This window comes from Juglans regia, chromosome 3 (genome assembly GCF_001411555.2).
Source record: "Juglans regia cultivar Chandler chromosome 3, Walnut 2.0, whole genome shotgun sequence".
Taxonomy (NCBI): Eukaryota; Viridiplantae; Streptophyta; class Magnoliopsida; order Fagales; family Juglandaceae; genus Juglans; species Juglans regia.
Genome location: NC_049903.1, coordinates 461,139 through 598,857, shown reverse-complemented (window position 1 = coordinate 598,857; position 137,719 = coordinate 461,139). Strand labels below are relative to the sequence as shown.

Genomic DNA, 137,719 nt, shown 5'->3' with positions numbered 1-137,719 from the left:
ACAAGATTTTCTAGAGATCAATTAAGTTGCAGAAGTAGTACTTTTACTATAATTAACTTTTCTTCTTAATTACTGTTTTGGTGAATTAATTAATTTATATATATATATATATAGGTACCATGTGCCACGAGATTTTCTCAATGACGACGAGAACACATTGATTTTGTTTGAAGAGTTTGGAGGAAATCCTTGGAACGTTAAATTCCAGACAGTTACTGTTGGGAGCGCTTGTGCAAATGCTTATGAAGGGAACACCTTGGAATTATCATGCCAAGGAGAAAGTGTTATCTCCAGTGTCAGATTTGCTAGTTTTGGTGAACCAACGGGTGCTTGTGGTTCTTTCGAAGCTGGCCAATGCGAGTCTCCTAATGCTTTGTCGGTCATCGAAAAGGTAATAATTAATTAATTAATTAATTAATTTTATAAATAGTACTTTGTATTAATTAATTATAACTTTCTAATTAAAATAAAATGGCTGCATGCAGGCGTGTGTTGGCCAAAATAGTTGCTCCATTGATGTCTCGGAAAGTAACCTTGGATCTACCGGTTGCCAAGCCACGAAAAGACTTGCCGTTGAAGTTGTTTGTTAATAATTTATCTTTCCTAGCTAAGTCTAGATTTTATCGATTCATTGTCAGTCAGGTAGGAGCTACGTACGTACACGGTACACGTACATTAATTAATTATAATTAGTTATGGTTAATTTCCATTAAATAAATAAATAAATAAAATGCCGTTCCTTTTGTTTTCTTTCTTTCTTTCTTTCTTTCTGATCAGTCTTTTATCTTCTCAAGCTTTTTAGCTGATCTGTAAGTAACAACTCTTTTGAATTCAAGTGATCAAACAACCTCATGATCTCCAATTGATCCTTATGATCTGTTGCAGAGATTGTTTGAATTGAATACAAAACAGTTGTAACTTACAGGAGTACTGGGAAGTTCTCAATTAAACATCTATGTCCCGGCCGAGAGAATGATATTGCATGCTTAATGCCAGATGATGAATGATTAACAAATCTTTCATGCGATACTTCATGATTACTTTTACTGATCTCTAATGGCTAATAATCCCACTCCCATCGAGGGATGACATGACGTACAACGGTAATCTCAATTTGCACGAGCACTGACCACTATATATATATATAAATTATCAACAACGGAAACAATACCGTTACGAATGAGTTAGTGGCAGTCTCCAGTCTCCCGAGGAGGAGGAGCAGGTTGTTCTTCACAATCCGAATGGTTTTTCCTGGGCCTGTTCATAAGGAGCCCAGCCCACAGCCCAGCCCAGCCCAGACCTTGAGTCGTTGCTAGTTTTGCCTCCTCCTAAATTTTAATGCTCTTCTACCTCCTCGTGCTTGGCGCATGCATATACGAGCTTTGTTACACAACTTTCAGTACACTTCACATTTTATATCTTTTTAAATTTTTAATATTTTTTTAAAATTTTTTTTGAGTTTATTATTTTTAAATTATTTCAAATTTTCTATTCATTATTCATATAATAAATATTTGATAAAAGAAAAAAAAATTAAAAATAATATAGAGTGTAGAGTGTTAAGAGGTTGTGAAAATTTTTTGTGCATATATATATCCAGCCTTTAGACAATTCTAATAATAATAATAATAATAAATATAAAAACTAATAAAAGACTAGTATTAATCCATCATCCGGAAATATATTGATGGGCTTTGGAAAAGAGAAATGAAAGTTACACTCGTGAGGGTATAAATATCGCACAACTATTTTTAAAAAAATAAAAAAATATAGAATTTATATATAAAAAAATAATTTTTTAATAATATATTTCATTTTTTTAAAACGACTGCATAACATTTGTGTATTCTACGATTACATGTAATATTACTCATAAAATTAACAATCACTTCCAAAACCAATGTTTTCTTTTTATTATTACTCTATTTTCATTCACATTTCATTTATGCCAATCAATAAAATTACTTAAAATATATTGTACCGTTAAATAGTAGCATCATTCTACATAAAATAAAACTTGGATTGGGAATTTGTTGAACAAATATTTCTTAGAGACCTGAATTTTCACAAATTATATGTACTATGATTTTTCTTTTTCCTTTTCTTTTTCAAAGAATATCACCTGGTGTAAAAATATGATAAATGATTCTTCGTGAATATGCAAGTATCGTACAATCATTTTAAAAAATATATATATATATAAAATTTATATAAAAAAAATTAACTTTTTAGTAATAAATCCAACACATTTTTTTAAAATTACTGTACATCATGTACTCTTTCCAATTTAGTATTACTCTAAAAACATTGGCTCAGTAAAAGGAGAGGGACATTGATAGTTATTTTGTTTTCGCGTATGAACAAGGCCGTGCCGTGTCTGACGAATGAGCCCAATGAGATCGAAGCCTTTTTGTGGATGATCGTCTGGGTTCCATGGATGAGCATCGCAAGCAGCAGGTACTCTCTCTCTCTCTCTCCCTCCGATTAATTAGTCAAAATTCATGAGGATAAGTTCCCTAACCTGTTTTGCTGGTCAAGAATTGTAGAAACAGAATCGAAAGAAGCACTAATTTGAATCGTGTACAAAATTAATTGGGATTGGAACCTACACTTGACAAATGCATAGTTGCTTAAAGACATGAAAGACGCAAATTTATCATAATTTTATTACGATTTTGTATGTTTTTATTGAGCCATCTGTACTGATGATTCATTTTGTTTGCTTTTCTCCTCCCCCCTTTCTAACTCGTTGTGTGATGTCTGTTTGTATTAATTAATTAATTAATTAATTGGTGTTGAGCAGGTATCATTAAGGGGATCGAGCGCGAAGGAGATTACGAGGGATGCTCTTCTTGAGAAGGTATCTCAGGAAAGAGAGCTCCGGAGCTATGCCAGACGAGCGGTCGCAGCTGCTTTCTTTATTCAGGTGCCTTCGTGTTTTTTCCCCCCTTTTTGTGTCTCTCTTTACTATAGGCTATATGGAAGACATCATGTCATCAATAGGGTATATGGATGAATTGTTCCGCGATCAAACCGATACAGAACGGTGGTTATGCTACTGCTGCAGTCACGTTTATTAGGTTGGCCTTGTTCATACTTAGTGATATATCTGTCATCTTGAATGGGGCTGTCGACAAGTTGTAACCATCACAGTATGGGATAACTCATTCCTACAAATTCTTGAAAGTTGTTATGATCATAAGGATTAAAGGTTTAATCAAATTAGTATTCAATAGTTCTAAGACTTTTGGATCAATTGTTAGGTTGCTAACAATTAGTATCAGAGCAAGAACCATGTCACGAGTTCAAGTCATGGAGGGGGCGACCTATAGGCTGGATTAAAATGCCTTGGTATTATGTATGTGTATAGTGTTAAGTTATTGAATACTGATAGATGAGTGAAGCCGTCAAAAGGGAAAGGGCTACCACCGGTTCAATATCGATAGAATGGGCCGCCTTGGGCGTCAGATTCGGAAGTGTGGTGGAACATTATAATTCTGAGGGTTAGATGTTTAACCAAATTAGTATCCAACAATTTTAGGAATTTTGGATCAATAGTTGAGTCATTAACAAAAATCCTTCGCTTTTAATTCATTTATGGTTTTGGTTGTGATTCATGTATATCTAATGAATCACGTGTTCACGGTATCTTGAGAGAAAAGTTTAGAACTTGACCTTTCCAGGGTCATGGACTCCTGGATTGTTTAGAATCTATTCAGTTGTATACTTCTACTTGGGTTATGCCTATTCTTGGTAATAAAATCTCTTGTTAATTATAAAAAAAATAAAAAATCTATTCAAAGTGCAAATGGAATCATCAAAATATTTTGGGCAAGCAAGCAGACCTCCGATTTGGTCTTTAGCTCCCTTTTTTAGGCTTTTCGCACATCTATTTCTTAGGTCTCGTTTGGATGTTGAGATGAGATGAGATAAAAAATTTGTGAATAGTAGTGAAATTGTTTGAGTTAAGATGTTTTATGGGATTTTAGAAAAGGAGAGAGAAAATGTTGAATAAAAATATATAAAGTTAAAAAAAATATATATATATAAAGTTAAAATATTATTAGAATATTATTTTTTAATATTATTTTTATTTTGGAATTTAAAAAAATTGAATTATTTTTTATGTTTTATTTGGAAGTTTGAGAAAGTTATAATGATTAGGTAATAATTAGATGAAAATTTTGAATATTTGAAATTGAAAAGTGTTTGTGTTTAAGTGATATTTGGATGTTGAGATGAGATGAGACCAAACGAGCCCTTAGATACCAAGCAGATGCATGGTTGAAGTTGACGAAATGACCGGTTTCTTTAACTTTGTAGAGAGTCTGGAGGCGCTACAAGGTTACAAAGATGGCTGCTTTGAAGCTTCAAGAAGAATGGGATTCGGTCTTGGCAAATTATAATGCTAGTGGAGTTTCGGCAACATGGATCTCAAATGTTGTGTTGAGACCTTTTCTTTTCTTTATTGGAGTTTCAACAATCCGGCACCAGAAGATTCAAAGTAAAGAAATAGATTGTATGCAAAAATGCTTTAGAATTCTATTGGAAAGCTTGAACTCAACAGGTATGCGAATTTCCTATCTTGCATTGGATTTCCCATTTATGTTGCACAGATGCTTTATTACTTCCATCTCTAAACTTGGTATTCCATACCAGTTTTTGAATTGAGAAACTCCATTATATCACCAAAGCTGTTGAAATCTGAGTAATAAAGCATCTGTGCAACATAAATGGGAAATCCAATGGGTAAAATTAATTACTGGTCTGTTGTATTCTTAATATGTGTTGACTACCATGCGGAAAAGCTTATAAATTAAATCCCTTCATGGGTTGCCCTAATTGGAGTCTCATTGTTGAGAGTTGCAAATCTTCTTTTATCTAATTCAGTTATGGTAATTTTTTGAAGAGTCCTTGTAACACCCCAGTCCCATATTAGGAGAAGGAACGATTCAACAGAATGGGTAAGTTATAAAGATAGTCATGAGTGGTAAAACCCACGTTGGCTACTTACTAGGTGAAATTAGGCTTGTTAAGTGAGTCTAGGGAAGCTTCAAATTGACGAAGTCTTTATGGGGTTGTATTGTTGATGTGGCTAGTGTTTTGTCTGGGTTGTTTCATATGATAGCAAAGCCGCCTAGTAAGGTCAGCCATATGATACTGGAGCAATGCATGATATGGCCTTGATGAAAACAAAAAGGAATAACTTATATTGAGTAGGTAAGTTATACAGGTTGTTATGGGTGCTAAGGTCATATATTGTCTACTTATTAGGTGAAACTAGACTTTTTATGTGATTCTAGGGAAGCTTTAAATCGACTAGTTTTTTGGGGTTATAGCCCAGATTTGGCTAGCGCTTTTCGTGGATCATTTTAGCCCAAATTCTGAAATGAAGCTCAATCGTCAACTGGGCTATCTAGTGTAACCACCACGAAAAAGTTGTCCTTTTGTTGCCTTGAGTGTATCCTTCCATTAGCATATATTTTGCTACACTTGAAACCTCTACGCTTCACCTGAGGAATTCAGTTTTCATGGATAAAACCCAGTTTTTGTTTGGTTTACCACCTTTGTTTTTCCTCACCTACTGAAGCAATAATTTCTTCTTCCGTTGAATTCTTTAGTCAACCCAAATTTATAGCTTATATGGGTATCCTTTTTATTTCTGTTTTGAAGAAGTTCCATGCCCATCTAGAGCTTGTAATGGATCAGGTCCATTTGGGACAAATATAAGTTAATTATTGGGGATCAAGCTGGACTCATTTATACGATGTTATTATAAGAAAAGAAGGCAAGATATTGGATTTTTTCCCTCAAGTCTTATCTGATTTATTCATGATATCAATGTCTCTGAGTTTTTTTAAAAAGCACAGGCTTTATATTCCACAGTCGTTATCATTTTCTCTGTTACTTCATTTTAATCGATCGATATGATATGTAGGTACTGATTTTATGTTTTCATGATCTAGATTCAAAGAAGAATTTTTGCTCCTTCGCAATGGGTACCCTTGAAGAGAGAAGAATATGGCTTTATCAAGCACGAAAACTTATTTCTCTTTCCGTTTTCATTCTTGGGGAATTTGATAAATGCCATGTAGTGGGTCAAGATATTGTTGTTCTTACCACCTTGGTGATGCGTCTTGTTGTTTTCCTTACTGATTCAAAAGCATGGAAAAGCATTACTGACAATAATAAGCAGGATGCAGATATGGCAGTGAGGAATTTAGTTTATTTCATGGGGAGTTGTAAAAGTGGTATTTACAAATATATTAGAAGATACATTTGCACCTTGGATGTTTCATTTTCCTCAAAGAAAAACAATATTGTGCAGACAGATGATAAACTTTTGATTACGGCAAGTGCAGTAACTTTAGCATTACGTCCTTTTCACTTGACAAACTTTGATGTAAGTGGCCCTGGCATGTTGGACGTAGATGATGTGGCTGTGCAGTACTGTGTGTTTCTGCTTACAATTCCTTGGCTTGCTCAACGACTGCCAGCTGTTATTATACCTGCTCTAAAGCACAAATGTATATTGTTACCATGCTTCCAGAATGTACTGGTAAGGGTTACTACATTTGGAAAGAAAATAGAAAGGAAAAAGTCTCCTTGATGATTACCTTATGATGTGTTTCCTAAATTTCACGTGCTATTTCTGAATATACTTATCTACATGCATAATATGTAACTAATTGCTGCCAAGTGATCTGTAGCTGATTCAATCACCATAGATGGACTTGTTGAGGTTATAAATATTGGAATTGTGATAGTTTCTAACATGCCTACCAAAATCGAAAATAGTTTTAATGGCACTTCTAGTTCCTTAAACAAGCTATCTGATAATTTTGTTATCTATAACAAGAATGTTCTATATAAGATGAGCTACCGTTTTATAGTCAGCACTCTGCCACAAAGGAGGTCCCTTAATACTAGACATTTCATTTATTTTCCTTAACTTACTAGATATTATACAAAGTGGCCTTTTGAAATGCACCATTGCCATAAGCTGGGCTTTTTCTTGGCTGCTCAACGTGATGCATTGGTTTTCGGGAGACTTCTTAGCGTACTGATGCCCAATTGCCCCGATGCCTCATTTGGATTGCTTAGTACGTAAATTAAATGTTGCATTCAGACATACATGTTATGTATTAATTTTTTTAAGATAAGAGAAATTTTACATGTTTATGTATTAATTTGTGTCAGTCAAGGTTTTTGCTTATGTTAACACTGTTTTTGGGGTACAAGAAGAAGTGAATAGAATCCCTATAATCTCTTTGATATATCTTCTTAGATCATAATAGATTTAAACGTGTGGGGACTGATCAAACAATGGCAGGTGATGACAGATATTGAAAGAGAGAATCTTAACAGAGATGTCAGAGATGAATCAGTCAGAGATTCATTTCTCTTTCAAGGTCATTCCGCCAGTTGGTTGGGCTCTAGCAAACATTATATGCCTAGCATCAGGAAGTGAGAATGGTTCTGCAGATCCTGGCCGGTTTAGTCAAGGTTTAGACTGTGCATCATATGTCCATGTTGTTATCACTCTTGCGGAAAACTTACTGGGTTGGATTGAGAATGTAGGATGGATGAAGGAGACACATGATATCCAAATTGATGTCTATGCGGACCACCCGCATGGGACTGAAACAACTCATGGGTTAAAGATGTCATATTTGGATCTGCTTAGGCCTGTTTGTCAGCAATGGCATCTTACAAATCTTTTGGCCCTTATGAAAACATATTCCTTTACTCACAGCGTTGAGACCATGCCGCCAAACAATATAGAATACTTTCAGAAGCTTGAATTGATTGATGTTGCATATTTTTACTCTTACCTGCTTAGAATATTTTCTGTCTTGAATCCCACGCTTGGTTCATTGCCCATTCTTAACATGCTATCTTTTACTCCTGGATTTCTTATCAATCTATGGGGAGCACTGGAAAGTATCTTTTTTCCTGGAAACAATTTGGTTACTGAAAGAGACCATCCTATTTATGTTAGTAAGAATTCAGGAAAAAGAAAGGATGGGATTTTGGTGAAAAAGGAAAAAGGAGCCAATAAGGATGGTGTTAATAAGTGGGTCAATGTACTGAATAAAGTTACTGGCAAGTCACAAGCAGGCATTGACTTGGTTGATAGTCATCCTAAGCCTAGCCAGGATGATAATGACTCTTGTGATGTATGGGATATAGAACCTTTAAAGTGTGGTCCACAAGGTTTATCAAAAGATATGACATGTCTGCTTCACCTTTTCTTTGCCACCTATTCTCACCTGCTGCTAATTCTTGATGACATTGAGTTCTACGAAAAACAGGTAAAGGTTTCTATTTTTCTTTTTGTACTTCTAGACTGTGGATGACACTTAATTTAGCATTTCATGACGTGAGCCAGGTTCCATTTACACTGGAGCGGCAACGAAGAATCGCATCAATGCTCAATACGCTAGTTTATAATGGCTTGTCTCATAGTATTGGTCAGCAGAATAGACCCCTTATGGATTCTGCAATCAGATGCTTGCACTTAATGTACGAAAGGGATTGCAGGCACCCGTTTTGCCCCCCTGTCTTGTGGCTTTCACCTGCTAGAAAAAGCCGGCCCCCAATTTCAGTAGCTGCCAGAACTCATGAAGTATTGTCAGCTAATCTAAAAGCAGATGATGATTTGACTATACCAAGTGTGGATTCGGTCATCACCACTACTCCACATGTATTTCCTTTTGAAGAAAGGTAGGAATGCTCTTGGATAGGACTCTTGTAGTTCTGCAGGCTTGACAGCTATTAGCTCTGTATGCTTTTTGGCCATCCTCTTCCTTCCAGCTCGTAGAGCTGCATATAGAGAAAGTGACGCTCCAATAGTTTGGCTTGAAGATTGCTGCATATCATGCATCCTTTTCCATTCCAATTTATTTTTCTCCGTTATTACATGCTCTCTCTGTCACGCACACGCACACGCACACGCACACGCGCACGCGCACACACACACAGACAGAAAAGATGGATATGTACATTTGGGTGTGGTGCCTTACCATCAGTAGGTCTATATGTGAATGTGCAAATGTGAGCATAAAAGCACATAAATGAACTATTTTTTTAAACAGACCATTTTGTCTATTACAAATATGTTCAAAGTTAAAATGTAGAATCAGGATTTCTTTTACTGGCAAATTATCTTTGAAATCTTCAAGCACAAAAACCAAAAAGTATTTCCACTTTTGTTTTCCCAATAATGAAAGGTGTTACTTGACAAGGTTCCATCTTGGCAGAGTTGAAATGTTTAGAGAGTTCATTATGATGGATAAAGCCTCCCGAAAAATGGCTGGTGAGGTTGCTGGACCTGGTTCACGGTCAATTGAGATAGTAATTCGCCGGGGTCATATTGTTGAAGACGGATTTCAGCAGTTAAGTTCTCTTGGTTCAAGGTTGAAGTCATCCATCCACGTATCATTTCTTAGTGAATGTGGCCTTCCGGAGGCTGGTCTGGACTACGGTGGATTATCTAAGGAGTTTTTAACTGATATATCAAAAGCAGCCTTTGCCCCTGAGTAAGTTTGACACAATGTATCACAGTCGACTTTCTTACATATATATCTACTTTTTCAGAAGTTAGCTTTTAATCCTCACCTTTTTCTTTGTTAGGTATGGGTTATTCTCCCAAACCTCAACTTCAGACAGACTTTTAATTCCTAATGCATCTGCGAGATATATAGAGAATGGTATTCAGATGATTGAGTTCCTTGGAAGAGTTGTTGGTAAAGCTCTATATGAAGGAATATTACTAGATTACTCTTTTTCACATGTTTTTGTACAAAAGCTGTTGGGCCGATATAGCTTTCTTGATGAATTGTCAACACTTGATCCGGAGCTCTACAGGAATCTCATGTATGTGAAGGTAAAGCCCTTCTAATTGCTAATTTGCTATGCTGTATGGTGCTAATTGCTAGGAAACAGAATTAGCAAGGAAGATGTTGTGGTGGATGTATGAAGTAGCAAGGGTGATTATAGCCAAAAGTTTTCAAGTTTTCATTTCAACACGGGAAGGATCTGGGCATGGCAACATGACCAGTGATTGCATGGTTCAAAGTATGTGTGCTCTTATGGATCCTTACGGGTGTGTGGGAGACTTCAGTGGCTGTCTATTGGAGTTCTCCTGTGGCTACCCCTCAGTGGAATGCTAGTTTCTTTAGAGTAGCTCATGACTGGGAGGTTGATGCTTTCACAGAATTTTTTCAGTCTCTTGTATTCTACTAAATTATGTTTTGGAGGTACAAATAAGATTCTTTAGAACCCTTCCAAGAAAAGGAAGCTCACTGTTCAATCTTTCTGTGAGGTTTGTATACCTCAGGATGCTGAGCCTTTTCCTTGGAGGGTATTTATCGGACTGAGGACCAAAAATTGTGAAATGCGTTTTAAGTAATTTTTTTAGTTCTAATGTGTTGAACAAGTACGAGAGGAAATGACGAAATAAGTGAAGGAAGTAGATAAAAGGAGGACGAGAGGATTCAAAGTGTTTAATTACCAGATGAGAGATGGTAGAGAATTGAGGTAATACTTGTAAAAAAAGAGAGAGAGAAAATTGAGATGAGGGTGGGAAAGGAAGGGGGTGACAGAGACCTATCAAAAAAAAGGAAGGGGGCGATATAGGGAATAGTGGCAAGGCAAAGCTCTTCCAATAGTTTAGGACACCTTTTTTCTACATGCCTTGCAACCAGTATGCTAACACATCAAGACTTGAAGTTTTCACTTTCAAAGTGCCATGTCAAGATGTGGGCTGCACATCAAAGTATCATGATTCTCTTGTATCATGGCACGAACTGTTTGCACAAAGGCATTATTGATTGCTTGGTTGAGCCCTTTTTTGAGTCTGCACAATCTCTCTTTCTAGTAATTTTGGATGTTCTATATTGTAAATGGACATAAGTTTATGCACAGTAATGCATTTTCCAATTTTTTCATAGATGTTTTGCTTTTCTTTTTCTTTTCTTTTTTTTTAAATTTCTGCAGCATTATGATGGTGATGTCAAGGAAATCTCCCTAGATTTTACGGTTACTGAAGAATCATTTGGCAAACGGCATGTTGTTGAGCTTAAACCTGGTGGCAAGGATGTCTCTGTGACAAATGAGAACAAGATGCAGTATGTTCATGCAATTGCAGACTATAAACTTAATCGGCAGGTCTGTAATAGTTACCGTACAAATAGGTGGAAAAATATATTCCTGAATGTGAATTAACCTTGTTTTTACTGTATCTGCAGATATTATCCTTTGCAAATGCTTTCTATAGAGGATTAACTGATCTTATATCACCATCTTGGTTGAAGTTATTTAATGCAAGTGAATTCAATCAGGTATTTTCCTTCCATGCGTGCCTTAAAAAGTGGTTGATCAGATGAGCTTTGGCTGCTGGATACATTTTGGTATGAATCAAATGCTGATCCTGTATAATTACTCTATGCAGTTGCTTTCAGGTGGAAACCATGATATCGACATTGACGATTTAAGAAATAACACACGCTACACTGGTGGTTTTTCTGAGGGGAGCCGAACGATTAAAATCTTTTGGGAGGTATAAATCTAGGATGGAATTTGAGCTGATTTCCTTATATTTGGATTTTCTTGTTCTAATTTTCTTATGCATCCCTGCTACCTGCATTACAGTTTGGATTACAAGTTGAACTTAAAGAGAAATGATTGTTTTACTCTTATTTGGGATTACTTAATTAGATTATATATCATCATATCAGAAACATTGGCGAGTTAACATATCCTAAGAAACCAGAAGAATTCTAGGTTTTTCATGGAAAAGACTCTCTGGGCTTAAAATCAACCTCTCCTGAGAAGAACATGATGGATGATTAGGTTTAAAACCTACCAATAAAAAGAAAGGGTAGATGTTTCTTTATCACCCCCTGAGTTTGGCAAAGGAGATTGTATCACTTGCTTTTCTTGTTTTTCAAAAGATTGTCCTGACCTTCTATCTGTAATTATATTTGTTTTTCACAGAATATCTGATCCAGCTTATGCCACCAACTAGCGCATATATATTGGTTCTCTCTATTTTGATTGTGTAAAATTAATTGCAATGGCCGGGGGCTATTGTTTGTAATGGGCTAAATGTCCATGATTTTCTCCTTTCGATTGTAAACTCTAACTAGGTGCTGCTCATGTATACTCCCTGTGTACTTGGGCTTTGCCTATTTCTATGAATAAAACTTCTTGATTACCAATAAAAAAAATTTAATTGCAAATTCCAGGTTTATGCTCACTTGTATTGGAAAACCATAGTATTCTTATCTTTAAAACTTGTAACAATACATGGTTAGTTCTTGTCTGCTTGTTTGTTACATCCAATTATAGGATCTCAGATATTTTTCTTTTTAAAATCCTGATTTGCTTATATCTTGTTCCACCTTGTCTCTGTTATCTCTAGTTTATACATCTCCATGTTGATTCTCATGTTCTGCTATTGCCTGTCATGCTTTGAGTTCCCTTCACCTTGCATCAAATTTGGCCTTTTTTTTGTGTTCTTGTCTTAAAGATCCTGACCTTTATTTAGTATTAATTGTGTGGGAGACAAAGGGTTGGGGTAGTTACAGTGACTTGCTTTGCTTTGGGAAGGCGTGTTTTGTCCCAATGGGGCTTGGTGTATATTGGATAGGTTTCTAATTTCTCCCTCTTTGGGCGATGTTCATTTAGGGGCTCTCTATTATGGGCTAGGTGTTCTCTCTTGTATGCACTCAGTGTACTTGGTTACACCTATTGTTATTAATATATTTTTACTTATAAAAAAAAAAAAAAAGATCCCGACCTTGATTGAGGATTTTTATAATCGTTTCCACGTTTCAATTGAGTTTCTCCTGATTATTTTGCCACAGGTTATTAGAGACTTTGAACCTGAGGAACGTTGCATGCTTCTAAAATTTGTGACCAGTTGTTCTAGAGCTCCATTACTTGGGTTCAAACACATGCAGCCAGCCTTTACTATCCATAAGGTATGACATCGATCTTACATCTTCTGAATATAAATTTTGTAAATTGATTATTCTAAGTAAATCTTTGATCTTTATTATCTGTGATGAAGGTGTGGACGTCTATTCTGTACCCTTCTCGAATTTCAAGTGCTAACTATCACATTTGTCCACCTTTGCAGTTTTTTTTTTTTAACTGTCTTGTGAAAATCCATCTTTATGATTGATTTTGTTAGACCAGAATATGCATAAGATCTATTTTTATGGACGTAGAAAGAATCTGAATGCTTACTTTAAACTTTAAATTTCTGGGAACATTACAACTGTGTACTGCTAAAGGGGTTAAAGTATCTTCTGCCTAGGGGAAAGTTTCAGCTTAATATCATTGGAAACGATAAAAATTAGCAATATTCATAGAGAATAGTGCAATAAATAGGAGCTGTTTATTTTCTACTCACTTGTAAGAGGTGAACTATTAGTGTCACTAAGGGATATGACAACTGGCACAGTGTAGTGACTTTTTTTGTTTGGCCATTTGCACTAGGAAAGATCTTTGCTTTTGATTTCTTAAGGAAGAGACGTGTTGTGGTGATAGAATGGTGTTGTGTGTTCAAAAGGAATGGAGAATCCATGGATCGTCTTTTACTTAACTGTGAGGTAGGTAGCACATATGGAAGCTGTTTTTAGTCTTTTTGGGTTAGTCTGAGGCAAGCCTAGACAGGCTGTAGATTGATTAACGTGCTGGGAAGGTTGGTTTGATAAATCATCATAGTTAAACCTTAGGGAAAATTATCCCAATTTTTTTACATGGCGTATACGAAGCGAAAGAACCGACCAAAGTTTTGAAAATAGCACAAGGATTGCAGAGGGCCTCAAGGATTTTTTTTTTCTTAATTCACTTTACCATTGGATCACAGCCCACTTATGTTCCCCTAGCTTTAGCTTCAAGGATTTTCTTGATCTCTCTACTTTTTCTATTTAAGTGTATCTGATGTATACTCCATGTGTTCTTGAATAAGTTTTTTTTTATCATTAATAAATCTCTATCTTAATTACTTATCAAAAATAAATCTTATCTTAATTATTAAAACAATAAATAAAGTAAAGCCTATATTTCATTATTTTGTCCCATGTGTCTCCTATTTCTCCACCTACTTGTCCCCTTGTCTCTCTCACACTGCATTCAATATCAACTCCAATCCAGCTTCACACATCTTAGTAGGGTGATGAGCACTACTTTGCATATTTTGGGCAAATTGAAGGATTCACTTCTAAATTTTGCTTATTTGAGCAAGATTCATGCAAATTACACAAACAACAATGCATGTGTAACCTTTTCAAGGTTGGATATGAAAACTTTTTACGCTTTATGCATATCTTGTGAAAATTGAAAGATACATTTGGTACATTTGGGATTCATAAATGTTTTCTATAGTCTTTGGGTTTTATTTATGCATTGAACAAGGATTAGGACATGTAAGTTCTCAAAGATGTGTAGACACTATTTAATCTTCAATTAGAGCAATGAATATGTTATGGTAAGACATTGCTGATGCAGACCAAAATAAAAATAGAAAAAAATAGAATAAGAGTTTTTTTTTTTATTATTAACAATTGACGATCCTATTAAAAAAAAAAAAGGCATAGCAAGTACACATGTAGTGTACAAGAGGAACATCTAATTGTAAAAACTAAAAAAAGGGAAATCAGCCCATTACAATCTACAGAAGTTCCCCAAAGGAACAAAGTATTAAAAAGACATGTTTTGAGCTCCTCCAGCATTTGCTCGTGATCCTCAAAGTGCTGATAATTCATTTCCTTCCAGATATACCACACTAGAAAAATAGGAACCATCTTCCACATTACTGCTATTTGTGGGCTGCCATATTCCATTGTTGTATCATCAGTATATTTAACAGGTACTCTAGTGATGATCCTGTTCATGGTACTGTAGCAGTGATTTAGAAGTATTGTTATTTGTCATTGCTACTACATCTAGGGCTCTTATGGATGTTTTGCTATTTTCATATACTCCTGTTTTAAACTGATGTGTATGGTCGGGATTACTAGTTAAGGGCTGGGATTTGATATTAGTAGGATTTTAGGTTTGACCACTTATAAATAGAGGTTATCACAACTTTGTGAGACAACAACCTTCTTTAAATATCATTTATAAAAATGGCCCCTGGCTTCTAGGTTCAGTTAAGAAACTTTAGGGTTTTCTTAATTAAGCACCCTAAAGTGGTCCCCTTCACTTCATATAAGAAACACATACTTTGATGAAAATTGTGGAAAATCCAAATCTAGAAATGAGCAGATAACGGTACTTCTATAGTTTGTCCAGATTGATCTTGCTCCATTATGAAGAAGCATTATAAAAGCTTCCTTTTGAAATCAAGGGAATGTAATCCAGTTGTTTATTGACTTAAAGTGCAGGTTAGTCTGACTGGAAGTAATAAAAAGGGTATGAAATACAACATAAGAAATCCATTCCACAATATTTTGTGATAGGTAAAAGTAAAATTTTATTGAAATAAAGACATTAACAAAGTACACCGGAAGTATACAAGGAGCATGCCTAATTACATCTAGGTACTAGTGAGAGATACAAGCAGGTCATGAACAATATAAAACCTAACTAAACAAACTTCCAGAGGGAAATAACCCCATCAAACAAGGTGTGGGTTGCATTGTAATTGCAATTTTCTGTGGAATGGGGACTGGTAGTTTTTGCATAACAAAACTAACCGTAGTTTTGAGGTTATAAATCCTAGTTAAGTATTACTCATGTATACGTCTTGTCTACTTGGGCTATACCTATTACCGAATTAATAAAATTTCTCAATTACCTATTAAAAGAAGAAAAGAAAGAAAAACTAACCATATTTCTGAATAAAGGGGGACCCCCAGCAGCTGCCCTCTGGCTATTTTGGCCGTGCGAGTCACGTACCACAGGTTTGAAGGACTTTTGTTGATCATTGTTCTGTCCACTGTAAGGTGCTTCGGAGTCAGAGCTATCATGTTTTATGGTTTGTTGGTTTTACATTATGTTCAAAAGTATTTAGGTTGCAATACGAGGCTTAAAAATGATCTCCTAGTTTCTTTGACTCTCCTTGCCAATTAATGTCCTTTTAAGCTTCCCTTTTGAACTGTGGTTTGATTGGATTGACTTGTCGAGTCCCCCACTCGCTTCCATTATAAATAAATAAACAAAAGAGACTAAGACAAATAATCAAATGGATTAGAAAGGAAAACCATCTGGATCTAACAGCTAAACGACTAAGATTGATATACAATCTTATATAGGTTGCATGCGATGTCCCTCTTTGGGCCACAATTGGAGGTCAGGATGTGGATAGGCTTCCTTCGGCTTCAACCTGCTACAATACTCTCAAGGTTAGTATTAATAAGCCCAAAGCTGCCCATTTTAATCTTTTAACATCATTGTGCATCACTAGAACCACAAACCTTTTTTTATTATTATTTGATCTTTTTTATCCAACTACTACATCATGTGCATGATGATCCCTTTTTTCTGTGCTTACAGCTTCCAACATACAAACGTTCAAGCACTTTAAGAGCAAAACTTCTCTATGCAATCAGCTCTAATGCAGGATTTGAACTTTCTTAGTGGTCTGCTTCAGGTGATCGTTATTTGCCTCTAGTTATACAATGAAGCTAAACTGGATTTGATTGCCATTTATCTTTATTTACAGAATAGCGTAACATGGAGGCATTAAAGTATAAATGCTACATATAAAGTTCCACAATTTTTGGGTGTAGAACAAATCTCTCTCTGCCTCTCTCTCTCTCTCTCTCTCTCTCTCTCTCTCTTTCTCAAAACGGAATGCCTATAACATGTAAAATTTTCCACTCGAGGAAAAAGCATCAAGTGAACTTCACTGCATTCATAGTTGAGGAGTTAAACATACCTCACACCTCTTCAATGCCAAACTCAAATTAAAACCAACATAGTAATATTTCACATATTTCTCATAACATCTACATATAATGTATACAAGATCAAACGAGTAAAGTAGTAAAATCTTCTAATTGGAAGAGCTTCAAGAGATGAGGGAAGTTCCCTGTGTAAGTAGATCACCAGCCATGACCTGATTAGCGGCCTCAGAGGCCGGGAAGTTTATTATGCAAACTTTGAGATGTGCTGTTGAGCTTTATGTTGTAGGAAATGGCGCCTTGGTTCAGTCTTGCAACGCACTGATGGCGCAGGCAAACACCCCTCGCTCCCAGTCCATACAGATTCTGTCATTCATATTGCTACTTGTGTTAAAATAATGATTCGTCTTAGATTAACTCTGAAGGATGACTACTGGTTTCTCTTCCCTACTTATCTTATTTAAGCTTTTTTTTTTTTTTCCTAAGCATCTTATTTAAGCTTTTTTTTTTTTTTTTTATGTAAATTCAAGATTTACTACCTGTAAATTCAAGATTTAAAAATAGTATTCGTATGGTATAGTTGTCGAAGCCTGGTTTTTTTTTTGGACAAGCCAACTTTTTCGTTTGTAGATGGAAGCATGAATCTCTCTCTCTCTCTCTCTCTCTCTCTCTCGGATTGTGGAGGGTGGTGGGGTGAGTCCGCGAGTAGTCCAACCAAATACACTTTTTTTTTTTTTTGGGAAAACAGAACCTTTATTAAAGCCAAACAAATAAGTAATGCATTATCGACGTAAATCAAGAAGGTCCAATATCTGCCCCAGTAAACTCTATGGTATTACTGTTGTTTGCTCCCTCCTTAACTAAAAAATCAGCTATCATATTCGCTTCTCCGTATATATGACAGATAGATAGATACTGCAATGAAGAGCTTGAAACAAGACTTTAGCTATCCGAGTACCTTTGTTCAACCCAATACTCTGTAGATAGTCCAACCCAATACACGCACCACCACCAGAGTACTTTTGTTCCCTACCCACCATTGCTACGAGTCTGACCTCCATAAATGTGCATCGTATCTACACGTAAAGATAACAAGCACATTCATACATATGACATCATCATCATTTCTGAAACAGGAGCTGTTTAATTGCCTATCCACCATGCTATGGGTTTGGAGTTGGACACCATATGCATGCATTGTATGATGTATCTACGCAAGCAAACAAGTACATCCGTGTGTATCAATCATTATAATAACTATCTGATACTCTTTCATTCGATCAACTTAACGCCCAATTCTATGAATAATCTTCTATAATTTTTAAAGCATCTTTTTATTTTTAATTTTTAATTAAACTATCTCATAATTTCTTTAATTAATTTTATCATTTAATATTATCTTAAAAGCATTTATATTCTTTCAATTCCAAGTATTTTATTAGTTCTTGTTCTTTTTGACAAAAGACCCTTGGTTTTATATTTTTTTTATAACACATTAACCTTGCAATTAACGATTGGACTTCGATATAAGCGTTGCAGAGAGGTGCTGTTACAAATCAAAATTCCGAAATTTGTTCTATCGACACGTGGAGCTTCAATAGCACAGTCGTTTCTGTTGCCCCAAAAATTTTCTGTTTCTAGTCAAACATCAGAGGGAACGGCAAGGAAAAACACCCTGCCCGCTGTTTTCATTTGATACAAATAATAAATACCCAATCATAAACAATAAAGATGGAAAACTTGTCTCTCTTCTCTACCACTAGAACGACGTTTGAAGGTTTTCTGTTTTCCCTCCTTGGCCATCTTAACAAGTCTGGAGCCGATCCCACTCAAAGGAACACTCGGGGTTTCTATTACAGTGTTGGCTCTACTGAATGCATCAACAGCTGGAAGTCCTTATCATTGTTTACCACTACATAATCAAATCCAAGATTATCGGCGCGGTCATGAAATTCATCCATCTCACAACTTTCAATCTGCATCCCGACCAATACATTTGCACCGGTTTCACCCTGTTGGAGAGAGAAAAGAATGATATCAGGTTTGATCAAATTGCTTTTTTTTTTTATAGGTAAAATAACAATTTATTGAAACAAGAGGTTTGATCTAGTTATTTAACTGAAAACAGGTATAATCCACCCTATAAACCAGGAAGTTTAGGAACAGTTGGTTTTTTATACTAACCTCTCCACGGTAATGGAACAAACTTATATTCCAGCGTGGACTAAAAGAATCCAAGAATTTCATTAGAGCACCAGGCCTCTCCGGAAATACAAACCGACAAAGAACCTCATTTTGAACATTTGATCTGCCTCCCATCTGAAAGAGATCCAAAATGGGTTAATCTAGGTGTTATCATGCACAGCTACAACCAGATAATAATATGGGGGAGGGAATTGCTTAAATCTAGTATATGTTGGAACCAGTGAATGATGCACATGCGTCTCATAGAAGGGAAAAGGGGCACTTGTTTCTCATCCAACAGTTAAAGTTCCAACTGGAAATGGACCTAAGTATTAATATTTCTTCTTCTTTGGAACGGTGGAAATATGTCAACTTTATGATTAGAACCATCCATTTGGAAAGATTTTCTAAGCCTGCAGTAAAGTTCATGTCTTTTTGTTCAATGGTAAGATATGTCACTGCACCAATACTTTCACACTGTAAGAAACGTGTCAAAGAACTATGCATGATTCATAAAATAAATTAAAGATTTCAAACCCAAAACTGAAAAAACAACATCCATTCAGAGAATATATTTACCAAATAACGCAAATGATCTTTAACCAAGTCACTATTTGTGAGATTGTACGTTATGAGTTGAGAAGATTCCATCCGCCTCTGCAGTGCTTCGAGTTCAGAAACCGTGTGAACGCCAACACTGCACACAATATCAAAAGGAATAATCAGATTTTCTAGCTTCTGAAGTTATTACTGATCACTTAATCATCTCTCATAAATCCTAAATAAAGGAACTTCTAAACTGTTGACGATATCCAAACCAAAAATGTCCCCAAATTCCAAAAGATGGACACCAGTAGAAGTTTAGTACTCTATTGAACACAAACTTACTCAACAAAAAAAGAAACAAACATCAGCAGAAAAGATACTGCATATGTTTATAACTAATACGGATTGACAAGCGCTTTACCTGTATAGAACAATTGCCTCTTTATCAGAGTTACACCTATATTTGAATTCAGTGATATTCATTGATCCCACCTGCCAACTCAACCATTCATTACATGCCATGGACAAGAAAGCTGATCTGCAAAAAAAGTTGATTTGAAGCTATATTGACCTACCAGTTCACAAAAGCATTTGAAACTTCCAGGCTCTTCCGGCATAACAGTTGCAAGCACAGCCTCTTGTTGCCGACCTACATTAGCTAGTTCAGTCACCACCCTCAGTTTATCGAAATTCATGTTTGCTCCACTAGTTATTGCTACAACATTTTCCCCCTTGAGACCATAATACTTGCAATATGCTTCAGCTCCAGCAAGAGCAAGTGCACCTGCTGGTTCTAAAATGCTTCTTTTCTCCTCAAACATGTCCTGCAACATCAGCAATGATATTATAAGCGTTTAATCTGCATTATTTGGAGGGTTCAAACTCTCCAAGGAAATACTGTTGAATCAGACAGTTTTATTTACACACACTGACGCATAAATCTTACTTTGAAACAAAGGAGGTTGTCCACAAACATCAAACCAAGAAACTAGCCTCACCTTTATTGAGGCACATATAGCATCACGGCTTACAAGGACTACACCATCTACCAGATCCTGGCATATGCGGAAGGTTTCTTCGCCAACTTCTTTGACAGCTACCCCATCTGCAAAACCTCCAACTTGGTCCAACATCACTCTTTGACCATGATGTAAAGACAGTGCCATTGCATTCGCATCAGAGGGCTCCACCCCGATAATCTTTACCTGTATAAAGTATAGCAGAAAATTATCCTTGATGGATTGCATTATGTATTAAGAAACACGTAAAGCAAATGCAACATCAGACAGAAAGGAAAGAAGAACAAAGGAAAAAAAAAATTGTTAAGACTTTTTGAAGCCCCTAGAACCCATGCACTTGCCTCAAAACCATTAATATAGAAACTAGATTCAGTACCAATATCATTTAAGGACAACAGAAAAATGTTAGTCTGGGATTGGCTCAAATTTTTTTTTTGTTAAAAGATATAATTATTGGCTCAAAAAATATAATTACCTTAAAATATACCAAATAAAACTTAAAACTAACACTGCATTCTTGTTAAAAAAAAACACCGCACAGGAATTCTTAAACAATAATGAATATACCTCGGGAGAAACCCTCTTAACATAAGCAGCAATACCAGCTATTAGCCCACCACCCCCAACAGGCACAAAGATTGCATGCAAATGACCTTTCATTTGTCGTACAATTTCCATTCCAACGGTTCCCTGCCCCATGATGACATCTGGATGATCAAAAGGAGGTACGAATGTACGGTCCTCCTCTTTGGCCCGCTTTTTGGCATATGTTTGTGCCTCATCATAAGAATCCCCCACAAGAACAACTGTTGCACCCAGCCTCTCAACTGATTGCCACTGTAAAATGAAGAAACCCATAACTCAATTAATTAACCTTTTTTCTACTGATAAATTGCATATGCACCCAGCGTGAGTTTTGCACTCATGACTAGACCCTCTGGATTGTTCTTATGAGGGGAGGTAACAACGTTTGAGCAACAGCTAGGACTCTTTTCTTCTGACGCAACCGTAAAAAGCCACATAATTTAAAATGCACCTTGATTTCTGGTGTCGTGACGGGCATAACAATCACAGCATTGCAACCAAGTCTCTTGGCAGCTAATGCAACCCCTTGAGCATGATTTCCTGCTGATGAGCAGATAACCCCTCTATCCAACTGTTCTTTTGGGATTTTTGCCATCATATTGTAAGCTCCACGCAGCTTGAAAGAGAAAACCTACAAAACCAGTGCGAACAAACCGTGAGTATTGAGACTTTGAGTGATCTGCATTCCCAAGTCAAACACACAACTAGCCCATACTGCTGAAAAAAAAGTTAGAACGCAGGAAGCAACTGCCTTCTGATTGTTTCAAATTCTTTCTGGCATGTTAAACAAACAAAATTTCTATTTCAAACTCGGAACCCAAGTTAGCAACCACGCTTCACCATATAGGCAATGGAACATTTGCCAAAAGACGACGAATAAAAATAAAAGAAAATATCATATGTAACCTACAGGATTTATACGCACTGCTCCCGTAAATCATAGTCAGCACCTGCTTGAATTTAATCAAATAAATAATCCAGTTACATAATCAATATATTTCCATCCACAGCAAACTCTGTCCATCATATATATAGATAATAAACGTATGTGCATGAAATTGAATCATAACTTACAAAGTGGGTTCCTTCCAAAGAGAAAATGCAGAAATTTTTACAATACGCATAAATATATGCCACACTTGAAGAATCAACCCAGTAATATGCAATAAAAAATCGAATTTTGTGGACATTATTCCCAATCCAGCTCTAAAATTCACAGAAAGAAAGCACACAGAAAGGGATCAAAATTAAAAAAAGAAACTAAACAAAAAACCTACAGGCTGTAAATCCTCCCGCTTGAGCAAAATCGTGACGCCAAGACGCTCCGAGAGCTTGGGCGCAAGTTGCAACGGTGATTCGATGGCCACGTCATAGACCTTGGACGAGAGTATGTTTGTCAGGTAGCCCATAGCGTCGGTAATATTGTCACCTTCACCGACATTGGGAACCGCACGGTCCGATATGGCGGCCCCGAGGAACCCGGCCGGGTACTGCAGGGAATTGGGAGAGACTTTGATTTTCGGAGAAGGGGAGGAGGGTTGGGTGGAGATGTGTAACGGGTTGTCGCGGGAGGTAACGGCCGTTGAGGAAATCGACGCCGCAGGTTCGGATAGCGTGGCGGCAATGTATGTCTTGACGGCGAAGTCCCTTCTGTTGTTGTGGATCCCAATGAAGGTATGCGGGGCCAAATCCAAACGCTTAGGGCGGAGAAGAGATGACTGGCAAGGTGAGAACCGGAAGGCCTCCATAGCTTCGGGGAGAGGGAGAGAGAGAGAGAGAGCGGCGTTCTGGGTGTTGTAGGCTGCTCGGTGGGGCGGGGGGGTGTTTCTTGGGCGCGTATGGAATAAAAATAAATATAAGGCCAATCATAGAACGACACTTGTCGTAAGTTGTCTTTGGTGTCTGATGCTACGGTATACACGTGAGCCCTATTAGACGCCGGTCTGGTCGGCTGCTGGTCTATGAGCAGTGTTTTCCAGTTCAAATTGTACTTTTTTTTTTAAAAATATTTTTTAAATATTTTTAAAAATAGAAAAAAATAACAATACCGTAATAATCTATTTCTAAATCATTAAATAAAAAAATATTTTAATATGTGGTGTAAAGATTATAAATAGAAGAATTTAATTAGTTTAATGGAAATAAAAAAAATTTAAAATGCGTGTGGTGTGTGTATAGAGAGTTGGATAGCAACTTCTTTGAAATAATTTGGAGATAATAATTCTATTTATCATCCTCACACATCATATAGTATATCTTTTTTTTTTTAATATAACAAGTATGTGGTATATGTCTTATGAATGAAAAGTAAAACAACTCAATTAGTTTAATAATAATAAAATAAAATAATAAATAATAAATAAATTTAAAATTTGTAAAGTGTGTAGTGTGAGATGATGAGTAGCATCACTCTTTTAACTTTAAATTTTCTTCACAAATCAAATATTGTCATGTCAATTAAATGAAGAATTTTTCTTTAGAAAATAATTTGTACAGCTATAAATTTTGCATATTCTCTTTTTTAAAAAATTGGTAAATATAAGACTTATATAAAAAATTTATTTTTTAATAGTAGCTCCATTACTTTTCAAGAAAAATAATATTTACAGTTATAGGATATGCAAACTCCGTACACTTTTTTTTGTTTTAAAGTGGATAGATCTATAACCCGCATGAAAAAACTCATTTTTAATTGGTGGATTTTATTTTTTTCAAAATGGGTGTGGAGAACTTGTATATTATAGAACTGTATTTAGCATTATTCATTTTTTAAAAAAAGTGTGCAGGGTTTGCATAGTTTAAGATTGAGTAGTGTTACATGTACTTACAATTTTACTTATAATATTAATTTTATTAGTTTTCTTTTAAAGTTTAAATTTTATAATTTTCAGTATATTAATAATTTGGATACGAAAAAGTACATTTTTTTATAAATTTTTTTTTAAAATACATTTAACATTTTCCTTTTAACATTATCTAGCATTCCGAAATAAGGGTTTTTGAGATGACATCATAAAAAAAACATATTTAAATCAATGCCCGAGAAATCCGAGTATAAGACCAGATTGCTGATAACTTAACCCGATCACTAGCATTAAACAAGGGAAAAAATTGTTAGTGTTGATTTGTCTACATATAGACCCCATTTGCATCTTAAATAATAAACCATCATATATTTTATTTTATTGATATACAATAACAACAATGAAATGAGAAATTGAGAGAATCAAACCAAAACTTCAATTATCTTTGGATACGTTAACTTCTGTCAGTCATATATTAAACGTGATTGGACAAAAAAACGTGTAGTTTTTTGACACATGCAGCGTACATTATTGACCGTTTATTCTAGTCATGCGTGGCAGTGGCCGGTGGCCCAAAAATTCAAAGCAGCCATAGTCCTCATGGCCTGCACCATTAACTGCCAGGCACAAAGCATTTGACTCGTGCTTAAAAACTTCAGATTATGAAAACATAGGCAATATGATATGTTATTTAGGGAATTCCATTTTTGTTGTATATAAATATGAAACGAGCCCAGACGTTCCAGCCCGTTTAACAACGAAACGGGCCGATAAAAGCCCAACGAGACATACTTGAACACAGCGATCTGATCACACCGGGTTGATGTTAATAATCACAGGTTCCCCATGCAGAACTAGAAGGAATAAGATTCTCAACAGTTCTAAGAAAGCAAAAAAGTAAATTGATATGGAGGGAATTGGAATAGTCAAAAAGCAACAATCCACTGTCCCTCTAAACAAAGGAACGCCAAGAAAGCACAAACGTAAAGAATCTAAAGTCATCCAAGTAATGATATTACATGACCAATATTATAAGCAACCAGGCAATAAATCATTCTTTTTCAGGTTTGTTGGGTTTTTGTCTTAGATCTTGGGTTCTTCTCTAAGATGGAGACTTCATCAAGAGCAGAGGTTATGCAGCCAGCACTCCTCAAAGTTGGTATTTCTTTAGCTATTGTATCCGTGGCTGGGTTTTTCTATGCTAAGATCATGACAAGAAAAGTTACTGTTATTAAAGATTGTCCGTTGGAAACTCAGGTAACTTCTCTCAAAACCATTTCTTATGATGGGTTTGAAGACGAAGATAGCTTCCATACTCTTCCTTCCACATGCATGCCTTTAGTGGAAGATGAAGGATCGACGATCTGGGACTGTAGTAGTCTTGCAAATACATTGCAGGATTTAGAAACAGGGGACGGGGCCAAATCTGAAGAGATTCTAGTCCTAAGAAGCAAGATAGGAGATGTAGAAAAGAGGGAATGGGAGCTAGAGAATCAGTTTATTCGTTACCGTGATTTAAAAGAGCAAGAGTCCATGCTTATGGAGCTTAAGAACATATTGTTGTTGGAGCTGGCCCGTGTTGAGTTCTTGGATAGGGAAATTTCGTCATTGAAGACGGATACAATTATACTCAAGAATTTGGTTGAGCACTATGTGGGAGTTCTTGAGCAGTTAGAAGATTGGAAATCAGAAAATAGGCTGCTTCAAAGGAAGGAAAAGAAACTTTTGAGAAGAACGAGGAAGCAATCACGTGTCATAGGAGAGCAAAATATAAGGATTGAAGCTGGAGAAACAGCAATTTTGGCAAGTTGCGATGCGCTAGAAACAAGGAATGCTATCATCAAGAAATTGGATGACAAAGTTAAAGAGCTACACACAATTATGGACCAAACGCAACAAGAAAAGAATGAACTTTCGACGAAGATAGATTTGGCAGAAACATCAGCTTCATCAATCTCCAAGGTTTGACCACCTTTCTGCCTTGATGTGAAATGCTTATGTAAATATATATATAGATATATATATATATTTATGATGTGAACCATTTATCTGTGACTATTGATTCATTGAATTGGGCTTGAAATGTGACAACAAAGTCGCCAGTTTCAACCTCTTATTCCCAGTATAGTTCTGATTTTGCAGATTGAAGGAGAAGGTGTAACACTGGAAACTTACAATCAGCTCGTGAATGAACTGGAACGGCTCAAGAAGGATCGAGAAGCTGAGATTAAGGAAGTGATTTTCTTAAGATGGAGCAACGCATGCTTAAGGCATGAGTTATACAAGAAGAGCCATCCTGAGTTGTCATGTTTTGAGGGTTGCCAAGAAATTGGTTCTCTTTTAGAGCACAATGAGCCTTGCTATGTCGTTGAGAGTAGTCATGACGAACATGCTGCTTCGAAAAGGGGAAAGTTATTCCAAAGGATTAGAAGATGGGTGGAAGGAAGTGGGAAGGCAAAAGGAAAAGTAGAAGAAAAAATAAGGCAATAAAGTAAGTGCTTTGGAAGTCATAGTGCTTCAGACGCGGCAGAGGAACATCTTCATGCAGGCATGCTAGAAGGTCTTGCTGCAGTGCATGATCACGAGATTATGGAATTGTAATATTTATTTGCAAGGCTGCGTTAAAAATTTAAACAACAGCAAGTGTAGAAGAACCAATATATATATGTATATATTTTGCTTATGATGGCTTTTGGCCAATATAATTTTAGAAAATAAATGTATGCAAACCTTTTTTAGAAGTCGAGAAACTAAATAAATTTAATTTCTCGAATTTGAACTTAATATTTTCATATAAAAGACAAAAAAAAGTCACATATAATCCAAAGAGAATTATCGCAGATGGATAAAAACATATGAAGAGTAATTGGTTATTGAAAGGCTAATTGACATTTATTCTCAAAGGTGAGAAATGAAGACAATATTGCGTTATAAAGAGGAAACTAGAAGCTTCAGAGGAGAAAGAAAAGGCGCCCGCACTTGTCGCCCTAACATGTTTATATTCAGTAACGACATCATTATGGGCGTCACAATTAGGGCTGCAAACGGGCCGGTCCGGTCCGGCGATGGACCGAAAATTTTCGGTCCATTATTTTTCCGGACCGGACCGGACTGAACACCCAAAGGGACCGGACCGGACCAATAGCTATCGGTCCGGTCCGGTCCAGTCGGTCCGCCCTCTTTTTTTTTTTTTTTTTAATAATTAATAAAAAAATTTATTTAAAATATTAAATTAAATTAAGTGACTTATTAATGTGGATTATGTAACAAACTCAATAAAAAAATATTTTATATGGTCAATGATAATAAATTAGATGAAAATTATATTATTAATTTATATAATTACTATATAATTAACTAATTGATATTATATATTTATTAATTCATAGAATATTAACAAGTGTTAATAGTATATTTAAAATTTTATATTGTTAATAGTGATAGGTTAAATGAAGATATATATAAAATATTGTTAATTTATAGAATATTAATAAGTATTAATAATATATTTAAAAATTTATATTGTTAATTGTACAATTATTATATATAAAATATATATAATTTTTTTTTTTTAATTTTTCATTCGGTTCGGTCCGGTCCGAAAAAACTGTGGACCGTGGACCGGACCGAATGATTTCGGTCCTCTAAAATATGGACCGGACCGGACCGGTCTGAGTCTCGGTCCGGTCCGATCCGGACCGAAACGATCGGGTCCGACCGGACCGTTAATCACCCCTAGTCACAATATGTAATACAGAGAGTGAGGGGTGTTAACTTGTTACTAATATTATCATAAAAAAAAAAAAAAAATTGTTACTAATATTAAGACTCTGTTTCATGTTGAGATGAATTGAAATGAGTTAATTTCTTTATAAATAGTAATAAATTGAGATAGTAGAATGAATTTTGTGGAGCCCATCTAAGATGTATTTAGATATTAAGATGAATATAGATGTATTTATGAAAAATTAAAAAATATTATGAGTTTCGCGTGTAAAGATGTGTTGAATTCAAAAATATGTGGATTTCATGTGAAAAGAGGTTTTAGGTTAAGTGATATTTAGTGATTTATGAGTTGGATGTTTGGATGTTAAATTCAGCTTAAAATTAGACTGAATCTTAGGCATGGTTTGGATAGTAAGATGAGATGAAAAGATTTTAGATGAAAGTTAAAAAAGTTAAATAAAATATTATTATAATATTTTTTTTAATATTATTATTATTTTGAGATTTGAAAAAATTGAATTATTTATTATATTTTATGTAGGAATTTGTAAAAATTATAATGATGAAATGAGATGAGTTGAGATAGTTTTGATCTAGGATAGTGCTAGTGTGTCGTTCAACTTTGACCATTACATGCCCAATAGTACAAATTTTATATTTTTTTAACATATTTAAATATTTTTAAAAAATATAAAAATACATCAATATATTAATAATCATTTCATTTAAAAAAATTAAATGCACGAGTGATTAAAATTAAGGGAAAAAATGAGGCAGCATAGTGGATTATTCTTTGATCTAATATGTCCCAACGTCCAAACGGGGCTTAAAGGTATCTCGATCTCATGGAGTTTCGTAGAGGCAAGACGACACTGGTTCCCTCGTGTGGACGAAATCCATCATGTTATCCCCTCTCTCCCCCTCTCAAACAAAAACCAGACCGTTTGGGTTCACACTTCTCTTCTCTAATGGTCTCCCGAACCATTAGCTAATCCGAATGGCACTCTCTCTCTTCCCTTGCCATCACCACTCTCTGGTTCTCATCCGTAGCCCTCTCACCTACTTTCCCATTTTAGGTTCTCTCTCTCTCTCGTACACACGCACACATACCGTTTGCATTGTATGTGGGCTTTGTACAGTATAAGCTAACATTGGTTGGACTTCCACAGAGACAGGGAAGAGACCCTCGAACAGGAACTCAACTGGGTTTCCATGTCGCTGCTCATGCTCTTCCTCCAATGGTGGTGCAGAACCAGCCACGCTATCTTTACAGTATGACGGAAGAAGGGCACTGCTTGGCGCTCTCCTCACAACTGGTTAGTTATTTGCTTGTATGGCTTACTGCTCCACAGTAAAAGTTTAACACCCCCACAAAAAAAAGTCTTGACAAGGAATTTTTGTATTTGATCATTTGCGTCTTTGTAAATCTGTCTTTACATATAAAGGTGTGCTGACAGATTACATAAGCCTTTGCAATATTAACAGTTTAATTGAAAATTTGGGTCATATGGCTCCCTTTGGTCATTTTGTTTCCTGATAGTCTTGACACCATTATTTGTTATACATTTTTCCTTTTGATGAATTCCCAATTTCTATGTTCATTTGGCTGATTAAATTAAGTCAGTTGCGGGAGTCTATGCCTGTGATGTAGCTGAGGCTGTTAGCACCAGTAGAAGAGCTGTACGTTTCTTTTTCTTCTTCTTTTTTCCCTATTTTTTCATAGTTTATTCTGAGTTAGTAGTTGTTACTAATGGATAGAAGAAAACAAATAAATTCTGCGTCCTTACCGAAAAATCATGCAGTGCTTTTTTTATTTTGCTGCAGCTTAGAGGAGCAAAAGTACCTGAAAGTGAATTTACAACTCTTCCCAATGGTCTGAAGTCAGTAATTCACACCACTTACTTATAATTGCCTTCTTCCTATATGCATATATTTTCTATCGTTAATAAAGAATAATCTTATTGATGAGAAAAGTATATATATTAGTTTTTTTGCTTTCTTATACTTTTTCTTTCTATACTTTCATGTATGCTGCCTTAAATATGTTACGTGTATTTTCCATGAAATGGCATGCTACATGTAGATGATTGTACCTCCAAAAGGGAATTGTCTGCGTGATACACTCGTATGAAATTTTCTTCTTTGGATCATCGATTTCCACTTTCAGGCATGACTTTGTGTCAGATTTTTTTTTCTCGATTCTTCTTCTTATATATTAAAATATAACAGTTTTAATTTGTAGCTCATAACTCCCAAGCTTAGGATGGTTTGGTTGGTTACCTTCATTCCTAGAAGTTGCATTGCAGTTTTCAGATGCAAATATAAACTGAAATTATTTTGGTAATATCTTTCAGGTACTATGATTTGAAGGTTGGGGGTGGAGTTGAGGCTGTGAAGGGATCTCGGGTTGCAGTACGGTTGTGCCTGCTTAAATTTTAGTATTTTACATATACGTATAATGCTTCTTCCTAGAACATATTGAGACTTCCCCATATCATATGTTAAAAACGACCAATTGAAGCTGTGATGCATGTGCACGATACCCATAAGAATTTTATAAGTGTTCCATTAATAACTCATACAATTTGTCTCTAATAGATATTGCTTCATGCTTGTTAATAATTACTGACTTCGACATTATATGGTCCTGTTTCATAGACTTGTATATATTAATAATCCTGGTTTTACAGATGTGAAATGTAAATATCTTGAAATTACTGTTAATTTATTTTTATAAAGGACATTCGAGGGGAGCACTTAGGGAGTTTTTCTTTAGTACTTTATGTTTTTGGCCTAAAGCTCTTGTATTGAATGGAGATCATCTTCATGATTTGCTTTTAGCCCATTCTAGTTCCTAGCTCGTATTTAGGCATTTTCTCTTGTATACTTCCTATGTACTTGGGCTCTGCCTATTTACTAGTCAATAAAATTTTCATATTACTTGTAAAAAAATATATACTTTTTATATACCTTATAAGTATAGAAAGTTTTCAATATTGGACGTTTTGAATGATTTGAGTAGGTTTCCTTTTTCAGCCACATAACCGATCCAGATGTTGTATCTTGTATATTCAAGCGAATTCTCACCTTAAGAATGTTGATTCTTGAGAGCCCTAACTGAAAACAAACAGAGAAATTTTGGATTTTTGGTTTCCATCTGAATGTTAACAATGTAAGTAGGTCTGTGGGAAGGAATTGGAGATATTTTCCATTTTCCTTTGGAATTTCGAGAGCTTAAAAAGGCAATATCTAATATAAATGGGCTAATTTCATCACTTTTGTGAAGCTGTCAAAGTACAACTGCCTACTGGAAATTAAAGCAAACCACATATGGATTTTGGGTATCAAGAAAAGCCAGAAACTTGCAATATTCAAAGTTGCACATCTTTTTGCACATCTTTTTGAAGTGTTGAGTATTTAGGTTGCACTCATATTTTGTAAGATATGCCCTTATTACACACATTCACATGTATCTAACATGTATAGTGTTTTGGATACATATCTGTTAACTTGTGAAAGTACATTATAATTTATTTATTTTATTCATGTTGTAGGTTCACTACGTTGCGAAATGGAAAGGCATCACTTTTATGACTAGTAGACAAGGACTGGGTGTTGGAGGAGGAACGGTAAGATAATAATGGTGCCACTTTCCACAAAATTACTATGTACTCCGTTGTTATAAATTGCTTCTGAAGTATATAGAAAGAATCAACTATGAATGCACATGCATTGGCATCCCAATAACCTGGATTAACAGTTCCAACCACTTTTGGCCAGAAATGGCATTCCAAATGATGTCTCATTATCCAAGTAATTGCTTTAGGTGAAGTGGTTTTTTCTCAAGAGAGTTATCTAGTCCCTCTCTTCTATAATGCATACAATTAGGCTGGGAAAGAAACACTTCATATTATCTTCCTTTTAGTATTCTATACTGCATGACTGACAAATACACTCATAAGGATGGAAAACCTATAAATGTTTTCTATATCTAACCAACACGTGCACTCATAACCAGTTCTCTATTTTGTTGAGCTTATATATAGTGGAAAATCTTCAAGACGTTATTTCAGACCAGAAAGTGAGCCTTCAATCACCCTTATTCATAAGCATATATATGAAAAACTCTAGTAATTCAGTTGAAGTGCTAAGACACTTGAATTTTCTCCTTGTATGGTGCTGCCACTGTTTATTAACTCTTCCCACTTAAATCTTTTTTCAATAAAATGAGTGAAAACCCTTTCACCTGTCCTTTAGATCTTTCTGATTGCACCAAGCAACCATACTACTAGGTTATCCCATGGTTTGACGCTTTTCCTTTTGATTACAGTCAACTTTTTTTAACATACATGGGAAAAGGTTGTCTAGCAACATAGTCTATGCAACTATGCAACTATGCAATCTGCACCCACCCAGATCTGCTACACCGCCTGCATGTGCGCTTGTCTCACAAGATTATTATATATTCACGTATTTCCAAGTGGTTTCCAACACAAGTTCAAAGTTATAAATCCCACTTCTTGCCTGTTTCAGTCTTCTTAACCATGAATAAATTTTGCTTCTTGTTTAATGTTGATATACTTGAATTGCTGCAGCCATATGGATTTGATGTAGGCCAATCTGAGAGGGGAACAGTGCTTAAAGGACTGGATCTAGGTGTACAGGGCATGCGGGTTGGAGGCCAGGTGAGATCAGTTTCTGGCCTGAAATTTCCTTACTATATCTCTTAACTTTTGTAGTATAACTTTAAATATTCAGAAGTATGTATGTGATTCCTTGCTAGTGATTGGTTTTGAGCCTCAAGTAGGTCCACTATTCTGAACTGATTTACTATAAAGAGAGTATAAACTTATATAGTCTGAAGATCTCATTTTTTTTAATACAATGATATTGTATTAGTAAGAGTTTTAGGGTTAAGATTACTATCCCTCCCAATTGGTGGCATTTACCGGTCTTAGAGATTTGTGGGTGGAAGCTTCATGCCTGTATTTCATTAAATTTGAGCTAACTTCAATAATTGCAATGAGGGCAATACATTTGATTGGTTGAGGATAGTGTTCAACTAGCTGGGTCTCAGTTGTAGACTATATCAGGTGTTTGATTATTTATTTGTATGCAGCGATTACTAATTGTTCCTCCTGAGCTAGCTTATGGAAGCAAAGGAGTCCAGGAAATCCCTCCCAATGCAACAATAGAGGTAAATTGTTTTTATCTCTTTCCCAATATTATTAATGTGAAGATTGGGAGCAAAGTTAAGTGTTGGCTTGAACTCGCATGATCTAGTACTGTATTTTGAATGTATATGAGATACACGCGTCATCTTTGACAGAACCTTTGACTTGCTGTCGTAATAGAGTGATTAAATCTACTGTGGTTGGATTATCACACCATGTATACCTTGGAATTAATTCCAATCTATCACCATAGCTGTTATTCCTCGATTGATTTTAGTCCTTTCAACTTATAATTTTTGTTCCTTTATGGTCTCATTTCTATTTAAATCTTTACTGTTTCATATCTTCATTGGATTGCAGTTGGATGTTGAACTACTGGCCATTAAACAAAGCCCATTTGGGTAAGTAATGGGTAGAAGCATAAATCCTCGCCTTCAGGGCTTCTATATATATACTGCAATTCCCTGAAGGTTGATTTCACTTGTATATTACCTTCTTATGCAGGTCTTCTGTTAAAATTGTTGAGGGTTAATGCAATGAGTAATGATGATACCCACACAACACGTTAATGCAGTCATGTTGGTTTGTTGTATGGATGACTGAAGAGAAGGATCCCTCGTATGGCGGTTTCTGTAAATTGTGAACCTGCAATTACATGTGTTTCGGGACAAGACAAAATGTCAACTAAAATTAATGTTTGTGAATGTTGTTTTAGGTTGTGTCTTTAGATCTCAGAATTCATCCCAAGTCCCGTTATTTTCTGATAATTTATTTTCTTTTGATTTATTTGTAAGTACATGAGATATAAAAACTTTTCCTTGTGGAATACATAATAAAATAGCAAGGCAAAAAATCTAGAAGATGCGTAAAAATACGTGTACTGTAAGGTAACTGTTAGGCGAATGACGATCAATATATGTATTATTTCTCTTTCGCTTTGGAGATATTTTCTTAGAGGTTGGACAAGTTGGTCATTATATGTTAAAAGAGAGAGAGAGAGAGGGATTTATGTTCACAAATAATCTTAGCTTGTAGGCTTTTTGTGCATGTCTTCCGCTATGTCTAGTGTATGGTCCACAATACATGATAGTTTATTAAGGGGCAGAACATTAATGAGATCTTGAAAGAAGTACAAGTTTGAGGGCCATTATGCTGTGGAATTCCTCCTTCCAATTTTTTAATCAAAACAGTTTGTCCATTTTCATTATTTGTTTCTCAACTACATGAAAAAGATGAGGCAAATCTGGGAAACCCTTAGTTAGCACTGAGGCCCTTCTCTGGTAAAAGCTTTCCTAGACTACTAAAGATAGTTATGCGCCCTTCTGGACACCATTCAAGAGGAATCCACCACTCCTATAAACGCCAAAAATTAAGTTTCATGGTTTTTTGACATTGATTCTTGCACCCACTTTATTCCTTTGCCATAGCCTTATATATGTACCCCCAGCTTCCTTCCTGTCATGTACCATAATCTTTTTCTTCTCCTAGCACATGCAAAATGAGCACTAAACCAAGCACAATACCCGGCTTGTTTTGTAGCAATATCCTCCTGGTTTTTCTTCTTAGTCTTCAATGTTCTTCTCAGAAGTCCTGTTCCAATTGTGGCTCCATTGAAATCCCATATCCTCTAAGCACAAACCCCAATTGCGGTGACCCGGATTATTCTCTCCGTTGTGATCCCCACTCTCAGAAACTCTATTTTGTTGCCCTTAATGGAAGTTCTTATGCTGTAGTCAGCATCATGGCTGCATCTCAACGCATGGTGGTGCAACCATCAGCGTGGCTGCCTGACAGATGTGTCACTCAAGACATGCTGGTGAGTGAGGGCCTCTGGTTGAACCAATCTCTCCCTTTTAACATAACTTCATCCAACACCATCTTCCTCTTCAACTGCTCCCCCCGTCTTTTGGTATCTCCTCTCAATTGCACTACTTCTAGCCTTTGTCACCGTTTCTTGGAGAGTTCGGGACAAGTTGACAAAAATCGAGCGCTTCAATGTGCAAGTGGTCTTGACCCTTGTTGCACCTTTATTGTGGGTGGGATACCTTCAGCATACAAGATAAGGCTTCATAGTTCAGGTTGTAGAGCCTTCAGAAGCATCCTTCATCTGGATCCTGAGAAGCCTGCAAGCCAATGGGAAGAGGGGTTGGAAATTCAATGGGCTCCCCCACCGGAACCAGTTTGTAAATCACAGCTCGATTGCTCCGGGGCTTCCAAGTGTTCAGCTGCTGGTTTAAATGGCCAACTCCGGTGCCTTTGCAATAAGGGATACCTCTGGGACCATGGTCTTGGAACTTGCTTGAGAACGAAGAAGAATATTAAGGCTGGCCTCAGCTTAAAGGTCTCCATAGGGATAATCTCCTTTTTCTCTCTAGCACTAGTCATGACCGCTGTCACCCTAAGAAGATCTTGCAGACGTCTCTCGAACCAGGCAAAAATGGCCAAAGCTAGAGAGAAGATGTTAAAATCGAGCAATGGTGGCAAATCTGCCAGAATGTTTCACTTAAAAGAGATGAAGAAAGCAACAAAAAACTTCTCCAAAGACAGAGTTTTAGGAAGTGGGGGTTTCGGGGAAGTCTACCAAGGTGAGCTTCAAGATGGGACAGTTGTGGCCGTTAAGTCAGCTAGAGTGGGCAACATCAAAAGCACGGAACAAGTTCTGAATGAAGTTGGGATACTTTCTCAAGTCAATCACAAGAACCTTGTCAGACTCTTGGGTTGTTGCGTGGAAGGGGAGCAGCCCTTAATGATCTACGAGTTCATCTCAAATGGGACCCTCCATGACCATCTACATGGTAAGTTTTCCACTCTCCTGGACTGGAAAACGAGGCTAAGAATTGCTTTACAAACTGCTGAAGCATTGGCTTATTTACATACTGCGGCATACACTCCCATCTACCATCGCGATGTCAAGTCCACAAATATTCTATTAGATGATAACTTCAATGCAAAAGTTGCAGATTTCGGGCTCTCCAGATTGGCTGACCCAGGGCTGAGCCATGTATCGACCTGTGCTCAGGGAACATTGGGGTACCTGGACCCTGAGTACTATCGCAACTACCAGTTAACTGATAAAAGTGATGTTTACAGTTATGGGGTCGTGTTGCTTGAGCTTCTGACCTCCCAGAAGGCCATCGACTTCTCGCGTGATCAAGATGATGTGAATTTAGCCACTTACGTGGGCCGAAGGGCCAACACTGGCGCAAGCATGGAAGTTGTGGATCAGCGGCTTCTTGGCAAGGAGCCCACGGGCGATACACTGACAAGCATAAAGCTCTTCTTAGAGCTTGCACTTTCCTGTCTCAGAGAGAAGAAGGGAGATAGGCCTGGAATGAAGGATGTTGTTCAAGAACTGCAGTGCATAATCCAAATCGTTGATCAGGAACAGGTAATTACTAAGGATGTTATTGTCGACAGTACATGAATGTATATTTATTTGGAGTATTTGACTGTCAAACATGTTTATTATGTGGATGGATATAATCTTTGAATATTCATGTTGCAAAGTTAAAGGTGGTGGAAATAATTCCAAGAAGAGGCCGATTAAAGTGATTCCAAGGATCGATGGATTTGAATGAAAGGAAAGACATAAAGCAGGAAAGATTGGGATCAGATGCTTGCTTACTTTCCACAGAAAGTGTGAAATGTTCCACAAGACATGTACTTGGAGTTATGGGGTTATTGGAATCAAATAGGGCGTACCATGATTGTTTCTCTGGGAAAAAAGCAAACCAACTTTACAAAATGGGGAAAGCAATTACAGATGTTTTGAATTTGAAAATCAGAACCGTCAAAAAATGGAATGCATTGCTTGAAAGTTATTAGTAATGGGTGCTTTATGTGTATCACGTGAATCATGATGCAAATCAACATCAAGTAGTATAATCTTGTTTATTGCACCATATATATTCTAGCCCCTCCACAAACTAATTCAGTGGAATGAGTTTGTAAAGCAAAAATAAAAATATAAAAAGAAAGTTCGAAAACCATCAAGAGATTACAATCAAGCAATTACTTGACTTGGGTAACCTTCAAGAGAGTTCGAAACCATGCATGTTGGGCAGAGAGCTGGATGTTAAGAACTCATTCCAACAAGCTTTTTTTCTGGGCATGACCCTATTTAACATTAACTTGCACTGGACATGCATGCTCGGGCATGCATGTTACATGCATGTCCGAGCATGTGATTGGCCTTTATCTTTTATATCAGATACTTTTTGAAGTTTTTTTTAAGGGCAAATAAAGTATTAATGGAATTCACCATGATATAAATGGAGTGGATCTACAATTACCCCAATTCAGGAGTGAAAAACCAAGTAAAAAAGTGGGAAAAGATTAAAGAATGATACTGTAAGTACACTAGTAGAGATCTAATGGAGGAGGAAGATAGACGATGATGATTGAATGGCATATCCCAAAAAACGAGAGTACTGTAATACAAATTATGTGAGGAAATTTAGGATGTAATTCATTGTGAGTGGGCAGTACGTTATGGGGGAGGCGAATAATAAAGATGGAAAGTAGTGACTTTAGTCAAAAGAAAGGGTGATTACTTGTGGTGGTGTTTATCGTAATCATCGTGGTTTTTATGGGCATCATAGGAAATTTTTAATGCACTGCTTTCTGCTTCCAAAGGTAGAACTTGAACCCATCTCGTGATCCTATACATTAATATGCATTTCCATAATATAAACTTAGCGAGAAACCCAACCATTCTATCTTATGCATGGTCGAATTCTACCTTTTACCAACCCCTTGAAGGTCGCGTACTTCACAATCTTAGGTTTCTCCCTTTTTTCTCATTTTTTATTTTATTTTATTTTAATCAATATTTAGAAGAAAATATAATAATATATGAAGTATTTTGTTGCTATCAAAATCTGGTGCAATCGTAAATTATTGAAGTCTAATTATTGGTTTTTATTTATTTATTTATTTATTTATTTTTTTGGGGGGGAGGGTTTGTTATTGACAATTATATATCAACACAAGGAGGCTCTTCCAACCTGCAATTTTCTTTTCAACTTTCTCAAATAACTCTCCTAAATCATTTTACCAGTCACAATAGCAATATTCAAATACTTGAAAGGAAAATACCCTTCGTAAAAGGTAGTAATGTGAATGAGCGAATTCTTTCTGAAAGTCGGAATAAGTTTATAAAAATAAATAACACTTTTATCTTTACTAATGACTTGACCTGACCAGCCCTCATAAATCTTCAAAGCCAGATTCAAACCTCGTATAGATCTTTTACCACTATTAGCAAAAATAACAATATCATCAGTATACATGAGATGGGTAACAAGTGGTGTATCTCTAGCTTGAGAGAACTGACCAATTTTGACTTGATCAAAGTAATGATTGAGCAAACGAGAAAGCACATCTTGCATAATGATAAACAAGTAAGGCGAAAGAAGATCACTTTGCGACAGACCACGTTCACCTTTGAAGAACCCATAGGAGTGACATTCATCATAATGGAATACCAAGGTAAGGAAATACACTCCTTAATCATATCATAGACTTGAGGAGAAAACCCAAAAGCATCCAAGACATGAAGTAAGAAACACCAATCAACTCTGTCATACACCTTGGACATATCAAGTTTAATCAACACATTACCCCTTGTATGAGGGTAAGGTTGATACGGTTGAGTAGGTTTGGCATATTATTAAATTCTAGATCCTTCGTGTTATACAAGTATATGAAATCTTTGAGACTGCCTAAGAAGGATGTTGTTATTTTAAAGAGGTTGCATATTCCGATTTTAACTGCTAAAGTTAAGAAGGTTACTCTAGTAAAGTGGATTTGGCCTCAGCAGGATTAGGTGAAGTTTAATATTGATGGCAGTAGTTTGGATAATCCAAGTCCAACTGGTGCCGAGGTGTTATTCGGGATGCTAGTAGTAAATTGTGTGTGGCTTACTATCATGTATTCTTAGGCCAAGGCTTAGGTGATGTCGGCTTGGCTTTAATCGAGTTCATATTGAGACATACTTTAACTTCTAGTCAACTGGGTTACTAGGGGTATTTGTAATATTTGGTATGTTGAAGGTTTTTGGGATGAGATCCAAGCTTGTCTTCTTTGCATGGATTATAAAATTACTCATATCTATCGCGAAGGTAATGCTGTGATTAACTTTCTTACTAAGCAGGGTGCTGGAGGGTTTAAATACGAACTGGATTCATGATAAGGATATTTTATCTAGTTAGTTAAGATGGATGCATTGTAATCCCTAGATAATGATACACTTACAACTATTTTACAACTTATTTTAAAATCAGCTAATGTAATTGTGCACCGTCATTAAAAATAACTTCAATTTTACATAACTACCTTTTGAAATAAAACTCTAAAAGGGTTGATTTTATCATATTTCTCCTCATTATATCTTCTACTCATTTACCAGGACATTCTACAAGAAAATTTAGAAAAGCATGCTGCATTTGGTTCAAACAGCCTCCTTACTATTATCAATAAAAGTGCTACTACTACAGTATGAGTTCTCTATAACATGCATGGATGTTCTTAAAAAGATAGAAACATGCAGTCCTGTAAGGGGGGCAAAAAAACCTAAGTACTCCGCAGGCCTGAGTTATAGAAGATCCACTCATGTATTAGTATCAAAAATTCTGCTCTACCAGAGTTTTAGCCGCAGCGTTTCCTATAACCTTCCAAAATGTATCATTTCCAAAGGCAGTGGCCTTTATCAATTAACTGCAACCCCAGCAGATAGATAACTGGGATGAAGGGCATCCTGACCAGATACTTTGGTCTTGGAGTACTTGAGAACTTGCACAGCCTCTTCCACTTTGGCTGCCAGAGACTCTGGTGACTCCAACAAAAGCAGCAGTTCTGAGTTGTCCATCTCCAAAAGCATCCCCGTAATCTTTGCAGCAAGTTCAGGCTGCACACACACAAAAAATACATATGTTAGTGTCAAGCAATTGAGTTCATTTGACGGTACGGGGTTCATCTGAAAAAACATTAAAATGACGGTGCTGCTGCTTGAAATATTTAAAAATTCAAGCAAACCTCCTGAGGAAGTTTGTGGTAACTGTTTCTTTGTAAATTATCCACGAAAATCCTCATATTACCACGAAAAATGACTAAGAAAACTCCCGTAAAATATACTTAAAAATCGTTAATATATATATATTTTTTTATATAGGAAAAAAAAAAGGCGTTAATATGGTTCTTGCAGTACCTTGTGTTTCTGAACAAGAGGGTAGAGACGCTCGCCAAGTATCTGCTTCTGCTGCTCAGGGGAAGCAGCAGCAAGCATGCTACTCAGCATCTCTGATCCCTGTGGCCCAACTCCAACAGAATTAGTAGCAGTAGATGAAACTCCAAATCCTTTATTCATCTCACGTTGACGAACATATGGCTCATACTTAACCTGGACAGCACGCTGCAGTGCATCCTTACAAAGATCAGCACACATATGGCACATTTGTCATAGTAAACTGAAAACTGTAATAAGAAAAAAAGAGAGAATAGGCAGGAGGGAATATAGGGATTCCTCCCTAGCACAGCCTTCCATATCAATCTTAGATTTTGACTTCAATAGTGCATGAAGAGATTATCATTAACACATCTCGAAAAGTGTTCACCAAGAAGTCAATTTCTCTAAGATATTGGAATGCTTATGTGAGGTAGACAGCAAAAATTTTAGGAACAGTTGCAGACCTCATAGTATTGTGGAATGCATGGGCTTCATATAGAAATAAAGCAAAAGCATATGTCTTCAGCATATGAAATAAGGCTGAAATGAAATAATTGTGTGAAGACAGCAAGAATACCTGCTGATTGAATGAATCTTTTGAGTAAGTCACTGATTGTGGCATATATGGAAGAGAGTGACCACCACCCTGTGGAGGCATATGCCCATTCATCCTGCCACGGTTGTGCCTATTTTGCCTTTGAGCGTTAGGAACCTGCAAAAGAAAATTAAATGAACATAAGCGTGCCAAGCATGAGTGGAAAACTAATTCCAATAACATAACTGTAATACTAGTCTATTTTGTTTTACTCTCACGGTTTGTTACAAGTCTCCAAGGATTATCCACAATTTGATACCCTAAATTGGTTTAAATGCCACGAAAATATACATTTAGAGAAAACATTGGTATGTTGTTAAGCAGATAGGAACTTACAACTGGAACTGGGGATGGTTGAAAGACTGGTCTGGTTGGAGGTGCAAAGCCATTAGCCCTCCATCCAGGCCTCAAACCCAGAGGCTGATACATCATAGCATGCTGAGGAGCCACTTGTGAGACAACACCAGCAGGAGCAGTATAGTAGTAAGGAGGATATCCACTGGGGACAACAGTAGGTGAATGCCCCGCTAGTCCCACCATATGATGGGCATACTGAAGCTGCAGTTGTGCTTGTCTATCCTCTTTCCTTTGAGCAATAGCCACATATAGTGGCTTCCCATGAAACATGTATCCTGTGAGACACCAAAGGACAACATAATCAGCTACCTGAAGAGTGAAACATGCCTAGTGAACAAATAATAAAACCTTGCATGGCACCGTAGGTAAGCGAATTTGAATAGCAATCTCCAGTAGTAACCATAAGGTTTCTGAATTTAGTTCTCTCAAATTCTAATATATTCATGCAACATGTCAAAATTTCCGCCAAATTGTAAAATGTGTAGCCTAATTATAAATTGGAAGCGCCTCTGTTGTCTGAATCTCACTTTGAAACCTAAAATTTTCAGTGCTACAGCTAATGTATCAAACAATATATGGATACATAGATCTCAACTTAGAGAGCATCTCCAGGAAGAAAAAGAAAACTGCAAGACCAGGATTTCTTTTCAAGAAACATCACTAAAAGCATCACCAAGAAAAATAAAATTGAGTTAAATAATGCAAAAGTCTATGCTATATGAACTTACTGAGCATTAATTTATATGTTAATCTCGGTTCAAGTATCAGCAGCTTGCTGCTAATTAATAAAATTTTTTGTTTATTTGACCATTCAAAAAACAACTTATATAACCGATACACGGAATCAGTAATAAGTATGCAATGCAAAATGACAATGCATTATTGCACGCTTCATCTGTAACAGGCACATAGCATCATAACGTTCATGTCAAGCAGATACACTTTTCAAAAATTATAAGTAGGCCCAACAGACATAAATCTTTAAGCACAAGTGCATTGATTTAATTAAAGACATTCTGTAATATTTCACTCCGAGAACAAAAAACTAGTATAAATCCATTGCAAGAAACAAATGTGGGTTAAATAGTAAATATCATCTATTCCCAAGCCATGACCCAAAACAATAAATGATTAAACTGGACAAGTACGAGCATAAAGAAGCCAATCCAACTGGGTTAACTTGTTTGGACTCAGCTTCTCTGTTCCACCTTGCATACTAATTAAGTTGCTTTGAGCCACAGTGACAAAACAGCCTAGGCAACATCAGACATTCAGATTGTGCAGATGATGCTGAACTAGCTTATAGGGTATAATATCTATAACAAGCTACTTAATTCCTAACGAAACCCTTGGGTGACAACCCTTCCGATTCCTATTGACATGAGTACATTTTCAGTTCTATTGACATGAGTACATTTTCAGTTCATTTAAGTTTTACAAGGATTTAAAAAACAAGAGAGATGTTTCAGTTCCTCCACCTAAAGATTCACTTGAGCATGTGAACGTGAAACTGTTTTTCATATACATGATATAATCATTCAAGTTAACTTCAAAATCATCAAAGAACATGCGCAAATGTTTGTTTTCTGATTTCTTAGGGGCCATCGTTCAAAACACCCATTTGGATACTGAAACTGAATGATTTTACCACACTAAAGTTGGCCTTCTAAAAATGTAACACATAAAAGCTCTCCAAGTTAACAACTAACCATGAAAACTGCTCACAGCTTTATTGGCCTCCTCAGGGGTGGAAAAGCAGACAAATCCAAACCCTTTATTTATTCCCTTGTCATCTCGCATAAGTTTTGCAGAAGTAATTGTGCCACATTGACTGAAGTGTTCTCGCAGCTCCTCATCAGTGACATCATCATCAATATTCTTCACATAGACATTTAAGCCCTACAAGTTTTTTTTTTTAAAAGAAAAAACAGAGATATAAACTGAACAGACAAGAAAAAGCAGACAAATCTAGGGAGAGGAATGGGCCTCTAATTACCTTGTACTTAATGATCTGCTCTTTACGTTTCTCCTCAAACTGATGACGTAAAATTTGCTCGCGCTCTGCTTTCTTCTGTGCCCTTGCTACGTAGAGAACTTTTGAACCTAGTACATATAAATTATAAACAACGTGGCAGAATTTCAGAATCAGGCAACCCATTGCCAATCCAAGTTAGAAAGGAAAACATAACCTACCAACTTGCGATCCATTCATCTGTTCCATTGCTTGTCTTGCATCATCTGGGTTATCGAAGTTTACAAAGCCAAAACCTCTGGAAGTCCCTTTGTCTTCCTTTGATATAACCAAACTAGCAATTTTCCCAAACTTGGAGAACTTCTCCCGCAGAACCTCTTCCGTGACATCTAAATCCAAATTCTTTATGTACAAATTTGTATATTTAACATCAACGCTGGGCAAAATCCTATCACTCCTTTTGACAAACTTTGAAGCATATCTGAGCCATGGATGTAATTTTGAAAAATTAAATATCTATTAGACCAAAGAAGAAGGCAGAATAAACAAAAAGAATACATATATGCTTCCATGCACACACGCTCATGCACATAATTTTTTAAGTAAAAATTATTAGTATATAAAAGAAGCATATGGATAATCATGAGAAAGAGCTGAACATACATCTGCTTCTCTCCAACAGTAGAGCCATTTAGCTTCTCTATAGCATCATTTGCAGATTCCTCAGACTCAAATTGAACAAAGCCATACCCTTTACTCTTCCCATCCTCGGACATCGCAACTTTACAGGACAAAACATTCCCAAATTTCTGAAACATATCCTGAAGCCCAGAATTATCAATTGATTCATCCAAGTTCTGCAAAAAAACCAAATCTCTTTCAGTAAGAGTCCAAATCAGAAAGAAATAAAGTAACTAGCATGATCTGTCTTGATCGTATGATGTCAAAAACAAAACAGATACCTTAACAAACACATTCCCTTTTCCACTTCTTCTTGCATCTGGATCACGATGCGACCACATAACCCTTATCACTTTTCCATTTAAGGCAGTGTGATTCTTTACTTCGATAGCGCGAGTTGCTACATGAACAAGAAGAGGTCAAAACCAAAAAAAAATGAAAATTAGACTTTAAAGAATGCATGTGATATAATCACAAAATAAAACCTAACATAAGCATGGAGAAAGATCTCCCACTTACCATCAAAGTTAATCAAAGCTCTTTTTGAAAACTCCACAAGAATATTCAAAACATCGATTTTGTTATAGACTTGAAACCTTTTGGTAAGACAACTAAAAAACCCAGTAAAGAACGTAAAATCAGCAGGGCAATCACATGGGTTAACACCTTAAACCTTAAATTCGTATAATATCCAAAGATGGGATTGTGTATTGGGTATATCCAACGTTTCTTTCCCTACGTTCATTATGATTGTGCTCTCAACTACAAAAGCCTAATAATCTTCCAAAATTCAATCAAGTAAAATCTTGTTCTTTTATCCAAACAAGGGAAACCTTTTTTTGATAAGTTAATTGTCTACTGGATGTATACAAGAGAAAACAACTAGTTGGGACGCAAAAAGAAAAGAAAAAAAAAAAAAAGATAAACCCATCTAGCCCAAGCCCAAAGACGCGCCTGCCCCAAACCACCACCAGTGCACCAAGCCTATCCCACCAAACCAGAAAACAAGGCAAACCTTGCAATAAGAATTTTTTTTTTTTTTTTAGTTCCTTTCCTACAGTTTCCATGTAGGCAAACAGAAAAGTTTCGTTATTTATACTAAATGCAGATACAAAGAAACACACTTTAGTTTTATTTCAATGAAAAAACAGTTTCTTGCAAGACAAGAACACCTAGCATTTTCTCAAAACCAACATTCAAGATCCCCTTATAGCATCGAATAAACACAAGCAAAGGGTAACCAACTTTCTCGATAACCTCACTAAAGCATTCCAAAGTCCCCGTCTTCTCCAGCACAATCCCGGAACCAAACAGACCAGAATAAAAATGGAAAAAGATTAAAAATAGAAACCAAAAGAAAAAGGGCTTGCAGCATTGTGGATATATATTCTGATAGTGATACCGTCATTGGGATCAACAAAGTTGACGTAGGCGTAGCAGAGCGACCTCCCCAATGAAGAATCCCTGCAGACCCGCACGGAAGCGAGGGACTTGAACTCGGAGAAGGCGTCGAAGAGCTGGCCATCCGTCACGTTCGGGTGGAGGTCCCCCACGTACAGCGACGCCAGAGGTGCGTTCACCGCCGGAGACACCGCCATTGTTGCAGTTAACTATCAATGACAAGGAAAGGATACCGTCAAGAGTTCAAGTGGCGGTTCGGGTCCGGTCTCTTGGATTATATACGATCGAGTAAACCCAGCTTAATTTGTGAGTGGAGAAAGAAACGAAGAGAAAACGAAGGAAAGTGTTTTGGGAGAGAGAGAGAGAGAGAGAGACGGAGAAGAGAGTGTGATTGATATGGAGATTCAAAGACAGAGAGAAGAGGGAGGGAGGGAGAGTTGTTTTCCGATAGAGAAAGGTGGGGGTGGTGTGGTGTGGGAGGATTTTGCATGGACGCAAGGAGGTTGAGCCGTTCGCTATAAGAATGCGTAAGGCTGGGCCGAGCGTCACGCGTTTACGTAGCGCGTGTTTAAAACCTTCCGTTTGTTGATTAAGAAGTTACGTTCTTGTTACTAGAGGATTTATTATTATTATTTTGTATTTACAGTTTAATTGGATTTCTATGTTTTTTAGTTACGTTCTTATCATCAGCAATTTAAACGACTAATTAGAAACAAAATGAAACTCTGAAATTCAATAGCACGTGTAGAAAACTTACACGTGTGAACTAATAGATAGAGATTAAAGAGACTGCTTCAAAAGCTTTGCATAAAAACAGTTGTTATTAATTATAATTTATTCCACAGCCAGAAGTTGTACCGAAAGGATAGCCCCTTTTTGTGGGTTAACTAATCTTAATTTTCATTTTAAATCAAATATTTTCAAAATTCAAACAATCCCTATCTCTATCGAATAAAACTTTGAGTTCTTCTATACAACCTCCTACTATTACTCAACTACCGCACACCAGCTGACGTGTAACTTTTTTTTTTTTTTTTTTAAAGTAACTGAAACGTGCTTTTAGAGCTACCCTCCATGGACCCATTTTATTTCTCATTCGAATTTCCCCCCTCCCCCATCCCCGCACGTTTCCCAACCCCCCTCCCTCAGCGTTCGCGTTCTCCTTCCGGGCTTCATCCCTCCGCCCGCATTCTTCATGCTGCCATTCTCACTGCCCGTCTGGGGCCGCAGACAAGGGTAAGAACCGACCAAAACTTTCTCTCCATTTCATTTTTCAGTATCTCTCCATTTCTAACGTGACTCATCCTGTGTGTTTTTGTGTTTGTTGGATTTGTGGTTTTGTATTTGTTGATCTGTGGTTGGTTGCTGATTTTGGGTATTTTTCTGTCGTGTACCGTACATTATACAAGTTAAAAGTAGAAATATTAACAGTTGTGCTCACATTAGATTTTGGGCATTTTTCTGTTCGTATACCTCAGGTTAGACAAGTTAAAAGTAAAAATGCTAAAGTTGTGCTCACGTTAGATTTTGGGCATTTTTCTGTTCTTGTATCTCTCTCCATTTTTTGACTGTTGCACAATTTTTTTTTTTTTTGGCCATACGTACGGCCGTGAGTTGATTCCTTAGCATGAAATTGGTCTGCAGAGGTTGAAACTTGGATTTATCTTTATTTTGGGCAATTCCAGATGCCATATTTATAATGATATATAGATTTCATGATCACAAATATGCCATATTATATAATATTGTCCACTCCAGCAATGTGGTTTTAGCCTTCAGTGGTTATAAATTCAAAGCTAGGATGTAAAAATATGACAAGCTCCATATGACTTTAGCATTGTCTTAGTGATGGCAAAGAACCACTTCAAAATTAAACATATACTAGTAATTTGCCAAATACTAGGGAGAAAGTGATTAAAAAAAAAATCAAACCACTTCTCTGAGTGAGAGATCAACATGTATGTTTCCCCCGTTGCTATCTGATATTAATTGTTGTTCTCAAAATTCAGTTGAAATAATGTGATGGGCAATGAAGAAGATGGAAAGCCACCCAGGCCTTCTACCTCAATTTCACCAACTCAGGTATGATATACATTATTTATTTGAAAATGTCATGGTGGGAGGTGTGGGAAGGAAAAGTCTGCTTTGGATATTTTCACTGCTTTGGATATTTTCACTGCAATTATGTTGGCATGCTTGGTTCACCCAACACTAGGATTATTTGCACTCCTCTTGTTTCATGCTTTGGCATGTCACAATATGTTCTGCAGGTATTGTTTTGTGATTTGTCTTGTCCTTAGCTGGTCCTATTTATGTACTTTTATTTCATTGTTCTTTATTTTCTAGAGTCATGCTTCAATGTTAAATTACTAAAGTCTGATGACATACGAAGGTAGATTAGTGGTAGCATTGACTTTCCACTAATTTTCCCTTGCTCTCAATTATGGTCCATTTGCTAGACTTGACTCACAGTTAAAGCTCAAGCATCCACAAGTGGGATGTAATTTAAAGGCTGTATTATAAAATTTATAATTGCTTATTGTATTTTGTTTGCTCAACTCTTTAATCAAACTTCATTAAATGGTGAAAGATAATATTACTCCCGAATGAACAAATGTTAGACAGATTATATTGAAATTTTCATGTGTCATTATTCGCAACTATGGTGATCCCAAGTGTAGCTTCATGTTTTTGTAACAGTTTTTTGATGACTTCCTTTCACAGCCATGCATGGAGAAAAGAATTATTTAGCAATAAGAAGAAAGGCAATGATGGGTCTCGACAGTTTACATCCAAATTTGATGAAAGATCCAACCAGAGATTGCCCATGGAAGAGAACAGTTCCAATAGTCTAGACTCTCCAAAAAGTTTTGGGGACTTACAATTTGTGTATATAAATGGGTAATTGTGTATTTGTAAATGGGTAATTTCAGCCTACTAATTGTGTATGTGTTTTTAGGTAGTTTTTAACTAATTGTGTATTTGTAAATGGGTAGTTTCTAGCAATGTACTTTGATTTGGTACATGTACTGATTTTGATCATCATATTATGAGAGAGTAAGCATGAGTTCAGGTTCTAAAAGGCTTTTGTTGTAGAAGGCAATGGATCACAATTTTTTTTCCTGGCCTTTGTACGTACTGCACATCTAAAGGCTCACAAGAAAAGAGCCTTGATGGCATCACTCCTCAATCCTGGAACCTTAAATGATTGCAGCATACAAAGTAAGCGTGTTTAGAGAATATCAAAATGCATTTTCCCTGTCGGATTCTCACAAACAGAGAGGATGCAGCAATTTAACACATCCATTACCATTCTCACAAACAAATTCAGCATCCATAATAAGCTGTCATAATTATATTCATAGAGAATATAGCATACAGTTACGATCCAAACCATCTATTTACAATTAAAAGTAAAACGATACATCTATAGTCTGAACCAACCAAAAACTATTACAATATATACGATCTAATACAAACACAACAATATGCGTGCACCCCTATTGTCTATAATCCGTTTTCTTAGTTCGTCCTCTTGCTTGTGAAGCTAATTCTCTCTCTCTATTAGTTTGTTTTTTTTTTTAGCTTCATACTCGCGTAGCAATAAGTCATCCTCCTCTTTCAAACTGCATTCTCTCTTGTTAGGATTTTTTCCTCTACCAATTGAAGTATATTTGCCTATTTGAGAAATTGACATATTGCTTCTCCCTGCATATAATTCAAGAATTTCAAACTTTAAATATGAAAACTTTGTACATGCATTAAAAAACAATACAAAAATATGACAACTTTGTACATGCATTCATAATTATTTCTTTGACTATAAGAACTAAAAAAATGTCACTCTACTTTGCCATAATAATAGTTGGATTAAGACATTGCAGCTGATACTGAAATGACAGATAATACCAAAAAAAATCAGGCCACATTCTTATAGATATCATCTCTACAAAGCCAAAGGGAAGAAATGAAAGTCCATATCTAGAATTACTTTTTTGCCTCCAGTAACAATTTCTATGGCATTAGGGAAGATTGCAACTGTCTTCGCCCTTTGTACACTAGTGACTTCATGTAAAGGGATTATTTTCTGAAACATATAGTTATCAAAATTCTCACAATCAAGATAAGAACATAAAGATAATAAAACTCAATGGTTACTCATCTTATAAATAAATTACATTATAAAGGGTATGCCTATCTATTAATGTTAGATAACTTGAGAAGCCTCCAGGCAATGGAAAGAAGAAACTAAAGTAGCAGAACTCCTTATATCTATGTTAAATTACAATTCTTGACTTCGAAAAGCCACCAAGATCCTTAAGGTTATGTATGCTATATGGATATCTCAAAGTGAGGGATACTCCCAGGTCAATCACACCATATTTCTATAAACTTCATTTTAATTTGGACCGTAAAAGTAGGAATTGTAACATTTTATCCTTCCAATTTCCTCTTACTTGGTGTTTCACACATTTCAAATAATAATCTAATGTTAACTTCCCAAGCCCCTGTAACATGGTAATAAATTATAATCACAACAAAACTAAAAATTAAGTGACCCTTTGAGTAATGCCAACAAAAAAGAAGACTATAACCAATACACACAATCATGTTCAAGTAGGGTAACAAAACTTTCACCCGTTAAATTCATTTTTAAACTTTATCTTTCATATAAGAAGGTTAAAAATGGCTAAGTTTTCTTCCCCCTAAATTATTCTTGTTCCAATTTCTCAGTTTAAAAATCTATTATAAAGCTATTAAACATTTTAGATTCAGACCCCATCAAACCAGAAAAAATCAGCTATGATATCCAATATTTTTAATTAAAACATGGATCATGAAAATCCATTCCCAATGAAGTTGGATATGAGAAGAAGCAGGGCAGTACCCTTTGTAAGGAAAATGCTCAATGTATATACGTGCAAGAAACTTAGACAAAATCTACCAAAAAAAAACCTTACCGAAATCAGTGTAATCTCAAAAGGAAAAATGACTAACCTGTGTTACCATGATGTGAGGTACAGATCTAGGTTTCTCTGCAACATTTGGAGTTTGCAATGGAGTTTGAGACCGAGAGGCAGGGATCGAGGAGTCGAGTGTTAGCACGGGATCCTTACACGAGAGAGGGCTCGGTGAGAGAGATAGAGAGAGGGCTCGGTAGATAGAGAGAGGGCTTGGTAGATAGAGAGAGGGCTCGGTGAGAGAGACAGAGAAAAAGGCCACTAAAAGAAGGAATCAGTGAGACGAGATTGGGACTGGAGGGGGTGAGGGAGATGGGTCTTCGTGAGGATGAATTCTTCTAGTGTTCAGGACTGAAGGGGGTGAGAGAAGTGAAAGGTGAGGCTGGGTAAAGGAGTCAAGGTGAGGGAGAAGAGGAAGAGAGTCTGAGAGCAGCTCGGGAGGGGTGTGGGCGATGAACCGTGATATGGGAGACGAACCGGGTTCGCCACGTCAGGAGTGTGGAGTGCGGTGAGGGAACCGGAAGTTGAGTAGAGTTTTTCTAAAACTTTTATTGATTACTTATATCTAACTAACCCTTTTTTTTTTTTGTACAGACTGAGTAAAGAGAAATAAGAGTTTTGGAAAATGCTATTTTGACATTTAAATTTGACAATTTATTTTGACATCTTTTTTATTTTAATTTTTTTTTACTTAATGATTAAGAAAATAATTATTAGTGCATTGACACTTTTTTATATTTTTTAAAAATATTTTAAAATGATAAAAAAAATTAAAAAAATAGAAAAATACTAATTTAGCTAAGTAGTCAATTGGAGCGGTGCTACTCAAGCGGCAGAGTAGCATCACTCTAAGAGTGTTAGGTAATGCATGAACGGAGGGAGTAGGCAGTGAGAATGTAAATATCAACATTGTTGACACTATTAAAGCACTCTTAATAGATTATTCATCATATCCTTTAAAATATATTATTAAAACTTAATTTTTCTATTTTACATAATGACTTTTACAATATATCATATATAAGTTTATTTATTTTTTATTCATATCATTTAAATATTATATTTTTTTAATATTTTTTATTCATTTCAAATATTTTCTCTAAACTATCAATGATATCTTCATATCTTTTGATATCTTCTCATATACAATATCATATAATTATGTTTTATTTTAAATTAATTCAATTTTATAAACTAAACCAAAATGTAAATTAATTAAAAAAAATTATATAATGAAATTAATCCAAATTAGGGAGTCATTTCTTACCAGTTGATATTTATATTTGATTTTTTTTTATAATTTGTAGCAATTCTAAAATATATATATATATATATTTATATATATATATATGATATTAAAATTGACGTTGCTGAGGAGGGTATAGGAGACACACAAGTATATTCGATATTAAAATTAACGTTTTTTTTTTTGAATGGAGCATACTCATCTCATTAAGAAATCGAAGTTACAAGTGTGACTTATCGATACAAGAAATTCCAATACACAGAAAATCCAGTAATAAGCCAACTAACTCAACAGATCTGTAGCTTCCCCACACACAAATACATTTGCGGTAGACATTGTCTTAACTTCTAACCAAACTTTCTCGAACCCGAGAAAGCGCTCTATAAAAACAGAACTTAAAGGTCCTCTCTATCCTCCCAGGGGAGAAGAGTACGGGACACTGCTATGGACATCAAATCCAAAGCCTATTCCTATTTTATTATAACTAAAACTAACAAACTACTGTACAAAAACTACAATAACAACTACAAGACCACAAGCTCTGATGAGACCTCAGACGACACGCCCACTGCAAGCATCGTTATTTCGAGCTCTGGTGGAGCAAGCACCTAGCGTACATATAGACCACAACAGCCCGGCCGTATAACCACCGGTCGTAGCATCGCCCCACACTCTCGAAAGCCTTGTCCCGGATTACGTCCGATCTAAGGGTCCAAACCTCACTCGGGTCAACAAAAGCAACACCAACATAAGAAAACAAGACAAGCTACAAAAAACTGAAACGAACAACAACATAGAAACGAAACAAAAGACAGTACAAAAAACAAAACGGATGAACAGTACACATTTGGTCGGCAATATTTCGTGCAGGACTGTTCACACTGGGAGGAAAGCCGACGGTCAGACTTGGAAGACCTGGAGCCAGCGGTTCCACAGCAACCGAGCGTGGTGTCGGTAGAGGGTTCCTCGGTGGCGCGTGAGGGCCACGCGCCAACGCTGTCCGGATTTTTGTCCCGCGCGTGCGGTCTACGCGCCACTCCGATGGACACCGGATTTGGAGGTTTTGAAGATCGGCGGCTGGGCTTCACACCGGTGGGGCGCGTGTAGAGAACTGGTGGCCGGAAAGGCTCGAACGACGATCCTCCCTTATTCGGCCTAAAAACACAAAGAAAAATAAAAACACTACACAGAAGTTAAAAACTAGACAGAGAAGAGGGAGAGGGCAAGGGGAGGGGGCGAGGAGCCGAAGCTCCCACCCCCTTTCAGCAGATCTTGAGGTTTTGGACGATTAAGGGAGTTTTTCGTTCGGAGCTAGAGAGAAAACGGACGTAGCCTACACCAACTATTTTGATTACCGAAAGTTGTGTGACTGAGTAGTTCAAAACTGTCCCAAGTCGAAAGAATAATAATGTAGTGAGCAATACTAGATACAGTCCCCACTTGGGGACTGTATGTGCAGGCCTAGGCTATTTTAACTTTAAAATTTTTTAAAATTACAAAATTATCCCTCCTAAATAATATTTTCTCTCATTTAATAATGTGCCTGCACATGCAGTTTCCACTTGAGGACTGCAAATAGAATTTCTCTAATGTAGTTTCTATGCCATCAAACCAGCTTGGAAAATATTAATTTTTCGTCCCACGTGAATATATTAAAATTAACGTTGGAGGTGCAGAGATGAGAGGAAAATGATTAAAAAATTATTTACAAGTATGAACAGTTACCGCTAGATGTAACGGTAACACTATAGTCAACTGGAAAATACAGATGAAATAAATAAACAAGAAACAAGTTGGGGAAGATGATGACCTGCCTGCCACTTGGAGTTCGCAGCTCATTAACTAAAAACTCGCAGTTACACTGAATTTTCTTTTTATTTCCAAAGGTACAAGAACAAGAACAAGAACAAGACTAGTACATGATGATTTACAATTCTGGCAAAGCGAAAAAAAAAATGGAGGATCCTTAGTAGAGAGCCGAATTTCCCATCAGACGAAATTGTACATGAGCAATTTTCCAGGCATTCACAACTGGAGCTGACGTTACAGAAGCAGCTGCCTTCCCAATCCAAATAATAGCACCAAAGCCTCACCTATCACTATAAATAAGAATTGGCCCAACCAATACCCCTTTTAACAAAGAACAAAACTAAAACCCCAAGGTTTAAATTACAAAAATTCTAACTGCTTCAACACTAACATGTGCAATAGGACACCCATGATGCCCAAAGGTAGCAGTTCAAAGAGCATATCTCTCGACGAGTTGCTCGTGCTCAGCTGCCCTGCATTCAGAAACTCCTTGCCAGAAGTTACCGAGACATTTACGGACGATGAACCTGAAAATTAACAGGTTAGTGTTTGTGACATACGAAACTTGGTCAAAGTTATTTCTTGGGCACAAAAGGGAAAGAAAGAGGAAACAAGTGTTCATGATCAACTGAACTTACAATCGTAGTTAGCCCATCCAATTCGTTGACGATCTAGATCATACACAATGATCTTATCTTTAAGAACAAGATCTGTAAATTGAAGAAAACAAACAAGACTTTTAAACTAATTGTTATGACAGTAGAGTGAAGCAACGCAAGGTCTGGTGAACAATTGCATCATTGTAAGAAACAATTTCTAAGTACTCAGCAGACAACCGAACAACTAATGATACCTTAGATTTAGAAAAACATACAATTGTTCTTCTACCACACAACAAATAAAGGCAGACACGGTGACTTGATGACACAGGTTGTAAAAGCAAGTGGAACAGACTATTGCAAAAAATAGAAACATGGACAAATAACAAATTAAGTAAACAAAAGCATAATATCGACTAACTACATTCCAGCTGAAAAATCTTGAGACTGATGCTATTTTTCATCTTAAATGTTGCCATCCTTAACTACGCTTTTGATATGGCACATTTTAAGTGGATATGCCAATCACTTAAATAACACCCATCTAAAATGTGCCACGACAGGCATGACCGAAGAACGACATTTGTCAATTTTAATACACAAGAAACTCCTAATGACATCTAACATCTTTCCATGCTATTGTGCATTCATATGCATGTGGCAGCCATAAATGTGTCTACATATGAATATCACAAGCCAGTATAACACTACTGTTGACTCTGGGGAAATAAAAAATAAAAAAAAGAGCACACATGCTTGGCAAAACAGCATCATGGTACAGTTAATTCTACTCAAAAATCTTTAACCATACTGTGCTGCATCATGGAAACTGCATTACTTGACTTGAAATCAATCTGTAAGGAATTCATAAATACTGGAAAATCACTATTTTTAGGCAGCTTTTAACATTTTGTTTTCACGTTCCAGAAAGGCAGCTATTTAGGAAGTCTTTCGGTAAACATTTCCATTGAGAGTTCTGCCAAATGCCTTTTCTGCCTCAAGTGTTTTCAAGAATGTCAAAGGTATTCGGAAATGCTACAGCCCAAAAAAGCAGCCTTTTCCAAAGTAATAGCAATACTCTCACTATGTACTACAGAAACTAAATGAAATAAATGGAAGCAAAAACAGATTGCTTCCCGCAAAGTTCATGGTCTAACCTCCTAAGATCGTTACCCCTTCCTGAGCCCTCTGAAAACCAATGCACCACATCGCAGCACCATTCTGCAGCAATAGAGCGTCCCATTAGCTAGCAACGGTATAGATTAACAAGGTATAGTTTAACAAGGATCATGCCACGTTTAATTATTTTAAGGATAAAGTACAATTCACGCAAAAGGGGAAGTGGAATAACTTACAGCAAAACCAAGATGTACGAGGTACTCTTCTGGTTTTAACACCATGGATGCACTGCCCGCAAAGTTTAAACTAACCGGAGGAAATATCTCGGATATACTGAAAAACATAACAAACATGGATCTTGCTTAGATCATAAGAAAACAAAACCCTCGTAAGACTAAAGAACCTCTTTTGAAGACATGAAAGAACTATGAGGTTCATTATTTGAAACATGATTAATAGGACCAACCTGGTGGGGACTAGGTAACACTGATTTCCTTTATTAACAATAGGAGTAGCAGATTGTTGAACAATTGCAGTTATCTGCACATTTAATAGGAAATCAGTTTCTAAAAGAAAATGTGTGTAAATTTAACAAAATTTTGTGTACAAGACATGACAGCTTTTAGCCAGTGCCTCAAAACCAACCCATATAGGAAAACAAGTGATCTTTAAATAGAAGAATATCGTGCCAAAAAGTGAGCACTAATTTTGATAGTCACAATTGTATCAAGGAAGATAGATGCAACACACTGGATGAACGGTAATGTCAATGCCCAGCCAATTTAGTGGGTTGGATGTGGGGGGATAATGTTCTTTCTTGCCTTAATAAGTAGGCTGTACCCAGCATGCTCTATTCAATTAGGTTCATGAGAATGGAAGCATTATCATAATGGCCCCTTCATTTGCAAAAGGTTTTCAATTGATAGCATCAAATTTTCAAATGATGAACTTGTTTATGGAAGCTCTAGTTTGTTAAGTACAGCATGAAAATCCCTTCCCTTTATCCCAGGTCTTTTGGAATAGCTCTAAGATATTTTGCTTTTAACATGGCATTATCTGGAGGAGTAGAGACCCAGTAATGAATCAATTACATTAGCCCATACCATCAGTATGCATATACTCGCTCAGAAAAACAAATCATAAACAGAGAGAAGAAAGAAAAAGACCAACTTACAGAACTAACAAAGGGATCATATGCTTCTTCCACAAGGTATGCCAAAGTTGTTCCAGAATCGACAATGGTTCCTCGGTTGTTTGATGTTAAAAAAGCAGCAGGATCAATCGGCAACTGTTGCCCATTGACAGCAATGCTTTGCAGATATAAATTATAATGAGACCTGAAATTCGGAGACAAAATAATCAAACTTACTGATTAATTGGCACCATACCTTTTAATTGAGGAAATCATGTAACAGCAAGAATATGTATGCACCAAGCAAGTTCTCGGCCACAGCAGAAAACGAAGTTCAAGCAGAAAAACAGCTTTGCAATGAATAAAAGTATATTTCACAGAAGAAAGAACATGAGATTTCATTTTAAGACACAGAACTAGTCCGTCGAAAATGTAACAAAGCTCACAAGAAAATGTGAGGTCATTCTAATATATATATAGTCACCATACCACTATCTGTTAGATAACAGAAGATTTTCAGATCTTTAATTAGAACATGCCTCAACAATAAGAACGTGTAATGCATGCAAAAGTTGTATCAGGTAAGCTCCCGATAGAAGGTCAATAATGAAGCATCCATACCGGTCATTGATATTCTGACTGCAGAAACACAAACATGGCACAGTTTCTCAATGGCCAATGAGGCTCCAGCATACGAACCTTCCTTTTCTTTCATCTGAATTTAAATATGGCCTTTACTTATAAAAAAAAAAAAAGGCCTTTGTGCAAGAACCTAATAAATTCATTATACCTAAATATATCCCAATGACCCTTGAAGCATATACACAATTCCCGCTTCATATAAATATAACCTGAATGTAGGAGTACAGAGAACTGGGAACAAAAAGAAAGTTTCCTGGGAACAAGGACATACTGTGATGGGACGAGTGGACTGTAAACAATGCCTGGCTCCAAAATCTCCCCAAGAACCAAAATACCCCCGCCATTGCCATCTCCTTTCAGGCAATGGGAGAACACTTTGGGTGTTATGCCACGAGATGACAATTGTGAAATAATGGAAAGATCACCTGGTCCAAAACCAAAAATCCCATCAACTGCTTTTTCCGTCTTAGTCAAGTCCCCAGACTGATAGGTGCTACACCTGTATCCAAGACCAGCACCAAAGTAAGTAAGCTTTGAGTCTTTGGCCAGCAAAAGGACAATGACTACTACACATAAGTAAGTTAAACTCATGATCTGTTGTAGTGTCACTGAAATGAGTATTTACAGAACTGAAGTGGCCATGTTATACTGCCTCATTAAAAAAAAAAAAAAGTGGCCATGTCATACTGGGTTTTTAATTGCCAAAATTAGTCAAAAGTTCATTGCAGTAACTACAAACAAAGGTTTAAGATACCTACCATGGCAATATATGTTCTACTACATGGGAAATGCTGGGTAACATGTTATATCTTAATTGGGATTTTCCCTTGACACACACGCACATGCACAGGCCCACACAACTGTTTGCATAGGTCACGGTAGCTTACCCAAAAACAACTGTTGCGGATGAGTTGACAATGTAAGACTGCACAAGAACCATGTCAAAATACAGCGCATCAGACACATAATAACCAGATGTCCCACTTCCATCTCCGTATTGAAAAGAGTAACTGCACTGATTACTCTGAGAGCATTGAGACGCTGAAGTTTGCAATGCAGAAGTGCACATTGGATCTGAGCAGGGGACCAGACCAGCAGTTGATGAACTGGCAGCATCAAATAAATTGAGCTGAACCTGGAAAAAACATGAAACACAATGAGGCTAAAATTGCCTCCTTATTCAACAAAGCTTATGAGCATAAAGGATAATTACAAGAACAAGTTAATAAGCGACAGAATCTCACCCCAAGCCCACTAGATTGGGGGCAATCACTGCAGGAGTTGCAGGTAACCCACAAGATATCACTTCCAGTATCAATCTGTACATTAAATTCTCTTGGAGGAGAGCCCAATTTAACTTTTGTGAAATAAAGCCTACACGAAATCAAGATCCCAAGTATTCAAGAAAAGAAAAGAAAAGAGAGACGTACTTCTAAGATAGCCATTAGCCTTACAATCAGAAGAAAGCATGAACCAGAACAAAAAAAAATACGAAAGATAGATGCCTAGTAAACATTATAAACCAATCAATGCCAGGTAAAGAGTAGAGGAAATATATTTTAATCAGTCGTCCCAACTGTGGTTACCAAGAAACTGTACATATTCTAACTAAAGAAATAACACCAGCAAGACACCGCAAACATTCATCATTGCTCTACATTCATATGATCCTATCCTTTCCCATTTTTTCTCTTAAGTTTTTCACCTTATCGAGATTCAAAAGAAGCATTAAAAAAACCAAGGGAAAAAAAGTTAGTAAACACATACACTGAATAGTTAATGCTTGCCGAAAAAAGAACAGCAACGACAATTAACACAGACGGAAAAACTTTACCAATTTGAAACAAACCCATCAATGCAAGTGCAAGCAAGTGCACGAAATCATAAAAACAAGCAATAAAAGAAATTTAAAAGCAACGAACGAATGGTAAATTTAGCAGTCGTACCCGACAACGTAAGGATCGGAGGAGCCTTGGACAGAGAATTCGACGACGCCTCCCACCGAGGCTTGCAAGATTCGGGCGTGCCTGGCTCGGTCCCGGGCTATGAGGTGGTCGAGCTCAAGCCGGTGAGACAAAGGGAAGGTCCTCTCGAGAAAGAGGAGGCTGGGGGAGAGGACGCAGAAGACGACGGGGACCAACACGACGGTAAAGGCCGAAATCAGAGGGAAGATAGAGCCCCGCATTTTGGTGGGTTTGTCGGTTGTTTGAGTTGCGAGAGAGGGAATTCTAGTGGCAGAGATCGAGGTGGTGGTGCGAGACTCCCAGAGAGAGAGAGAGAGAGAGGTTTCTCCCACTGTGACTATTAAACAGAAAATGTGAAGGTTTTGGTCATATCATAATGAAAAATTCTAAATATAAGACTCAATACTGTATGAATTAAAAATATGTAATTTTATTTTTTTATTAAATATTTTATTTTTTTTATTAAATATAAAATATAAAAATAAATATTTTATTTTTTATTAAATATAAAATATAAAAATAAAATTACATATTTTTTAAATAATATACATAAAATGACCTTTCTTTTATAATTTATTTCTACTGTTAGTGTTGTTAACTGTTAACTGGGAACTACCTAACTTAAAGTTGGAACTATGGCTCGACTTGGGGTATTTAGGTTCTGTTTGACAATGAAATGAGATGAGATAATTTTAGATAAAAGTTAAAAATAAAATAAAATATTATTTTTTAATATTATTATTATTATAAAATTTAAAAAAATTATATTATTTATTATATTTTATATAAAAATTTAGAAAAATTATAATATGAGATGAGATGAGATGAAACTGTTTCTCTATTCAAATTACCGTCTGCGTTTAGTTGAAAGACTCAGCTGAGTTCAGTCTAATTTTAAGATAAGTCTAATATCCAAACATTCAACTCTTAAATTATTAAATTCTTCTCAATTCAAAACATCTTTATACGTGAGACCTACAATCTTTTTTAACTTTTTATAAAAAATATTAAATTCATATTAACATTCAAATACATTTTAAACTTAATTCAGATAAATTCTACATAATTTTTTTTTATTATTCAACTTATTACTATTTATAAGAAATTAAACTTAATTAATTTCAATTTAACATCCAAAATACAGCTTGGACTTCTGACGCCCGGGCTGCAAAGTCAATTTTATCGGTCTCACGAATGCGTGTGAACTTCACACTGTGAAGTGAACACTTGTTTTTTCTTTTTTCTTTTTTTTTTTTTTTTTGTTTAAACTACGATTGTTAGTTTATTATTAACTCCTCAACTAATATATAAAGAAGAAAGTCTTATATTATACACATTTACTTAATCAGTCATTAATTGTCGACGGGATTAAGATTCAGACAGTTTGAATATGGAACTGCAGTCAATTAATTAATCCCCAGTGTGAACACATCAGTACTATTATATGACCCAGTGCATGGGTAAATTGGTAATTCTTGACAAATATTGACGTGGAAAACCAATCTCATGGAGATGGAGTAGTTGTGATGAACCACAAATAGACCCAGTCCGTGGCCGTACGTATGATCGGATGGGCGATGGCAAAGACAGACTTTATAAAAGAGCACTCACAACACATTTTTTATTCTATCCTTTAAAGTATTTAATCAATTTTTTTATTTTATATATTAATTTTTACAATACATCATACATCAATTTATTTTTTAAATATTATATTTTTAATTTTTTTTATTTATTTGAAATATTATATTCTCTACGCATTATATATTTCAATTATTTTTCTATGCATCGTATATTTTGATATTTGTAATATTTCTTTTATATATAATATGATATTTTAAATTATTTAAAAAAAATAAAACACATGTATTTATTATTAACAATATTAAAATTTCTGCATACATAAAAATTGAAAGAACTATAAACAAAATATTAGAAAATAAATGAGAAATAAGAGAGTGAGGATTGTGTAAAAGTGATAAAAGGATTAAAATGAAAATAAGATAAAAGAAGAAATGAGATAAAATGAGAGAGAAATAATAAAAAAAATTATTTAGAGTAATAAATAGTAACCTTTATATGTAGCAAATTTATTATATTTAAATATAAAATAGAAATAAAATAGATGAATTAATAGAACAGATTTTGATTATCTTTCTTTATATTTTAAATAAAAATGTATTTTATAAAAGCTATTGGAGTGCTCTAATTAGGTCTTGGTCTTTTTACGAGGAAATTTTGAAGAAAGTGTATTGAGCCAGCCTTTATTGACCAATGACCAGGGCCTACGTACAGCTTCACTTGACCCACATTAGCAGCAAGAGTACGCCCATCACCGGTGGTGGCCCACGACCTCGATTGCAACCCATAAAAGACAACACTCGGAGACCACGACCTCGATTTCAACCCATAAAGTCACTACTTTGATTTTCTGCATTCCCCTTATTTTCCCTAATTTCCCTTTTTTTATTATTTATTTCTTCGATATATTATCTACGTTTAGGTAGCGAGATTGATAAGATATTTTGTAAATGGTAATAAAAAAATATTTATAAAATAATAAATAATATTAAAAAATAAATAATAATAAGATATTCTCGTACTACCGCTCGAGGACCCAACAAATTGAAGCCTGTTCATACGTAAACCAACATTTAATAGAATATGATTGTTTTATCTTGTTGATGTACCCAGTTCCAAGAAAATCTAGATAAAAATTTTTAAAAAAAATCTCATTATTTAAAGAGTACCCGAGAATTCAAAGACCGATTCTATGATCACGTACGTAGAAGCTTCGTGGGTCTCTTGAAAAAGAGACATGCAAGGAGGCGGGACAGAAGTAATGATTTCGAGCACATCCTCTCTAGCTCACGCTATAAACCCACGCCATTACATTATATATTATGACAGCTATATTTATCATCACACTCTCAATATTTCTTCATATAGCATTAAATAATAAGCTCATAAATAAAATATAATAAAAAAATAATGAGTAGCATTACTATATATATTATGATAATGAATGGATATATTCAGCAGAAATTCGTGTGCATAATTTACCCCCAACAAGTAACAACAACAACAATAATCAAATGGCAATTTCGTGTACGTGTGTAGCTTGACTACTGTTCACTTATCGCAAGCTTCAAGCTTTTAAATTGTCGGCAAGTCCAAGCTTTTGAAATTACGGTTTAATTTTTTTCTTTTTATCTAATCATTATAATTTTTTTAAATTTTTATATAAAATATAATAAACAATTCAATTTTTTTTAATTATAATTCAATATTTTAAAAATATTATTATTATTTTAAAATTTTAAAAAAATAAATTATTTAATATATTTTTTATAAAAATTTAATAAATTTATAATAATGAGACAGAAATAAATTAAAAATTATATATTTTATCTCATGCCCAAAACATATCCTACCTATCTGATCCTATCTCTAAATCCAAGCAGCATTAATTGGTAAATGCCAATGGGAGAGAAAACGTGCATGGCTGGCTAACTGGCGGAAATAAGGCAAGCTCTGTTCCACAAGCCACCTTTTACGTACTCGGGGCAAAATTAGCAAGTTTTGTCGTATATTTAAATGGAAAATGCTAGAGTTTGCATAGTTCATATGTTTATTTATTTATTTTAAATATTTTTATATCATAATTAAGAAAGTGATTTTAATTAATGTATTTTTTTATTTTTTAAAAATATGAAAAAGAAAAGGAAAAAAATTAAAATGTGAAATTTGTACTGGGGCCACTAGCACTACTCTATTTAAATATGCAATACGTGCGTGTTTATGTGAAAAAAAAAAAAAAAAGTAAGTGATAAAATTAACTCAATAATAAATTGTGAGTTTATGTTAAAATTAGAATAAATACATGGTATTGCTGAACTTTATGTTTTTCACCTTGGGGCCCATTTAACAATGCTAGTATTATAGGATTAAATTAAAAGTTATTATTATTTCTCAAACAAAAAAATTTAAAAGGATCAATTCATAAAGATTAAATAGGATTTATAAAATAGACGTTTCGTTTTTCTAGTTAAAGCAATACGTTTTTATTTTTTATTTTATATTTGTAATTATGTGTTATTTTATTTTATTTTTTACATTCAAGTTGAGTAGAATATAGATGGTTAGAGTTAAAATAATAAAAAGTTAAAACCGAAGGAAGAATGGCTGTTAGTGAAAGCAAACGCCGGACATCACCTGAATGGGCCTCGGCCTCCTCTGGTGATAAAAATTTAGTATAGTGGGCTTGGAAAAGCCCGAATATGTACTGAGGGAAAGGGAAGTAACAGCAAGAAGGCCACGGGCTTAATACGATGCCTTTCCCATTCCTATTAGGCTTCAAATGGTTTAAAATTTCCCTTAACATACAAACGTATATGAATGTGCATGGAGAAAGAAAAGGAAAACTTTTCTTGCAAACGAGTTCGTGCTTTAAATTACACATCGATACTGATATGTAAGGTATTTATTTAATAAAACAGTATGATTTGAAGATAAAAATAATTTTCGTGAGATAAAGAACCTTATTATTCTCTCAAAATTTTTCATTTTTTATTTTTCTTTTCAATAAAAAAAATCATGTCAACATCGGTACGCAGTATGGTATGCCAAACCGCTTGTACCTAACAAGGCTCGAGAAAGAAAAAGATCCCACAGACTCGAGGAGAAGATGTTAGGAAATTCCAAATCATTTATTTAAGCATGAGACTTGTACAAACGTATAATATATCACTTTGTACCCGGAAATGGAATTACTAAAACTAGTTGCATATTTCCTCAAACCCCAACTAAAGATGATCAAATAGGCGTATTGCTGTTTTCAAAAAGTGTCAATTTGATTTTGTTAAGCTTGACAACCACATCTTTGATATCGATTCTTTCATTTGGTAACTCTTCAGAACACCTCAAGCCCAATTCCACAAGAGACGAAAATATGGTTTGCAAGGCAATCATGTCTCTTCCTCCTTCTATCTTTAACAAACCATCATCCACAACTTCTGTAATTTTGGTCGGAAATGATGCATTCATCCACTTCCTCAAAGTCAATTCTTCAGCAAACATGTCATCCGTGGGTTTCTTTCTTGTGATCATCTCCAACAATATTATACCATAACTGTAAACATCAGCTTTGATAGACACTTTTCCTTCAGATCCATATTCTGTCAACCACTCACATTAATTAATTGTCAAGAAGGCCCAGCTTATAAGTTAGTAACATAATAGTTATTAAAGAAAAGAAATTCATATATCTCGACTGGCTAAAAAGATTAAAACACAAGTATATATGATACATATAGATTTGTATTGCATTTGCTAGCTTGCATGTTTATCTAAATAAGCAGTACTAAATGATCTCTTCTATCAGATTTAGGGCAATTGTGAGCTATACTTGAGCTATAATTAGACATATATACAGTGGAGTTCATAGGGTAAGCCATTAGTGCATGGTTGGTGTAAATAATCCCATTAGTGCATATTCATAGGAGTCTAACACCTAAATTAAAGACTAAACTCCAGAAAATTTCCTTGTTCATACCTGGTGCAATATAGCCAAGCGTACCAAGAGTTCTTGTTTGTGTCGCGTCTTTGTGTTTGGCTAGAATCTTTGCAATGCCAAAGTCACCCACATGTGCAACCATCTCCTCCCCCAAAAGGATATTACTAGGCTTCAAATCACAATGCACCACAGGTTCTGATTGACCGTTGTGAAGGTAGTCCAATGCTGATGCAACGTCGAGCATGATGTTTATTCTTTGGAAAAGATTCAAGCAGTAGTTGTTTGAGTACAACCATCTTTCAAGGCTGCCATTCGACATGTATTGCAACACCAAAGCCCTGAACTCAGGGTTAGAGCATGTACTTACGACTTTAACAAGATTCCTATGTCGGATAGTGCGTAACACCTTGCATTCTACATCAAAACTTTTGAAAGCATATGCCAATTGTAAATTTAGAACTTTGACTGCAACGATGGTTCCATCAGATAGTATTCCTTTATACACATAACCAAAACCTCCAGTTCCGAGTAAGTTGCTTTCAGAGAAGTTATTTGTCCCTCGACAGATCTCTTGATATGATATCATTTTGTACTCCAAAGAAGGCAATGCTTTAGCTACACTTGGAACCTGTGCCTTGTTATTTTCTCGACGACCTCTCAACATATAAAACAGCACCACAAAGATAAGGATTAATGATGCAACTATAGGAATAATATATTTCAGCAAAGTTTGTTTCACCCCTGATCCTTGTGAGCTTGGGCTTGGACAAGATTGAACTCCAAAAGTTAAATTCCCACAAAGTGCAATATTGCCTGAAAACGATTCCATTGTAAAGTTCACAAAAGGCCCACCAAATGGAATCTCTCCTGATAGTTGGTTGAAAGATAAATTCAAGTATCGAAGAAGTGAAAGTGCCTCAAAGGACTTGGGAATCGGTCCGGATAGATTGTTGTAAGAGAGATTTAAGACATCCAAACCTTTCAAGTCTCCAAGAGATTGTGGAATGGCTCCTTGAAATGAATTATTCGACAAGTCAAGATATCACAGGCTTTCGAATGCTCCAATGATGCTTGGAATGTTACCGGTAATCTGGTTTCGTGATAAATCTATATGTTCAATAGTTTCTGCCTGTTTCATATTCGGAGGCAGATATCCACCAAGGGAATTCGATGATAGATCCAGAAACAACAGGCTTTCCAAAAGCCATACATTTAATGGTATTGATGATTTCAATTTGTTAGAACCAAGGTATAGCCTCCGTAGAAAAGTGAGGTTTGAAATGCAATCTGGAATGGATCCAGAGATTTTATTATTTGAGAAATCCAACGCTCCCAAATTCTCTAACTGACATAAATTTTCTGGAATGAATCCTTCAATCCCATTATTACTAACATCCAATCTTTGTAGCTTCCCCAATCTCCCAAATGAAGATGGCATGTTCCCGATCAAATAGTTATTGCTCAAATCAAGGTTGATCAAGCCTGTCAAGGAACTGATTCCCATAGGAATATGACCTTTTATTTGGCAAAGAGATGCAATAAGGGTTTGAAGTGAAGCTGAAGTATTTCCAATGGAATATGGAAGGCTAATATCCAATGGATTGCCGCCTATACGCACCACCTCCAAAGATGTTGAATTAAATAAAGATGATAATAAACTAGGCTCCCCTGTTAGCTGGTTTAAACTCAAAAAAAGTTTTTGGAGGTACTTCATGTTTCCAAGACTTGCGGGAATTGGTCCTGAGAGTAAGTTTTCAATAAAATCTACTGCGACGAGCTGGGAACAATTTGAAAGAGAAGATGAGATACGACCATTGAGTTCGTTGGTATTTAGGATTAGATATTCAAGATTAGGGCAAGATAGCCCAGCATCTAATGGAAGATTTCCAGACAAGGAGCAATTTGCCATGTAGATTTCTTGTAGAGAAGACATGTTGAAAATTGAGTTGGGTATTGCACCCGTGAGAGGGTTATCTCCGACATCCAATATTATAAGATTCGGGAGAAGCCCTAATTCTCTTGGAATGCTTCCCTTAATGTTGTTAGTCTCAATTCCAAAGGCATATAACATGGACAAGTTACTTAAGGTAGGAGGTATGTTGCCAGTTAAATAGTTACCTCCAAGAACTAGCCCTCCAAGCTTCTGTAAAGTGCCAAAAGATTTTGGAATACCCCCTTCAAATTTATTGTATGAAAGGGACAAGTCGATAAGCTCTCTACAGGAATTCAATTGCGAAGGGATCTGACCGCTAAATTTGTTTCCTGAGAGATAAACTTGTTGAAGATTAGGACAGTTGCGGCAAAGATCCATGGGTAGAGTTCCTGACAGGTGATTTTCTGAAAGAGCAATCATGACTAGAGAAGATACGTTAAAGAGGTCAAAAGGAAATGGACCAATGAGGTTGTTGTATTCCAAATTCAAGGCCTCTATGGACGATAGATTACTGAGGGACGATGGAATTGCACCCATAAAACTATTTCGACTGAGATCTAATTTGCGAAGCATGGGCAACATGCCCAAATCTTTGGGTATGCTACCGCTTAACTTGTTTGCTCTAAGAGATAAATGTGTAAGTTGGTGGCATTTATGTAAACCTGGCGGGATGCTTCCTTCCAATTGGTTAAATGGCAACTGGAACATTTTCAAGCGATGTAGACGACTGATCTCCTGAGGCAAGAAACCAAAGAAGCTATTGTTCACCAGAATAAGTGCTGCTAAGAAGGAGAGATTACCAATATGAGGTGAAAGTGTGCCTTGGAACATTCAATAGTCTTATGTCGTTTGGTTTGTAATCTCGTTGACCCAGCCAGTCTATGCAGTTTGGTTTGCAATCTATTCGGCCGAGTATATTGACTTGACTTATGAATTCAGTACATGTCATTTGGGTTGAAAATGAAAATGAAAATGAAAATCTATTCGGCTGATTGTTTGATAGGCATAAACGAAATAATGTGAACATGAGACCAATGTAAGATTCTTGTCACTGTGACAACATCCAAAGAAAGAAAAAATTTACATAATTTTTTACTATTCATTCAACTTTCACACATCATACTTTAGGAAGAGAGAATTAGTTTAGGAATGATGAGCACTTAAGAATTGAGTAGCGTTAGATCTACCACGTATTATTATTATTATTTTTTTTTAAAAAATTAAAATTTCTATATAAATCATATATTTATTCAATTTTTTTTAAATAATATGAAATACGGACGATAACAAGAGGCTTTTACAGAAAAAAACAGAAAAATATGAAAAAGTTGTACAGGAGACGTTGAAAAGTAAAAAATAAAGAAGAGGAAGTAAATCATATATGAAATCTTGGAGCTGGACTTGAAAAAAGGGAAAAGATATTTATAATTATAAACGTCATATTTTTTTAAATAAATGAGTAAATATAAGATTTACATGATAAAAAAAATAATATATGAAATTTCAGAACTTGACTTGAAAAAAAAATGATATTTATAATCATAAAATACACAAACGTCGTATTTTTTATAATAAGTGAGTAAATATGAAATTCACATAATAACAAAATTTAATTTTTTAATGATAGATCTTATTTTTTTTAAAAAGAATATACACTACTTACACAATACATGACTACATCTAACATTACTCATTCAAAATGTATTTCGTACTCGTATGACCCCCACTTATTTGTGCATCAAGTGCTCCCAATTAGCCTTTAGTTGATTGAGTATGGGTGCATATATATCACACAAATCGTCTTAGTTACAGTACTCTTTCAGATAGATAAATATTTATAAAAACTTGTCCTAATACCCTTTATCCGAATTTTGAATTGTATTTCATTTATATATTATATATATAATATAAATGAGAATTCCATTACCCTCTTTGATCTATAAGAGAACATACAAATATTATTTTAATATCTGAAATTGTAGAAGTGAATATTCATTTTCTATTATTTAAATATTATTATTATTATTAATTTTTCCCTAAAATGAATTATATATATATTTTACAATTAACATCCACTACATACATTTGATATTAACAATACAAATAAAATAATTAAAAAATATAATTTTTTTAATATATTATATTAAAAATATAATTAAATGATTAAAAAAATATAATATATTATAATTATAAAATGAAGGTGAAGGTGAGAGAGAGAGTGCGGGGGAGGAGAGAGAAAAAATAATAATAAAATAATATTTGAGAAATGAATAGTAGATCTTCAAAGATGTATTGATACTGTTAATAACTATGGAAATATTTTCATATGCATAATCTAATGTAGTTAATTTAATGGTCTGAAAAAATAGTAAGGGTTTACATTTGCATATAGATAAATCAATACCAATACTCTAATGCGTGAAATGGGGATTCATGTTGGATCCGAGAGTGATGGATAATTGAAGGAAATGGATAATAGCCTGCCTGGGCCGGCCCACGACTCAGAGAATTTCATACCGTTGCTCGAATGGGTCTGACCAAGCCCATAAACATATCCCAGCTTTCAAAAAGGCTCCGTCCCTCGGTATGAAAGCACGTTGCGTTACTTCTAAGCCGAAATTTCCTTGGTAGAGAAGGTACAAGTACAAGTAACTCAATCGCCGTAAAACAGTATATATCGCCTTAAAAACAAAAAAAAAAAAAACCCAAAAAGAGTTAAATCGGACGCTGTATAAATACCTATGGCCGCACTGCTTTTCTACGTTCTCTAGCACGAACGAACGTAGTCACTCACTCGATTCCTCCAGATCCTTCATCTGTGATCTCTCTCTATCTCTCACTTGCTCTGATGGCCGACGCCGCCTCCGATGCGACAAAATCGCTTCCTGAGAACAAACCTCCAAACTTGGAATCGAAGCGGTGGGCCGATGAAGTGGACGATCCTCCAGAGGAATCGAGCGCATCTTCGATTTCCGGGGACAAAGTCGCTTCGGAGCTCAAGGTAGAGGCATTGACCATAAGCGATGACGAAAGGAAGATCAACAAGTTCCTCGATGAACCTCAAGACTCCAACATCACCGCGGTAAGATCTCTCTCGCTCACACTCTCTCTCTCTCTCTCTCTCATCTTATGGGGGTTGTATTTTTTTTTTTGGTAAAGGGGCTCGTTATTTTCCTCAATGACTCCAGAGTATTAGGATCTTGTTCTTTTTTTTCTTTTGATTGGCACCGGATGTCCAGCTTCCCGACTAATCACGGAGTATTAGAATCTTGTTCTTGAGGGGGTACGATTACAAAAAGATCAGAATCCTCGGCCAATACTTTTTTTTTTTTCTATGTTGGAACCTCTCCAAGGCAGCTCCTTCGGACCCACTCCTGCAGAGTAAACTCCGAGATTGTTTGCCCCAAGGGGATTTAAACCTTGACCTGGGTAGCATACCCCAAGCCCAGGCTTTTACCACTTGAGCCAACCCCTAGGGTTTAATACTTGTTAAAAACGTATAAGCTTTGAAAAATTATAGATTCCCATTTGCCAGCTTTATCCGGAAGGAAAATGAGTGTTTCGACCACATATTGGATATTTGTCTGAATCTCCTCACTTGATTGCTCTTTTAAATATAACTACATATTGAATATCCAAAATTAAATCTTGGAGAAATAACCCCGAGACAGGGTTTTGACCGTATAGGAAGTTTGTTGACTGTATAAGTTTGCTTCGAAGAGATCCTCCATTGTTTAATTGCCGAGACAATAGTGGTAGGAGATACAAAGATAGAATCTTCAGTCTCATAATTTAGTTACTTAGGACGAGAACGCAGATTATGCATTTAACTAAGCTTAATTCTCTTGCTTCTCAAACTTATAAAATAAAAAAAAAATTCTATTGCTTCTCAATATTTAGTTTGGGTTAATTTAGGTGTGTTTTTCAATACTTGTTGCTAACTTACTTATATAAAAATATATTTGTACCTTTACTGATAAAAATAAAATAAAAATATATTTGTACCTAAATCAGCCTACGACTTGGAATGTTAGACACGGGGCTTTGGTTTTTTACAGTGGGTATTAATTTGATGTAGGTTACTACGGGTGATACACCCTATACATCCGCAGCTACTTTTGAGGATTTGAGTTTGACACCAGAGCTGATGAAGGGCTTGTACGTGGAGATGAAATTTCAGAAGCCTAGTAAAATCCAAGGGATCAGCTTGCCAATGATTTTAACTCCCCCGTACAAAGATTTGATAGCTCAAGCACATAATGGTTCTGGTAAGACTACTTGTTTTGTGCTTGGGATGTTGAGTCGTGTTGATCCGAATCTGAAGGCTCCTCAAGCACTTTGTGTCTGTCCTACTAGAGAGTTGGCTATTCAGGTCAAGCTTTACTTTTCTTCTTCATTTGTTTCTTTGTTTATTTTTATTTGTTTATTTTTATGTTTTGAAAGAACCCCAAGGGGTTGGCCCAACTGGTGAAGGCCTTGGTCTTGGGGTATCACTCCCTTCAAGGTCCAAGGTTCAACACCTCATGGGTGCAAACAATCTTTTTGGGCCACACTCTCTGGTGAAAAGTTAGCGATTTAATCAGTTCCGTGTAGGGAATTTTCGAAGTGCGGTGCACGAGACCGGGGTTTACTCTGCAGGGATGGGTCCGAAGGACTCTGCCTTGAAGAGGTTCCCCGACATAATAAAATAAAATAAAAAAATTTTAAAGCATCTTTTGAAAATGCAGGAATGTTGTTGGCATAATGTTATCAGAATTGTTTTGCAGAACAACGCATGTTTAGAAAATTGCCTGTTGCGGGGAAACGCTAAAACCCTGTTTTCTTCATCTTTATTTTTTAATCTCAACAAACTGAAAACAACCTTCTATGTAATGCTTCTGCCGGTCATGTTTCTATAATTTTGAAGTACATTGTTGTAAATGGAACTACATGATTGTTGAATTTAATGATTTTCAACTGTAGTGCCTATTATATTAATATAGTGAAACTAAGTTCAGAAAACTATTATATTATTATAGTGAAACTAAGTTCAGAAAACTATTATATTATTATTTTTGTTTCATACCACCTAAAAAAGTTCAACCCTGTGAACCTGGCAGAATTTGGAAGTTCTTAGGAAGATGGGGACGTACACAGGTATAAGTTCGGAGTGTGCCGTGCCAATGGACAGAAAAAATTATGTGCCAATAGCAAAACAACCGCCTGTATCAGCACAAGTAGTCATTGGAACTCCTGGTACAATCAGGAAGTGGATGTCGAATAGAAAATTGAGCGTTGACTATCTCAAGATTCTTGTTTTTGATGAAGCTGATCACATGCTAGCTGAGGTAAAATATGTGCTGCTGATTGTGTTTAGATATGTTGAATTACCTATAAAAATAAATAAATAAATACAAAGGATTGTGTTTGACTCATCTCACCGGTTACTAATGTTCTTTGTAGCAAGGTGTGTTTTTATTGTTGCTGGAATCAGTTGTGGTCAACCGTGAATTCTTTGTAGTTTATCTTCTTTTGAGTAATGCTTCTATCACATTAGGGATTGGGGAAAATTAAATCAATCCAGTTACGATATGCATTACTACATTTTGACTGACAAAGTCATGTTTGAGCCGTGAGGATTAGCCCATTTATCGGTTTTGTCTCGGTTTTGTTTTGCAAAAATTGAATTTAGGGTACCGCCCCCATGAACTATTGTCTTTTGAGACTAATGTAAGCTTACTCCAATCCAACCCTAATTTGCCATCTTGTTTTGTTAATACCGTCATGTAGATAAGTGGTTGTATATACTTCTTTATTTTTTTGTTGGAACATATCAGATATTGTTAATACCTGCATATTAGTTGTAGTTTTATTAATATCTGCAAGACTATAATTGGTGGTATATAATCTTTTATGTAATCAGAACATATTAATGGTTGTTGATTGCCCATTTATCTGATGTAGGATGGATTTAAAGATGATTCCTTGAGGATAAAGAAGGATATTGAAAGAGCCAGTTCTCACTGCCAGGTTTGTTCGACTAATGTCATGTGTGTGTGTCTGTGTGTATTCCTACTTCGTGTGTTCTGGCTATTAACTTGTTTTCACTCTTTACTTAACTTGTGTGTGTATAACTTGTGTCAATATTTCTTTGTGGCATCTTCTCTTTTTTTTTTTTATAAGTAATCAAGGATATTATATTCATAGAAATAGGCAAAGCCCGAGTACACAGGAAGTATACATGAAGAAATGCCTAGTTAGAAGTTACAAAAGAAAGAAGAAGATCATGGATACTAAGTCCGTTACAAACTGTAGCCCCCGCCCATGAGAACAATAATTTAAAAAAGACAACTTTTAGCTCTTCTAGTGTTCTCTCCTGGTCTTCGAAGCATCTTGCGTTTCTTTCTCTCCAAATACACCAACACAAGCATATTGGTACCAACCTCCAAATTGCTGCTATCTGGGAATTGCCGTGTAGTCCTCTCCAACTTGCGAGAAAATCCACCAATCTACACGGCATAACCCAAGACAATCCAACTCTTGTGAAAAAATCATCCCACATGCCCTTGGCCATCTCACAGTGTAAAAGTAGATGATCAACTGACTCCCCATGCTTCTTGCACATATAACACCAATCTAGGACAATAACCCGTCGTTTCCTCAAGTTTTCTGTGGTAAGAATCTTGTCCAACGATGTTGTCCAAACAAAAAAGGCTGCTTTGGTTGGGGCTTTCGTTTGCCAAATGCTTTTCCATGGATACATTGGCTTTCCGGGATTCGTAATTTTTTGGTAAAAAGATCTGACAGAGAAAATACCTTTCTTATTATTCCAAACCATCTTATCTCCGGTGCCCCCTGATATGCTTGCAGAATATAATGCCGCAAAGAACTCTGTAATAGGTTCCAACTCCCAATCTTGGGCTGTCCTAGTGAAGTCAATATTCCATTGCGAGGAGCCATTTGAAAAGACCAAAAGATCGGCGATCGTTGCCTCCTTTTCTCGAGCGAGCGCAAAGATAGTAGGGAAGGTATCTTGTAGGCAATAAGAACCACACCAGTTATCAGTCCAAAAGCGGACCCGCGAACCCTCACCCACAACAACATGTTCATGTCCACGAAAGGTCTCCCAAAGACTCCGAATGTTTTTCCACAACCCCACTTCATGAGTGCCTCGAGCCTCATTCGAGCACCATCCTCCCCAAGCTTCCCCGAATTGTGAATCTATAACGGATTTCCACAAGGCCTCTTGTTCAGTTTGATACCTCCACAAGTACTTACCCAGCAGAGCTTGGTTGAATTTCAACAAGTGGCGAATCCCCAAGCCTCCCCCAGACATTGGGGTACAAACTGTTGGCCAATTAACCAGGTGGAATTTGAACTCTTCTCCCAACCCTCTCCATAAGAAGTCCCTTTGTAGCTTCTCAATGCGGTTAGCCACCTTTGTAGGAAGTGGAAATAGAGACAAAAAGTAAGTGGGTAAGTTTGAAAGAGTGCTTTTGATCAAAGTTAACTTACCACCTTTCGACAAATATAGCCTCTTCCAGGCGGCCAATTTGCTCTCCACCCTTTCGATTACATCATTCTAAATCCTCACCGATTTAAAAGACGCACCCAAAGGTAAGCCAAGATACTTCATAGGAAGCGAAGTTATCTTGCATTCCAAAGTAGTGGCTAAACTCTCCACATCGGGAACAATCCCCACTGGCACTAATTCTGACTTTGCAAGGTTGATGCTCAAACCGGATACAGCAGCAAAAAAAGGAGTACCGCTCTCAAGGCTTGAACCTGGCCATGGTGTGCACCACAAAAGATGAGTGTGTCGTCAGCAAAGAGCAAATGGGAAATGTTGAGGTCACCATTCCCCACCGCAAAGCCATGGAGTAACCCCCCGTCCACCAGACCATCAATCATCTTACTGAGTGCTTCCATGACAAATAAGAAAAGTAGAGGAGAAAGCGGATCTCCCTGTCTCAAGCCACGAGATGAATTGAAGAAACCCACCGGTGTGCCATTTACCAAGATAGAGAAACGAACTGAAGATATGCAAAATTCTACCAATTTTTGCCATTTTCCCCCAAAACCACATCTATCAAGTAAGTAAAGTAAGAACTTCCAGTTGACATGATCATACGCTTTTTCCATATCTAACTTGCAAAGTAACCCGGGTACTCTAGACTTCAATCGACCATCCAAAACTTCATTTGCTATAAGTACCGAATCAAGAATTTGTCTACCTTTGACAAATGCATTTTGTGGTTTTGAGATTAGTTTTTCCACTACCGAGCTCAATCTATTTGCTAACACTTTGGAAAGAATCTTATACACCCCATTTACAAGACTTATGGGGCGATAATCACTCACTTCCCTTGACCCCACCTTTTTAGGGATAAGGGCTACGAAGGTAGCATTGAGACTCTTTTCAAAGCAAGCATTAGCATGGAATTCCTGAAAAGCTTTCATTATATCTTCCTTGACCACCTCCCAACAAGCTTGAAAAAATCCCATAGTAAAACCGTCAGGACCAGGAGCCTTATCGCTTACCATACCTCTGATAACCTTGCATACCTCCTCATCTGTAAAAGGCCTCTCTAACCACCCTGCACTCTGCTGGTCTAATGTGGAAAAAGACAGACCATCCACTTTCGGTCTCCAATTGTGTTCTTCAGATAATAGGTATTGATAATAATGTTCAATGTGATTATTTATTATCAACTTATCCGAAGAAATTGCCCCATCCACCATCAATAAATCAATAGCGTTGTTTCGCTTGTGAGAGTTGGCCATCCTATGAAAGAATTTCGTGCATTTATCCCCCTCTTTCAGCCAGAGCACCCTTGATTTCTGTCTCCATGAAATCTCCTCCATCAACGTTAATCTTTCAAGATCAGCCACTACCTGATTCTTTCGAGTTTTTTCAAGATCAGAAAGAGTTCTGGCCTCTTCTCTTTTAAATTACTTGTGGAATGTGAAGGTGCATTGTGTAGTTGGGGAGATGCGTTTAGTGCTTCTCTTGTGTTCAACTTTTAGTTTTACCTTTTGTGAGACTCAATAATTAGAGTAATAAGCACCAGAATAGATTCGAAAATCTTCCTCAGTGAGTGTACATAATACTGTTGTTTCGAATTAAAAATATCTCAAAGTTTTATTAGCTATATTGTATTTGTGGCTAGAGTAGGGATGGAATTTATTTTTGCTATAAATAGTTTTGGTTGATCGTGTATTTACCTTAAATTGCTTTTTATGCTCAACTAGAGCTGTTGGCCACTCATAAAATCTCTCTAGAAAAAGGCGTTACTCATTTCTTGCTCTACAGGTTTTGTGTCAATGATCTGTAGAATGTGCTGACCAAGTGATCATGCATTAAAAATTATGCTATCAGTGATGTTGATGTTGACCGTAGTTGCCTGTTCAAGTTTTAATTTGTTAGAAATTTGGTAGATCAAAATTGTTTTGATCAACAACTGAGTTATTGGTCCTACTAAGAGCAAACTAGCTAACTTCTTTCTATAACCAATTTGTTCTCAGGTTCTTCTGTTTTCTGCCACATTTAATGAAACCGTAAAAAATTTCGTATCAAGGATAGTCAAAGATTACAATCAACTTTTTGTCAAGAAAGAAGATCTATCTTTAGAGTCTGTAAAGCAGTACAAGGTGCATTGTCCGGACGAACGTGCCAAGACTCTAGTAATTAAGGACAGAATATTCGAATTGGGAGAGAACTTGGGGCAGACAATAATATTTGTACGCACGAGACATAGTGCCGGCATACTGCATAAGGCCCTTGTTGACCTTGGTTATGCAGTTACTACCATTCAAGGTGCTGTCAGTGCAGAAGACAGAGACAAGATAGTTCAAGAGTTCAAGAATAACCTAACTAAAGTTCTTATATCAACTGATCTTCTTGCCCGAGGCTTTGACCAGCAACAGGTGCCCCCAACCCCCTCTGAAACTCTTCCCGTCAGTATACCTAAAAATTTCTTGAAATTGAACATCCTGAAGTTGGTTCCTTTCTGTAGGTTAATCTGGTTATCAACTATGATCTTCCGGTGAAACATGAAATGCCATCAGAACCAGATTATGAGGTGTACTTGCATAGGATTGGTAGGGCAGGGCGATTTGGCCGCAAGGGTGAGTTCCTCATATGTCAGGACTTTGTTTCCTTCACAATGTCTGGCTAGCCTGGCTCAAAGCACAATTATTTACTTTGTTTCCTTCACATTATTTATAATTTTAATAATGTGAATACAATAACTGACTGCTCTTATTTGCTCCTACAGGAGCCGTCTTTAACTTGCTGTGTGGTGATAGGGACGAGAAACTCATGTCAAAAATTGAGCGTTATTTTAATAGCCAAGTCAAAGAGGTAATTTTAAAGACTGCCATTAGCCTGTTCATGCTCGATGATCATAATAAATTATGTTTTGGCTCTAAGTTGTAAACTATTTTTTTGTACTATTATGCAGGTTAATAGGTGGGATAGCGATGAAGAGTTCAACAATGCCCTCAAGGCAGCAGGATTGTTGTGATGACCTCAAGTCTCTCATTCGGCATGGAGCCAGATCGGGCAACGTTCTTTTAACGTGCCTTATTATAATATTAGTAAAAGCATCCTGAGAGAATTTGTTTAAGATTTATGTTTTTCGCTTTTTGGATTGATCGATTGATTTCCCAAAGCTAGCTTCTTCTCTCTGTACATCAATGTAATAGTATCTTTAAAGCTTCTTGATCCACAAATATAGTTTTGTGTTGTGAAACCAACCAACTCAACAATAAACGAATCCGAGCCATTTGTTTTCTTTCAAGTTGTAGTCCACAGCTCAATGACCTACCCCCCTCTTTCTCTCTCTCCCTGGTTCTGCTCAGGGTACTTATCTTACACCCTGTGACTGCTACTAGCAGGTAGGGTGGGTGGGTGGGAGGGAGAGAAGGATGATCATGTGCTGTTATCCTTCTACGACTCTTTCCCTTCCCTCTATTTCTTGTCTGGTTTGGATAGTGAGATAGATGAAATGATTTTAGATAAAAGTTAAAAATTGAATAAAATATTGTTATATTATTATTATTATTATTTTTAGATTTGAAAAAATTAAATTATTTATTATATTTTGTGTAGAAATTTATGAAAGTTGTAATAATAAGATGAGATGAACCACTAATCCAAACGAACTTTAATCTTAGATTATTTCACTATTATTTCAAATAGTTTACTATTATTTACAAATTATTTATTATTTTTTTTTTATTATTCACAAATTATCTGCAATCACTTCAATTGTTCAACATTCAAATGTAGTGTTAAGAGAAGGAAAAAAGGAGTAACTTGGATGAGTTTATTTTATTTCATTTTTCTCTTCAAAACTGTTAAAAACTGTAGTCATTTGTAGCGTTGTAATTTTGTTTCTTTCCGTCTCCTCTCCTTTTTTTTTTTTTTTTAACCTATCTATCTATCTTTAATTTCGTCTTGAAGAACAATATTAATGAATTAATCTTGACGGACGCGCCAGCTAATAACGGAGTTGTACAAACTAAGATGACGTATAGGACTAGATAATATTTGCTGCGAAGTGGGTTGCACGTCGAAAATATATAGTGGCCTCCCACTCACTCCTACCTACACAAATTAAGACGACTCCCGCTCCTTTGCGTATATCTACTTATTATTCGTAGTCGTCGTCTTCCAACTGGTTTTGGAGGTCCTTAACAAACTAAAACTGATTCTGCAGAGAGGGGGGAGATGGAAACTGTGGCCTTGGTGATAATTGCCGCAACAATTGTTATGGGTTTCACCGATTCAGCCATCGCTGAAAAAGAAACCGGGGTCATCCATGTAGGGGGAAAGGTACTGTGCCAGGACTGCACCCAGGGCTGGAACGAATGGGCTCATGGTGGCAACCCCATCAAAGGTACGTACGTTTTGAGGGAATTATCTGGAGCAGGCCGTCATGTAATCTCTGTAACACCAGTACATAATTTTTATTGCTTTAATATAAATGTGTTATAGAAGAGCATACATACATGTTTGTGTTAGCTAGAAACATTGTTTGATGCATGCCATTAATTTGGGCTGTCACAGGTTGCAAGGTATCGATAACATGCATGGACGAGAGAAGTAGAGTGGTGTATTATGGGAGCGACGTGACGGATGAATTGGGGCAATTCGACATCATCGTGAAAAAGTTCATAAATGGGAAGAAACTGAATACGAAGCTATGCTGGGTGAGATTGGTGTCGTCTCCACACCCTACTTGCAACATTCTCACAGACTTTGCCGGTGGACGGAGAGGGGTGAAGCTTAGCCTTCCGGCCACCTTGGTGTACCGCGATCAGACCGAGTATACGCTAGGTCCCTTCTATTTTACTAGCCCGTTGTGTGATGAACCCGATACCAACGACAACTCCGACGATCCTCAAGGAACCCACTATTGATCATCATGTTTCTGATTAATTAATTTACTTGTTTAATTGTTCTTCTTCAACGTTTTTCTAAATTTCCTGATCGATCATGTACTTTGGGACCATTTTACATATATATTATTAAGCACTGGACAATTGTTTAATTGCGTGTTCGAACTTCGAATATCATTTTTTGACATCGCATGTTCGAATATTATTGATGATCATTCTAATTCTAAGGTAATTAATGATCAAGAATATCATCTGATCATCAACAAGCTGGCAGAATAAAATTTACTGCAACTATTTTATTATTGAAAGTGAGCCTCATTATTCCTGCATTTATATATTAAAAGATTCATCCCCGGCCAAGTGTACGTATATTTAACTACAAAATAATTAGGGCTCAAGGAGGAGATATATATGTCGACTGCTGCAGTACTACTCATGGCAACGTGTTCCTCCTTTGTTTCGGTAGATTAGATAAAATGAGATGAAAATTGAAAGTTAAATAAAATATTATTAGAATATATTTTTTTAATATTATTTTTTATTTTTAGATTTGAAAAAATTATATTATTTATTTTATTTTGTGTAAAAAATTAAAAAATTTGTAATGATTAAATGAAATAAAATAAATTGAAAATTATTATGAAAACAAACGAGCCTACGTGGAGCTGTGTAGTGCATGGCAAAATTATGCATGCAGTTTGATTAAGGTGATGTTTGGATAGTGGATAGTGAGTTGAGATGAAATAAAAGTTAAAAGTTAAATAAAATATTGTTATAAAGAAAATATATTTATAACTGTGAATTGTGCAATTGTCGCGTAATTGTCTTGAAAAAAGCAAATAAAACATGGGATTCACATAAAAAAAATTAATCTTTTAATGGTGGACCCTCATTTTTTTTAAAATGATTATGTGACGTTTACCCACTTCACGATTGTATGTAGAATTATTCTTTTTTAACATATTTAAATATTTTTAAAAAAATATATATATCAATATACTAAAAGTCACTTATTTAATCATTAAATAAAAAAAAATTTAAATATACAAGCGGTCAAAGTAAGTGAACAAAATGAGGAGACAAATTAGTATTTTTTTTTATAAAAATAAGAGTAGTGCTAGAGATCAGCCACTGTAGTTGTGCACACATTGGACATACTACATGATTACTTCTCATCCTTTTGTTTTTTTTGTTTTTTGGTGCAAAACACACTAGACGGCTTCTCGCTTCTCATCTCTCTTTCCATCGTCTCTCTCATAAGCATCTCTCTCATCCCTCATCGTCTCTCTCTCATTGTCTCTCTCTCATCTCGGTTCTCTCTCATCAGATCTCTCTCTCCTTGACTCTCTCTCTCGTCGTCTCTCTCTCTCATCTCCACTCTCTCTCATCGTCTCTTTCTAATTTTAAATTTAAGAGATGTGTAGCTTAGATGATGTCACGTAATGTATGTAAAAATAATTGCTCTCAACGGTAGCTGCTCCCAATAATATTTTTAAAAATATTTTCCAACTCCTGCCAGTCCACGATTGACTTTTCTGCCCAATCGTCCTCAAACACGTCGGTATCCTCATTCGTTACCATGCTCTCCCTCGAAGCCCACGTGTTAACAGCTCAGCCGCCCACAAAGAGAAATTCCATCTAAATCAAGTCCATCTAGAGGCTTAGCAAGGCCACGAGGCTTCGTCTCGCGTTCGGACATGGCGACCTGGCTCGCGAGAATAATCGTGACATCTCCGAAATCAAGCTCTCTCATTCAGAGATCATCGGCGGTGGTGGGCCTCGGTGGGTCCATGCCTAGGTGGGCCTCTTCCTCCACCGCTTCTTCGTCACCGTCACCGTCTTCTTCTTCGTCAAATAAATCTCCCAAGGCAGAGAAGAAGCTCGTCGACCGTCTATCGGCCGTTATAGACGCCGTCAATGACCGCAAACTCCCTCCAGAACTTAGGGGCCAGCGCGACTCCGTCAGGTCCTCTCCTTCTCATCCATGTTCTCTTTATTTATGTGCGCGAATGTTCTATTTCTCACTTTTTAAGATTTCGCAATAATTCTACAAAATACGGGCTTCATGGCAAATGTTGATGGTTTGAGGATAGGAATTTCTTCTATTGGTGTCAAGAATATGAGAGTAAAGCTTTGAAATTCCTCAAAGATTCATGTTCAAGTACCCACCAAAAAAAAGGAACTTGGGTTTGCCAAATTCATCGTATTTTCGCCCGGTTTTGCTTATGCCCACATGGAACATTGTTTTGTGGTATACACGTAACTAAGTGCACGTAACTAAAAGGAACTGGGTTCCGTGTGATTTAATCACTTTTTGAATATTTAAGATTGTTGGACTTCTTTGATTTTGGTGCTTTAGAAAACAAAAAAACCCAAGAACCCGTAAGTTTGTATCTTTGAGTTTGTGCCATGCAATTTTACTTTTTATCCATCACTTTTATGGTTATCATTCAAGGCAAGATTCAATCACACATGAAACTCATTTGTGTAATGGGTATTCTTTTCCGCTAACACAAATTCCGGTGTAGTATGTGACACTGTTATCTCTCTGACCATCATTTGGACAGATCAGAGACTGATATAATAAATGTTGTGGAGCAAAGAATATGGCACTCCATGGAAGAAGGCCAGTTCGAGAACTTACCAGGGAAAGGAAAACCCCTTAACCTTAGTACGAATCCTCATGCCGACCCAGCTGAAGACACCTTGTATAGAATCCTCTCAAAGAATGGCTGTGCACCGGAGTGGGTTGAACTTAACAAAGAGATAAGGAGTCAAATATCTGAATGGAGATCGACATTGAAGAAAGCTTGGGCAAATAGATGCAATGGAGATCACTCTACTTGGATTGAGAGTTCAGAGGCTTTAAAAGCGCAATTGCGAGATATCAATAATAAGGTGAGTCATTATGCACCCTCTTGTGTGTGCGAGAGCCAATCCTTAAGAGAGAGGGGCTCAAGCTCTGATACTGAAAACTCTACTAGGAAAAGGAGGTCAACTTCTTCTAGAACACAAGTATGCTGGTCTCCCTTTTGACATGCTTGTCAACATTCTTGAGAATGCACCATTCATCTTCACGTGTATTGTTTGGTTTGCTGCGACCAAACTGATTTCTGCAGTCAAACTGCAGGGATTTAGTCCGGCACCTTAGTTTGTGCAGGGAGAACCACAAAATGTGCTTTTGGATGTTTGCTATAAAAATGAAACTGAATGTGTGCATGCAGGTTTTCCGGTATAATCTTATTGTTCCTTTTGGCCGCCAAATGTTTGGACTACAGTGGGAGAAAGAGATGGATCGCGTCAAAGAATGACATCTCTTCAGTCTTCACTGCCACTTTGGATGAAGTGGGAGGATAGGATTCACTTGGAGGAATGCCAGCTATCGCTCTACTTTAAGCTTGAAATATACACGCAGCTACTTGTAAAAGAAAATTTATTATTTTGTTACCAATTTTATGCCTTTCCTTGTTTCTAGAGTAGCTGTATGTTTGTTAACGACTGTTGTCTTATGCTCATTTAGGTCCTGCCCAATACAGTTCACGTAATATACATAGACGTGTGTGTGTAATTTCACTATTTCAGTGAACAGATACTTTTTAGGTGTGGTAGAGATGAGTAATAATAGCATGCAGTGGTTTGTCTGTTGGAGGTAACGAATGAAATACCAGAAATTCTGTAAGAAATAGAATAACACCTGTAAAGGTCAAACCAGGATTACTTTATTTGTTACCATAATTCATACAGCGCATAGATCGAACAGAGGAATTCTTCAAACAAAGAATAAAATTCCTATTAACAGCAGTGTTGGGCTGGATATGATAAGAATTAACGTAAATGATATACAGGAAGAACGCACACAAAGAAACGATCGAAAAGTGATGTTCCCCAAATACACGAGTATACAACAATGTGTCCGTATTAATTCAACCGGTTGATGATGTTTTGGCTGCAAGGTGGACAAGTGCACGCCTATGGTAAGTAGTACGAAGCTTCTTGTATTTCTGGACAAAGGCCCCAAGATCGATTTCCCTCTCTAAGAACTGCCTGTGCAGGCTTTCAGATTCCTCCTCCGTCTTATTCATTGCCTCTGAAACAATTAAGCACGTATTTCATATCTCTATTGAGGCATTTTTTGAATAAACTCAAGCTTGCGCGGAGTAATGGGAAACCAACAATGTACTACCATTCTCCAACAACTCAAGCTTTTATTGTGAGTGAATACCTTGAAGCCTTTGGAGAAGTGATGCAGGGGAATAGAATTTCAAACTCTCTTCTTTTTTTCTCTCGAGCTCATTCAGTTTCTCCTGAGCAGCAGCCAACTCTGTTGTCCGGATTATTCTGCACTGTAACATACAATCAAGGGGAGTAGGTTCATCAATCCATTCGCTATATCTTGAACAATAAAATGAAGGATGAGACTATAAGTTCACCTGGGTTCTAAGCTCCATAATCCGGGGTTCCTTCTCCAAGTTCTCCCCTGATATAAAAGACGGTAACATTTAAGATCTCTCTCACTGCAGTTGGACTACGTAAACACATTAAAAAAGTGTATAAATTGGGAGAGGGGAAGGGAAAGGCACTCACTGGCAAGCAGCAGAGTTTCCTTGCGAAGTTCATCTCTTAGCTGATGAGCCATAAAAGCAGGAGAAGGGAAAAGATTAGAAGACATGGCGAACTAAAATATAGGAAACAACAGAACTACAAAAATAAAGCCTTCATAATGCATAAAGAACATCAAATCCAAAAAGCGACAGGAACAACCTATCCTAGTATTATTTGAATAGCATTCTGATCTGATCTTATGCTGTGCATGTATGTTGTCAGATGCTTGCATTTTCCGTGTATGGATATCCCTTCCTCTAGATTTTTGTATTATGCCACATATACAACTTCAATTGTTTAAGCCATGAGTACAACCGATTAAATTTATTCTCGCTTACAAAGTTAATAGTATGTTGCTTTATCACATTCTTGTCATCATAATATATGTCACTTCAGCTGGAAATTGAAAATATAAAATACATTGTGATTGCATCTGATGCCCAGCCAAATATGAAGAAACCAAAGGTCAGACCAGCAAACAAAAGTCCCAACATCTGACCAAAAGTCCTGAATTTGACCAAGGTATTGCTGGCCCCAAAAAAGTTGATTGGCATGTCACAAACATTTCTGTTTTGATTTTGATGCAAGGGAGTTTTTTCAAGTTACTCCACAAATAGTCCTCTCTGAGTATACATTACCCCACCACCTGTATAAATCATACATTTCTACTCATGCACACTTGTAGATTTCATCAAAGCAAACGCCAGTAATATGGGCAAGCCAGTTATCTGCCCTGACCTTTACATACTCTGGGTGGAATGTGCAGTGGCTTTTATTCATCCCCACAAGAATACATCTCTCATCATAGCCATGGTCAAATTATTGCAGTTTGAAAGACAAGTGGCCAAAATGAGGAATAATTTAAATCGAAGTGTTCAGCAAACCAGATTTAACTAGAAGGGTTTGGAAAACTAGACTAAGGAACATACAAAAATTCCAGATTTGAATGGATTTGCAATATATTGGAGAACCAAAACTGAGAAAATTCGTGAGATTAAGAGAGAGCATAATCCACAACTTACATTGTTTTGAATTTTCACTTGATCAAGTGAAAGTAAAAATTGATGGTATGCATTTTTGTCTGATAAAAGCTTCCGCAAATCATCAACACTGAACAAATTGATCAACAAAATAAGGAAATAATAGAAACTATAGAAGTGAAGTAAGTATGAATCTTATAATAAAATGTGGATTAGTTAACCATCTTTATGTGATGTGCTGAAGTGATTAAGAGAAACAAGCTTCAAATCAATGTACTCCAAGCATGTACTTTATTCAAATTTCAGTCACAACAATTAACAAAAAAATATAGGAATATCTAGCAAGAAGCTCTTACTATATGGGCAAAAAAAATATATATATACTAACACTTATAAATCATGCAATGAAATACGATTAAGAAAACATGCATTACACAGAGAGAACTTAATAGACCCAACATATAAATTATGCGACATAAAAAGTATTACGAGAAAAAAACTATTTCATTCCTTTTCAACAATCTTTAGACTACACAATATTAGAAAAATGAACGGTTACAAGGAGCAGGCCCTAGTGGCATACAATTTTAGCTTCCTATACTATTACATATATTTGAAATTTCCATTAGTTGAGAGCGTGATGCTTGACTAGCCCAAAAGTGTGTCTAACGAGACTCCCCTTGTTCAGATTGCAAGCCATATAAAGAAATACAGGTAACCAAGAATCATACAGTAATCTAAGAAATAAGGATAAGAACCATGTCCTTGGCATCCTTCCAGGAGATTTGATGAAATTTGTATAGAACATATTAAAATGGTTGATGAAATTTGTATACAACATATTTCAAAGAGCAAATATATAGTTGATGAAATTTGTATAGAACATACTAAAATGGTATCTTAAAGTACCAGGAACCTGCCTTTTGTCCTTCAAAACAGCTATAACACCCGCGGCTTCAGTAGGCGACACGTGTGATGGTGAGTGTGGCCTGTCTGAAGGCCTATGCGAACTGAAGCTGCCAGAAGAAGAACTACCTGGTGTTCCTGGACGAGAAGAACTTGGGGAGCTAACCACGGACGGAGGATACCAAGACTGAGAAGAACCATCCTGTGGACGTGACTGAGATTGTTGATCCTGAGATCCCCTGCAAGTATAGATGGTAAAAGCTCTAAATGAATAGCATACAACTAATGAAAAGGAAAAAAGAAACAAGCTTTATCCTTGTTAAACGGCATCAAGACAATATGTATTTCCTGAGCAAGAAGAAAACTGCCAATTAAGTATGATCGGCGTTTTCATACGCGAGAAGTTCAGATGAAGCATGTGTAACAAAGCAGGAAGACCCATCATTCAACGTATCATCGTCTTATTCGAAACGTAACGACGGACTAAACCTTAATTTGATTAAACGAGGTGAAATAAATTAATTTCTAGAAGCTTCAAGAAAACCCTAATCTAAATGAAATTAAAATCCAAATAAAGGAAACGCAGAGAAGAAAATACCAAAACTTGAACATCGGGAGGAGGAGAAGAGAAGAGAGGCTTCGATTGCCGGTTAAATCAATCTACGAGAAATCCGAAGCGAGGGAGTTCCGAACGATGCAAACAAAACGATCCGTTGTTTCTCTCCAAGTAAGACTTGATTGTAGCTTTCGCTACGCGTCGTCCCTCGCTACAAGTAAAATCATTTAAGAAAGACTCTCGGGTTGTTGGATTATGGGTTGGGTGTGTGTAGCGCGGGAGGTCACTTGGACCCGTACCGTACGCGCGTTGAGCAAATTAGAGAGCCAATCCTCTTATTCTAATGGGCCGAATAGACAAAGCGAGGTGAGATTTTTACCCAAGGACAAATTTGGCAAGTTTTAGATCTAGTTTGGTACTCGCGTATTTTCAGATATTTTAAAAATATTTTTTTATTATTTTTAACATACTTTTTACTATTATTTAATATTTTATCATTATTATTTTTTATTTCTTTGTGTATATAAACCTTTTTAAAAAATACAATCCACTAAAAAGGAAAGTCAATTTTAATGGAAGATTTCACTGTTGCCTTGCATTTTATACTATACTCATAATGAATTGGACAGATAGCAAATAAACATTTTGAGTTCTCCCTCTTCAGCCACCTTCACGTACCATGTTGTCTTGGGAGGTCAAGCCGCCAATGTATCCGTCCCTCAACCACCATGTTGTATTGATAACTTCATCGATCTCTTCTTGTCTTAAGCCTCTTTGATCTTAATTATTGCTTGGAGTTGAAGATCTCTAAAGTGCAAAACTCGTCTCGAGTAACCATTTCGTTAAACCCGACTATTTTTATTTGTTCTCTTTCATATGCAGATTCAATTCATAGATTTTAAATATCACGAGATTGCAACATATTTCGCCGAGTTTGTCTTTTTATAGGAGTTTTGCAGTTTCGTTCATGATGTGGCATGCAGCAGCCAGATAGAGTGATCTCATGCCATCTTCGAAGATGCAACGTCGATCTACGAAAGTGGCTTTGTGATGAGATAGATGATGATATTGCATGCAAATACAAGCCAATTGCTGGAAATAACCAATTATTATTCTTATTTTAAATTATTATTATTATTGAAAATGATTAATCTTATTGCTAAAGATTTAGTGGAGAAAACTGAAAGGCAACAAAGCAAGCAGCTAGCTAGCTGGCGCGCATCTCAATTGTTTATTCCTGGGAAGCAAAGCACCGGCCCCTCATAATTATCTACTATTATATATCTCATAAATTAATTAATAAATAAGTGCAACAGTTTTAAAAATTCTTAAAATAGATTCTTAAATAATCGTCCATTAATATTCAATATTTAAAACGCCATTGCCAATTTAAAGCTAATTATGTTTCATAATTTGCAAGTATATATATATTCACCAACTAAATTAACTTATTTGATGGTATTAAAGTTGCAATGATCCTCATCATTTTCTTTTCAATGGGCCATAACTTGAATGGTTACTTACCATCAATATATATTCTTCAATGAAATGCTGGATCCCATATGATGCCGCCGGCAGCATCTCATCTTATTTTATTTTATTTTATTTTATTCATTCGAAATTCAGTATATATATATATATATATATATGTTCATTACAGTACTGCTCACAATATTAATAAATAATACCTAAACAACTCACCACTCTCTTGTTTACATAATACCCATTGATCTCCTTTGACATGACATGCTGCCTAAAATGATCATCTTTTTTTTTCTTTTTCTTTTTTTTTTTTTTATTCTAAGGACGAAGCCCAGTGTGTGTAAAAAAGGTTTCCTGCATTAATCAATTGCTAGCCAATGATCTCATGGTTGAAAAACTTGACCCGAAACACATTACACACCCATTACGCTTTAAATAAAAAAACACCAGACCCATCAAAGGAAGCCTCTGTTGGAGACCATCAACTTTTCAGTTTTCACAATTTTGGGCTAAGAAAGAAAATATATATATATGTATAAAATAATAGTTGGCACAATAATTGACAGCTTTTTGATCGAGTTTTTATTTTTATTTTTATTAACTTTTTGCAAAGAAACATATATCCAATTGAAATTTATTTTGAAAAAATATGAAGCATAAAATATAAACAAATAATAATAAAATTGACAAATTTGGTCAAATTATCGTAATTTGTTATGCCCAATAGCATAATCCAAATAAATATATTCCACAACTTTTGACATCATCCGTTTCAATAGGCGTACCTATTTAAGAACGAGAAAGCAAGGTGTAGGGTCCACCTAAGAATTGATGGCCCGGATTATGCCACGTGAGAGGTAATACACGTGGCAAACAAGATGGGCGTGGATTTCTTATGAGTGAACAGCTCTTGGAGCTTATGCGTAGCCAAGTAGCGGACCTCGTGCCAATGTAGAGACGCAAGGAAAGATGCAAAGTAGCGTAAGAGCCAAAACCCACCTATCTCTGTCTGTTAATCCAACGGCTGTGGGTAAACTCCAGCCACAGCATCTGCATTCTGCACTCAGCCGTCGAGTGCCTAGGCGATGCCGCATTTCCTTGTGAGACAGTTACCCTGTCCCTTATTCTTGAGCGTTGTTGTTTTGTTCTAAGTCGTGGGTCGTTTAGCTCCCTCTCTCTCTCTCTCTCTCTCTGCAAGTCCCTCCGTGATTTCTCTTACTGTGGCTATTACATTGTCCTGATCCGGTGAACCCAACAGACAAATTCACATTCTATCAGATACCCATTTTTGTACATCCATCTCTGCTAATTGTAATACTAATCATTCTCTCTCTCTCTCTCTCTCTCTTAATGCGTAGCATTCTGTAAGTAATCACTCTTTCTCATTGCCATTTTTGGTTTTTTATTTAAAAAACAGGACACAATGTCGGTTCCTCCATGGCTAGAGCCATTGCTAAGCACTTCATTTTTCTCCGTCTGCCGGGTTCATAGAGATGCCGCAAGGAGTGAATGCAACATGTTTTGCTTAGACTGCAATGGCGATGCTTTTTGCTTTTATTGCCGTTCTTCACGGCACAAGGATCATCATGTCATTCAGGTATAGTATAATAGATATATATATATATATATATAGTCACATTTCCATGCATCAATATTTTCGAATAACGCAATTCCAGCTTCAATTATTAGTTTATTTTCTGCTTCTGCAGATAAGGCGATCTTCATATCACGATGTGGTGAGGATTGCAGAGATTGAAAAGGTATTGGATATAAGTGAAGTTCAGACGTATGTGATAAATAGTGCCAGAGTTATGTTTCTGAACGAGAGACCTCAGCCAAAAGCTGCTAAAGGGGTTGCCCACATCTGTGAAATCTGCGGGAGGAGCCTCTTGGACCCATTTCGTTTTTGTTCACTTGGCTGTAAGGTTAGCATTTTTTCACCATTCCCTCTATAGCCTCACACATTGTTCTTATCAATCATCAACATTATTCCCAACTCATCCTATATATTGCCATACCCATCGGTACCTAATATGAATTATATATATATGACCCACGTTCACAGACCTATCACCCTCACCATCGGTATCATGATACCCCATCGGTGATCATTACAAGCTGCTACCATATTATTCATATGCATATTATATAGTGCATGTATGTAGGGAATGCCATCATGAGTTGCATCACATGATATCAATATATACGGCCATTAGCATCAGCATCAGCATCGCCATGATCCAGCAATTCGCATATATCATATCATCGATCATCCTCACCATCAGGTATTAAATGAATTAGCTTGTAGGAATAAAGAGAAATGGGGATTCAAGCTTTAAGTTAGAGTGTAAGGATGAAGATCTAGCAGTGGAAAGAAGGGATGGGATAGACAGGAAACCAGTCTCATCAAGAGATCAGGAAGAAGAATTGCGTGAAGGCACACAACAAGACATATCCCCGTCCACGCCTCCTCCACCTCCAGCTTCTACTGCAAGGAGATCAAGAAAAGGCATTCCTCACAGGGCTCCCTTTGGATACTAAATAATATTTACTTACTTTTTATTAAAGAAAAAGTACATTTTTATGAAACCGGCCAACTTATCTTGCACGACCGACCGACCATGCATTTGGGGTCTTTGTCCGGAGTAAGTCTTGGGTGGGAGGTGGAGGGGGAAAAGATGCACAAGAAAGTATTCTCTTTAGGGGGAGGGATGGGTCCCAACCTAAAAATTCTCTCTAAGAACAATAATGCAGAATTGTTATCGATAGTTGCAAGGTGTACATGTCATTAACAAATTAAAAAGCAAGTCTTCGTGGAGTCCGTTTTATAGTTTCCAAAGGGCCCACCACCCACATGGGCCGTTTACATAAAGAAACAAACAGCTTTTTAATTTTTAATTTTATTTTTATTGTTTTTATATTACGTGTAATGTGCAGTTCAACTTTGTAATAGAGAGCGAGCGTCACCCAGTTTGGACAGAATCCATCAATTATATACGTAGTGTTGTTTTACCTTTTTAGTTTTCTCATTTTCTATATTGAAGAATGGCCAAATATTATACGTACCCATGGCCATGGCATTGCATTTATAAATTATAATGATGAATACTTGGGTCTTCCCATGAGCTAGCTAGCTAGCTCAGCCTCAGGGGAGGAGACAGAGTTTGAGTATATAATAAGGAAGGAGAAAAGGGCTTTGTGACAGACCGACGCAATCGAGCATCCATCCGACCAAAAACTAAACCAACCGCAGAGATATAGCACAGTCTATATATAGTAATGACCAACATACATTTTTATAAAATGTTGAAAAGCAAATTAAGCTTGAGATCAGAAATGTACGTTTCACCAATTCAATTATTGCTTCATTATTGATATTAGACAGACCAAATTTAACTACTTTGCGTACCCAATTCAATTGTCGAACCACTGATCAATCCACCCAATTCTACCTGTCCAACAGCCTTCTGCTCTCTCTCTCTCTCTCTCTCTCTCGGAAAATAACTAGTTAATATAATAGTTACAGTAATGGTCAGTTACAAATCTCAAATAGATAATTCTCGAATAAGCCATTTGTAAAACAGTAAATCGTATTAAAAAATAATTTTTTTTATAATTTTTTAAGTAAAATCTATTTTTTTATAAAATTTTTATAAGATTTATTTATTTAAAATTTATACAGATCATTTCTTTTAATAGATATGATACATTGGCAGGAGAGCCGAATACCATTGAGTAGACAAGAAAGAAAGTCCAATATCACCCGAGATCAAAACCTCAGGCCCATCAAGCGCGCACGAATGCCATGCATTGCCCAACACTAATCCGGTGAAAATGGGTTGTGGTTTAATAGGGCCGACTTTTGTGTCAACAACAAGGGGCTTTCATGGCGTCGCAACTCAAGTTAGATCGATTTATGCTTGAATTCCGGAGTATACATGGCAAGCATTCTTGGCTGCATTGTGGTAAAAGCTTTCGAAAAGTTTCAGGTGAAAATACTAGAATGAATGAGCTTAATGCTCTTCCAAAAACACCCACGATAATAATAAATACGGGATAACTATCTTAAAAGATTTTTTTTAGAGGTGCTACTTATAATCCCCAAACCATATTCGAATATGATTTGTTATTTTTATAATTAATGTGTAAATATATATATTTACACATCAATATATGTGTGTTTAAATAGAATGATAAAAATAATAAATCACATATTAATATGTAGTGTAAGAAATGATCAGTAGAATTTTAACTTATTCAAAATTTATTTATTTTTTTATGAAAAATTATACTCATCATCTTCAAAACATATAATTTTTTAATTTTTTTTTTCACTTACTAAATGTGTCGGTATAGATGACAAGTAAAATAAATTAATTAATTTAAGAAAAATAAATATGCGTGGTGTATGAAATGATGAGTAGTAAAATTATTTAATTTTATATTTTCCCATAAAAGAAAAAGAAAATTGCTGACGACCATCGGGGCCTCTATTGTCAACTCTATGTACGCATTAAAAACAATATTATTAATGGTTTTTTTTTTCTTCTTCTTCGTAAATTCGTAGTCTTCAAGTTGTTGAGTAGTCCATGATCTGTTTGCATTAAAGAAATATTATTTTTCGTTTTTTTAATTATCAAGATTTTTAAGTAAAAGAAGAATGGTCAGGGGTTTGTAGTTTAAAGTTGACAATCCAACTCCAAGATTCCAAAAAGTCATAGACGACACCTCATACTCGTAGGACTCCGTGGAATCCTTCACTTCCACGCAAAAAATGAGAGCGACGTACGTTAGCCCCAACGGAATCACCACCACTGACAATTTCATCCTCAAAAGATACCACAGATACTGTAGCCATCTGAAATTCCTTTTTGAATCATCATGGTGTCCAAATGTCTCGCCCTCTGTCTGGACCATCTCCATCTCCATCCCCACCCTTCCATAACCTCTGCCACATTCCAAAATCCACGGCCCTCCCACTTACCCATCCATCCTCCATTCACGACAACCTTTATCACCAAATTTACGGTCACCCATCAGCAACTGCAGCCTTGTCTTCCAAGAACGAGATGCTCCATTTTCACCCCCATGGCTAGTCCAAGCCAATCCGCTCCAAGCCCCAAGTTTGATGAATTTGAGCCCCATCCAACTCTTACCAATGATGATCTCAAACCAACTACATCCCTTGAGAGGACTTTTGCCTGGTGGGAAATGGCTTGTCTTTGGATTGGTCTTGTCGTGGGTGTTCCATCATACTACCTTGCCGGTAGCCTTGTTGATCTTGGCATGGCTTGGTGGCAAGGGATTGCCACAGTTGTTGCTGCCAATATTATTCTCTTAGTCCCATTAGTCCTCACCGGTCACCCTGGCACCCGATACGGTATTTCTTTTCCAGTCCTTGCTCGATCCTCTTTTGGAATCCGCGGGGCTCACATCCCTACTCTACTAAGAGCCTTGGTTGGTTGTGGTTGGTATGGCATCGAGACTTGGATTGGTGGCGAGGCAATTTTCCTCCTTTTACCGAAATTCCTCAAAGAATCAACCCTGTCTCAGGTTTTACCTTGGCTTGGTACTTCCCCTCTCGAATTTGCTTGTTTCATTACTTTTTGGCTAGCTCAATTGACCATTGTTTGGAAAGGAATGGAGGGAATCAGAGTGCTTGAGAAGTACTCGGCTCCAATCCTAATTATACTCACTTCTTGCCTCCTCATTTGGGCTTATGTCAATGCTGGTGGTTTTGCGTACATGCTGTCCTTGTCCTCTAGGCTCTCCTCCTCACAGTTTTGGTCCCTTTTCTTTCCTTCACTCACCGCGAATATTAGCTTTTGGGCCACTCTTGCACTCAACATTCCTGATTTTACTCGATACGCCAAGACCCAGACTGATCAAATCATTGGTCAGGCCGGTCTTCCAATCTTCATGGGGGCATTCACATTTGTTGGCCTGGCCGTGACCTGCTCCACCAAAGTAATATTCGGCCGAGTTATCTCCAACCCAATCCAACTTCTTGGAGAAATAGGAGGATTCACAACCATGATCCTCGCTATTGTTGGGATTAGCTTAGCCACCATTACTACCAATATTGCTGCCAATGTTGTGGCTCCTGCCAATGCCCTCGTCAATCTCAGCCCCTCAAATTTCACCTTCAGAAGAGGAGCTCTTCTGACAGCATTGCTGGGAATTGCTTTTCAGCCCTGGAGACTTCTTAAATCAAGTGAGAGCTTTGTTTATACCTGGCTAGTTGGGTACTCTGCACTGTTGGGTCCAATTGGGGGCATACTATTAACTGATTACTATCTTATCCACCGCACAAATTTGAGTATCAAGGACTTGTACTCGTTGAGTCCTTATGGGGCTTACTATTATTCGGGAGGCTATAATTTGGCAGCAATGGTGGCCTTGGTCCTTGGGATTTTGCCAGTGATCCCTGGTTTCCTGCAAAAGATTGGAATACTATCTTCAATCCCGGAGAGTTTTGGTGTCATCTACAGCAATGCCTGGTTTTTTAGCTTCTTCTTTGCAGGTTTTCTCTACTGGATTCTGTCCTGTTTAACGGGAAAACAAAACAAGTCTCTACCTGTAGATCCCCTTCTGCCTTCTTCTGCAAACTAAGTTTGTACTAGTACCACCTTTTTTTTTTCTTTTTTTTTTTTGGACATTGTAATTAATTTGTGTATACTTTGTAAACATTTTTAATGCTTTTTGTTCGTCTGTGACATCCACATCCCTAAAGCCGTCCATACGTTGTCACCTTGAATTTCTTCTTGTCATCTTAAGGAGTTCAATCTTACGATATTTTAGAGGGAATGCTTAAGTTCTGCAAAATGGAAGAAACCTTATTGCTTGGTAGAATTCTTACTTGAGGAAACTGGCTTTACAAACTCAGCTACTACTCGTCTGCTACTGACTTATCTCTGTTGGGTTGGGCCTACATTTCGACTGCACTTGCTGTGAAGTGGTAGTGGGCTCTAACGGGCTTCAGATTCAATCTCTGATTTCCAAAGCCAGTGGGTTGGAGCCCAGGGAATTGTAACTGGATCTAGAATTCTCTTGCACATATCTATTAAGCAGGCTGGTCAGCCTATGACATCAAACAACCCAAATCTTTCCCATGGGCCATCACAGCTGCGGCAGCCACGTCTTGATATCATGAAGAGACAACTCAAGGAGGTGGAATATCGAAAAGACATTTATAATTGAGTAATGTTAGAATTCGTCCCTTTTATCATTATTACGTGAGGTGAAATTAAATGATTAAAAATTATTTATTATATTTTCAGTTATAATGGTCAGCCTATGACATCAAACAACCCAAATCTTTCCCATGGGCCATCACAGCTGCGGCTGCCACGTCTTGATATCATGAAGAGACAACTTAAGGAGGTGGAATATCGAAAGATATTTATAATTGAGTAATGTTAGAATTCGTCCCTTTTATCATTATAACATGATGTAAAATTAAATGATTAAAAATTATTTATTATATTTTTAGTTATAAATCTATCATTTAATATTACATTAAAAAATATTAAAATGATGATAATAAAAAAATCTTTTTTTATTATAATTAAATAAAAAATCAAGAGTTGGGTTTTAAGAAATATTATGCATTTCGTGTATATAGGAAAAATTATGGGATATTGGGAGCGTCCAAATTAAGGAAACCGATGGAAGATTTGAATTCCAAAAAGATCATGTGTTGTTCTAATTGTATATAAAAAGTAATTAGAAACGATAAGATTAGCAGTACTATAAGAAACAAAAGAACAGGCTGGACTTCCATACATATCGTTTCGATCGGCCAAAAGCTGATTGGGACATCCAACTAGGCCGTCTTCTTCTTGCAAGACTCATAGAAAAGACCTTCGTAGAGAGGACAGATGAGTAGTGATGATGATATTCTATCCTAAACCTCTAATATTAATATAGTAGTGCTGCTCATTCTTCAACTCTATATTAATTATATATGCAGGTATTCAGTATCAAACAGCTGGTGATCTTAAAAAACATCTATATTATTATGGCCAATGAGTAATCTCGTCTATTTATATTAAATAGTATCTTTATTCTCAGACAAACTTTGGGAGAGCTAAGAGTCATTTGTCTTTTAGCTACTAGCTAGGCATTGCTACTACAAGTACTACTTATTAACATTATTGTTTTGTTTGGACATAACCCTCGACGATGTCTGGCCAGTACTAATTATTACCAGAGTTTTTTTTTTTGTTTTCGTGGAGTAATTCCCATTGCTAGTGTCTCTAATTCCTTCACATTTTTCATTTTTCACATTCAGAAGGGAGTTTGTCATGGACCCACCCCATCAAATATATATGAAAATTGAAATCTCAAAAAAAAAAAAATACAAAACACTAGGAGTCCGACACAGAAATATCCACGAAAGGATCTGAGATGTGAGAGGCGAGAGATCAGGACATAAAATAAAATAAGGTATATTACGTGTACGCCAGATACAAATATTGAGGAGCTGACGTGGAGCATGAACGATGCAACGAATGAGGAATAAAAGGACAAAGCAAAAATGTTACATGAGTAGCGATCGAGCAGAGCAGAGGACACGGACGGAACTTTAGACCAGCTTGGCCCCCCCGCCCCCCAAAGCACATCAGAGGTCCCTAGCTAGTTAATATTGTCAGGGTCGTAGCTAGGCCGAGAGAGGGTGGGACCTACTGTCACCCGTGCTTCACAGTAAGAGTCGGTAAGAAAAACTAAAAGAAATAAAAGTTGGCTCAGGCCTTGGGGTTGGAAAGGAGACAGATCAGACCCATAAACCTATTATTTTGTATGTATAATTATTTGGAGGGAAATGATATGCATCAGCTCCACACCACATACTTCACATCATTTTTTTTTTTTTTTTACATTCAATAGGTTGAGTGTGTACTGGTGTGGGGCTGATGTAAATATTTTTCCTTGAAAACTGCTTAAATTTTTGTTCTTAAAGACAAGAATAAAACAGACCCCTAGTTTTGCTGTAATCCACTAACGAATCTAACATGGGGCTAAAGCACAAAGAAAGTATTTATCATTTTAATTTAATTTAATTTAATTTTGAATAATACTATTTATCATTTTAATTTTTATCATTTTATTATATAATATTAGATTATTAAAAATTATTTATTATATAAATCTATCATCTAATATTACGTAATAAGATTATAAAAAAATAAAAAAATAAATGATAAATAACTTTTTTATTTAATTTTAATTTTATAAATAATTTGACATTTTGGAAGAGGGACTCGAGAGACGTCGTTGAATGACGTGAATGCATGTATAGTTGCACACGCACGTTTTTAATTAATCAAGACTATTCATGTACCAATGCGTGTTGGTGTTGCGTATAATAAGACGTTCCATTTATATTATATGTACAAAACTTTAGACTTATAAGATGTGGTCAACAGCTAGCTGTTATCCAATATAAGCTTCATAATTTTGATATCTGCACCGAGAACGATGATGATCATGTCTTGCCTTTTAAAAAAATTTAATTATAAATGATTCTGTATGTTAATATGCATATTTATCTAATATGATTAATTAAAAAATAAATTTTATTAAAAATAATATTAATTTAAATTTAGAATATGAATGCAATAATATTAATACGCAGATTGATATGCAAACTTGTTTGTACATATCAAAACTCCTTACTTTTTGATTTCTTTTTTAATTAATTAGTAAAGATATATTAGTACCAATATTATTGGTTGGAGTTAATTTACTATTACAAATATTATTAATATTGATAAATGTATCACATAATATTTAGTAAAATGAAAGTGAGATGGTAATATAGTATATAGAATTTTCCATACATATATATATATGAGTCTTGCTAGGTATAAGCGGTTTGGCGTACTAAATCGTGTACCAATATTGATGACTTTTTTTATTAAAATGAAAAATAAAAAAAAATATTTTCAAAAAGAAAATGTCATCTATTTCATGAAAATCATTATCGTCTTCAATTCACACAGTTACATTAAATGGATGCTTTACATGTCAATATTGATTCGCAATTTGATGCACGAACTCGCTTGCAAGAAAACTTTTCTTCTACATATATATGCGTATTATCATTTTTTTTTCTGAAAATGGAAGCTTTATTGAAATTACCCAAATACTCCTGTAATGCAGCAAAAATATCTACCAATTCACTCAATTAATTGATTAGTATTCAAACATGCAATTAATTTAATAATTAAACAATAACATAAAATAAATAAATTCCATAACATTAAGATTGGTTTCGAAGGGAAACTTTTTAAAGAACTCTTTAAAGGTAAAACCCTACAACGTAGTCAAACCCAGAAAAGTCAATCTTATGATTTGAAAATCAATTACAAGTACTCATCAATTACAAAACCTTTGCAACTTGACTCTCTTACTTGTCCAGACAAACGATATGTTTGTCTTCTACCGCAGTAACAGTCAGAACTTCTGGCGATATTCAAATATTGCCTTTCCTCCTAGAACTTTAGGGGCTAAAATCCAATCACACGGTCCTCCACGCTCGAAGCACGATCACACTCAAAGAGAGATCACAAATATAAAAATTCACTAAGAAATTTTCTCACCAAAACAATGCACTAGAAAGTGCTCTACAAAATATATGGATCTGAATCTCTGTGGATCCTAACCAGTAGGATCATTTAAATAAACAATCTGAAAAGAGTCCCAGTTGAAGTAGGATTATGCTGACGGGCAGAGATAGTCGCGAGAACGTTTCTTGACGGATTGCTGACATGTCACGATAACTCTTCTCTACAGTAACTGATTTCTGTTAAACTTTTGTTTTGGATAAGTGCAGATTCTTATGAACTAGAATTTCATATAAATGACTTATTTAAACAACCTCTAAGACTTCTAGATAGACTCAATGTTTTTATAGATAAAGTTAATAATTATTTTATATTTATCCATAATTACCAACTTAATGATATGATAAACTCTATCGTTTTAGTCATTTAATCCTATACAAACTTATCAACATAGTGACTTAGTCCTAACCAAACTTTTATATCTACATTTATAATTAACAAAAAAACATAAATGATCCATAAGCACGACCGACGTTATTTTAGATCGATCCAGCGAACGTACGCTAGTATTATGAAAAAAATGTCGTCGCCAATAATATTTGCCAAAGGGTACCATTTGGGGTCATGCAACATGATGACAACATGGCATCTCTGAAAGGGCATGTAAACTTGATTCCATCTTTTACACGCGGCGTCTGTATGAGTATCAACAAAATAAAAGATAACCATCAACCAGTTATTAATTATGCTACCTGCTAAAATGTCAACTGCATGTGCGATCTAGCACGACAGGTTGTTAGGTTTTACGTACTGCCATGTTCGGGTAACTGATTTTCATGAGACGAAGACATGGTGTCCAACTCAGATCATGAGGTTAGCTAGGTTTCACGTACACATAGATTTGGTCCACTGTACATGCAAAAACATATATATTGTACGTACCTACGTATCAATTTCTACCTCACGAATTAATTTAACCGATCGAAGAGTTAATTGTAATTGAACGAAAAACCCATCAATTACGAAATTAGCATTGACGAGACATCATTTAAAATCAGAGTGACAGAATCTTTTTAGATGAAAGATAAATCAAAATTGTTAAGTTAATTTTTTATGAATGAAGCTCTACTGTACCGCTCAATCATATCCCTCGAAGTATCATGCATGCCACGTATCTACTTATTAAAAAATAAAAAAATAAAAAACAAAACACGAAACCGACGGGAAGCCAAGCCTCGTTTTGCTAGCCTCCCAACCGACGGGAGGCCAATTAGCCTCAGTCTGTACCCTACATTATTATTCTAAACACAATCCACTGGGTCCTGCTCAAAACCCCATTAATGGAAACCTCATCACCCATCTCCATCCAAAATACCCCACTCCAAGACCTCCCAAAGACATCCCCTAAACTCTACAAAAATGCTTTGTAACCACACACACGGGAGGCCTTCGCCACGCTTCGCTCTCCTTCCTTCAAAGAGGACATGACATACTTCGTTTCCAACCTTAAGTCCTCTAAAAAGAGAGCTCTAGCACAAGCTCTTGGCTTCTGATGTTTCAAACGCCTCAATGTGGGGCATTCCTTTGTTGGGAGGTGACGAGAAGGCAGATGTGGTTCTCTTGAAGTTTCTGCGAGCAAGAGGCTTCAAGGTCTAGGACAGGCTCAACATGTTGCTAAAGTATTTCAGAGTAGAATTTGAAACAGATAGATAAGTTTCATTTCGTGTTTCCTTCATCTTTTTTTTTAAATAACTAGCGATGATATTACATCGAGCGGTAAGTTTGAGTGGTCAAACAGAGGGGCAGACTAAACTACATACATATATATATATATATATTATGAAAAATTATATACATCATACTACTATTTTATTTTTATCCTATTAAGTAAGATGTGACACATTTATTACCATTAAATAATTATTTATTACATGCTTATTTATCATCTAATGGTGATAAATGTGTCACATAGTACTATTTAATATGATAAAAATAAGATGGGAGTATGGTGTATAGTATTATCATATATTATATATTGGGCGATAAACGATGCCTAGTCAAAACATTAATTCTTCATTATGTAATATATTAATATCATTATTCGTAATAGGCATGCAGTCAAGATTGGTGTGAAAGATTAATGAGGCCATGTGTTTGGACTCTGGTTGTTGGCAAACATTTATTATATAGTTAGCACTTAATTCGCAGCCAGAAAAGTTTAAAAAGAAAAAGGTTTCTTATAAGAAAGCAACGAAAATTCCGACGATCTATATAATTAATATTGTCAAGGGACTAATAATACTTGGTGGCTTTCCCCCCCTTTTAAGACGACGGAGCTTTCATGTAATTTGCACTTTTGTGATTGTGATTGTGATTATTAATTAATACTGTATTCGAGCTGAGTTTCGACAACAAAATCAGGCTCAAGCTTACCTCGAAAATGAATCATGATGATCATATATTATATCATGCTCTCAAACATTGCCCAAACTTAGCTGGAAGCTGCATGATGAGTTGAAATTGAGCCAACTGCTCAATCAAGCTCAAGTACTCAATGATTTTCTTTTTTAAATCTCATAATTATATTCTCATTAAAAAATTAAAAAATTAAATGAATCAAAGTTACAAATTTTTATTGATTTACCTATGATCGTATATCAAAAGTGTATATTAATAATGCTATATTCCAATTTCAAGATAACAACAAAAACTTACAAACAATTTACAACCAAAATAGAAAATAAAAACATTTTCAAAATTTTTAATTTATATATATATTATTACTTTATAACTAATATATACACACACATGCATTTATATATAGAACATATTTTTATTAATTTATGTGAGTATTACGATAAAAACGATCGAGTGAGCTCACGAGTTAAGTTGATCATCTTTATATTAGCAACTTAATTTGTAAATATAAATCTAAATAGAATTAAGTTTTAGATGAATTGTATTATTTAATAATTGATTATATTTTAGTATTCACGAAAGACTTATAATTTAACTAAGCATGAGCATTTTTAATGGAATTGTTCACCGAGTAGTCTTGAGCACATTACACCCTTAGCGTTGTAAGTTATGAGGATCAGATGAATCCATGTTAACGTCAGTACGAGATCTATGGGGAGTTTTAAGATAAAGAAGTTATATATGGATGTTTTTAATGTTTCTATATATATATATATATGTATGTAATGGTGAGGATGAGCTGCACGGCCAATTAAACTAGTCAACCATGGTATCCTCATTAATCCTGCCATATAATATATAACACTTTGATTAATTTGCAATAATATTTAGGGCGGAGAAAGAGAGCTGTACCTATAAGTTTGGTAGGTGCTGGCTAGAAAAGAAGACTAAGCTTTTTAAAGTTGAAGTCTCTGGAGTCTGGACTGGAGCATGCATGCCATGGTGGTGGGTTTTCGTTGTCCCTACCACCAGCTCGTGGTCTGACTGATTTTTTGTCAACGGGTCGTTAAATGGAAGGAGTCCTTGAAATTCACGACCGACGGAACCCGAAGCTGGTTTCTCTGAAACTTGATACTATTCTTCCCCGCTCGCTCCTCTGCTATATATACTCCAAAACCTTATCAGTATACCCGCACTTCATTTCATTCTTAGTCTCCGCATATCCCTAGCTATTATCTTTTCAAGGCCTCACGTTTGGTATATATATTTATCCAATCAATACTCTCTCTCTCTAGATCTCTCTCTCTCTCTCTCTCTCTCATACACACACACAGCGTTTCTGGCCAAAAAGAAAATACATGTATTCAAAGCTTATATAATTAATAGAACACAATTTTCCTTAACCCTGCATGAATTCCAGGTTATTGTTCCATGTCTCCTACGATGGCTGTAACAACTGAAACAAAGGAGGAGAATGATACGCCAGATAGCGAGTACCAAAAAGGAATAAAGCACCTCTGGGAAAATGGCATAAACAGAGTTCCCAAGAAGTACATATTACCCCCCTGCGATCGACCCATTACTGAAGACGGGGTGCTAAATCATGTATCCGAGCAAAATCTTAAGCTGCCCATCATTGATTTCGCAGAACTAATGCAAGGTGCCAACCGGCCTCAAGTCCTCGAGTCCCTCGCTAATGCTTGCGAACAATACGGTTTTTTTCAGGTATGGTTTTGAATTGTTTATAAATTACCATGTTGAAACCAAATTGTAATTCGATCTAGTCATCTCAGTCGACCACACTGATCCATGTCAATGTTCTATTAAGACAAAAATCGAAGAAAATATAGGAATTTTCAAGATTAATGCTTACTTCAAATTAAATTTAAATTATAAATTATAAATATTGCGCGCAGCTGGTAAACCATGGCATTCCAAGCGATGTTATAAGCAGCATGATTGACGTTTGTACAAGGTTTTTCGAGCTGCCATTTGAGGAAAGATCAAAGTACATGTCTTCGGATATGCAAGCGCCGGTCCGATATGGAACCAGCTTTAACCAGAAGAAAGATAATGTGTTTTGTTGGAGAGACTTCTTGAAGCTAATGTGCCATCCCCTATCAGATGTCCTCCCACATTGGCCTTCTTCTCCTATGGACCTGAGGTGAGAGTTTACCTACCTTAGCTTCAGCCTTCAATTATTTTTATTTTATTTTATTTTATTTTTTGCAGTCCTTTCTCTCTTATATATATATATTTATATAAATATATATATATATATATATATCTCTTTCTTTCATTTGTGTGGCTCATAATCGCTAGCTAACCTGTACACGTACGGCTTTGCGGGAAACGAATAGGGGTTGACTTTTGCAAATGAATTACTACGACTCCTATTACTCATGAAGTTCTTAGATATAAAGAATAATTAACTTGCTCGTAGTTGTCAAGCAATGATATCTATTACATGCATGTATATGTAAATATTAATAATTTGAGGACCAATCAAGTTGATGGTTCATGCTTTAAACAGGAAATTGGCGGCTACCTACGCAACAGAAACCAAATACTTGTTTCTAATGCTAATGGAGGCCATCGTGGAGAGCTTAGGACTTGTGGGAATCGCGGATGAGAAGAAGAAGACAGAGGAAGAAGAAGAAGAAGATGACATATTAAAAGACTTACAAGAAGGAAGCCAGTTAATGGTTGCCAATTGCTACCCGCCATGTCCAGAACCCAATTTAACCCTGGGAATGCCACCGCATTCCGACTATGGATTCCTCACACTTCTTCTCCAAGATGAGGTTGAGGGCCTACAAATACAATTCCAAGAAAAATGGATTACTGTCCAACCAATTGCTAATTCATTTGTTGTCAACATTGGTGATCATCTAGAGGTGGGTCGTAAGTACATCAAAGTGCACGAAATCCAAAAAATATATATAATTAATTCAAGTAGTTTGTAATTAACTGTTGATTCAATTATATTTTAATTTGTCTCAGATATTTAGCAACGGAAAATACAAGAGCGTTTTACATAGAGTATCTGTGAACCCTATGAAACCTCGAATATCGGTGGCTTCTTTGCATAGCCTTCCTTTCCAGAGCATGGTTAGGCCGTCGCCTAAACTGATCAACGAAGCGAATCCAAGGCGTTTCAAGGACACCGACTTTGCTAGTTTTCTCGACTACATTTCATCTTCTGAGCCCAAGAGGAAGAATTTCTTGGATTCTAGGAAATTATTGGATTAAGGCTATATATATATCTAGCTAGCTCGGAGAAGTACCGATGAATTAATCCAGATCTATATATCAAAACGGATTAGACGCTTGTATGTTGAGTACTTTCGTTGCAATCAATTATGTATCATTGATTACATGCATGGAATTAATGTATTTTTATTCTCTCTCTCTCTCTCTCTAAAGTTTGGTCAAACCTTTAAAGGATAAACCCCATACCTCACCTGCTGGTCAGTGTTATAATATATTGCCATATATATATATATGAAAAGTAACTTAATTAAAAAAGAATTGGTAAAAGTTATCGATTGAAATTTTTTTTAAAATGTTTAAAGATATATAAAAAAAATGATTGAAATAAAAAGAAAAAAAATAAAAAAAGTGCATTTGTAGTTATTGGTCAAATTTCATTCATTTATCATCGGTCTCAATAGTATTATCATATATATATATATAGTGTATGTGAATTTCCATTTGGATATAGAAACGATTTCATCTTATCTTATTATTATAATTTTTTTAAATTTTTACACAAAATATAATAAACAATTCAACTTTTTTAAATCTAAAAATAATAATAATATTAAAAATAATATTCTAACAATATTTTATTTAATTTTCATCTAAAACCATCTTATCTTATTCCACTATCTAAATTAATGGAGCCTTAGCTAGTGAACTATCTTGGAATGGCGCTGCATAAAGGTTGTGTTGATGAGGATGAATAAGATACTTAAATTATTAAAGCTTTTCACTATTAATGCAGATTCATGTCTCGTTGTCTTATTTTACAACGTTTACGTACTTACTACGTAGGCACATTTTGTTTTTGGTATGTTTTTTTTTTGTTGTTGTTGTTGTTTTTGCACATTAAGCTAGTAATTAATCTGATCGACCATATCTATCCGAAATCTATACCCACCCTTTTGTCGTCCAAGAGCCTAAAAATCTAGTGCCCCGCGTTTTCATGCATATCTAACTATTATATATATACAGCACCAATATTAAAATATTATATATATTAGCTAGATCCATCTCGATTGTGAAGTTAGAGATTATGAGTACTACTGATCAGTAAATATTAGTACTCGCATGTATTAATTATTTGGCTAATTATAATTAATTAATGAACTTAAGTCGACAGCTTAATTAATTCCCTTAATTTTAGCAAGTATTGATGAATTAAATGACATATATATTGTTTTAGTTTGCATGTGGACGGGGATCGATTATATATATATATATATATATGTTTACGAGGTTCTATTCATCATTTTGACCATTATTTTGTTAGCAATATGATCTTTAATTTGACACTAGATCGATCTAGGAAATCATCATGTAGTCATGTTTCAAGGTAATAACTAATTAAAAGTAACAAATTAAAAGGAGCCCTATTCTCTTGTATTCTGATCAAATAGACCCTACGATGCATGTTGGGTTTAGGATTGTCTAATTAAAATCTACACATGATCTCATGATCTACTTTGCATGCAGCTAGCTAGAATTCATGAGAGCTATGCATTGAGATCAAATGGACAGTACGTACTTATTTTGTTGAATACAAATTTCCTTTTTAATTTTCCGTGATCAATTACTTATATATGAGCTATATATGCTGTTTTTTTTTTTTTTTTTTTTTTTATCTTGATTTTTATCACAATATTGATGCGACACATTTTAAATGATTTCATAAATCAATCACTTAAATGAAAAATTAGGTATTTAAAACATGCATGATCGATCTTTAATTGATATAATTGTACGTGGATGATGAGAAACAAAATTTCTCAATGATCTTTTGGTGCATATGGTAAAAAATTGTCATGTTTGGGGTAGATGTAAAAGTTACTTCATTGTTATGGAACAATATCCCACTAATTAATCGAACACGTTAAGAATTTAAACGTGGTAATTAAAATAATAAGTACTGCAATAAAAATAATTCAACGAAACATATATGATCATTCATTAGAATTAACTGATCACAAATAAATAGTTTTCTTGTAGTGTCCAGCATATTCTCCTCGTATATATATATTTCCTGACTCGATTGACTCCGTCCCTTATAGCTAGCCAGCCTCCTGCATGCCTGCCGTCGTAACTTGCTGCATATATATTTATATATGTTGACCGCCTGCATGCCTCCCTTCCTTTCTAATTTGTTGTACTATACTATTGTCATGGCGACGGTCCAATCCATTAACATCTTCTTTCTTTCTTTATTTATTTATTTCCCTTTTGACTGCAAAATGGATATTATATATTAAGAAGAACATCAATTATATATACTTATTTACTTATTTAGAATATGCAACAAATGGATTGAATTATTCTCCAAGGGTTGTAATTAGGCCTTTAACTCCTACATTGAATTATCAAAACAAACAAACTTGAAGTATTATTTGAAGGTATTTACATCACACGCTATTTATATAACATAATTTGATTTATAAAATTTAAATTTTAAAATTTAACTTTTAAATTAAATTTTGACATGTAAATTATGTGTGGTGTAATGATTTCAAATAGAATTATTTGAAAAGAATAGTTAAAATTGTGATAGTTGTTATTGGGCTAAACTCAAGCCCAATTAAATAGATCCTAGAATATTAATATCCAGTCCAATATAAGGCTTGGGCTTGTGTTCCTATAAATAACAAGCCCGTTCCGTGCTCATCTCGATTTGTACTCCTAGAAGGTCCTCTTTTATGGGCTTTATGTCTTCCTCCCGATGATGTCTCCTGGGTTTCCCCTTCTCATAATGGTTGGGCCATTATCCATCGGGTGACAGACAACACAGTCTACTTTACGACGGAGTATGTCGCTGCATTAAGAAAATAACATCCTTATTAAAAACATTTCCTTTGGCCTCACTGTTAGAGTCTTTAAAGACGACTGCTTGTCGTTATATATTTTATTTTTAAGGGTTCAATTATTAAAATTTGGAGAGTTTGATCCCTTTATATTTAAAAAAAAAAAAACTTCTAGAGTGATTGATCCCTATGTTTTAAAATTGGATATTTCAATCCTTATTCACTCAAATTAGACCATAATGGTCAACAAATTAAAAAGATACAAAATTAAATTTAACAATTAGAAATTAAGAATTTTTTTTAAAAAAAATGCCTGAATTAGAAGAGGGTGCGCAAAAGGATGTTATCTAAGAACATTCATAATGAATCATTTATCTTATCTATTAAAATACATCACCAAACTTCACTTTTTTTATTTTATATATTAGCTTTTACAATATATCATACATTAGTTTATCTATTTTTTTTCATATCATTTAAATATTATTTTTTAATTTTTTTTAAACATTTCTTTTCTACCAATAAATTTTTAATATCCATATATTTGCAAGATATTATTATATAAAATGTAATATAATTAAGTTCTATACACACAAAATAAAAATATATAAACCAAATAAAAATAAAAAAATAAAATCAAAATATGAAAAAATTAGATAAATAATATTTTCAAGATATGTTTTAGAAAAAAATTAAATAGAGGTGTTTTAAATGATAAATAATAAAAAAAATTGTTTTGAAATGTAAAAATAAAAATAAATAAGGGAGTAAATAAAGTATAAATAAATAAAAAAATTATTTAAAGGATAAACAGTACCGTTATATGTGACGGGTTATTGTAGACATTTGCATTTTACATATTCATCAATTCTTTAAATAATTTACAGTTTTTATATTAGATATAAGAAAGCTCTAAAATGCCTAAACCCAATCCAATCCACAATCGTCTGTCGCAACTATCACCCACACACGCTGCACAGACTTCAAACACTTCAACGCTTCCATCCGGCAATGGTGACTAAGAAAAACACGAGTACATAGAGAAGAAACACGCCCAGAACCAGAAGAGTGCTCACTTCCCCGCTATGTCTTCCTCCCTCTCTACCTCCTCTCTCTTCCGAACCCCTCCTCTCCTCAAACCCACCTTCACCACCAGTACTACCATTTTCTCTTCCAAACCCCCACCTTATCAATTCCTCACCATCAATTCCTCCCTCAACAACAACAACAACAGCAGCAACAACAACAACAAAAGCAACAAAACAAGTTCCTGGGTAAGCCCTGACTGGCTCACCTCACTCACTCGGTCTTTAACGTTGAGCAAAGACGATGACTCCGGCATTCCCATCGCCAGCGCCAAGCTCGAGGACGTGTCTGATCTTCTGGGCGGTGCACTTTTCCTCCCACTGTTCAAATGGATGAACGATTACGGACCCATCTACCGGCTCGCTGCGGGGCCTAGAAACTTCGTGGTGGTTAGCGACCCTACCATTGCTAAGCATGTGCTGAGGAACTATGGGAGGTATTCCAAGGGTCTTGTGTCTGAGGTCTCCGAGTTCTTGTTTGGGTCGGGTTTTGCCATTGCCGAAGGCCCGCTTTGGACGGTAATGATATCCATTTTTTACGGAGTGGGGAAGTTGGTTAGAGTTCATTTACTTGATACTTTCGGGCTATAATCATGGAGTTTTTACAATGCTGCGTGTTGTTGGTTCAATGTGGGTGGGCTTTGGTTTAGAACATCATTTTTGAGCTTTCAATGTTATGTTCTGATTCACCTTATTGAACGGATGGTTATGTGCCCCCCAATTCTCCCGGTTTCTTTATTGCCATAATGGCCAAGCATAATTTGTGCTTTATCTTATTTTGCTTGTTATTCTCGAGAATAAGTATAGGTGATTGTCTTGCCAGGTTTATTTTTTGCACTCATGTCATTGCCTCCGTTTTTCATTTTTGTAAGCTCTCAGCCAGTAACAAAAAAATACACTGAACTGGTTATGATCCATGTGATTTTTAATATCTTGTTAACAGGCAAGGCGTAGGGCTGTGGTGCCATCACTTCACAAAAAGTATTTGTCAGTGATGGTTGATCGAGTGTTTTGCAAATGCGCTGAGAGATTGGTGGAAAAGCTCAAGCTCGATGCTTTAAGTGGCAGTCCTGTAAACATGGAGGAAAACTTTTCTCAATTAACTCTTGATGTTATAGGTCTGTCTGTATTCAACTATAATTTTGATTCACTTACCACTGATAGCCCTGTGATTGATGCAGTTTACACTGCATTGAAAGAGGCAGAGGCTCGTTCGACTGATATATTACCATATTGGAAGGTATATCTTTCTGCTGCCCTGTTCTTGCTTTTCATTATATTTTTTTTCCCATTTTGATAATCATATACGTACTATATTGTGTCTTGATGTAGGTTAAAGCTCTTTGTAAAATAATCCCAAGACAAATAAAAGCTGAAAAAGCGGTTACTGTGATAAGGAGAACTGTTGAAGAACTTATTGAAAAGTGCAAAGATATGGTGGAAGCCGAGGGAGAAAGAATAAATGAGGAGGAATATGTAAATGACGCTGATCCAAGCATTCTTCGCTTCTTGCTTGCAAGCAGAGAAGAGGTCTGCTAGTGTTCTTTGGCCTTGTTTCATTACACAGATGAGACAAGATAAGATGAGAAATCTGTGAATAGTAGTGAAATAATTTGAGTTAAAGATTTTATAGGATTTTGAGAAATGAGATCGAAAAAGTTGAATAAAAAGATTATAAAGTTAAAAGAGGGTTAAAATATAATTTTTTAATATAATTTTTATTTTGTGATTTGAAAAAGTCAAATTGTTTTTTGTGTTTTGTTTGGAAGTTTGAGAAAATTGTAATGACTAGGTAATGATTAGATGAAAATTTTGAAAATTTGAAATTGAAAAATGTTTTTGTTTAAATGGTGTTTAGATGTTGAGATGAGATGACATGATTTGTGAAACCAAACCAAACCTTTATCTCCTATGTATGGTTTGTTTTGCTTGTGATCACTGTGTCATTTGTTGCTGTCCAGAATGCACATATGCAGAGGTTTTCAGGATGGTAACAACTTGGTGTTTAGATGTTTTGGGACTGGAAAATTATTGGTGCGTTTAAAACATACAAGAAGAATTGATTTATGGTTACATGTGCTTATAAATGTGAACAGGTTATAGTCAAGACTTTAATTGAAGACGTGAGAGTGTTCCAGGTTCTATAAGTTTGCAAGTCACTTCATTAGTTTTATTTCAAATCTTACTAGATTTTCCAAGCTTTTGGCTTTGGAAGCATAGAAAGGGACAATACACAAAGTTTTCATCTAGTTTTGCTTGGTTGTGACTGTTGCCAATGGTTGAGTTTCCATGCTTCAAGTTTACAGTCCCTGGTTTTCCGCCTTTCTGGCCAGAAGTTGTCGCATATGCCTGGAATTCACTCCATATGAGCATGCTTTTTTATTACTCGATTTTTCTATGACCACCTCCGCAATGTCTCTGCATGTTTACACAGCTGCCCACTTTATCCACCTTCAAGAAAAAAAGTTATTTTCATCCATGATACACTTGCCTTTGAATGTGGCAGATGTATCACCTATGCTACACATCTACCGTTGTATTGTCTCAATGTTGTCTTGAAGGATTTTTGTTAGGGTAATAGCATTTAGTTTTGATACAATTGCTAAATACTGTTTTAGGTTTCAAGTGTACAACTACGAGATGACCTATTGTCAATGTTAGTTGCTGGTCATGAGACTACTGGTTCAGTGTTGACGTGGACACTCTATCTTCTGAGTAAGGTATCCTTTCCATTTTCACTTCTCTCTTTATTATTTGAGTCTGCCATTTGTATGATAAATTGATGCTAACTTTAGCATCTGACTGCATAGGCAGGCTCTGTGTTACCGATTCAGAATAAATATATAACATCACACCAATTTATACCCATCTCTTGATACTTGAAAGATTTCTTTTGATTTTTTTGTCCTAATTGAACAATACCGTTCTCATCCATGATCCGTGTATGCCTTGTACCAATGTTTTGACCCCTAAACTGCCTGTTGGCTCGAAATGTTGGCTGAACATAGGTAATCGGGTTCTGTTGCTATTCAAATGGGTCCAATATATGTGTTAAGAAGTAATTTATAAGAGGTTGTAGCCCTTAAGTTACTATCACAGCCCGATCCTTACCGATTCATGGACCCTTGCTCAAGTTCTTATGATTTGTATTGTGGATCTGGTGAACTATAGAACATGTGTAAAATATTGATATGCTACTTTGATTGCAGTAATAAATTTGGACGTGATTCAGACTATCTTTTCCCTTGAATGTGGTATTTTGAGAAACTGTTTATTGTTCATCATCTTTTGCAGGACTCGACCTCATTGGTGAAAGCACAAGAGGAAGTTGACAGAGTTCTACAAGGAAGACCTCCTGCTTATGAAGATATTAAGGATCTAAAGTTCTTGACCCGCTGCATAATTGAGTCACTCCGTCTATATCCACATCCTCCTGTCGGTTGCGTTCTTTCTCTTCCACTTATATCAAAATAATATGAAATAGAAAGAGTATGTGGTAATTCTGCTGACTCAATTTGTTGCTTATTTCACTCTTTCAAATCTTCTAGGTCTTATTAAGAAGAGCTCAAGTTGCTGACGTGCTTCCTGGAGCTTTCAAGGTTAATGCTGGTCAAGACATTATGATTTCTGTATATAATATCCATCATTCCTCACAGGTATCGGCTTATGTTGTTTAAACTTCCCTTTTTATGGTCAAATGTAATTTCTTTTATTGTGCAATTCAGTAATTTAATGCATAATTGAAACAGACCTGAGATGTCTGATTTACTTGTCTTTCCACATTTCTACATTTTGGTACTTATCGGGAAAAAAAAAACCCACATTTTGGCAATCTTCTTGTTATTTTTCTAGGTCTGGGAGAAAGCTGAAGAGTTTGTGCCAGAAAGATTTGACTTAGAAGGCCCAATACCTAACGAAACGAATACAGATTTCAGGTATTGGATTTTTATATCCTTTCAGAGATGCCAAAAGAGTTTCATAACTTCAATGCTGTTTTTTACCTTTTCAATCCCATTTACAGAAATGTGTGCTCTTTATTGTACTGATAGCTCAAATGCATCCATTCTTTACTTTTACATATCCCTTTAACACTGGCGCTGATGGTGCAAAATATATACCACAGATTCATTCCATTCAGCGGTGGGCCCAGAAAGTGTGTTGGTGATCAGTTTGCTTTGCTGGAAGCTATTGTTGCTCTCGCAATCTTTTTGCAGCACATGAACTTTGAGCTGGTTCCTAACCAAAACATTAGCATGACTACTGGAGCAACAATACATACAGCAAACGTAATGTCATCTATGAATATTATTAGTCGATCCATGCACAAGTAAAGATTACACTAATTGCCATGATTTCAAATCTGGATTAGAATTCAGATCCCAAGCAATATATGCATTATTACTCTTTTGGTGATATGCTTGATGGGTTTTGTCTGGTTTGCATTTGATATTTTTATTTCCGTTGACGTCATCGATGTATGCACCAGTCAGTGGTTTCTATGTGCGCATAAATTATTGAAATGTTTAGGTTTTGTTTTAGGAAAACGGAGGACCAAATAGAAAAGAAAGAAAAACAAAGATTTGAATTCAACATATTGGAGTCGACTTACTCTTATAGAGGAATGTGATGTGTTTTAACATGGTGCTATCATTGCAGGGCTTGTACATGAAGCTGAGTCAACGACAAACAAAAGCTGCATTTGCTTCCTTGTCTTCTAGGTAAGCTGTAACTTTGTACATAAAATCTAATAATATCCAAGGGTTCTAGCACAGAAAGTGTTGTGGTAATTTGCGGTTTTGGGAGAAAACATAATTTACCATTGTTATGATTCTTTTGAGTGACAAAGGTAATTTTCTGTGTATCGTCGGTTTACCATGTTATGCATTAGCATTTGGAATAATAAAATTAATACGTCGAAAGCTGCGGAGTTTGGTTTGCTGTTCTCACTCCATTGTAAGGGAGGTGCCTGTGCTTCAGAGAGTGAAAATGGTGGTTAAAAGAAAATAATTATGTACACTTACCCTGTGACTACAAATATGTAGCAAAATAGTATATCGATGGATGCTAAGATCATGAAAAGTTTCATTGCCATTTCTGCAGTTATACAAGGACTCGTCATTATTCTTCTTGTGAACTCACCTCAGATTTTGCAAATTCTTCTACATAACCAGAGCCATGTAATAAGCAGCTTACCCACATATCTTACTAGGTGGAATTGGCTGCCTGAAATATGTATATATATATATATATATAATATAATAAAAAAGGACGGTAGAAACGGAAGTTTGTAAGGGAAAGCTTGTGCTCGACTCTGATTCTTTCGCTTCTGATTGGCTTTTGCTCAGAAATGGTAAAAGATAAGAGCAAATCACTGAGAAACAAGAACTGGGCTTTCTTTACTAGTTACATGCTAGCGAGTTCCAATTGCAATCAGATAAGAGAGATTTTTGCAAAAGGTCAAGAGGAAGAAGAAGGAGCAAATATCCAATGGGAAGGCCCGAGGGATTGAGGTCAGTAGGGAAAAAGAACAAACAATTGGGCCAGTCCAGTAGTTTGGTAATGGTTTAGCTGTTGGACGAGGATCTGCATCTTACTTTAAGGGGACACAAGAAGCGGGGCTCTACTGTATGCGTGTCCTTTTCACCAACCAATTGCTGATGAGCTAACTAAGAATGAATAATCTCACTATTTTTATGTAACAAATCAGTAATGTTAGGTATAAATTTTAAATGTATACATCTTTTATAAAAAAATGTAGGCTCCATAGTAAAGAAAGAAAAGATAAGGATTTTTGTAAAGGAATGTTAGGTAAAAATTTTAAATGTATAAATCTTTTGTAAAAATATAGGCATCATAATAAAGAAAATATAGAGGTTTGAAAATGTTATTTCAGCTGATAAAAGTGATCGATTGTGATTTTTATTTTTTTATTTTTATTTAATGATTAAAAAAGTAATATTAATGAATTTGTTTTTTTTAAATGTTTTAAAATATTTAAAAATAGTTGAAAAAAAAAACAAAAAATTGCATTTACACTTATGTTACAAGAGATATATTCTAAAACCTCATTGGGATACATAAACGGTTTTATTTTATCTCATTATTATAATTTTTTAAAATTTTTATATAAAATATAATAAAAAAATTAATTTTTTAAAATTTTAAAATAATAATAATATTAAAATATAATATTTTAAAAATTTTTATTTAACTTTTATCTTTTATTTAAAATTATTTTATCTTATCTTATTTTATCTTATTATCCAAATGAGATCTAAGAAGAAAGGCAATACCCAATGAGGACGCCCGAGGATCATCTTCGGCGTGTGGTCAGTGGGGGAAAAAGAACAAATAATTGGGGGCAGTAGTTTTGTTCAGCAATTGGATGAATGATCAGCATCAGTGGTAGAAGACAAAATAGTTAGCGCAGGGGCGCTTCCTTGCTGTCCCTCCCTGCCAAGGTCTACTTGGGTCCGATAATTTATTTATTATTTAATAATTAAGAAAATATTTTAAAATAATTTTGTGATTTAAAAAAAAAAATATGCAACGATATAAAAAAATAAAAATAGTCAAATAATTTTATCGGATCCATTCTCATACTACATCCTCGATGAGTGTAATACTACTCTTACCCAAATGTTGTCTGTGGCTCTTCTAATAAGTATCATATTTAATATTGAATAAATCTAGATAGAAGTTACTATTGAAAGTATCTATTTTACACACAAGATGTGACATCATCTAAACCACACATCTCTCTAAGGGAGTGTTGGGAACAATCAACTAGAATCAGCCACGCAGTAAGTGTAAAGTGTGCACTGCTATAATGGCTTCTCTCTAGCATTACTCTTTAATATTATATCATAATTATAAATAACACAATTTACATTTGATATAATTTGATTAGTAAAATTTAAATTAAATTTTATTTTTAATATTGTATATAGTATAAATTTTTTTAAATAGAACTATTAGTTATTATTATTATATTTATTATTTATGATCTCCGCATCCCTCGATAGGTATCATTCACTATCCAGGCATGTTTGGAAGATGAGATGAGAATTTTATGTTTTGTTTAAAAATTTAAAATATTATGTTTTAATATTATTATTGTGTTAGGATTTGAAAAAATTGAATTAGAATTTAAAAAAATTGAATTGTTTATTATATTTTATATAAAAATTTGAAAAAAATATAATGACAATATGAGATGAGATGAGATAAAAAAATTTTAAGATTTATATTAATAATGGATTGTAGGAATATTTTATTAATATATATATTAATAGATACCTCTTTCTGTTCATATCGAATCTAAGTTGAGAGGTTATTATTTTTTCTTTTAATTTCATATATTTTATTTTTTAAAAATATTTAAAGATATCTGAAAAATATTAAAAAAAAAAAAAGCAATTTTGACTAAGATACAAAGCAAACTTGAGTTGTATGGTAACTGTTCATCCGACCCGACCCGACCCGACCCGAAATTTACTGTTCCGACTCGAACCGAATCCAAGACTATTCTGTTACCCGATTACCTGATTTACCCGATACCCGATTGCCGACCCGTACACTGTTTTCGGAATACCCGATTAACCGATTTTTTTTTTTTTTTTGAAAATAGATATATGTTAGTCTCTTAATCTTCTGACTCCAAGAATTTACAAAAAATATGTTTGTAAATATCCACATAAAAAAAAAAAAAAACTAAAAAAGATGGGTATTGATCCATAAAGTTCCATAACAGCATCTCTTACTTTAATCCTATCAAACACTTAGCGAGCACTTCCAACACAAACACACTTGGCATACATATCAATTAAACCGGACCCACAAAAAAGTACTTCAAGTAATCTGCATGCCCACAAAAAATTGATGTCCACATGAATCCTATCCATGCGTGTTCATGAATCTTCCTCCTGTCTTCAAAACTAGCTAATCTACATGCCCACAAAAAATTGGATAATGATACTAAAATTGGACATCCTCTATTGCTAAGAAAGAAAGTGAAGATTGAAGAACATGCCCACAAAAAAAAAAAAATTCAATCTAAAGAAAAAAGAAAAAATGGTCTTACTCTTGGATTAGCTAGTTTTGGTCCAAAAGTACTTCAAATAATCTTCAATCGATCTCATTTAAAATATTTTTCAAAGTTATCTCCACATGAAAAAAAATTATGTTAAACATATAATTAATTGAAAAGACTATATGAAAATAAAATTCAAATATGAATCTTATCGGTTTCTAACTTGTAGCTTTCAGCATCTTCCATTACATCTTGGGAGTCATAATTAATGGAGGGAGCCATTAACCAGTTTTGTGTGCAAATAAGAGATTCAACTGTTGTTGGGGCCAATGAGCTACGAAATGAATCTAAGACACGACCTCCAACGCTAAATGCCGACTCAGAAGCAATAGTAGCTATGTGAATAGCTAACACATCTCGAGCCATATTGGCAAGGATCGGATATCTGATTGAGTTCACCTTCCACCATAGTAGAATATCAAAGTCGGGTGTCGATCCTTTAACACTTTCCATGAAATACTTATCCAATTCTGATTTAGACTCTACCGCACCCTTTGATGTTTGATATTATTCAAATATACTTAATATATCATCCACATTATCATAAGAAGTATTGCTTTGGGTCTCACCAACACTTGATTGGCTCCTACTTGAACCTACACTAGATTTTGAATATTGCTTATACATCCGCTCAATGATCCTCCTTAACCAATCAACAAGTTCAGACGCTCGCTCATTCACAAGAAAATTTCTAAAACAAAATTCCAAAACTTCTAACTTGAAGCGCAGATCAAGCATAGATGCAATAAACAACATTTTGTTCAATTTCTCAAAATCCCCCCCAATACTTGTCATATTTCAACAATATCCTCTCCGACATGGTTTTCAGCATATTACTCTTACTCATAGAAAATTTGTTCAAATAATTATAGACTGTAAATACTTCTCTAATGAACAAATTTGAAGTTGCATAAATTGAGCTTGAAACCTGCAAAGTCGTATCATAAAAAAGTTTCAAAAATTTTACAAAAACCTTAATAGTTTCCCAATCATGTAAAGTTGGTATTCCTTGTCCAACCTCACGTAAATATGGGTCAAACTCATTGTCTTCATCTTGCATCACCTCAAACGCCGCATAATATTTGAGAGCCGCACTCAACATTAGATATGTTGAGTTCCACCTAGTTGGAACATCAAGACAAAGAAGCCCACCACCCAAAATATTTTGCTTCTCTACACATGACTTGAACTTATTAAGTCTTGCAGGGGAAGATTTCACATATTTTACTGCATTTCGAATCTTGACAATTGATTTATCAACTTCTTTCAATCTATCTTGAACAATGAGATTCAAAATATGTGCACAACATCTTATATGCATAAGTTCATTCTCTAATACCATACAATCCCTAAGTTTGGCAATTTTCCTCAAATAATCAATAGCCGTAGTATTAGAGGATGCATTGTCGATTGTGATTGTAAATATCTTCTTTATGCCCCATCCAAGTACAGATGACTCAATCTCTTTTTCTATTGTTATTCTTTTGTGATCAGGAACTTTCTTAAAATCTATAATCCTCTTATGCAAGATCTAATCATCATCAATAAAATGGGCTGTTATGCACATATAGTTAAGATTTTGAATTGATGTCCACATGTCAGTAGTGATGCAAATCTTATAATCAGATGCCATGAACATGTTCTTCAACTTATCTTTTTCTAACATGTACATCTTCATACAATCTCGCATAATAGTAATGCGAGAGGGGATTGGAAATCTAGGCTCAACTACGGTCATAAAGTCTTTAAAATCTTGTTTTTCTACAAATCTAAACGGTAACTCATCCATGATTATCATTTTAGCTACCGCCGATCGTATTTTCTGTTCATTGTACTTAGCAAGTCCAACACTAGGACTACTAGTTGTACCATCCACCCCCGTCTTCCTAGTCCCGGTCATTTTTGATTGGGGGTTATCCCTTCCAACTCCACTAGCATTAAAGACTTTACATGTCTGATAATGGTACTTCAAAGATGAAGTACCTTGTTTTTTAGGATGACATAACAAAACTTTACCACAATAATCGCACGTGGCTTTGGGCTCATTGGGATCCTTGACATTCTCAATCCTCATAAAGTGTTGCCATACATCTGATCTTCCCCGTTTTCTTGTGATAGGAGGGCGAACTTGAGGACTAGTTGTTGGGAGAGAGCTATCCAAAGTTGGAGGCTGAGTACTATCCAAATGAATCACATTGGGCATTGATTCAGACCCAGATGAAGGCATATTCCCTGCAAATTAAAAAAAAAAAAATAGAGTAAGATACCTGTAAATTAAATAAAACATATTCCCTTAAAAGGATGCAAATAGAGACTCAAGCACATAATAACTATCCAAAAAATTCATTCGCATTCGCATTCCATTGATTTGTATTTCTTTTGAAGTGTACTCAGCAATTATATCTGCTAAAAAGAAGAAAAGCAAGTGTCATCTACCCAAGTTACTGTGCCTTGATTGTCAAATTGTTTCATTGCAGGTAATAGAGTGCTATGGATCCAATTACCGTGGGGTCAAGTTGATCCTACCACTCATATCTGAAATGCAAACTATCTTATTGGCCTTTAAGAAGGAAAACGTTTGACAATGTATCTGAATAAAATAAAGAAAAACTAGAAGATAAATTGGGTAATTTTATAAATTAATTTCCATTTTGGGGTTTATTTTGAAACCCAGTGTTTATACAAACAATCAAAATAGCAGCACTGTTTTAATACATTTATGTACACGTTAGAAACTGTCCAAAATCACATCACTTTTGGCTTAGAATTTGGAGTGATCTCCTTCCTCTTAATTAATATATATATTGAATCAAAGATGTGCTACCGGAACAAGTTGTTTTTATTGATCTGAAATATTAGCTTGAAAATAGCAAATTACAAATATTCCAAGTAGTACAGCTAGCTTATATATCAAAGTAATATCAAACAAGCAATGATCTCATGATCACAACTTATTAACGTACAAATTATGAATATTTTGATAAGTTAGTGGGGCATCGGCACCGGACCACATTCGAACCAAAACTGATTAATTTGGACCGTCCACTAATTAATAATTTAATTAAGTGTCACACTAAATTAAGGGGCCTATGGCTGTGGGGCAAACCCTATTATTTTTGTCTGCCACACTTTCAACATTTTTGTCACCTTTGATTGAGTTTTGTGGGAATCAACGAGGACATGAATAGATACAAGCAATTACAAGGGTATTGCCTTCGATCTCTATGCAATATGCAACGTCATAACATAAAATTAATATACCCACCCAATTGCAAAAACTGGACTTCAAACTTTAAATGAAGGCACTTACGGGCAAGTGGATCATTGCAAAACTTAACACTAATGAATGCCAAAACTTTAAATGAAGGCACCCTAAACATGTAGTCAATTTAAACAAAGGGCTAAAGCTCACAAGATGGTTGGTTTTTGTCACTTGTTTGCAATGGTGCTTCATACAAACAATTAACTTTGGTTGAGGAAAGGATGCAAGAGAATAATGGGAATGAAGTGAACTGTTTTAAGCCTCAAAACAGAGTGCATAGCAGAATTTTCTGCACCTCCATAGATAGCTAGTAGCTTTAGTGCATTCATGCCTTTAAGCATCCCTCCATTCAATCACAATCCCAACTACATAGACTAAGGACACTAGTATTGAAGAAAACTAGCAAGAAACATCATTTTTTTTTTGTTTAAACATAGCAAAAAACAGCAAGGGTGAATCCCTTATAAACTAGAAAATTACAACATAAAAATCACTAGTTTTAATAAAATCCTTGGTTGCTTAGTAAGACTATTAACTTAGGGAAAATATTAAAAATACCCATTCTCATCTCTATTAATTTAATACATAAAAAAAAGGCTTAAACATAACTAAGAACATAATTTAAACTCAAGAAAACACGAGGAAGGGATACATCAAAAATGCCTTACAAAGCACACGGCTGTGAGTAAAACAGAGCACAACATAAAAATATTATCCTTCCTCTATTCGGTTACCACCAACTAGAACAATCATGAGAGGAAAAAATTGAGAAATCAGTCTAGAAACTACCGCACAACAATCGGCCAGCACAGAAATTCAAAAATCCCTAATACATGGCCCGATTTCAACCCACACGATTTTAACCCTAAACCAGATACCAAATTTTACCAACGAGCATAATAGAACAGAGATGAGAATGGGTTTAACCCACTAACCTTTCCGCTCGAGTTGCAATGGAGAGAGTGAGATCTGCGAGAGTCAGCTGCGATGGAGAGAGCTGCGATGGAGGAGAGCGGCTGCGAGGGAGAGTGTCGACTCGAGCGGTATTCTGTAAGATTTTAGATGAAATCGGGTAAACGGGTAATACCCGTTTAAAAACAAATCGGATAACGGGTATTCCGTTTCCGTTTTAAAACACAACCAGGTCGGGTAATTCGGGTCGGGTTGGGTCGGTAATTCGGTCGGGTCGGGTATTCGGTCTTTTCTTTCACCCTCTGTAGCCTATCGAATATATTATTTTTATTTTATGAAAATGTTTTGGATCTATTTAAAAGTATTTAATTATTTTATTTAATGATTAAATAAATATTTTTTTATAATATTATAAATATTTTATTTTTTTAAAAAATATTTATAATAATTAAAAAATACATAAAAACAAAAATAAAATAAAATAAAATTGATGTACTGCTTCTGGCTATTTTTCGATAACCTGACAGAACTCTTTATTTTATGAATAAATCTTCTTCACATAGTAGTGTGTGAAGAAGCCGCAGCACACCAAACGTGCTGGGGTGACAGAATATTTATAGGGTAATTCTATGCATCAACCTACACACTTCACACATCATGCATTTAAATTTTTTTTTTTTTAAACCTCAATATACTAAATGTGTTAAGTGTGTGATGAATAGTAGGCTGATGCAAATATTTTTCCATATTTATAACCAACTTCAGCAAATTGCAATACAACCGGATCAGAATATCAGAGTACAGAGTGACATACCCAGAAAGTGGCGTGAAAGTGTCTAGCTGATGGAGGACGAGATGACAGAAAGTCGAAACCGAGCCAGGCTGGCTATAATGGAGCTCTCCAACATGATCAGCGTGCCCATGTCCCTCAACGCCATCGTCCGCCTCAACGTCCCCGATGCCATCTGGCAAGGCGGCTCCAACTCCCCGATCTCGTCTTCTCAGATCCTCGCCCGTGTCCTCCCCTCCCAGAGCTCTGCTGATCCAGAGAACCTCCAGCGCATCCTCCGCATGCTCACCAGCTACGGCGTCTTCGCGGAGCACCATAACCCCAACGACTCCGACTCCGAGAGAAAGTACTCACTCACCGAGATCGGAAAGACGCTCGTCACGGACGGCGAAGGTCTATCGTACGCGCCCTACGTGCTTCAGCACCACCAGGATGCGCTCATGAAAGCGTGGCCATTGGTCCACGAGGCCGTGGTGGACCCCGCGTCGGAGCCGTTCGTGAAGGCCAACGGGGACTCGGCGTACGCTTACTACGGGAAGAAGCCGGAGATGAACGGGCTGATGCAGAAGGCGATGTCGGGAGTATCGGTGCCGTTCATGAAGGCGGTGTTGGTGGGGTACGATGGGTTTGAAGGTGTGGAGAGACTGGTGGACGTTGGGGGAAGTGCAGGGGATTGCCTGAGGATGATCCTCGGGAAGCATCCTAACGTACGGGAAGGGATCAACTTTGACTTACCGGAGGTGGTGGCCAAAGCACCGATCATTCCTGGTGAGAAACGGCTAGGTTTATTTTTTGATTGAATTTTTTTCTCCTTAGTTATTTAGATGGATAATAATAATAATAATTCTTAGTATAATTGTTAATCTTAGGTTTATTTTTGATTGATCTATTTTCTTCTTAATTATTTGGATCGATTAATAATAATAAAAATAATCGTAATTAATAGTATGCAATTCATAATAAAAAAAATTTATACAATTTTTTACTATTCACCTAAAAAATCTGACAGAGTTTGCACATGAACTGTCAGAAGTCAGAAGCCTTTAGCCGGTGTCTGAAAAGTTGGATGGTTACGTCTACAGTGCACAGATAAAATTAGATGAGTTTTTAAAAGTGGGGTTTGCTATGCATCTGTCAACATCCGGCACACACTTCACATATTTTTTTTTTTACACTCAATGCATTGAGTGTGTGCCGGTGTAGACAGATGTAAAAATTTTTCCTTTTCAAAATCTCAAGTAGCGTGCGTTTGAATACACAGATGAAGCCAGCCGTACAATTAGGATGAGATAGTTGGTATCTCATGTTTAGTTTAGAGTATGAAAAATTTTAATATTGTAGTATAGGAAAAATAAATTTAAATATTTTATATTAAATAAAAATAATAAAATAGAAAGAAGTCTTATCAAAAGAATGGTTTGAAGTCTTGGATGAAATTTTTAAATTAATTATTATAATTTTTTCAAAATAATTATTACAATTTTTTTAAATTTTCAAATAAAAAATAAAAAATAAAAAACAATTCAAACATTTACAAATCTCAAATAAAAATAATTTTATAAAATTATATTATTATAATATTTTAACTTTAAAATATTTTTTATTTAATTTTTTTTCTCTCCTCTCTCAAAATTTTAAAAATATTCAATTCAAATGATCTCACTACTATTTATAAATTATCTTATTATTATACAAAAAATTCTTATTTCATCTCACTCTTCAAACAAGCCTAAGTGTTTGATTGATTGGGTGATGAAAGGTAGTACATATAGATAGATAAAGTAAAAGAGAAATGATATTAACAAATTTTAAATGGTTAAATTTTGTGTAAGTTTTATAAAAGAGTATTGCTATTCATAAGTCCATACACCACACACTAAATTTTTTTTATTTTTTTTAAATTTTTTTAAAGTTTTATTTTATTTTATTATTCTTAAAATAATTGAATTATTCTACTCATAATCTATATACCACACATTTGGTAAGAGAATAAAATTAAAGAAATCATAAAAAGATTGGTGTGTGGTGTATGAGGCTTAGGAATAGAATTTTTCTTTATAAAAATGTAGACTTTATTTTGAAAAAGTGTAAAAATATTATTTTCTTTTTACTGAGATTTATTTTTTTATAAAAAGCTTATGCTGGTTTGTCATACTTATACTTAGCATTATTTATATATTTTTTATATTTAAAAATATATAAAAAATATTTGAAAGAAAAAAGAAAAATTACACTATTGCACGTTGGGCGGTACACGTTGAACGGCAGAATAGCACGATCCTAAAAAATCCATGTGAATGCTAACGCGACAACTAGTTATTTCCGACATATTTAAAACAGAACATAATATTTGGTGTGCATTGATGGGTCTATTTTGATCTTTACAGGAGTGACCAACGTTGGTGGCAACATGTTCCATTCTATTCCTTCTGCTGATGCCATCTTCATGAAGGTTTTGTCTGTTTTTAACTACTCTTCTCACTCCTCTCTTTGTTATACGAATTGCTTGGACAAGGTTGTTATGTGTTAGGATCATCATAGCCGCATATCATTTATTATTCATCAAAATTATATATGTGTATATATATTCTATCCACAGATCAGGTACCGATGCCTAATTCAGACAATAAGAGTTTCTCTGTTAAGAAATAACCAAGTTTCTTCGAGTGGCTAATGAGCCTTGTATATATATAATCTTGTAATTCTTGAATTAATGTTATTTGGCAGTGGATTCTGACGACATGGACGGATGGTGAAGTAAAGTTGATCATGGAGAATTGTTACAATGCACTTCCAGCAGGAGGGAAATTGATCGCCTGTGAGCCTGTGCTGCCGGAGCAGTCGGATGACAGTCATAGGACGCGCGCCCTTTTAGAAGGAGATATCTTTGTCATGACAATCTACAGGACCAAGGGTAAGCATAGGACTGAAGAAGAATACCGGCAGCTTGGTCACTCGGCTGGTTTCCCCCATTTCAAGGCACTCTATATTGATTATTTTTACACTGTTTTGGAATTCCGAAAGTGAATTCATTGCATTGGGACAGATGCAATATATATGGGTTGCAAGGCATATCCAGCTGACTGGCTTTGCTTTGCTTGGCTTGGCTTTGCTTTGGGTACCCATCAACGAGATATATATCCTCTTATCTAATATTATGCATGGCCTTTACCAATTAGCTAGGTGTCTTCATATATACTCGAAATAATTTTATTGGGTATTTGATTTCTATATTAAATGGAAATCCTTTTTATAGTACGGACATGTGTTGCCGTTATTTAAAAATGATATATATATATATATATATCTAGAAAGTGATAAGTATTAATATCCGAGTGTATTCATATCGATAATTTTTGACAATTTTAGCACAGAAAGATGAATATCTGCATGTAGACTTCCTTTATAATAAGATAGACATTAAGGCGCCTTAAGATAATCGAAAATAAATTTTTGCAGTTGAAATATTAAACGAAGTAGTAGGAGTTGAAGAAAAAAAAAAAAAAAAGAGTTGGTTGTGTGTTTCAAGTTCAATTTCTGGATTATGCCCAGAACCCATGGCCATGTGTTATAGGACGTTGGAAGTAAAACTTTATTTTCCCGCGTTCGCGGTTGAGCCACTCGCATTATTAAACTGGTGCTTGAGAAAATTCTCCAATTATTAATGGAAGATGATTGTAAAGAGGGCGGAAGAGAGTAGTAGTATGGTTCAACTCAACTCAATGCTGGTAGACCAAACGAGTATGGTTCAACTTTAATTAATTAAAAAAGTCGACAAAGTTGAAACTGAGAAGCGGATATTTATTATACGTAAACCACACCACCTCCTCCTCCTCCTCCTCCTAAAAAAGAAATATAATAATAATAATATATAAAAGATCAGTGAAATGTAGGAATCGAATCGAAGTGGATGATGGCGTTCATCAACCCATAAATTTGGAATAATTAAATAAACTATAAAGTTAAAAAGTCAAGGAATCATACTATTGGTGCACCTCTAATGTTAATAGGCCACGAGTCCATGACACGTCAACCGAATTAGTGGCTGCGCTGACTCTGTCGTTGACAAAGTATACTCTTCTATACTTGAGGATCGGGTTGGTTGCCTTTGCTTTCAGTTTAAAACTTAAACAACGGGGCCGTTCTACCCTTCTCTGATTCGCACCTCACTCTCGCAACTCTCTCTCTCTCTCTCTCTCTCCATCCCCTAAATGGAATGCCATAGGAAAATAAAATACCACCCTTCACAACAATGACCACTTAGCTAACGCTCTCTCTCTCTCTCTCTCTCTGCGCCTTGTTTCTCTCTCACTCATTGATATTTCTCTCCCTCTCTCTGCTTTGTTTGGTAGTAAATGATAATCGTGGTTGAGGAGGTGGTCGTGGTGTTGCTACTTCATCTTTGATTTTGAATTGGTGAGAGATTGATTTTTACCAAAGTTTACCGGAAAAATAAAGGGAATACAAACACAATGTTCAGACTCCACAACAAGAACAAGCATGCCAAATCTGGTAACAGAGTTGATTTCAACTTCTCCCGCTTCAAGGCCCTCCAGGTCCATCATTGTTCCTATATCGATCTTGCTTTCAAATTATACGAATTACTGGTGCTTTATTCGAATAGGATATATGCATGTTTCTTCAAGTGCCATGATCTTTATAGGGTATTACCGTGAAGGAAAATTATATTGCACGTTATGGGCTTTTAAACAAATAAAACAGGGTCAAGTAATCAGATAAAAGATTTAGATATCAATAGAGGTGGTAGACGAATATGATTCTCCTGTACTCATGTCCATTTGCGAGTACTGGTTATTTATGGGAAATTTTGAATAAATGTCAATCCTAGTTATAAATGAGGGACGTTTAGAGATGCAAGGAAAATTATGTCCAAGTCAGATTTGGCGAATTGCTGATGCAGTTATTGACTCTTTAAACCTTGTTATTAACTATTGCTAGAAAACTCTAGAAAGGATCTGACAAGTGGATGTATAGATAGATTTAGGTTCAAGTCGCTGGTACCTACAAATTGTGATTGCTCTGATGGGAAGCTGAAGTGTGCGCCTCCAATGTGTGGTGGCTTTACCTCGCAAGCCTTCATTTCTCACCTGCTAGTTGCTGAAATTATCGGCTTGAAATATGAGACTGCTTTGTATAACCATTTTCCGTTGTTGTTGTTGTTGTTGTTATTATTATTTAATGCTCTGTATCAAACTGTTTGGGGGTATTTCTGGGTCCTCTCTTCTACCACCTTCTGAAATATCCTCTAATCCAATGTTTATCTTGCTCATATAAGAAAAAATAGTGGCTGAAATTATTTATCATAGACTATTGATTCTCCTATTGAAGTTGTCATCAAACACTATTGAATGTTCACCTCTGAAAATTATGAAGGACGCTCTTTATCTTTTTCTTCTTCTTTTTTTCGTTTGATATAAAGTTCAATTACCACCATTTAAAATTATTTGGATCAAATGTTTTGTTCAGTCGAGTGTGCAAGCTTTTGAAGGATCTTTAGTCAATAGTCGCAAAATATTTGCTTACTACTGATTTTATGTTGTAAAAGGTTCCGAAAGGCTGGGACAAGCTGCTTGTATCTATTATCTCTGTCGAAACTGGGAAAACGCTGTCAAAGTCAGGCAAAGCACTTGTACATAATGGAAGTTGTCAATGGGCAGAAACTCTGTCAGGATCTTTACGGATTTCACAGGATGACCCTTCAAAGGAGCTAGAAGATTGTTTCTTCAAGCTTGTTGTCTCCACGGTATTGTTGTTGCCTTTTTGCTTTTGTTCACCAACTTTTTTCTTCTTCCTTTTCTTTTCTTTTTCGAACGATGATATAATATCATGATATCCACTCTTCACTGATTTTCCATTCTCTAAATAAAATTTTGAACGTGCTTCTTATATTTCATTGCTCGATTTTAGTGTCCATTCTCTGAGCGTGCTTATAAAATTACTTAATTTCATCTGGCTTAGACCTTGTGCTAAGTATGACTTTCTTACCGTAGGCTTCATCTAGATCTGGCATCCTTGGGGAGGCCATTGTCAACATGATAGCCTATATGAGTTCACCTTCTCCTGCTCCAGTTTCACTGCCACTGAATAAGTGCAATTATGGGACAATCTTACAAGTGAGTTGTATAATGCTACTTGGTCTTCTTCTTCTTCTTGTTGTTTCTTTTTATATATATATTTTTTATATTTTGCTACAATGCACATCATTGAAAAAATTAGGACATCGTAGTGTACCTATGAGATCTCCCCCTCCCCCCCTCCCACTTCTTTTTTGTTGAGATATTGTATGCTTTTATGGTTATAGCAACAATTTTTTGGCAATCCAATTATAAAAGGCTTCTTGACATTTCAGGAGTCCATTAATTTATATGAAATCTTTAGAAATGAGGAAAAATATATTTCTGTGTATCTTCCCCCATCCCCCCACGTGGGCGGGGGTTACCCATACAAATCCTTCTTGCCAGAGTGTGCGTGTGATGATATTCTTATTGCAGAATAATATATTTTTTTTCTAAGGTCAAATAAGACCAACTTTTTAGTAGTGCAGGTGCAACTTGTTCTTGGACTAAATGAATTTAATAGTGGCATGAATGGGACAAATTATTATGAGTATACTGTATAAATATATATTTCTCTATACTAGGAATTCAGCACTTACCAGAAAAACAAAAGAAAAGAATTTGACTACTTCTAAGAACAGAAGTTTTACATTTATGTGAAAAGGATGCGTACAACAAATTGGATAAGTAGTCATATGAAGTAGTACTTGCACTCAACCGAGAACTCATGTTTCTTTCCCTTATATCTCTCCCCTGCCATTCAGTATCTCAATGGCTTTCCTCTTCCAGTTTAGAAGAAAAGAGTATGCTTTTAGCATTGCATATGCTGAACTTTAAAAAATGTGGCATCTATGAGTTTTCCTTACATGTCTGACTTGCAGGTAAAAATTCACTGCCTGACACCAATAACAAAACTCAGGTTAGGATTCTATTGTAGATATTCTTCATCATAACACTAAGGATTCGTTTGGATTCGTAAGTGATCTCAGCTCATCTCAACTCATCTCAGCTCATCTCAACTCATCTCACTACTATTCAGCAACTTTAACTCATAAATCTCACTACTATTCACAACTCATCTCATTACTATTCACAATCCATCTCAGCTCATCTCAGCTCTCATCTCAGCTTATCTCAACTCATCTCACTACTATTCAGCAACTTTAACTCATAAATCTCACTACTATTCATAACTCATCTCATTACTATTCACAATCCATCTCAGCTCATCTTCGAATCCAAACGTCTCCTAAGTCTTTAATATTCTGTTTGTTATGAAGATTTACTTCTCATTTTTCAGGGATGAAGAATCGAAAGAGACGACTTTTCGTATGGAACATCAGGAAGCAAATTATAATGATGTGGACTCTAAGTCAGATGTGTCTGGAAGCACATTTACGAGGAGTATTGGATCTTCCTCTAGTAAAGATTTGGGATCTACCTCTCACCCAGGAGAACCTGGGAGTAGGGTACTATTACATTTTCCACTCAAAAGTGTCTATATATATAAATATATATATATATATATATATATCTTGTTAGAACTTAAAGACATTGTAATTTTAATCGTTGTTCATTAACAGATCATAAGTTTTAGTCGAACTTGTTTCTGCTAGACACTTTTAACGCTAAATGTGATGCAAGTGTTGCATGCAGTGTACTAACTCTTGAAAAAACCCTTGGTCGAAGCACTTCTTTACTAACCCTGAGATCTCCAGTTATTATTTACAGAAACTAGAGAGATTATCAGAGACTGAGGTGATTTTCCTAAATGTTTGTAAGCCTAGTTTGAGCCTAAAAGATGAATTGAAAGCCTTTTCCTTTCGGTAGCTAAGTCTTATGCAAGCCCCTACTCCCTTGGGCTTACAACACCATGGTCTCTAGCCTACAACAACACACCTTCCATCAAGTCCTTCCTATTATGCCTTCAACGTCTGAAAATTATCTAACCAGATTGTGATCATGAAGCTAATTTGGAACTTGGAAGTCAGATGCGGAAGTCAGATGAAAAGATTGTTCTGTTTGATTATGTTATGCATGAAATAGCGTTCCATTCAACCACTAGCAGTCAAGAAGCTCCTGTACATTAGCCCCGCAGTTATCTGATGTGTGCATTACATATCATGTGGATGGTTATTGGTAGTTACTACACAATATACTGCCAATCAGCCTTTAGTTACCATGAAACTTATATAATATCCTTGCTCCCCTGTAGGAAACAAGTTTCTCTGCATCGAGTTCACATCATAGCAATGATTCGAGGGAGGGTTCCACAGGGAGGGAAAAGTTCTCCCCGAGAAGCAGCTTAAGTAGTGATGGACATGGTCTAATTGGAAGAGAAGCAGCAATCGGCTCCCAAGACATTGTGCATTCTGGTTTCAATCCCATCGGTAATCCTATTCAATCAGATCATTCATCATCTAATTTGCGGCTAACAGCATCAGGAAATGACTCCCAGAATAGTTGGCAAGAATTTGCAACATCATCTTTGAAACCTGCTGGTTCTTCTAAAAATCTTATGGAAGCAGCACATGATACAATTGATCGTGCAGAAGCAAAGATGTGGGAGAGGGATGCACGGAAGCTGATGCTCGATTTGGATATACTGAGGAAGGAATTCACCGAACAGTCCAAAAACCAGGAAAATTTAACCATGGAGCTTTCAGCAGCATATGCTGATCGTGATGGTTTAAAGAAACTTGTTGAACAAATGAAAATCTCACTAGAGAGACCTATGGTGCAACAAGCAGAGACTGAGCATTCAACATTTCAAGATGAAGACATATCCCATATTCAAAAAGAACTAAAGGATGAACTGAAGTTTCAGAAAGAATCCAATGCCGATTTGGCTCTGCAGTTGCAGCGGAGTCAAGCATCAAATCTTGAGCTCGTTTCTGTTCTTCAGGAGCTGGAGGAGACCATAGAAAAGCAGAAAATTGAGATAAACACTCTTTCAGCACCACCATCAAAACTTAGTGACATTGAAAACTTTATCCAAGTAACTGTGGAAGAAAACAGAAATTTAATGCTCCAGCTGCAACAATTGCAGGAATCAGAGAAGAGTTTGCAAGTTAAGGTACAACAGCTGGAGCAGGCCTTCGAGAAAAATCATCCTGAAGGGAGTGAAGGGAGTTTGAACAACCACACCATTTTAGAAATTGAGGCCAACTTCAAAGGTAGATTAGATGCTAAAGACGAAGAAATCCTTATGTTAAGAGCAAAGTTATCCGAGTCTCTTAAAGGAAGAAACTTCCCTGATAGGGGATCCATAAATGAAGGTGATGCAAATCTAATCAGAGAAATTGAAATATTGAAAGAAAAAATGCAGGAGCTAGAAAGGGATTGCGATGAGCTGACAGATGAAAACCTTGAACTTTTATTCAAGCTTAAGGAAGCAAAAAAGAATTCCATGATGGGAGGCACTATTGTCGATCTTCCAACCAATGAGCTATCAAATAAATCTTTTGTCAGCTTTGAGCCTGAAATGACTGAACATAAATCCCAAATGTACTGTGTGGAAGATAAGTTACAGATTAAAAATCTCGTGGAGACTGAAGATAAGGACTTTGTCTCTACTCAAGAACTTGAGACTTTGAACATAGAACTGCAAAATCAAGTTACAGAACAGGGTAAGAAATTGACTGACAAAATTTCTGATATTGCAAAACTTGAGACTAAGTTGCAGTATAAGGAAGAAGAGATTGGAGTACTTAAACAGTGTCAGATTGATTTGGAGGCTAAGATCTCTCATCTTCAAAAGGAGAATATCCAGCTAGAGAAACAAATGAAAGTCATGCATAGAGAAAGTGATATCACATCTAAATGCTTAAATGATTTGCGAAGTGATTTGATAGAACTTAGCAACAGCTTGGACTCCCATGTTTCTGCCAATAAGATTCTGGAAAGGAAATCTTCAGAGCTAGAAAATGGAAAACACGAACTAGAGCTTTGTATAATGGAGCTTAAACAAGAAAATATGCAGTTATCATTGTGTATATCTGGTTTGGAAGATCAACTAAGACATTTGACTGATGAGAGGGAGTCCAAATCTCAGGCTCAGAGTCTTCAGGATGAGATCTCTAGGTTAAGGATTGAGATAAGTTCTGAAAAGGCAGATATGAAAGAGAAGTTACAGGACATGCAAAACCGCTGGTCAGAAGCTCAGGAAGAATGTGACTATCTTGTAAGAGAAAATTCAAAATTAAAAGCAACAGCTGTGAATCTCATTGAAGAATGCAGTACGCTTCAGAAATCAAATGGAGAGTTGAGGAAGCAAAAATCAGAGTTGCATGAGCGTTTTGCCCTCTTGGAGGCAAAGTTGAGAGAGTCAGAGATAAAATTTGAAAATTGCTCCAAAAGTGTTGGAATCTTAGAAGATAATATTTCTTCAATGTTGGTAGATATTTCTTCAAAAGAGAAAAGCCTTACTTCAGAATTAGATGCACTTGTTGTCGAAAATAGAAGAAACGTAGAAAAACTTACTGTGGGAGAAAGATTATTCAATCAGATGTATTTGGAGAAAAATGTTGAACTTGAGAACCTCCAGCAACATGTAGAACACCTAACCGATCAACTTTCTGCAATTCATGAGGCAAAAGAGAGAATAGCTACTGATGCTGTGCTTGAAGTATCCAATTTACTGGCAGATAAAGTTAGTTTGGAATCTGCTCTTCAAGAGTCTCAAACCAAGATGAAGTGGATTGAGAATGAGCTTGAAATGACACGAACAGAATCTGAATCGAAGCTGCAAAGCCTGATTGATGAGCTTGCGGCTTCGAAACAAAACCAGGAAAAGCTGATGGCTGACCATGAAAGGGTGTTTAAGTTGTTGGAGAATTATAAATCAGATGAAGAAAAGTTTAAAAATACCGTGAATGGTCTTGAGCTAAAGCTCGCATTTTCAGAATATGAACGGGAACAACTTTTGGAAGAATCCAAAAAAATGAAGGTTGAGCTCCAGAATATGGCTGTTAAGAATGACCTTCATGATGATGTTTTGGCTGTTAAGAATGACCTTCATGCAACCAAGCTCGAGAAAGAGAGATTGGAAGCATCACTGCATCTAATATCTGGAGAATGTGAAGATCTGAAGACAGAGAAGAATTTACTGGTTGAAAAGATCTCTGCTTTAGAGGACTGTAAACGTAAAAGAGTCACACTAGAAGACAAGGCGCAATGTGGTCGGGAAGCTGAGCTGAAGACGGAGCTCGGCCAGATCAAGAAAGCAAATAGGCAATATCAGCAGAAGATACGACTACTTGAGGAAGAAAAAGATCAGTGTGTAACAAAAGCTCAAGCCCTTGAAGAAGAACTAAAGCTGATGAAGGAAGGAAAGCAGAATCAGAAAGAGTCCAGCAGCCCTAAGATTCCTAGCTTTTCTAAAACCAATTCCAAAGTTACTCCCGTCCGTGAAGATATGAAGCCCTCAAAGGTCAGTATCATTTCTTCCTCAATTGCACATTAATATTCAATGTCAACACCAACTAGTTAGCTTTATCTCTTGTGGATTGATTTAGAAGAATGAAATGGTGAAGAACTCTAGTCAGCATCGCGATTCTAAAAGGAGACAACCCTCGAAGAATGGTAAAGTACAAGAACTTTTAAACGATCAACAGAAACTTAGTGGCAACCAATATCAAAGAGAGGTAAGACATCTGAATGTTAGGTTTGTTGAATTCTGCCCCTATAGCTAATGTTGCCAAAAAGAATATGTTCTCGTCTCTTTGATTGCATGTATAGCTCACTGGTATTTGCATGATAGAATCTAATTGTAAAGAATCCTTTAAGTATGGATGATTTTTCTAACTCAATATCTTTTTGTTTTTTTTGTTTTTAAAGGATGATAGTGGCAATGAAATTCCTGATGGAAGTTCTCCTGCTGTTGGAGTCGATCCTGCTTCAAAGCTTCAGTTACTTGAGAATGAACTTGCCAAGGCTTTGGAAACAAATAACATATATAAAGCTCAGATTGACAGGTAAGTAGATCACAACACGTCTTCAGACACGTGAATTTGCATTTTTCTGTGCGTGATATATTCTGTATATATATGCTTGCAGTGATTTGCAATGCAAAGTTTTGTACAAAGAGGTCAAGAAGAAAAAATAAAAGAAAAAGGCTTTCCATTTTTCATTCCGTGTATGCCATTAGATTCTTCTTGTTAACTCTAACCGATTAATCAGAATGCAAATATACCTTCTAAAGATGAGATGACTGAATATGATTGTCTTTTAGGTCTATGGATGAATAACAAAGCTATGAAGTTTATTCTTATTAACATCAACAGATCTACAGCGTTTTGTGGTTTTACATTGATTAAAATAAACAACTGAAATTCTTTAACCACAAGCACCATAGTCTCAAACTTGACAGAATATTTCGACATTTACCCTGCATGCAGGTTGTTGTCTGAGGGACAAAGCAGCCACACTGACGTTTCTAGAAAATCAACAGCTGAAGACGAAATAGTGGCAAAAGAAAGGAATGGACGCACAAAATCATCACTAGAGGCAGAGTTAATAGACATTCGCGAGCGTTACCTCCACATGAGCCTCAAATACGCTGAGGTAGAAGCTCAGCGTGAGGAACTTGTGATGAAGCTCAAGACAGTCAAGAATGTGAAAAGGACGTGGTTATCGTAAAGTACTGATCATTTACCTTAACTATAAACTTTTTGGTACGGTACGTAGTACGTACACCATTTTCAGGTTGCTTTTCAACGAGTCTTTTTCCAATTCATCATCCAGCGTGAATTGTTGTGAAGGATGATCGAACAGGCCTAGCTAGCTCTGAAGCTTGTAAATGTTCCGCGGGATATTGTTAATCCGTTCTGCTTGCTAGAGAGCAGAGTCAAATATTATTGAGACGTTGAAGAGATAATAAATAGAAAACCCTTTTTGTTTGATTTATCCGGCCTCTTCAGCACTGTATATTGCGACAGTTCTACGTAAGTACAAAGGTATGAAAACTCCATGCATCCAACTAATTTTTTTTAGTGCATAATAAATGCAACTGATCTTCTTCTTAGTGGTCACACTCTCAGACACGAGAAGTGTAGCTGATGTTGGAAAGCACGTACGTGGAATTAAGATGTATTTAGATGTTGAATTGAGTTAAATTCTTTATGAATAATAATGAGTTGAGATTATGAAGTGAGTTTTATAGGATTCACTTTAAATAGGTTTAAAGGTGTTTAGATATTAAGATGAGTTTATATGTATTTATAGAAAGTTGAAAAAAATTATGGGTCTAATGTGTAAAAAAGTGTTGAATTGAAAAAAAGTTGTGGATCTTATAAGTAAAAATATTTTGAATTAAGATGAATTTAATAATTTAAGAATTGAATGTTTAGATGTTAAACTTAATTTAAAATTAGACTTAATTGAATTGAATTCAGGTGAATTTAACAAACAAATAGCATATATATTGTTTGTTTTGGTATCAAATAATATTATATTATATTATATTATATTTGTATTTTATCACGACACGGGAGGCTTGCTTCACCCATTATCCACTACTAAAGTTGGTCTCACATGAATCTTCGAAGTGCAAATCGCCACTTTCAAGTTTCAACGACATTACGCAATCGCAAACATAATTAGACCTTTTTATTTTTTTAATAATGTTTTAGAGAGCTAAAGAAGGAAATTGCTGGTGTCAGTGCTGATCATGACAACATGAGATCTCACTCAGACAACTTAAAGCGAAGGAAAGCCGCGAGAAAACGGCCTGCCTTCTACCATGAGAGAAGTCTCGACTCTTCTTTTCACAAGGAATGTCTCTCTGTGAACGACACCAAGGAATGCTAGCTTTGTATACGTGGCACAATTCGGTGCAACCTCTCAGGCCGATCAAAACTCTAAATCTATGTATCTGACGGTTGTGGTTAACCTGGTAAACGGCCTAATTTATCATAAAAATTTGATAAATTAGGTAGTGATCAGGTCAACCTCCTGGACCCAAAATTCTTGCCACCTAGGCAGTCCATGTCAACCTAGTACATTCTCATTGCCGGAGTACATGGTAGGATAGGCAACAAAAAGTTGATCAGTACTATTACAAATTGACAATATATAAAAATCTAGAAAAGAAAATGGAAAGATCGGTGGGAGGGGAGGTGTCATCGGATGCGGAGGAAAGAAGGTCCCAAAGGCATATTCCATGGAAGATGCTGAGACTCGAACTTTGTAGCCTCCCATCTCACTCTTTTCCCTACTTTTTCTTTCCGCTTTGCTTTAGAAAAAAGTGATTAGAGGCCTACTTAAGTCATCTGAACCTTTTATTGCCCTGGTGACCAAGCGAATCCTATAACATCCAATCCAAGCTCCATGACCAAACCCTCTTAGTACCGCACCATCCCATCACAAAGGCCTTGGTGTCCTCTCTGTCACCCCCTCCAATGGCACCAAATTGCTCTCAAACTGATCATGAAGTGGTGGGAGGGGGTGGCTGCTTATATATTTGTCTGCAGCTTGATGGTGGTGGCTGCATGGTTGTGTGGTTTTTTCACGTATGCGTTTGAAGCTTTTTTGCCATGCTAGGCTCTTTCATCCAGAGCAGCGGTGGGGAAATAATAATGGCTGTTAAGACTGAATCGCCTTGTTAAGGGCGGTTTCTCTTACAGGGCAACTTCGATCCTTTGGCATTTCCAGCAGTACTACTATTTCATCTTCCTCGGAATCTCTCTTATAAGTTTGCTTCGATCGCGTGCATTTGGGCTAGCTCGAGGAAACTTCCATCACAAGGGCGGCGACTCGCTAGCTCATCACTATATAAATATGTCTGTGTGTGTGATTTTCTTGTTTTGTTTTTAGTTAATTTGTAGTAGTATGAAAAGCAAAATAATGGCTGCTGGTGCTGGTGGCAAATCGTATCTGGGTACGTAAGCTTTATTATATAGATCTATGTCATGTAGGACTCCGGCCAAAGTTTATGAATGCACTCTAAATAATAATGTTGTGTACTGTGAGTTTGGAGCATTATATATTTGAATGAAGCTCATTATTAATTAATGCAGCACATATAGAAGTTGTTGTGTGTGGCTAATTTTGAGCTTATTGGAGGTTTATTATTGCAGTCTTAGTTGTTATATATATATATATAGATATAGATATATATATATATATATAGATATATATATATATATATATATATATATATAAATATATATGGATAAGATTTGGAAATATTTGCTTGAGTGGTGCGCTCGATCGATCTTAGTTTGATGAAGCGCCATTAATTGTGAGCGGAAGGATTTATTCATGCTGCATGCATGCAGCTGGATCTTGATGGCTAAATTAGCTAGCTAGTACTCCTACTAACAAATTACTATATATCGTCAATATTTATCTCCTCATGAATTCTTCCGGAATAGCTGAACTTCACATGATCATGAGGACCCCAGAAAAATGTCTCTACATGAGACAGACAGACAGACATAATCATAAGTAGGATTATATATATATATATATATATATATGTGTGTGTGTGTGTGTGAGTGAAGTTTTGGGGAGAGGGAGGTGGCTAGGGAACGTTAATTACTAGGAAAAACTTCACAGTGATCAGATAAGAGAGAGAGAGAGAGAGAGAGTTAATTGATCTTGAATCGTCATGTGTATTAGCTAGTAAGCTGATATATAATACCACATATATATACTATTCATGAACTCCCTAGCTGCATGTATGTGTGTATATATATATATATTTCCTTATACTTAAAAGCGCCTATCGCCTAATGAACAATAATAAACAGTAATCTTCTTTGATATTTTTCTTCTTCCACTTATGTCCCTCTATACATCCTCACAACAATTATATTCCTCGTAAAATCACTAATCATCACAAAATCACCACACAACAAAACAAGGGAGTTGCGTTCGTGACTACTAGAAGCGGCATACAACGGCGTCATGGTGGTCCTATGGTGGTGGATCTGGGATCCTGTGAAGAGAGAGGGCATGAGAGGAGCTGGGACTTCGGCTGGAGGAAAGGAGAAAGTGGAGGGGTCATCGGCGAAGGAGGCTGGTCGTGGTGGCGTGGGGGTGGCTAATGGCGGCGCTATGGGGAGAAACCTGTGCATGTAGAGGGGCTGCGTGTGTGGGGCTAGGGAGAAGTAATAGGTGGTGGGTTCCATGGAAATGGTCCACGTCATGAGGGGAACTTGGTGGCAGTACTTGGTGAAGCTGGGGCTAAGCCGCGGTGGCACAAGGGTGGAGAACCCGTGCGTCGAGACCCATTTCGGGTTGCTCGTGTGCGGCTGAGGGATGAGCTGCCAAGAGGCTTCGACGGTGGGGTTTGGTCCCCGGCGTGAGGGGAAACCGGTGAAGTGGTCGGTTACGCTGCAGAGTGGTGTACGGCAGCATTGGGCTGCTTCAGGGAGGAGATTGGGTGTGAGAAAGGGAAGACGTGCGGCTGAAGGGAAGAAGAGAGAGGGAGAAAGGAAAAGTGAGGGGAAAAGACTAGGTTTGAGGTTTTAAATCTCAACCATTCATCTTAAATCCCCAGATTTGATCCAATGGTGGAGGTCTAAATATTGATTTAAACTAACTTAAAATAGATAATTAAAATATAAATATTATATCATACACTTAAAATCAACTTTAATTTATAAAATACTAATATTTCATCATTAAATAAATGATGAAGTCTTGCTAAATATTTTTAAGAGAATAAAACTATATAATTAATTAGAATTTTCAACATAATTTAAATCTCATAATAAATGACGAACATGAATGAACAGTAATTTTGTTTGACACTTAATTCTTCCACTTATGTCCCTCTATACACATAATTAAATAATGAAGTTTTGCTAAATATTTTTAAGAAAGTAAAACTATATAAATAATTAGAGTTTTTAAAATAATTTAAATCTCATAATATTCTTAATTAACTAAAAAAAAAGCATGAACATAGAGGGTGGATTTGCTTCATACATGCTCACTACATATTCTGGATGGTTGGGTAACATGACATGCATGCATTGATCTCTACTGTCAAATATGATTAATTTGTAAAGCTGAAACTTCCATGCAGAGCTTTAACACATGATCATGATTGATTTTTCACGTACAGATGATCAACCCAAAAGAAATGTTTGGAGATACTGCGATTTGAACAAACTCTTCTTATTAAAGTAGAGAAAGATGAAAATTTATAGAAGTTTGTTTATATTAGGTTTTATGCTCTTATGCATTAGACTATTTACTAATCAATCTTATGTACTTTTTCAATCTTGATGATTATGCACTAACAAGTAATTCAATTATTTAATATTTTATGTTGTATGTAAGGAGCCACACTTTATTTTTCTTTCAATTAGGCAAATGTGGTAAACGTGTTTTCCACGTTTAACCACTACTAATATATATATATATATATATATATATATATAAAAGTTCTCAAAATATTAAAAAAAATGTATTTATTACATACAACGTAAATGTATTGGTAATAAAGTTGTAGTAGCTTAGAACATAGCAAATTATTTCATTTCAGA

The 137,719-nt window shown here is 35.8% G+C and overlaps 21 protein-coding genes and 1 long non-coding RNA gene across 27 annotated transcripts in view; 15 read left to right on the top strand and 7 right to left on the bottom strand.

The window, feature by feature from the left end:
* The window catches only part of LOC109008460 (beta-galactosidase 15-like), a 5,044-nt gene extending 4,287 nt beyond the window's left edge, over positions 1–757 (top strand). Inside the window, exons 17-18 of the mRNA XM_018988557.2 lie at positions 115–391; positions 486–757. Of these exons, the coding sequence (XP_018844102.1) occupies positions 115–391; positions 486–590 (382 nt within the window). The 3' untranslated portion in view covers positions 591–757. The remainder of the gene's footprint in view (positions 1–114; positions 392–485) is intronic.
* Positions 758–2,335: 1,578 nt separating this feature from the next.
* Positions 2,336–17,447, top strand: LOC109008461 (E3 ubiquitin-protein ligase UPL7). 2 transcript variants are annotated; one of them, XM_018988558.2, is made up of 15 exons: positions 2,336–2,457; positions 2,804–2,926; positions 4,324–4,567; positions 5,967–6,559; positions 7,344–8,315; positions 8,393–8,727; positions 9,264–9,542; positions 9,637–9,889; positions 11,002–11,172; positions 11,253–11,345; positions 11,456–11,563; positions 12,873–12,989; positions 16,272–16,361; positions 16,513–16,609; positions 17,152–17,447. In XM_018988558.2, the coding sequence occupies exons 1-14, from the start codon at positions 2,434–2,436 to the stop codon at positions 16,594–16,596; spliced, it is 3,486 nt and encodes a 1,161-aa protein (XP_018844103.2). In that variant the 5' UTR covers positions 2,336–2,433; the 3' UTR covers positions 16,597–16,609; positions 17,152–17,447. The 2 variants fall into 2 exon arrangements, with proteins under 2 accessions (XP_018844103.2, XP_035544452.1); XM_035688559.1 differs by having other exon boundaries at positions 2,338–2,457; positions 6,432–6,559.
* A 916-nt stretch (positions 17,448–18,363) lies between these two features.
* Positions 18,364–23,021, bottom strand: LOC109008462 (threonine dehydratase biosynthetic, chloroplastic). Its single transcript, XM_018988559.2, has 9 exons — positions 22,474–23,021; positions 21,648–21,827; positions 21,179–21,448; positions 20,591–20,797; positions 20,168–20,416; positions 20,014–20,084; positions 19,626–19,743; positions 19,047–19,181; positions 18,364–18,874 (listed from the first exon to the last, which is right to left on the bottom strand). The coding sequence occupies exons 1-9, from the start codon at positions 22,942–22,944 to the stop codon at positions 18,716–18,718; spliced, it is 1,860 nt and encodes a 619-aa protein (XP_018844104.2). The 5' UTR covers positions 22,945–23,021; the 3' UTR covers positions 18,364–18,715.
* A 1,700-nt stretch (positions 23,022–24,721) lies between these two features.
* LOC109008464 (protein CHUP1, chloroplastic) lies at positions 24,722–26,724 on the top strand. The gene is made up of 2 exons (XM_018988560.2): positions 24,722–25,962; positions 26,143–26,724. Exons 1-2 carry the CDS (start codon positions 25,108–25,110, stop codon positions 26,488–26,490), a joined length of 1,203 nt encoding a protein of 400 aa, XP_018844105.1. The 5' UTR covers positions 24,722–25,107; the 3' UTR covers positions 26,491–26,724.
* A 1,858-nt stretch (positions 26,725–28,582) lies between these two features.
* LOC109008466 (peptidyl-prolyl cis-trans isomerase FKBP16-4, chloroplastic-like) lies at positions 28,583–33,786 on the top strand. Of its 2 annotated transcripts, none has more exons than XM_035688558.1 (10): positions 28,583–28,762; positions 28,896–29,042; positions 29,347–29,406; positions 29,551–29,606; positions 30,081–30,138; positions 31,281–31,355; positions 32,322–32,411; positions 32,846–32,923; positions 33,261–33,301; positions 33,405–33,786. In XM_035688558.1, exons 1-10 carry the CDS (start codon positions 28,724–28,726, stop codon positions 33,430–33,432), a joined length of 672 nt encoding a protein of 223 aa, XP_035544451.1. In that variant the 5' UTR covers positions 28,583–28,723; the 3' UTR covers positions 33,433–33,786. The 2 variants fall into 2 exon arrangements, with proteins under 2 accessions (XP_035544451.1, XP_018844107.2); XM_018988562.2 differs by having other exon boundaries at positions 28,585–28,802; positions 29,351–29,406.
* A 421-nt stretch (positions 33,787–34,207) lies between these two features.
* On the top strand, positions 34,208–36,808 carry LOC109008465 (wall-associated receptor kinase-like 20). Its single transcript, XM_018988561.2, has 2 exons — positions 34,208–36,288; positions 36,408–36,808. The coding sequence occupies exons 1-2, from the start codon at positions 34,399–34,401 to the stop codon at positions 36,450–36,452; spliced, it is 1,935 nt and encodes a 644-aa protein (XP_018844106.1). The 5' UTR covers positions 34,208–34,398; the 3' UTR covers positions 36,453–36,808.
* Positions 36,809–39,236: 2,428 nt separating this feature from the next.
* On the bottom strand, positions 39,237–45,621 carry LOC109008467 (polyadenylate-binding protein 7). Its single transcript, XM_018988563.2, has 10 exons — positions 45,133–45,621; positions 44,012–44,130; positions 43,713–43,906; positions 43,271–43,530; positions 43,074–43,180; positions 42,787–42,976; positions 41,057–41,352; positions 40,703–40,837; positions 40,108–40,311; positions 39,237–39,807 (listed from the first exon to the last, which is right to left on the bottom strand). The coding sequence occupies exons 1-10, from the start codon at positions 45,326–45,328 to the stop codon at positions 39,610–39,612; spliced, it is 1,899 nt and encodes a 632-aa protein (XP_018844108.1). The 5' UTR covers positions 45,329–45,621; the 3' UTR covers positions 39,237–39,609.
* Positions 45,622–46,252: 631 nt separating this feature from the next.
* LOC109021431 lies at positions 46,253–48,199 on the top strand. Its single transcript, XR_002001086.2, has 3 exons — positions 46,253–46,367; positions 47,141–47,213; positions 47,856–48,199. It is a non-coding gene; the product is annotated as an uncharacterized LOC109021431 (long non-coding RNA).
* A 4,818-nt stretch (positions 48,200–53,017) lies between these two features.
* LOC109008469 (aspartic proteinase-like protein 2) lies at positions 53,018–58,960 on the bottom strand. Of its 2 annotated transcripts, XM_035688557.1 has the most exons (11): positions 58,586–58,959; positions 57,884–58,013; positions 57,527–57,774; positions 56,911–57,138; positions 56,040–56,202; positions 55,332–55,405; positions 55,102–55,198; positions 54,904–54,967; positions 53,786–53,857; positions 53,539–53,674; positions 53,018–53,437 (listed from the first exon to the last, which is right to left on the bottom strand). In XM_035688557.1, the coding sequence occupies exons 1-11, from the start codon at positions 58,822–58,824 to the stop codon at positions 53,428–53,430; spliced, it is 1,461 nt and encodes a 486-aa protein (XP_035544450.1). In that variant the 5' UTR covers positions 58,825–58,959; the 3' UTR covers positions 53,018–53,427. The 2 variants fall into 2 exon arrangements, with proteins under 2 accessions (XP_035544450.1, XP_018844113.1); XM_018988568.2 differs by having other exon boundaries at positions 53,018–53,674; positions 58,586–58,960.
* A 4,409-nt stretch (positions 58,961–63,369) lies between these two features.
* Positions 63,370–66,206, bottom strand: LOC109008468 (probable LRR receptor-like serine/threonine-protein kinase At3g47570). The gene is made up of 2 exons (XM_018997392.2): positions 64,158–66,206; positions 63,370–63,780 (listed from the first exon to the last, which is right to left on the bottom strand). The coding sequence occupies exons 1-2, from the start codon at positions 64,945–64,947 to the stop codon at positions 63,419–63,421; spliced, it is 1,152 nt and encodes a 383-aa protein (XP_018852937.2). The 5' UTR covers positions 64,948–66,206; the 3' UTR covers positions 63,370–63,418.
* Positions 65,161–66,882, bottom strand: LOC108985265 (probable LRR receptor-like serine/threonine-protein kinase At1g34110). The gene has a single exon (XM_018957480.2). It carries the CDS (start codon positions 66,880–66,882, stop codon positions 65,161–65,163), a length of 1,722 nt encoding a protein of 573 aa, XP_018813025.2.
* A 1,881-nt stretch (positions 66,883–68,763) lies between these two features.
* On the top strand, positions 68,764–76,832 carry LOC109008471 (DEAD-box ATP-dependent RNA helicase 38). Its single transcript, XM_018988570.2, has 8 exons — positions 68,764–69,133; positions 70,130–70,423; positions 71,151–71,378; positions 71,995–72,060; positions 75,556–75,957; positions 76,047–76,158; positions 76,308–76,393; positions 76,494–76,832. The coding sequence occupies exons 1-8, from the start codon at positions 68,900–68,902 to the stop codon at positions 76,554–76,556; spliced, it is 1,485 nt and encodes a 494-aa protein (XP_018844115.1). The 5' UTR covers positions 68,764–68,899; the 3' UTR covers positions 76,557–76,832.
* A 779-nt stretch (positions 76,833–77,611) lies between these two features.
* Positions 77,612–78,563, top strand: LOC108985269 (pistil-specific extensin-like protein). Its single transcript, XM_018957485.2, has 2 exons — positions 77,612–77,933; positions 78,104–78,563. Exons 1-2 carry the CDS (start codon positions 77,765–77,767, stop codon positions 78,454–78,456), a joined length of 522 nt encoding a protein of 173 aa, XP_018813030.1. The 5' UTR covers positions 77,612–77,764; the 3' UTR covers positions 78,457–78,563.
* A 1,498-nt stretch (positions 78,564–80,061) lies between these two features.
* LOC108985268 (dnaJ homolog subfamily C member 28) lies at positions 80,062–82,088 on the top strand. The gene is made up of 3 exons (XM_018957483.2): positions 80,062–80,401; positions 81,003–81,333; positions 81,660–82,088. The coding sequence occupies exons 1-3, from the start codon at positions 80,133–80,135 to the stop codon at positions 81,744–81,746; spliced, it is 687 nt and encodes a 228-aa protein (XP_018813028.1). The 5' UTR covers positions 80,062–80,132; the 3' UTR covers positions 81,747–82,088.
* Positions 82,089–82,132: 44 nt separating this feature from the next.
* Positions 82,133–85,742, bottom strand: LOC108985267 (vacuolar protein-sorting-associated protein 37 homolog 1-like). The gene is made up of 7 exons (XM_018957482.2): positions 85,522–85,742; positions 84,938–85,162; positions 84,060–84,147; positions 83,020–83,059; positions 82,866–82,912; positions 82,658–82,778; positions 82,133–82,522 (listed from the first exon to the last, which is right to left on the bottom strand). Exons 1-7 carry the CDS (start codon positions 85,533–85,535, stop codon positions 82,359–82,361), a joined length of 699 nt encoding a protein of 232 aa, XP_018813027.1. The 5' UTR covers positions 85,536–85,742; the 3' UTR covers positions 82,133–82,358.
* A 2,189-nt stretch (positions 85,743–87,931) lies between these two features.
* LOC108985266 lies at positions 87,932–89,922 on the top strand. Its single transcript, XM_018957481.2, has 4 exons — positions 87,932–88,272; positions 88,379–88,558; positions 88,671–88,886; positions 89,263–89,922. Exons 2-4 carry the CDS (start codon positions 88,385–88,387, stop codon positions 89,500–89,502), a joined length of 630 nt encoding a protein of 209 aa, XP_018813026.1. The 5' UTR covers positions 87,932–88,272; positions 88,379–88,384; the 3' UTR covers positions 89,503–89,922.
* Positions 89,923–91,743: 1,821 nt separating this feature from the next.
* On the top strand, positions 91,744–94,193 carry LOC108985263 (purine-uracil permease NCS1). Its single transcript, XM_018957477.2, has one exon. The coding sequence runs from the start codon at positions 91,843–91,845 to the stop codon at positions 93,571–93,573; it is 1,731 nt and encodes a 576-aa protein (XP_018813022.1). The 5' UTR covers positions 91,744–91,842; the 3' UTR covers positions 93,574–94,193.
* A 6,699-nt stretch (positions 94,194–100,892) lies between these two features.
* Positions 100,893–103,342, top strand: LOC118347957 (protein DMR6-LIKE OXYGENASE 1-like). Of its 2 annotated transcripts, none has more exons than XM_035688556.1 (5): positions 100,893–101,204; positions 101,368–101,672; positions 101,864–102,111; positions 102,481–102,844; positions 102,951–103,342. In XM_035688556.1, the coding sequence occupies exons 2-5, from the start codon at positions 101,379–101,381 to the stop codon at positions 103,197–103,199; spliced, it is 1,155 nt and encodes a 384-aa protein (XP_035544449.1). In that variant the 5' UTR covers positions 100,893–101,204; positions 101,368–101,378; the 3' UTR covers positions 103,200–103,342. The 2 variants fall into 2 exon arrangements, with proteins under 2 accessions (XP_035544449.1, XP_035544448.1); XM_035688555.1 differs by having other exon boundaries at positions 100,925–101,131.
* Positions 103,343–106,926: 3,584 nt separating this feature from the next.
* On the top strand, positions 106,927–112,179 carry LOC108985270 (carotene epsilon-monooxygenase, chloroplastic). Its single transcript, XM_018957486.2, has 9 exons — positions 106,927–107,607; positions 108,032–108,328; positions 108,421–108,618; positions 109,707–109,808; positions 110,383–110,523; positions 110,637–110,744; positions 110,941–111,023; positions 111,212–111,374; positions 111,745–112,179. Exons 1-9 carry the CDS (start codon positions 107,089–107,091, stop codon positions 111,808–111,810), a joined length of 1,677 nt encoding a protein of 558 aa, XP_018813031.1. The 5' UTR covers positions 106,927–107,088; the 3' UTR covers positions 111,811–112,179.
* A 4,502-nt stretch (positions 112,180–116,681) lies between these two features.
* LOC118347956 (zinc finger BED domain-containing protein DAYSLEEPER-like) lies at positions 116,682–119,633 on the bottom strand. Its single transcript, XM_035688554.1, has 2 exons — positions 119,378–119,633; positions 116,682–117,412 (listed from the first exon to the last, which is right to left on the bottom strand). Exon 2 carries the CDS (start codon positions 117,405–117,407, stop codon positions 116,712–116,714), a length of 696 nt encoding a protein of 231 aa, XP_035544447.1. The 5' UTR covers positions 117,408–117,412; positions 119,378–119,633; the 3' UTR covers positions 116,682–116,711.
* Positions 119,634–120,092: 459 nt separating this feature from the next.
* LOC109013104 (caffeic acid 3-O-methyltransferase) lies at positions 120,093–123,402 on the top strand. The gene is made up of 3 exons (XM_018995063.2): positions 120,093–120,912; positions 122,532–122,596; positions 122,872–123,402. Exons 1-3 carry the CDS (start codon positions 120,198–120,200, stop codon positions 123,169–123,171), a joined length of 1,080 nt encoding a protein of 359 aa, XP_018850608.1. The 5' UTR covers positions 120,093–120,197; the 3' UTR covers positions 123,172–123,402.
* Positions 123,403–124,302: 900 nt separating this feature from the next.
* On the top strand, positions 124,303–133,090 carry LOC109013100 (myosin-11-like). Of its 2 annotated transcripts, XM_018995049.2 has the most exons (9): positions 124,303–124,700; positions 125,711–125,908; positions 126,156–126,278; positions 127,103–127,140; positions 127,522–127,690; positions 128,437–131,652; positions 131,738–131,866; positions 132,060–132,196; positions 132,620–133,090. In XM_018995049.2, exons 1-9 carry the CDS (start codon positions 124,617–124,619, stop codon positions 132,858–132,860), a joined length of 4,335 nt encoding a protein of 1,444 aa, XP_018850594.1. In that variant the 5' UTR covers positions 124,303–124,616; the 3' UTR covers positions 132,861–133,090. The 2 variants fall into 2 exon arrangements, with proteins under 2 accessions (XP_018850594.1, XP_018850596.1); XM_018995051.2 differs by lacking the exon at positions 131,738–131,866.
* Positions 133,091–137,719: the final 4,629 nt, after the last annotated feature.

Excerpts from the sequence above, each read along its gene's own strand:
- LOC109008461 (XM_018988558.2), top strand. The coding sequence starts at position 2,434 with ATGGATGAGCATCGCAAGCAGCAG. Across the intron at positions 2,458-2,803 it reads ATGAGCATCGCAAGCAGCAG|GTATCATTAAGGGGATCGAG; the intron begins GTACTCTCTCTC and ends GGTGTTGAGCAG. Across the intron at positions 6,560-7,343 it reads CATGCTTCCAGAATGTACTG|ATATTGAAAGAGAGAATCTT; the intron begins GTAAGGGTTACT and ends AGGTGATGACAG.
- LOC109008462 (XM_018988559.2), bottom strand. The coding sequence starts at position 22,944 with ATGGAGGCCTTCCGGTTCTCACCTTGCCAGTCATCTCTTCTCCGCCCT. Across the intron at positions 21,449-21,647 it reads TCACGACACCAGAAATCAAG|TGGCAATCAGTTGAGAGGCT; the intron begins GTGCATTTTAAA and ends TTCATTTTACAG. Across the intron at positions 19,182-19,625 it reads AAGATCATTTGCGTTATTTG|ATGGGAGGCAGATCAAATGT; the intron begins GTAAATATATTC and ends GATCTCTTTCAG.
- LOC109008464 (XM_018988560.2), top strand. The coding sequence starts at position 25,108 with ATGGAGACTTCATCAAGAGCAGAGGTTATGCAGCCAGCACTCCTCAAA. Across the intron at positions 25,963-26,142 it reads CAGCTTCATCAATCTCCAAG|ATTGAAGGAGAAGGTGTAAC; the intron begins GTTTGACCACCT and ends CTGATTTTGCAG.
- LOC109008466 (XM_018988562.2), top strand. The coding sequence starts at position 28,724 with ATGGCACTCTCTCTCTTCCCTTGCCATCACCACTCTCTGGTTCTCATC. Across the intron at positions 29,043-29,350 it reads TGGCGCTCTCCTCACAACTG|TTGCGGGAGTCTATGCCTGT; the intron begins GTTAGTTATTTG and ends AAATTAAGTCAG. Across the intron at positions 32,924-33,260 it reads CTCCCAATGCAACAATAGAG|TTGGATGTTGAACTACTGGC; the intron begins GTAAATTGTTTT and ends ATTGGATTGCAG.
- LOC109008465 (XM_018988561.2), top strand. The coding sequence starts at position 34,399 with ATGAGCACTAAACCAAGCACAATACCCGGCTTGTTTTGTAGCAATATC. Across the intron at positions 36,289-36,407 it reads AAATCGTTGATCAGGAACAG|TTAAAGGTGGTGGAAATAAT; the intron begins GTAATTACTAAG and ends CATGTTGCAAAG.
- LOC109008467 (XM_018988563.2), bottom strand. The coding sequence starts at position 45,328 with ATGGCGGTGTCTCCGGCGGTGAACGCACCTCTGGCGTCGCTGTACGTG. Across the intron at positions 43,531-43,712 it reads ACTGTTGGAGAGAAGCAGAT|ATATGCTTCAAAGTTTGTCA; the intron begins GTATGTTCAGCT and ends TCCATGGCTCAG. Across the intron at positions 39,808-40,107 it reads CTCTTGTTCAGAAACACAAG|CCTGAACTTGCTGCAAAGAT; the intron begins GTACTGCAAGAA and ends GTGTGTGTGCAG.
- LOC109008469 (XM_018988568.2), bottom strand. The coding sequence starts at position 58,824 with ATGCGGGGCTCTATCTTCCCTCTGATTTCGGCCTTTACCGTCGTGTTG. Across the intron at positions 55,199-55,331 it reads TGTTACCTAGTCCCCACCAG|TATATCCGAGATATTTCCTC; the intron begins GTTGGTCCTATT and ends TATGTTTTTCAG. Across the intron at positions 53,858-54,903 it reads AGGGGTAACGATCTTAGGAG|ATCTTGTTCTTAAAGATAAG; the intron begins GTTAGACCATGA and ends TTCAATTTACAG.
- LOC109008468 (XM_018997392.2), bottom strand. The coding sequence starts at position 64,947 with ATGGAATCGTTTTCAGGCAATATTGCACTTTGTGGGAATTTAACTTTT. Across the intron at positions 63,781-64,157 it reads GCTTGGCTATATTGCACCAG|AATATGGATCTGAAGGAAAA; the intron begins GTATGAACAAGG and ends AGTGGTTGACAG.
- LOC108985265 (XM_018957480.2), bottom strand. The coding sequence starts at position 66,882 with ATGTTCCAAGGCACACTTTCACCTCATATTGGTAATCTCTCCTTCTTA.
- LOC109008471 (XM_018988570.2), top strand. The coding sequence starts at position 68,900 with ATGGCCGACGCCGCCTCCGATGCGACAAAATCGCTTCCTGAGAACAAA. Across the intron at positions 70,424-71,150 it reads CTAGAGAGTTGGCTATTCAG|AATTTGGAAGTTCTTAGGAA; the intron begins GTCAAGCTTTAC and ends TGAACCTGGCAG. Across the intron at positions 76,394-76,493 it reads TTAATAGCCAAGTCAAAGAG|GTTAATAGGTGGGATAGCGA; the intron begins GTAATTTTAAAG and ends ACTATTATGCAG.
- LOC108985269 (XM_018957485.2), top strand. The coding sequence starts at position 77,765 with ATGGAAACTGTGGCCTTGGTGATAATTGCCGCAACAATTGTTATGGGT. Across the intron at positions 77,934-78,103 it reads TGGTGGCAACCCCATCAAAG|GTTGCAAGGTATCGATAACA; the intron begins GTACGTACGTTT and ends GGGCTGTCACAG.
- LOC108985268 (XM_018957483.2), top strand. The coding sequence starts at position 80,133 with ATGGCGACCTGGCTCGCGAGAATAATCGTGACATCTCCGAAATCAAGC. Across the intron at positions 80,402-81,002 it reads GGCCAGCGCGACTCCGTCAG|ATCAGAGACTGATATAATAA; the intron begins GTCCTCTCCTTC and ends TCATTTGGACAG. Across the intron at positions 81,334-81,659 it reads TGCGAGATATCAATAATAAG|GTTTTCCGGTATAATCTTAT; the intron begins GTGAGTCATTAT and ends GTGTGCATGCAG.
- LOC108985267 (XM_018957482.2), bottom strand. Across the intron at positions 83,060-84,059 it reads AAGTGAAAATTCAAAACAAT|CTAAGAGATGAACTTCGCAA; the intron begins GTAAGTTGTGGA and ends ATGGCTCATCAG. Across the intron at positions 82,523-82,657 it reads ACTTCTCCAAAGGCTTCAAG|AGGCAATGAATAAGACGGAG; the intron begins GTATTCACTCAC and ends TAATTGTTTCAG.
- LOC108985266 (XM_018957481.2), top strand. The coding sequence starts at position 88,385 with ATGTCGGTTCCTCCATGGCTAGAGCCATTGCTAAGCACTTCATTTTTC. Across the intron at positions 88,559-88,670 it reads AGGATCATCATGTCATTCAG|ATAAGGCGATCTTCATATCA; the intron begins GTATAGTATAAT and ends CTGCTTCTGCAG. Across the intron at positions 88,887-89,262 it reads TTTGTTCACTTGGCTGTAAG|CTTGTAGGAATAAAGAGAAA; the intron begins GTTAGCATTTTT and ends TAAATGAATTAG.
- LOC108985263 (XM_018957477.2), top strand. The coding sequence starts at position 91,843 with ATGGTGTCCAAATGTCTCGCCCTCTGTCTGGACCATCTCCATCTCCAT.
- LOC118347957 (XM_035688556.1), top strand. The coding sequence starts at position 101,379 with ATGTCTCCTACGATGGCTGTAACAACTGAAACAAAGGAGGAGAATGAT. Across the intron at positions 101,673-101,863 it reads AACAATACGGTTTTTTTCAG|CTGGTAAACCATGGCATTCC; the intron begins GTATGGTTTTGA and ends TATTGCGCGCAG. Across the intron at positions 102,112-102,480 it reads TCTTCTCCTATGGACCTGAG|GAAATTGGCGGCTACCTACG; the intron begins GTGAGAGTTTAC and ends TGCTTTAAACAG.
- LOC108985270 (XM_018957486.2), top strand. The coding sequence starts at position 107,089 with ATGTCTTCCTCCCTCTCTACCTCCTCTCTCTTCCGAACCCCTCCTCTC. Across the intron at positions 108,619-109,706 it reads TGCTTGCAAGCAGAGAAGAG|GTTTCAAGTGTACAACTACG; the intron begins GTCTGCTAGTGT and ends ATACTGTTTTAG. Across the intron at positions 111,375-111,744 it reads CAACAATACATACAGCAAAC|GGCTTGTACATGAAGCTGAG; the intron begins GTAATGTCATCT and ends CTATCATTGCAG.
- LOC118347956 (XM_035688554.1), bottom strand. The coding sequence starts at position 117,407 with ATGCCTTCATCTGGGTCTGAATCAATGCCCAATGTGATTCATTTGGAT.
- LOC109013104 (XM_018995063.2), top strand. The coding sequence starts at position 120,198 with ATGGAGGACGAGATGACAGAAAGTCGAAACCGAGCCAGGCTGGCTATA. Across the intron at positions 120,913-122,531 it reads CAAAGCACCGATCATTCCTG|GAGTGACCAACGTTGGTGGC; the intron begins GTGAGAAACGGC and ends TGATCTTTACAG. Across the intron at positions 122,597-122,871 it reads CTGATGCCATCTTCATGAAG|TGGATTCTGACGACATGGAC; the intron begins GTTTTGTCTGTT and ends GTTATTTGGCAG.
- LOC109013100 (XM_018995049.2), top strand. The coding sequence starts at position 124,617 with ATGTTCAGACTCCACAACAAGAACAAGCATGCCAAATCTGGTAACAGA. Across the intron at positions 131,867-132,059 it reads GCAACCAATATCAAAGAGAG|GATGATAGTGGCAATGAAAT; the intron begins GTAAGACATCTG and ends TTGTTTTTAAAG. Across the intron at positions 132,197-132,619 it reads TATAAAGCTCAGATTGACAG|GTTGTTGTCTGAGGGACAAA; the intron begins GTAAGTAGATCA and ends CCCTGCATGCAG.